We start from the raw sequence: 136,237 nt of genomic DNA on the forward strand, positions 1-136,237 counted from the left end.
GGCAAAGGGGGGGCATTGTGTAGAGCAGAAGAAAGGTGCTGGGAACCCCTACACAGATAGGGGAAAATTAGAAGGGGTTCTGTGAAGTTTGGATCGGGTTGCTGGGCATAATTCTTTATCATAACTGAGGAGGCGTTTGGCAGGTTGGATCAGGAGGAAAGCACTGACGGACGTTCTCCATATCAGAGGTGGGACTTCCTACAGATCTGGGGCCGTGTTCTGTAGACTCTATAGACCAAGTGTAGGCAGTTGCCAGAGTTGTTGAAGAAGGAGGTGAGAAATTGTCCCTGTTCAGGAATTCACCGAGGGTGACGCAGCCCCCGGTAATAGCAGTGGTGGGATTTGAACTCGGCCTGGTCTTAGTAGACTGTTGTGCTGCTGTGCAAAATGAGAACTCATTCGGTGACACAGGTTTCTATCACATGGATGCTTCTCGCTCCGCAGCAGCTGGCTCTCTTTGTCCACTTCCTTTACACTTGTCCCCCACATTTTGATCACCTCTTGCCCCCTCAGTTACTCCTCCTCCATGAGGGGCAGCAGTGGGACATGAATGCAGGCCCTTTGGATTAAACAGCAGCCTGCTTTATCACTGTGCCACTACCCACTGGATAACTCGGAGGCCCTGGGTTTGCAACCAGCCGACCATGTGAGTGGGTGGGGGGACAAGCAGTGGTTTCTTGCTGGCAGGTGTGGAGGGTACAGTCGGAGGGAAGATTTTGAGGGATTCTCCGAACATCAGAGTAATGCTAAGCCAGAACATCTGTAGGTGTGGAGATGTGTGATAGGTGACAGTTATGGGGATGCCATATTAGAAGGGCTTATTTGTGTGGTCACTCAATTCTCTGGGTGGTTTAGTGTACTTGGGGGGCACTCACTATGGATCTGGGAACTGAGATGAAGGTTCCTATAATGGAGGAGTGGTGAAAAGGTCAGGTGACTGAGCGCACTTGAAACTTAATGGGAGCACGGAATGGATGGGAGGAGGGGATGTTGGGGGCCATGGGGGGGGGGGCAAAAAAATAACAAAAATGACTGAGATTATATGAAATTTTTAGAGGGCTAATGGTAGTTCTCCAGGGTCCACCACAGGCTTGACGCAAGTGTACATAATGGAAGTTCCATAGAGTTGCATCTGCTTTTTGTTGGTCTTGCTGAAGGTCATCCCAACGCCCTGAGGTATTTTTAGGATGATTTCTATGCCTATGGGCGGAGTGGGGGCCCTGAGGCTAGGGATCTGCACTGGGAATCAGAAGGTTGCCGGTTCAAATCCCATAAATGCCAAAAGTGACTCTACTTCAATGGGCCCTTGAGCAAGGCCCTTAACCTGCAATTGCTTTGTCCTGGGTATAATGTTCATCTGCCACCACCCCTGCATGTAGGCCCTCCAACCTGCAGGGAAAAACCTGGGGCTTGGTGGCAGAATTGGCACTCCAGCCACCATTAAAAACCTCACTCTGGTTCTACTCCATCTGAACTGGTGTGGTGCTGAGGTGTCACCCGTTGCATGGCTGCACTCGCGTCCTAATCTGGGATCCTGAGTTGGTTTGTCATGTGGTGGGTGCGGCAATGCACTGTTATCAGCGAGTGCTCCTAACCTTCTATGCCCCACCAGAGCTGACCTCATTTTCCAACTATAAAGATTTCCATGCTGAAGGACACCAATGAGAAAAAAAAGAACAAAATGACTGTGTCTGCGTTCACATTTTTTTCTTTTAATTCGTTTGTACATTGAGACTTGTCTTGCAAATCTGAGCTCAGCCTGCTCGTCAACCTGAGAATCCACATTTGAGATGTAGTCCAACTCTCAATAAATTACCCAGGAACTTGAATCTTTTGGTGTACAGGACATGATCCATCTGAAAGTGTCTTCTACAGGTGGTTGCTTCACAAAGACTCGGCTAACTAGAGAACCTCCTGGTCAGAAGGGATACGGGAAACAGAGGACGGAGTGGCTGCTGTAGTAGTGGCCATTCTTACCTTTATTTGGTTAATAATCGCTGTGTGTTGAACCCTAGTAATGGCCTTGGTTAAACTCGGACCGCTCTGTCCACTGGCTCACTGCTTTGGCTAGCTTGCTTGTTATCGTTCTGCTTGCGTTGTTGGTATTTCCGGTACTGCGTCTGGATGGTTAAGGCAGCTCGCTCTGGTGATGAACGGACAGGCCACTGGCCATTCATGGTCGACGCTGCAGGAAACAGGACACAAAGACGGGCATGGGTCAGTCAGTGTGGATGGCTTAATGTCCACATACAGTGTGAAGAAGCCACTTGACCTCACATTTATGGGCGTCCGGATAAGTTGCCCCCCATATTTAACCTCCAGCACATTTCGCCCCCGGTACAACACCACATCCAACACCCCAGCATTTAGCCACCAGTATAGTTTGCCCCGGTATTTATCCATCTATCCATTTTCCAACCCGCTGAATCCGAACACAGGGTCACGGGGGTCTGCTGGAGCCAATCCCAGCCAACACAGGGCACAAGGCAGGAAACAATCCAGGGCAGGGTGCCAACCCACCGCAGGACACACACAAACACACCCACACACTAGGGCCAATTTAGAATCGCCAATCCACCTAACCTGCATGTCTTTAGACTGTGGGAGGAAACCGGAGCGCCCGGAGGAAACCCACGCAGACACGGGGAGAACATGCAAACTCCACGCAGGGAGGACCCGGGAAGCGAACCCAGGTCCTCAGGTCTCCCAACTGCGAGGCAGCAGCGCTACCCACTGCACCACCGTGCCGCCCCCCGGTATTTATTTTTAATTTAAAAATGTAATTGAAAATAAAAAAACTTCACTCAGGTAGTGTTCTTATACGACTCGCAGATCAACGTGTTCCACTGAAAACAGTATGTGTGATTGCCTCCATAAAAGGGGAGTATTGTACTTATAATTGAATCCGTGTTATGTGATATGGTATTGTACGATTGTACTGGATTTCACGCATTTTTTTTGCCAGCACTATGGTCGTTTCAAGACGTGCGTTAACAGTTTTCGCCGCCTGATTATCGGTGGCGCGTGGCCGTGTTGAAGAACCATAGACACCTTGCAGATATCGCAATATCAACACTGTTGCATCACCACTCACTGCATCGTGTATTACTTTCTCACTGAAAGCGTCATTTTTGCATCGTAATGTAATTGACTACCTTAGAGGCATCGCATACAACTTTGAGTTCTAATCAATAATTTTATAAATGGAAATTATTCGTTGTGAACATTAAAATTACTAAGAGATTAATTTAGTACATAATTGTATTTCACGTATGTGTTTTCGCAACGGCATGTGATATTCATTTTTGTAAAATCGTTTGGATTCGTTTAATCGAAATAAAAATGTATATATGTTTACAGAGCGTTTCATTTAAGTGATGCACTATTGCTTACTTTATTATTTTGCTACAAAAGTGTTTAAATTAGGAAAGTCAGTTTTGAACGCTGAGAACGATTATTCACTTTATTTTTTCTAGAAACTTCCAACATTAAAAACGTTTGGATGTGGGTATTAGAAGTTACTGGGGTGGGGGAGAAATATCATGGAGGTGAAATATAGTGGGGGCGAAATGTGAGAGGCGAAATTTCCGTAAACCCATTTATGATGTGGTGTTTCATGTCAAATGTGATGGGTACGTAAAAAGCAGACCAACCCCATCAAAGGATCAACAGTCACATTAAACAAAAGCGAGCGACGTACCGTAAGACCAAGTGAATGATCTGAGCATTGGTGACCGAGAGGGACAAGTGACACTCAACACCAGATATGGTGTAGTGGAGCAGGGGTTACAAACAGGACCCTCAAAAGTGAAGTAGGACCACAATGAGGATTCAGAGCATTCTACTGTGAACACAATAGGTGATGAGGAAAGGACAGGGGGGACACCACTCACATCACAAGACCACTGCAGAAATTGTTTAAGGATACAAAGTGTCATTAGGAGAAACTGAAGGACGTGACATCAACACCGGTTACAGATAGCGGACACAATATGGACATCCGAAGATGCAAATCACACACATTAGAAGAGAATCAGAGATACAGCAAAGATGTTGACAGAGGATCGGGGACTGGAGGACTGGAGGCACGTCATGGACACTCATGGAGAAAACCGAGCACTTGAAGATGATCAAAGACATGGAACCAGCAGCATGACCAGACTAGAGACATATATTTCACATCAGAGGGGGATCCAGGACAGAATACGGGCAACGGCAGGGGTTCATAGACTTGGCGATGGACTGGAGGGAGGCCATGGACAACGGTCAAGGATTAGGAGCGCGTTAAGGACGACAGAAGTTTAAAGATGTGACAGCAAGACAAAAACTCGGGGCACATAAGACATGTTAACAGAGGGTCTGGGATGCAAGGAGGACAATGGCAGAGGTTCAATGACTTGAAAATGAATAGGAAGATAGGGCCTGAGGGAGATCGTAGACAACGGTGAACGTTAGCAGCTTGTTATGGACACTAGAAGAGAAGCAGTGATGTGACAGCTGGACCTGCATGACACCAAATAGAAGTCGATCCGTGGCATAATTTGGATAATGGTAGACATTCAAGAGCTTGTCAACGAATCACAGAAGGGTACTAGAGGGAGGTCAACAACAACGGTCAAGGAGTAGCAGCATGTTATGGAAAATGGCTAACGGCAAAGCTTCAATGGCTTGAAAATGAAGTTAATGGGGACTCATGGGAGGTCACAGACAATGGAAGATAGCCAAAGACTCGACACAGGCGGCAGGACAAGACTAGAGACATATAATACTCACTAGGACAGGAACTGGGCCACAATGTGAAAAACAGCAGGTCTAGAGACTTGACAAAGAACATTAAGAAGGGGAATCGATCTGAGGCATAATATGGACAATGGTAGACATTCTAGGGCTTGTCAACGAATCGCAGAAGGGTACGAGAGGGAGGTCAACAACAACGGTCAAGGAGTAGCAGCATGTTATGGAAAAGAGAAGAACAGCACAGATATGACAGCAGGACAGGAGTAGAGACACATAATACACGTTAAGAGAGGACACGAGGGCTTGGTGGTGAACAGGGGGGACTAGAAGGAGATCAAGAACAATGGCTAAGGACTCAAAATATGTAATGGACAATAGAACAGGTGCAAAGTTGTGACAGACAAGACTAGAATCACATGACACTAATTAGAAGAGATATGACAACAGTGACTCTATAAACCCTGTAATATGGACAATGGCAGAGGTTCAAGGACTTGACAAGGAAGGGAAGTCATGGGCAATGGTCAAGAAATAGCACCATGTCAGAAGAAGTTTAAAACCATAACAACAAGACTAGACAAGAGACACATAATGTTTGTTTAGAGAAGATCTGGAATACAGCATAGGCAATGGCAGAAGTCTGGAAGCTTGAAAATGAACATTCAAAGAAACTGGAATGACATCATGGAAATGGCCGAGCATTAGGAACACCCTGTGGACACTAGGAGAGGACTAAACATGTGACAGAAGGACAAGACGTCACAGATGTCACACACATTACAGAGACTCTAGGGAATAATATGGAGAAAAGAGGGCTTTCAAGAGCTTTACCAGGGACATCAGGAGAAGGAGACAGTGGTCAAGAATTAGGAGCAAAGCAGTGACAGCAAGATAAGATTAGAGACACAAACTATACATTAGGAGAAGATCTGGGATACTGGATGGCTAACGGCAGAGGTTCAATGGCTTGAAAATAAAGTTGATGGGGACTCGTGGGAGGTCACGGACAATGGAAGATAGCCAAAAACTTGACACAGGCGGCAGGACAAGACTAGAGACATATAATACTCACTAGGACAGGAACTGGGCCACGATGTGCAATACAGCAGCGGTCTAGAGACTTGACGATGAACATTAAGAAGGGGAATTTGTGGACATTCGTCAAGAATAAGGAGCACATTATAAAGACTAGAAGAGGATTAAAGACGTGACAGCACTACAAGCCCAGAAACACATAATGCACATTAGAAGAAGAGCATCTTGGGCATAATGTGGAGAACAGCAGCAGTGATAAGTATTGGCAATAAACGTTAGTATGGGAAGGTCAAGGATTACAAGAACACTTACCATATATACTCGCGTATAAGTCGGGTCTTGAAACACCGAAAAAATTGATCATAAAAATCAGACCTCGACTTGTACGCCCGTTCAAAAATTCGACACATTTATTTATTTTTTTTACATCTTCTTTCTTCCTCCAATCTCGCACCAGTTTCTCAGACACATCGAATTTAGTTGCAGCAGCGCATTTATCGATTTCTTTCGCCACTTCAACGACGTTCAATTTCAAACCTGCTTCATATTTTCTTCTGATCGAACGCTCCATTGTAGATAATGGATGCTCTTACGATAAAGGTGTATGAGGGTGTGAGATACAAAAAACACGCCGCTTCGGAATAGTTTGGGTATTACTGTGTGGTCATGTAGGCACAATATCTATATATATAAAATTGTTTTTGTGTTTGAAAGGGAAATTACGTATGACCACGCGATATGGAAATTACGTATGAAACGGAAATTACGTATAAGTGCACCACGCGTCGTCCTCTCCCAGCCCTCCTGTCTGGACCACAGCGCTGAGCCGTCCACCACCAGGCGCGTTCTGACCAAGAAGTTTTATTTATTTGTCCATGTGACTGTCGCGGAAACTGCCACATTGTAACTTTTTGTTAGTTGGCAGTACTTGATAGTAGAAGAGACGAGGAAAACAGCTTTGCGTCTTTCTACTTTTTAACTGCGGTGAGCTGTAAACAATGTGCGTGAGAACAAAGTGGACGCTGGGAGGCGCGGGATGTCGGGCTGCACAGTTCGCAGTTTCGGGCAGCGTCCTCTCTTCTCGCACTGTTTGTGACACTTCAAGTGCCCCGTCGGCTCCTGGGAGAGTGGAAATCTTTGCGAATGAGTGTAATCGGCGCCATCGAAGCAGGACTCTGTTTGTAAATTACCCTGCACGACTACAGTACTTACTGTCCCTTAAGGTGATCTCGGGTCACTAAAAGCCTGCAACATTCAAGGTTCCTTTAAGTAAATCACAGGCACGTAGTGCAAGGTTATCAGGCAGAAATTTGGAAGATCACATAGAAAATGTAATTTCTATACCACAGCAGTTGTGTAGCGCCTTTCACAAGGGATCTACGAGGGCAATCCCAAAAGTAAGGTCTCCTATTTTTTTAGAAATACAAATAACCGTTTATTTTCTATAATGTTTACATCATTGTAAAGGTTAAAGACTTATTTATTTTTCTACATAATCGCCATGTCGGTCGATGCAATTTCGTAGACACTGTGGTAGTTTTAGAATGCCCATGTCATACCAGCTTGCCGCCATGTCCTTCAGGAAGCGTTGAACCTCATCTTTCACCTCTTTGTCGGAGCAGAATCGCCTTCCGGACAAATGTTCTTTCAAGTTAGGGAACAGGTGGTAGTCACTGGGTGCCAAGTCCGAACTATAGGGTGGGTGGGTGATGAAGTTCCAACCGCCGATCTTTACGCATGTTTTCCTCAACCTTTGCGACTGTCTCGTCAGAAATTGACGGTCTCCTGCGCGAACTTCGCACTTGGCAGTAGCGTTCAACGGGAGCTCCATTTTCAAGGGCTGCCAAGCCAAGATTGAGCATCCCAGCGAAGCCGCACATGCTTGTTTGGGAGTGGAGGAAGCGCCAATCACAACAGTGTGGCCAACAGCCATACGAACAGTTTCTCTAGGTCCCCACTGCTTTGGAGACCTTACTTTTGGGATTGCCCTTGTACTACCGAGAGATGATCCAAATACAGTTTAGCTGCCGTTAGTACTACTGACCTGTTGTGCTATAACGCCTTTAAAATGTGGTTTACCCCAAACCACTCCAGTTGTGCTCAATATATCTTTACTTCTTAAATGTTAATGTTTTACTGTTTAATAACTTATAGACTACATTTTATTTTTTTCCCTTGCACTCAGTGAGCGAAGACACTGGGTAATCAACTAGTATAGAAATAAAAAGGCCGTGTGCTCCGTGGTGTCTCTCTCAGGTGGCCGTCAGCATATCGTAATCTCTTGGACCAAAAGCGTCAGTATTCCGCATTCGACTTATACGACCGACATTATAAAATACCAGTAACAGCGCCCTGCATGATAACGTGCAGTGAATCCACTTGACTTATAGTTTCCATTCTCTTTCTCTGTACGTTTACCATTTGTTTGCTCAGAGGTTGATGCGCTTACTGTTTCCTGAGCAGCTCTTCTTTTCTCCACCCTAGCGGTCCGCCTCTTCTCTTCTTTCATCGGCATCTTTTCACGTTAAAACTGATTAAGTCAGTGTTTGTGTAGTGATTACTTCGTACGTTTTCCTTAATTTTTCACTTAATCTGGCACTTAAGTCTTCAATCTGCCTCAAGAATGATTTAAGATATGAAGAAGTAGGGGAAGTGATGGCAAAGGTGGTAGGGAATGAGAACGGCACCTGTACACAGGCGCGCACGGCCACCCTGCTGGCCACTGCCGAGAGTTGATTCTACAATAAAATAAAATAAAAAGAGGAATAACCTTGGAGGTCAATTATCACCCTGAAAGCGGACACTAGACGTCACGTAGTATATGTGTACCAAATTTCAGGTCATTTGGTTTGTGATCTACAGGTAATTTAAAATCCTGGAAAGACAAATGGACAGCCACGGTAATAGCGTATTATAGAAGAAGACCACAAATCATACGGTAAAATCGAGCCCCGTGAGTATATACGCTACGTACACTATTAGGGGATTGAAGACAAGACCAGACACATCATATACAACAGCGTTTCTCAACTTCTAAGTATTTGCGACCCGAGTTTTCATAACAGTTTTAATCGCGCCCCCCTAACGCTTTTTTGAAAGGAGCCCACTAATACCACTTTGCTCTTTTTTAACTAATGATATATCATAGATGCATATTTTATTATACCTACTTAACTTTTATCGACATTTGTCTAACTCTATATTTATTTTTCTCGTATCAGAATGTAGTTTAAGTTCATTTGTTTTGGTTTCAATAGATGTATTTTTCATATTTTCGATTCTTGTTTGCTTTTTTTCACATCTTTGCGCCCCCCTTTTTGTTACTTCGTGCCCCCCTAGGGGGTCCCGCCCCACAGATTGAAAACCACTGATATACACGTTAGGAGAACTGAGGCACAGCTTCAAGGACTTGTCCACGAGCCTAAGAAGAGAACTGGTCAATGATCATGGAAACACTATGGACTCTAAAAGAGGATTAATGCTGGGATGGTAAGTCAAGACCAGAGATTCTAACACATATTAGAAGATGATTTGAAAAATAATATGGAGGACAGCAGAGGTTAACAGGCTTGACAATAAACATTAGGAGGGGAGGTCATGGACAGTGGTCAAGAAGCTGGAGTACACTGTGGACACAAGAATAGGCTTAAAGACAAGACAGCTGGACCAGACCTGACACACCATATACAGTGTGGCACCCGGACGGGGCTCACGCCCGGCCGGGATGCCCAGGTTAGACAGGAGGAGGGCTCATTCCTCCTCCAGACCATGAGGGGGCATCCAGCCTGGTTGTATTGGGGGCCACAGGTACAGAGCTTGGAAGCTCTACCCTGTAGGGGCCCATGGCCACCTTCCTGGGGGCGCCCCGATGCCTTGGTGACCCTGGACCCCAGCGCTTCTGCCACACCCAGAAGTGCTGGGAGGAAGAAAAGAGGGAACACCCGGAGTGCTTCCAGGTACGCAGCCGGCACTTCCGCCACACTGGGGAGTACCAGTGGAAGATTGCCGGGGAGCACCTGACGCACATCTGGGTGTGTATAAAAGGGGCCGCCTCCCTTCAGACAGAGACAAGAGTCGGGAGGAAGTGAGATGATGTCGGGAGGAGGGCAAGGAGGCGACCTGAAGAAGGTGTTGTTGTGTGGCCAGGACTTTGGGGTTTGTGGGCACTTGGAATTTGTAAATAATATGTATAATAAACGTGTGTTGGGTGACATGAGCATGTCTGCCTGTCTGTGTCCAAGCCAGTCTCCACAACAGTTTAGGAGAAGGTCTGGAGCATAATATGGAGAAGAAGAGAGATTAAAAGAAGAAGATGTCCCCAAAATGCTTGTCTAGGTGCCCCATCTTGGGACATAAACGTAGTGTCCAATTTAGACAGCAAATACATTAGAAGAGACTCTGGGGCATAATATGGAGACTAACAGAGGTTCGAGGGTATGACAATGAAATGTAGGAGGGAGGTCATGGACAATGGTCAAAGGATTAAGAGAACATTATGGGCACTTGGAGAGGACTAAAGACAAGATAGCAGGACAAGGCCTGACCCGCCATATATACATTAGAAGCAGATGGAAGTCACAATATGGACGGAGACAGATAGTTAATCTGGGGTTCAAGCGTACTGTCATTTGGACAGGGGACAGTCAACAACGTTACATGAAATTTCTTTGTGAAGACATGGACCAAGCACGTTGGTAGAGAAGTCAGAACACTCCACCCGTCTGTCCGTTTTCTAACGTTATCCTTTTCAGCTTCAGGGGTGTCCACTGCCCATCCTGGTTTAGCAGAGACATAAAGACACTATGTCCGTTTTCGAACCTGCTTATTCAGTCCAGGGTTGGCACTTGTGTAGCTAAGAACGAAGGACACATCACCTGCCCATTTTCTAGGCACAAGATCAGAGTAGAGTGGCAGTTCACAACAGGGCATACTCCGGTCCACTGCCACACTCCTTCTAATCCAATTTAGAGTCACCAGATAGCTTCACATGCAGGTGTGCTGGATGTGGGTTCAAAACTGGGAGTACTCTGAGAAAGCCCACCAAGAGACGAGAAAACACGGCAATTCCACCCAGACAGAAACCAGCTGGGATTCAAACCCCCGACACTGGAGTTGTGGGGCAGCGGCTAACAACTACACCACCGTGCCACCCTGGGACAAATGTATTTTAGCAGGGCCTGTGACAGTCCAAGAAGTGACATCCACCTAGTAGTGAATGAATTCACCAGTAAAAGTGGGGGTTCTACCAGAAGATCACGGGCCCAGTTTAAACTTGGATTGAGGAATAAAGACCTAGCATGGGCAGAGTGGAGGCCACGTCAAGATCACAAAGAACATAACACAGACATTACCCGGGGGACAACAACATGACAGACATTTACATTTACTGGGAGCACAGACTCGATAAACAGGGGGATGGAGACATGGCAGGATCAGGGACATAACATGGACATAGACACTCACAGTACTTGGACCCTCCAGCCACACAGGAGTCTTTCTGCAAAAGAGAATGAAGGGCAGCATGAAACCTTCCAGCCTCTTGTATCAGGTGAGCATCAAGACCAATTAATGAGGTAACCAACGGCGAGAAGAACAGAAGGGTAAGGGACAGCAGTGACCACAAATGGCGTAGCAAATGGCACAGCAAACATCATAATGAGGTTCAGCACTTGCCACAAGGGGCTTTACAGCAGCAAATGAGCAGCACTGACCACTGAAATAGAGCACACTGTGCTGACCACTTGGAGGAATCAGAAACAAGTACAATGCAGCACCGACTCCACGAAGGGGACCCAAAGCAAGAAAGCCAGCACTGACCACTCATAGGTGCTAAGGACAAGGACCACAGCACAGAGAAGAGCCCCACTGACCCTTTGAGTGACCAGCACCATCAATGGTCGCACTGACCACTGAAGTACTGAATGACTAGAAGAGCAGCACTGCACTCACCTCATTGGGGTATCACTGACCTCACGAGTAAGAGAGCCAGCAGTGACCACTAGGGGATGCCAACAGAAGGGCACCAGCACAGAGAAGAGCAGCAGCGGCCATAAATTATGAGATAGCTAATGTTTCAACCCTGGCCAGGGGCGGACTGGCCATTAGGGCATATGGGCAATGCCCGGTGGGCCGCGGACTCTGGTCTGGTCATGGGTCGGCCGTTTCATGAAATAAATTTTATGTACTGGTTACTGTATGACATTAAAATTAATTTTCTAAACTACTGAACTACTAAACATTATCTATCTATACTAATAAAAGGCAAAGCCCTCACTGACTCACTCATCACTAATTCTCCAACTTCCCATGTAGGTGGAAGGCTGAAATGTGGCAGGCTCATTCCTTACAGCTTACTTACAAAAGTTAGGCAGGTTTCATTTCGAAATTCAAAGCGTAACGGTCATAACTGGAACCTCTTTTTTGTCCATATACTGTAATGGACTGCAGCTCGCTGGCCGTGGGAGGCGGGGTTGCGTATCGCGTCATCACGCCTCCTACGTAATCACGTGAACTGACTGTGAAGGAGAAAGGACAGCCTTATATGGCGTTCGTTTATAAAACAGCGGACAGGCTGTGTAAAGGCAGCTTCACAAAAAAACAGATCCTTAACAAATTGTTATTGGTATATTTTCCCTCAATTTAAAAAGGTTTTCTTTTCTTCTTAATTAAAATTTAAAAGCAATACTTCACTGCTGTGAAGCCCCTCTAGCGCTGACGTCCGAGGTTTGATTCCCGAGAGGGAATGCAGTGAGTGTGTACGCCTGATGAGCCAAGAATTAGGGCGAAACACGTGTCGCGTACTCTTTGCATTATTTGACAGTAAACTATTTTCAACCATTCTATGATCTGCTTCTCACAACTGAAGGCACCGTGGTGGATGTTAGCTGACTTGCTGGCCAACCATAAGCGTTACCTGGTAGGTAACCACCCATACAATCAGATTGTGATTCAGACTACGAATGCCGTGAAAATATATATAAGTAGATATGTGTATACAGTATATATATATATATATATATATGTGAATGTATGTATGTATGTATGTATGTATATATGTATGTCTATATTTATATATACTGTATATATATATGTGCATATGTTTATATATATGTAGATGTGTAAATTTGTATATGTATATATATGTATATGTAGATATGTGTATATGTAGATATGTATATATATGTTTACATAACCTCTTTAACACACTACTTCTCCGCTGCGAAGCGCAGGTATTTTGCTAGTAGTCCTATATATCTAATATACCGTATGACGTCATCAAGTTGCTTTAGTTGTCAGTACACGACGTTGCAGCGAAACATTTGGTCAACACTGCCTTTTGCCGATTTCTGTTTCGATACCGCTACATTTCGGTTAGCATACACATTATTGCAGTTTATTTTATCTCAAATCTAGTATTTAAATTCTATCGGTACTAGTAATTAGTTTAGATTATGTATTATGCATTTTATTGTTCTCTGGTCGTCGGCGTGAGCGATAATTAGTGGTTTTCAGCTGCGATTATTAGTATGATGAAATAAAGTTATAAAACACAGAATAGCAATTTTTCATATTAGGACAGAAAATTTCTAGTTTATCGTTAAGTTAATGGAACATTTCAATCATATGAGGTTTTCATTATAACCTCGGTTATCATTGATTCCATTGTAAATGAGCAGCTACTAGTCTACTGGCACTTGGACATGACTTTGACATTTGACGTGTACTCTAATAACGTGTAAGCCGTGGTAATAATTTTTTATTTTTAATTAAATTTTATTTCTAAGCATGTCGTCAAATTTTAAGTTGTGTCTAAACAACAGTGTACAGATTACGTTTGGCGACAGTTTAGATCGAGTTCGTATCATAGGCTCATAGCAAGTAGCGAGCCGCGTACAATGAATAATGGGCCGAGTGGGTCGACCTCGTCACCAACGCCCGGGCCGGTTTTGAGACCCAGTCCGCTCCTGCCCCTGGCTCAGGTGTCTTTTCTTGTCATGTATTCTTTAATTTAATTTAATCCAGTTAATTTGGCACATTATTAATGATGCAGTGCCAAATGAATCCAACTCTATTGATAGCAGTAGCGGGTCACCAGCGTCAGCTTTGCTCGATCGTTTCCAGTGTTTTGTTTTGTTTTTTTTCTTGATAAACACACACACCCGAAAGAGAATACAAACGTGTGAACGGTCATCAGACTCTGGAAGCGAGTCACTGATACCTCGGCCCTTCTTGAGCGAAACGACTTAAACCACAAACGGACACTGACGTGGTCCCACCGCAATGGTGGAAGCTACAGGAGGACAAATACCCAGACCTGCAGACTCATTTATAAAGCTTGCATACGTATAAAAACAGGCTCGAAAAGTGTGCGTACCTAACTTTCCACGCCAACATCGGGTGGTAAAGAAGAAAACTTAACAGGGGAATATTTACGGCAACTCTGCCCCATGCGTAGGCAACATTTCGGAGAAACTGGGAAAATGACAACACCCTTTGATTACGCAGGTAAATACAGCCAAACCAGCTACTGCAATGTGTGTCGACGGGACAACCATATTACAGTTCAAAAACGACTTACAGGATGTACAGACTGAATTTAAGTTCCCTTTTAAGAGGGCCAATACTACATATTTGCATTGAAGTCATTTAATTTTTGTTTATTTCGACAGCTTTTGTTTAACCATAAGCAAGTCACCTGTGATGCCAAGATGCGACTTCCAATTGACACAACTGCTCTGGCATAATGCCACATAAAAAGGCATCTCAATTACAGATGAGCGTTAATGTGTTTTTACCGCCTTCCATTACACTCACATCCTGCTGGTGTCCAGCGATCAAACTTTTATTTTCTCCTTTTATTTCAGTCGCTGTGTGGGTGAAGCTCATGGCATTTACAGCAGCAATAACACGATGCCACTCAACATGCAGTATATACGCTTGTTGCTGATGCCGTGCGGTTCTTTGCGCGTCTCTAATTTAGAGACGAGAACTTCAATGTCGCGCTACCGGACGCGTCATGTAGGAGGCTCCTCTACCAGCCAACAGCATCGCGATTGCATATGTATGAGGCTCATTAGCATAGTCCATATATGGTTGTTTCAGGGTGTAACCAGGCGGGATTTGAGGCGCATTCTCAATCGCACATAGACGATTGTGATTTATAAAGGGTAAATCACATAGGAACACACGTAAGCCATGTTTTTACAAACCTGATTTTTTGGCGTATGCATATTCCTGATATTTGACGTACACATATTTTCACTTTCAAAATCACGCAAAGTTTTATAAATGAGGCCTCTAGCTGAGTTAGCAAGAAAATATTTACCATCTCGTCCTCCCTGCGTGGAGTTTGCATGTTCTCCCCGTGTCTGCGTGGGTTTCCTCCGGGCGCTCCGGTTTCCTCCAACAGTCCAAAGACGTGCAGGTTAGGTGGATTGGCGATTCTAAATTGGCCCTAGTGTGTGCTTGGTGTGTGGGTGTGTTTGTGTGTGTCCTGCGGTGGGTTGGCACCCTGCCCAGGATTGGTTCCCTGCCTTGTGCCCTGTGTTGGCTGAGATTGGCTCCAGCAGACCCCCGTGACCCTGTGTTCGGATTCAGCGGGTTGGAAAATGGATGGATGGATATTTACCATCTCCGGCCACTACTGTCCCTTGCAGTGTTACGGGTAATGCCTTAAAAATATGTGTTGCGTAGTCAGATAGTACGAAGCGATTTAATGCAATTAATTATTTTACTGGAGAAAAAATACTAGAGTTACTTTAAAAAAATAATGAACAAAAAGCAGATATGCGTTACTGTATTACTATAGAAGCTTTTTCCCTCCAGTCAAAAACTAAATGCAAAGAGGAATTAAACAGTAATTACATTTTGAAAATTCCGCGGTAATCCGAATGGATAGAAGCTGAAGCTATACAACACGTTCGCAAAGGCTTATGGGTTGTTTGCAGACACACAGACAGCGCTGCACTCCGCCGTGTCTAGTTGAAGTCAAGCTCCACTGCAGAATTGCACTATTCTTGAACAACACACCATAGTCAGATTTCTTTCAAATTTTAAAAATTGCCTTTACTTTTGAATTTACCCTAGTAATAAAAATAATAATTATTATTACTATGTTATTTAGCAGAAGTATTGCCTTTTTTCCCTTAAAGACATCGCTTGTTAGGAGTTATCTGGTGACAGCTATTGAGGAAGAGGTTAAACACATGGGTATTGTGCAATTAAGAATTAAGAAAAGTTATAATTCTTTCATAGTTAACTATAGTATAATTCATTTTTTATGTATTTAACCCAGCAAGTGCTGAGATGTACATTAAATCGGCCCAGTTTAGGGTGACAGCAATCATTGCAGCAACACTGAGTGAAAGGCAAAAAGCAAAGGTGTTGGACGGTACGCTGCGCCATCTCAGGGCTTACAGCCAATCAGAAAACGGCGTGCTACGTGCAACTGAGTAACGGAAACCTATAAATAAAGTGTCCGTTTAGCTTTAAAGCAGGCATTGTCTTTACATACTTCGAAACAGCGTGATCTGGAGGTGCAGCGGCAAGTGTCAAATTCTGTGGATCTTCAGGGGCTCGTGTTGAGGATTTAAGAAGGGGAAGGATGTTATTTAATGCACAACACACGAAGGACTACACATATGTCCTGTATCGAGAAGTAGTTGACCACTACATTTAACTTTAAAATAAGCTTTATTGGAGTTTATGCTGTACCAATGCTAGAACTGACATCCAAGGAATTAAATAAGGAGCACCAAACGCTGCCTAATAAAATGAACAACATTGAATCCTGCTTTATGTTCTCATCCTAATCTCGAATGGAATAGTAATGAATACTGCAATATTATCTTTTTTTCTTTTATTTAAAGAAATAGATTTATTTTGATTTCATGCATGGGTTTTATATCTCTAACACACTATTTGCTTCGCCCCCTGCTCACTTCGTGTCTCTGCCGCTAGCGTTGTGAAGAGGGGGGCTGAACACACCCCAAGGAGATGCGCTCGCTACTCCGAAACCCCCAGTTAAACGGTGACACAATGGGAAACAAATACAGCGATCAACTGCTGGCTTGCTGCTGCTGCTGCCGTGCCGTGTGATCTCCATCTCGTGCGGCGCTTCGAACATTTAAACGCCTGTACAGCAGCCGACCTACTCTTTGTCTGTATGCTTTAGTTGCCTCACATTTTTATGCAATCGTTTTGTTCACCCCACTGAATTAAAGCTGAAAGTCTGCACTTCAACTGCATCTGAGTTGTTTCATTTAAAGTTCATTGTGGTAATGTACAGAAGCAAAATTAGAAAAACGTTGTCTCTGTCCAAATATTTATGGACCTAACTGTATCTGTGGCATTATTTTCTTTCAGGAGGAACAAGGGTGCTCTGCCCCCTGCTCACTTCGCTCACCTACCCCCGGTTGTTGGGTAACCCGAAATACATTGATGAATGTATGAGATATATTGGAGTGTAAAGGTGTAGATGACGAACAAAGGAAGTATATTCATTAATCCTAATGAATGTTCGCTAATAGTGGACTCATCACAGAATGCGTTGTCAGCTAATTGGCGGAATTGTTTAGCGTCCGTCTGTCGTTCCTTTCTTTGCCGTTTATCTATTGACTCTGCTGTTTGAGAGGCGCGTTGTAGGCGCCTGCGTTTATTAATTGTATTCAGGCGGGCTCGGTTCTGTATGTCCGTTAATTGAGATGTTTCATTTTGGAGCCGTGACTCCTTTGGTTGCGTTGTTTGAGAAGCGCGTTGTAGACGCCTGCGTTCATTTGTTCTATCCAGGTGGGCTCATTTTTGTAGCCCCGTCAGTCGAGCTCTTTCTTTTTGGAGCCGTGCCTGCTCTGCTTGCGGTATTTCAGATGCGCGTTGTAGGCGCCTGTGTTCATTGTTTTTATCCAGGCGGGCTCGTTTTTGTATCTCTATCAGTTGTGGTCTTTCATTTTGAACCCGTGCCTGCTTTGCTCAAGCAGTTTCAGACGCGCGTTGTAGGCGTCTATGTTCATTGTATTTGTCCATGCGGGCTCGTTTTTGTAGCTCCGTTAGTCGAGCTGTTTGCTTTTGGAGCCGAGACAGTTTTGCTTCCGCGGTTTCAGACGCGCGTTGTAGGCGCCTACGTCTATTGTTTTTATCCATGCGAGCTCACTTTTGTAGCTCCGTTAGTTGAGCTGGATCGTTTTGGAGCCGTGACTGTGACTCCATTAGTTATCCGTTGTCTACCATTAGTAATATGGATAATTGCACTTACTGTTAATACAGAGCGTTTTCTGTGGTTGTACTGTTAATAATGCAACACTGTAATGTGATTCACATATGCTATATGGTTTGGACGTGTGAGGATGCCGTACGTTTAATACGGAGAGTTCGTTTATTCTTATTACCTGGACCATGCTGTGTAGTGTGGACGTTTAGTTCAGAAGCGCGTTGTAGGCGCCTGCGCCTTTCGTACTATGTTTGTGAACCTTTGCGGACTCCGTAGTGTCTTCTGTTTGACTCTGGCGTGCAGCACAGAATCCTCTTTTCTGTGTGGCTGTGTCGTTAGTCATTAGCTATGGGCGTGTTGTTGCTTCATTTCTTATTTACGTTAGTTGAGCTCTTTCATTTCTGAGCCATAACTCCTTCATTCGCGGTGGATCAGACTTCGCTTGCGGTTTATGAGACGCGCGCTGTAGGCACCTGCACACTATGTCTCCTGCGTCCATCGCCGTGTACCTGCGTCTGTGCCTTCCGGTTTATCATTCTCGGTTAGTAATATGGATAACTTAGCTGAGTTAGTGAGATGCTATCAGTGTTCCATTAAATCCCGGCTCAGTAGCTCCAGCTGAGGTGAGGTGTTCTGCCTGATGGCTCACTGAACTCCTGTATGTTTTTTTCACAGAACCTGAGAAGACAGTTAAAGAAACTCGGATCTACACTACCTCTCTATCAATGCCTCTACTCTCATTAATTGACAATTTATCTTTTTTGTGTTTAGTTAGATTCCATAACTGCAGTAACTGTTTGTTGGGTTGGAAGCATGAACATTACATCTTCGTATTTCCTGGATTACTGTGGTTTCACAAAATGATATTTAATCCCACATTAATGAACTTAATGGCTTGTTGAATAACTGAATCCATGGACTATGGAAACGATCTACTACGATATGGGGGTCGAGGTGGGGTGGCTTGGGAGGGAAGGTGAGTGCACCGGTGGTGGTATTTGGGGGGAAAAGCTGTCTTTTGGAAATTCAACACGGCTAAAAACCACCCATGATGATGTAACGATTGTCACATATTATGTTTTGTGTACTTTTTAGCTGGATCCGCCTCTTGCTTCTTTTTAGAGGGGTCCTAGAGAATAACTTACTGGGGATATCTCTTTAAGGGGAGTTGGGGGCCAAATTAACGCCTGTGGGTCCTTGCCAAACGGTACGTTGGTGTGACGTAAAGGTTAACTGACTTTAAAAAGGCAAGGAGGCACGTATGAAAAAAAAAACAGAAAGGACAAGGAGCTGGGAAGGCATATAACAAGGAGCTGCAAGCAAGTAAGACTCTGGAATAAGGACTGTTGGGTGCACGGATAGGATTTCCTTTCAACCTAAAAGGACCTTCGGAGTTCACGTCTTGTCTCGGCTGTTATGGAGCGGGCATCGGCCATGCACGGACGCTAGCGCGGAGACTCCCGGGTGGGACGGATTTTCATCAATCCTCAAAAGAACTGACACTAAGCCGGTGAGATCGCTTCTTGTTATCTATAAATTAAGTAAAAGTATCAGCGGCATCACCTCAGGATTGGTCTCTAGAGTTACTGCAGTTTTCCTGGCCGAGTGAAGATAAACTTTTTAAACGAAGTTAATATAAAAGGGACTGGGGTACATTGCGGGGATTGTATGTCTGCACCCGCTTGTTATTTATATATAAACTAGACATTAAGCCCGTTACAGTAATGGGCGCTAGAACAGTAGTCCATAAACATTAGTAGGACCAGTCTATATTAAATGGCAAGGGACCTTTTACCTCATTAAAGTTTTTCCGTAAAATGCCTGTAATCTTCTCTGACAGTAATACTGGCTTTGCTGTCCGTAATATGCGTTTAATTTTCTGTCACAACAGTGGGCAATCAGCAGATTCTCCCCAGCAACTGATGTAATGTGCGCAAAAATAAATCTACTTTTAAAAGCCATCGTATTGTAATATCATGAAAATTCGCGTATTTAGGAAAACCCCTTCAACGACTGACACTTTACCGGGCCAAGTTTGTTAATCGCAAATCTGACATCCTCCGAGTGAACACTTGCACAACAATGGGGAAGCTGGTCTCCGCGTCTCAGTACCCGATTGGATTTTTCGTGTTTTCTGTTTTAGGCCTTTCCTCATTTACCGAAATCCGATTGGATTGGCCGCGCGATATTTTATAGGTCCCGCCCTCTCTGTCTTGTGTGACGTGTAAGGTGGCCTTTGAAGCATCTGCTTTGTAGCGTCGCTCCGTGCCTTACGCATGCGCACTTCACCAGAAGACACACGGACACTGGACCACTAAGGGGTTTTATTAAAGAGGATGTAATATAAATCTAAGTAAATGTGAAGATATGTGGGTTGTTTAGAAATAGGATGTTTCTTTTTTCATTTCTTTCTTTCTTTCCTTCTGGCTTTCTTGCTTTCTTTGCTGTTGCGCCGAATGCTGGGTAATATATGAGTTTTCAAGGGGTTTGTATAGATATAGTGTTTATAGGAATTGTTTAAAGGCGGTTTATTGTTGTTTGAGTTATAATATACATTGTTTTTGTGATTGATGAAAAGATTGATTGGGTGATTATTTCACAAGCATAAATTCACAAAAGCTGCAGTGGGTTGGCACCCTGCCCAGGATTGGTTCCTGCCTTGTGCCCTGTGTTGGCTGGGATTGGCTCCAGCAGACCCCCGTGACCCTGTGTTCGGATTCAGCGGATTGAAAATGGATGGATGGAAATTCACAAAAGTTCATTTCATCTTGGGACTCCAAATTGAGGCTTAGGTTCTGATGGTTGCCGTCCCTAATAGAATTATTTTTTTCCTAAGATCCATCCATCCATCCTCTTCCGCTTATCCGAGGTCGGGTCGCGGGGGCAGCAGCTTGAGCAGAGATGCCCAGACTTCCCTCTCCCCGGCCACTTCTTCTAGCTCTTCCGGGAGAATCCCAAGGTGTTCCCAGGCCAGCCGGGACACATAGTCCCTCCAACATGTCCTGGGTCTTCCCCGGGGCCTCCTTCCAGTTGGACGTGCCCGGAACACCTCACCAGGGAGGCGTCCAGGAGGCATCCTGATCAGATGCCCGAGCCACCTCATCTGACTCCTCTCGATGCGGAGGAGCAGCGGCTCTACTCTGAGCCCCTCCCGGATGACTGAGCTTCTCACCCTATCTTTAAGGGAGAGACCAGACACCCTGCGGAGGAAACACATTTCGGCCGCTTGTATTCGCTTGTATATATTATTTTTTCCTAAGAGTAGGAGATATTTTGTGTGTGACGGGCTCCTTATCCAACAAAAGGGGTGATCGCTACAATGAGGCAAAATGAGGTTCTCTTATATATACGCACTAATCCAGTGATTAAACTGTTATCCAAGCTAGTTGAGAAGAAGATGTACTTGGAGTCTGAGATGAGATTCCTCATTGGCTGGCACAAAACTTCGTGTAGAATGATCCTCACATCAGCCCCAATGAACTGCCGCTGCCTGATGGGAATTGTGGTCCCACGTGGCAGAGCTGGTTTTTGAGATGCTTCCCTCCACCTCTCCCTGCTACACCATATGGCCTGTATTTTAAATTGGATCAACGGCAAATCACATGCACAACTCTGTGGAAATCGATTCAACCATTTGTGTGTGAAGAACCAAACAGATTACAATTTTATTTACAGTATTATAGAAGATGGTTCCTTATCAGTAAGGGGCTGTATAAAGCAGTATGCCATCCTGACTGCTGTAGGATTTCTGGACACCATCAGTGGTCAGCACTAAAGCTGCAAAAAGAACAACAAACAGAGTGACCTACCTCATCCACACGGCTTCCTCGGCGGTTCTGAGACACATACTGGATCTGCCAGGGAAGAGGTTGGTACACCAAATACGGCACAGGTTCCTCGCGGAGCAGGCCGGTTCCCAGCTATAAAAGAGGAACAGATGGTCGGCTTATCAGTATGGGGAGGCAGGCAGAGTTCAAAATCCGTCTACACTTCATCTGGCCGCTGCTTACCTGCTCCACAGCCCTAACCACAAAAAATAACATGGTCATCAACGTGGCCAGCATATTTGCTTTTGCTCTGTCCGGAAATAACCAAAAATAAATAAAAGACACTGCTGATTGTCAGTAAGCTGGCTGAGTGAGTCCAGAGGCAGACTGGATGTATCAGACTGGGATGAGTAGCTGGAGTCGCTAAGGAGCTGTAAGGAGCTTTGGAGGACAGAATTAGAACTTCTCGGTAATCTGCCCTGCAGGAGGGAGTGGTCAGGGCCATCTCAGACCAGTGAGACTGCCAACATTCAGAAACTGAAGCTAATGTCTGGTCAGCTCCCACTCCAGAAAAAAATGGAGCAAGGGGTATCTGAAATTATAGGGAGTCAAGTTAGGGAGCAGGCACTGGTACAGCGTGTTGCCACACTCACTACACAACGAAACAACTCAGGATCCTGGTTTGCAACCCCCCAGGCAGATAAGCGGTCCAGTCCTGCCCTCCGGAAATGACCGTCTATCTGCCGCAGCCTGGTGTTACGTGGGTGACCCCTTGGCCTGGTCCAGCCACTCGGGTCCCCAACAATGAGGATCTTGTGAGCTGGATCATCCTCGGGGAAACGTGCCACATGGCCGTAGTGCCATAACTGACACTCCCTCACAATGCAGGTAATGTGCCTCATTGGGGACTCCATGACCAACACAAAGTCAAATCAACGGTACCCAAGGATTTTCCGGAGAGAGAGAGTACCACAGGAGTCCAGTCTTCATCTCAGGTCACTGGATAGCGGCCATGTCTTGCAACCATATAGCAAGACAGGAAGCACCAGGAATCTAAAGACTTGGACCTTCGTCCTTTTGCATAGATATTGGGAGTGCCACACACCCCTTTCCAGCAACCTCATGACTCCCCATGCTCTCCCAATCCATCTACTGACTTCATAGGAAGAGTCACCAGAGACATGAATGTCACTGCTGAGGTAAGTAAACCTCTCGACGAAGTCGACACTCTCTCTGCAGACAGACACACTGCTGATGGCCGTGCCCAAGAGGTCATTAAAGGCCTGGACCTTTTGGTTTTTATCAGGACACTCGCAAGCCCAGACACTCAGACCCCTCACTCAGTCTCTCGAGCGCCCCGATCAGAACCTCCATTGACTCCGTGAAGATCACAGCATCGTCAGCAAAGTCAAGATCCGTGAATCTTTCTTCACCAACAGATGCCCCACAGCTGCTGGACCCCCCGACCTTGCCCAACACTCAGTCCATACAAGCATTGAACAGAGTAGGAGCAGAACAGACCCCTGACGAACCCCAGAATCAACTGGGAAAAACGCAGAGGTCCTGCCTCCACTCTGCACAACCACTCACAGTACCAGTGTACAGGCCGGCCATGATATCCAGCAACCTTGAGGGGATCCCGCAAATCCTCAGGATGTCCTACAGGGCAGCTCGATCAACTGAGTCGAATGCTTTGCGAAAATCGACTAAAGCTGAAAAGAAACTCTGCTGATATTCACATTTGTGCTCCATGAGAACCCTCAGTGCCAGGATGCGGTCAATGGTAGACTTCTTAGGCGTAAAACCAGACTGCTCTGGTCGCTGGTAGGTGAGCAAGTGATCATAGGATCTGTGACATAGGGAGCAACTAACAATATACTCAGCAGCGTGGCTGTGGGGACTCGATGGGATATTTGAGTGTGTGTATTCCGGCTATGTGACCCCTGTAGCCTGGCTTGTTTCTAGTACGTGTCTATCTGCAAAGGGCTAACTGGGCATCATGGAAGTATTATTGACCACTTTGAAGTGGAGGATGGATATCATTCATCATTTAACTCGGTTGGAACCACCATTAACTTTACTGAATCGGCTCGCAATCTCAGAGTTCTTTGTGTTGTGGGGTACAACATCTGTACATTTTGGTTTATATTTCCATTACATTTTGTTCAAGACAAGTCAACAGATGAACTACATTCAGGACAAATCAAAGCATGTCTTCTTCCCAGTTATACCTCACTTTTAAAACAGCTGTTCCAACAAAGAAAGGAAGACATGTTGGTGGCTCAATTACTTTATAACCTGAGAAAGGATGGACATCTAATTATTTTACAGCCTGGGAAAGGAAGACATAGCGACACCTCAGAGAACATAAAGTTTTATTGTTTGGGAAAATGGCTGGCTGTCAATATGATGAATGAATTCACTGTCCAATCAGAATATCTAACAATCACATCTTGCAAAACCCCTCGGTAGAATTTTAGAATAAATATGCCTCATCTGAGGAGTAAGTGAGTAAGGAAGTAAGGAAGGAGGGAGGAAGAAGAACGGATGAAGACGTAAATGGGCGTCAGAAAAGCATCATAAACAACGACGAGTGCTCGATCACAAGCAGCCTGCGACATTCATCCTTGTCATCTTTACTTTTTTGTAAGCTTTTCTAAAGACTATATATATCCAGACTTTACTATCAGTCCTACTTTCTATTATTCTTTGTTCCAGTGGTATTATTATTTATCCTGTAATAAATACCATGCTGCTTTTAACTTTCTATGCTTTGTCTTAATGTCTAGTGTGATTGAAGTAATAAATTAGATTTCTTTGAGCACCTGATGCAGCCGGAGGTTTGCTATACGCTCCGTGCTGCGAGGTTTATTAAGGCTGAGGGTGTGAGCTCCACCAAATAGTAGGGAGCGATACGTAAAGTAAGGCATTCTTAGCTGATAACTGGCCTATAGCTGAGGATGCTGAGCCTTTGTATGTTTAAATGTATTCTTGTAGACCAAAAGTAATATTTAGGTCTGCGATATCATTAAAACATCGTATGTTGTTCGTGCCGATAATAAGTAAGTTTCTTGAAGTGCTGAGAGAGTGACAGGCCTTGTTATTCCTAAAGCACTTGTGTGGTTTAAAGTGCCAGAGGTTAACCAGCTGTGTGTGTGTCATTCATGGGGCACTGTTGTGGTTGAGTCTGTGTGTATGTGTATAGCTATGTCTGTGTGTGTTCATCTTAAAGTGCAACAGTAGACCAACTTGACAAGTACACTTACCCTTGAAGAAAACAGGTAATGGGTAAGTAGAGGGAAATACTACGATAATACACCTTGACTACAGCATGTCATTTAAAGTTGTCCAAATCATGTTTCTTCCATCTTAAAAATGTTGGGAAATTAAGATGCTTTCTAAATAAACAGGATTCTGAGAAATTGATTCATGCATTTATTTCTAGTAGGATTGACTACTGCAATGCGGTGTTCATTGGATGTTCAAACTGTTCTTTATACAGCTGCCAGTTAATCCAAAATGCTGCAGCAAGAATTATTACAAGAAAATATGAACACATAACCCCAGGTCTAGAGTCATTACACTGGCTCCCCGCTTAAGTTTAGGGCACATTTCAAAATCCTCCTTTTAACATATAAAGCCTTAAATGGCTGAGGACTGGGTTACTTATCTGAACTTATCATGACTTACAAACCTGAGCACACATTAAGATCTCAAGATGCCGGTCTGCTTATGACTTCAAGGATTAATAAAATAACAGTGGGAGGTCGAGCGTTTAGTTACAGGGCCCCTAAACTGTGGAGTAGTCTGCCTGCTACTATAATAATGATAATAATAATAATTCATTACATTTATATAGCGCTTTTCTCAGTACTCAAAGCGCTATCCACACAGGGAGGAACCGGGAAGTGAACCCACAATCTTCCAGTCTCACTATAAGAGATGCCCCTTCGGTCTCAGCTTTCAAATCCCGGCTGAAGACTCACTACTTCAGTTTAGCACACCCTGACTAGAGCTGCTGATTAACTATACAGACTGCATCTCTGTTGTTAGTCATTAACACTAAAACATAAGTAACATGATAGTTAGAATTGGATACTAACCCTCACCTATTCTATTTCTCTTCTCAGTTCTCAAATGTGGCACTTGGTGCCCACTGCCCACCTGCCAAGTTGTTTTGCCTGCATAAGGTAAAGTCACCTACGATGGAGGATCACAGGAGTCGTTGGGTAGAAGGGGTCCTTTGATTGGATTGGCTGGCCCAGTGCTGACTCAGCTGTGGAATGGCCAACTGGGGGAGGCAGCTTGATGGCTGACATCTCCAGGACTCTCTGAACAAATCCAAATCCTATTATGTGATATCATCTACTGTTAAATTCTGCTCCGTACTTGTAATATTTTTATTTTTAATCTGCATTAAGGATGACTTCTGTTCTGTATATTGTATTATATTGACGCCCTTCTTTTTGACACCCACTGCATGCCCAACCTACCTGGAAAAGGGGTCTCTCTTTGAACTGCCTTTCCTGAGATTTCTCCCATTTTATTATTATTACTTACCACGCTTCTTTTAACTTCACCTGTTTGTTGTCTGGTACAAATCTTGTTATCCATATTTCACCCACTTCCTATTGTCCAAATGACTTTCAATTCTGCACACTTACTCACTTCCGATGATAATACATGAACCAATAATCAGTTTCACTAATTGATCAATTAATCCATGTTATTAAGAAATGAAATTTTCATATGAAGAATAGTTCAGGATTTCACCAATAGATGGCGCTAGTAACAGATAGATAGAATTTCCCATTTGGATTAATAAAGTATCTATCTATCTATCTATCTAGAAATATTAAAGGAAGTATTAAAATATTGATTACAAAATTATACTAAAACAAACCCAAGACTAAAAAATTGAAAATAATACATATATTAAAAAATTACTTTTAAAAAACCACACTTATACTAAGTTAAAAAGTGTACTAAAAAGTAAAAAATAAGTCTCTTATACATTACTCGTAAAATAAAAGGTGGGCACTTTTCATCCAACAACATTCAAAATCACTTCTTAAAATCTTAGCATAAGCGCCCAACTTTTATTTTACGACTGATGTATAAGAGACTTATTTTTTACTTTTTAGTACACTTTTTAACTTAGTATAAGCGTGGTTTTTAAAAAGTATTTTTTATATATGTATTATTTTACCCTACAAGGTTTTTTTGGGAGTTTTTCCTTAGAGAGTCAAGGCTGGGGGGCTGTCAAGAGGCAGGGCCTGTTAAAGCCCATTGAGGCTCTTCTTGTGTGATTTTGGGCTATGGAAAAATAAAGTGCATTGTATTGTATTGTATAAGGGTGTGAGCAACATAAAGGACAGCACTGACCACCGAAGGGTGAGAGCAGTCAGAGGAGCGCCACTGAGTAGTACCAGCAGTATGAAGGCTAGCATTGGCCAAAAAGCAGCTTTCAGTTGTATGAAGAGCAAGGGTCACCCCAAGGAGCTTTGAAAGGTAAAAGAAGTAGCACTGACCACAGAAATACATCAGTATTGAGACATGCAGAGTGGACAGTTTTGAAATATCAGCACAGAGAGGAGCACAACTGACCACAGTGGGGTATCAAAAAGCATAGTGAGCCCCTGGGATGTCTTAATGGCAAGAGACACAGCATAGACCACAAGGAGATATTATGACCATGACAGCTTTCAGCAACATAAAAAGCAATTCTGACCTCTAAGAGGGATCAGCAGGGAGAGGGACAGTGCGGGCTGCTGTGGGCTATCACCTCCGAAAACAGCAGCAGTGACCACTAAAGCAGATCAACAGCAAGTGACCACAGGGGAGTGACAAGAGAACTACTGACCATGCAGGGGTGTTAGGAGTAAGGACAGCACTGACCACAAGAAGGTTACTAAGAGCAAGAAAAGCCACACTGACCACTAAGATAATTCAAAACTAAAAGAAATGTAGTTAATCACAAAAGATAATAATGAGGGAGAAGGCAGCAATGACCACAAAGGAAAAGTGGCATTTGTGGTATGAAAATCATGGTGGGGGCATCCCAAATTGTCTCCTGTGTCCTCACAGGTGGCGCAAAGGTAGTGCTGCTGCTTTGCAGTAAGAAGATTGTGGGTTCGCTTCCCAGTTCCTCCCTGTGTGGATAGCGCTTTGAGTACTGAGAAAAGTGCTATATAAATGTAATGAATTATTATTATTATTAAACATCCATAATATGTACATGGACATACCTCACTGATAACCTCTGGCCATCCTAATGACTTGCAAGTTCAAGAACAATGGAATGTTGCTGCCTGCTCTTTCTCAATTGGCATCACGCTCTGACATCACCATCATTTGCTCAAATACAGCCATTGAGATTTCAACACTAAGTGAAGTGAGAGCCTCACAACCACCCGCTGCTCAGGAAAATCTCTTGGGTATGAAACAGCTAAACCTCACGAACACAACCAAACACCCTGGAGATGAATAAAGGACAAGTTGCAATAACATGGACAAAACACGCAGACACATAGTGGCCAGAATGGGCTGCTTCACGCCACATTGGATATTTTATAACTGCTGTGGATGGAAAAAATGGCTTCGGCGTCCATCCATCCATTTTCCAACCCGCTGAATCTGAATAAAGGGTCACGGGGGTCTGATGGAGCCAATCCCAGCCAACACAGGGTGCAAGGCAGGAACCAATCCCAGGCAGGGTGCCAACCCACCGCAGACTATCTGACTACGCAACACATATTTTTAAGGCATTACCCGTAACACTGCAAGGGACAGTCGTGGCCGGAGATGGTAAATATTTTCTTGCTAATTCAGGCCTCATCTATAAAACTTTGCGTGATTTTGAAAGTGAAAATGTGTGAACGCCAAATATCAGGAATATGCATACGCCAAAAAATCAGGTTTGTAAAAATATGGCTTACGTGTGTTCCTATGCGATTTACCTTTTAAAAGTCTCAATCGCACACACTAGGGCCAATTTAGAATCGCCAGTCCACCTAACCTGCATGTCTTTGGACTCTAGGAGGAAACCCACGCAGACACGGGGAGAACATGCAAACTCCACGTAGGGAGGACCCGGGAAGCGAACCTCAGGTCTCCTTATTGCAAGGCAGCAGCGCTACCACTGCACCACTGTGCCGCCTGGCTTCGGCATGACTCCTTATTTTCTTGAAATTGTGCACAATCTTTTTTAGGCAACAAAATGTCAATCTGCATTTCCGCACCCTTTTAGAATAGGAAATCGGCTCTTATTCTTTCCAACTTATGATGATGAAATGTCATAGAACCCCTTCATTGAAAGTTTAAATGTGTCAATTTCACAGACAGTCAATCTTCATTTTACCAATGCCCATGTAGTAACGCGAACTTCTACCCAGTTATTGATAAAAATGGGCATTTAGGTAGGGATCAACCAGTTACAGTTGGCATAAGGGTCTGTCTATAGCAGAAAAGCACAAATGGGCAACCAAAACATGAATGGAGAGGCGAGATAACTGCAGCGCAGACACGAACTTTACTACTATTGGAGAATATTTAGTAAACACGCAGGGAACATTTCAAAATATTAAAAAAGAAAAAGACGGACGGATTACTTTAGCTGTTCCAGCACATCAGCAATGGATCTCCAAGTACATGATGACTTGGAGAACCATAAAGTGTGCGCAAGATGGCTACGGAAACCGCTTACTGATCTGCAACACAAGGCAACATCTCTCGGTCACAGTTTGAATGATTTATTCAATATGGTCAAAAATTCTCTGAAAATCTGTGGATCTTTGGTTATAGGAGACTGTGTTTGTTCATTATTGTGACTGACATGAAGATACGACCATGTTTTATATGGGAATTAGACATAAATATAGAGAATTCCTAGGGGTTCACATACTTTTTACTTTGACTATATAAAGATATTGCCTGCTGCCGCCATTGTCTTTGTGCAGGTGCGTGCGCCGGTCGTCTAGCTATTTGATGGAGGAATGAAGGACTAGGGTCGGCGCAGTGGTAGCGCTGCTGCCTCGCAGTTAGGAGACCTGGGTTCGCTTCCCGGGTCCTCCCTGCGTGGAGTTTGCATGTTCTCCCCGTGTCTGCATGAGTTTCCCACGGGTACTCCGGTTTCCTCCCACAGTCCATAGACATTTAGGTTAGGTGGTATAGGCCCTGGTCTAGAGAACACATTAGGGTCAGATGACGTGCCTGAAACAGGCTTGTGAACAAAGACAAATCTAGCAGCATAAACCACAGCAGTGACCCTTACGTTATACCAGCAGGGAGGACAGCACCACTGACCACAGAGAGGAGCCAAAGCACAGCCACAGACAGTAAGAAACACTGAAGCTGAAGTAATGAGAGCCAACAGAAAGAAAAGTGCTGGGCGCGGGTGGCAGCTGCATGAGGGTCAGCTCTGATTCCTTGAGGATATCATTGGAAAGAAAATAGCTAAAATTCCCTCTTGGGAAAAATAAAGTTCACCCACAAGGTAAGCTTGGAGTTGGGTATGGAGTAGGGGCAAGGACGAAGAGGAAAAGCTAGATGTTCAAGAAGGATTGTGGAGATGAGAAGGGAGAGTATTTCTGTGGGGTGGGAAGTGGGTGTAAAAGCACAGGGATCTAATGTGGCACAGTGGGTAGCGCTGCTGCCTCGCAGTTAGGAGACCCGGGTCCTCCCTGCGTGGAGTTTGCATGTTCTCCCCGTGTCTGTGTGGGTTTCCTCCCACAGTCCAAAGACATGCAGGTTAGGTGATTCTAAATTGTCCCTACTGTGGGTGTGTGTGTGTGTGCCATGCGGTGGGCTGGCACCCTGCCTGGGGTTTGTTCCTGCCTTTTGCCCAGTGTTGGCTGGGATTGGCTCCAGCAGACCCCCGTGACCCTGTGCTACGATATAGTGGGTTGGAAAATGACTGACTGACAGTGGGCAGGGGAGGACACATACAAGTAGGTCCAAAGGTGTAGTACATTTTTTTCTTAACTTATTTTGTTTGTATTGTGCTCTTCACTGTGTGCAGGCGCAGAAGGCTGTGAACAATTCTCGGGTAAAATACAAGTATAGATTATCCATCCATTATCCAACCCGCTGAATCCGAACACAGGGTCACAGGGGTCTGCTGGAGCCAATCCCGGCTAACACAGGGCACAAGGCAGGAACCAATCCAGGGCAGGGTGCCAACCCAACCGCAGAAGTATAGATTATACTAATTACTAAATACAGAACTAGTACACATAAAAGTTTGTTGTTGTCTTTTATGATTTCCCTGTGTGTAAACTCTCCCATGCATTTTCATTTATTAATCAAACTACCCTGAACTAATACTTACTTCTAAGCCCCTTTTTACTCATTCTGGTTCCCCATATTTTAACACTATCTGTCCTATCTGTCATATAGTGACTTACATAGCTATATATTTTGAAGTGCCTTTCATATCTATTATATAGTGACTTACATATCCAACTATCATAATGTGCCTTTCATATCTAAGTATCATATTGCATCTTCTATCTGTGTCTGTCCATCTAAAATTAACATTGAGCGTACAGGACATAGAAGTAAAATGGACAGCACTAACCAGATGCCAGGTTTCAGCTGCGACAGAACCAGGAGACCCGCACTTTGGTTTCAGTTCGATCTCTCAGGCTAATCATTAGCAGATGTGGCCAGAGGCACGGGGGCGTGTCTCTAGGACCGCGCCCCTCTTCCTATTGGCTGGAGCGCCACGGCTCCGGAGCGGCTGAGTGAACTTATCCTGTCTTTCCAAGAAATTCCTTCAGGTAGCCATTCCATATTAAAGAGCAATTGGAAAAGTCCGCCCCATCTGTTTCTACTGGACAAAGCCACGCCTGGTCGTCTTCACGTCCACCTCATGTGGCAGCTGCAGTGTTATTTGATCTTGGGATCATGGCAACCGAAAATGACCAAGCCGTGCTGAGGAGCATCTTCAACCCCGATTGCCCGTTCGGAGACGATCTTGGGGAGACGTGCGAACCGCTCAGAGACGAGGGTAAGACTTCGACTTTCTTCTGATTTGTACACGTAGGCCGGTGCCAACGGGGCGGGGCATATCATGCCGCCATTCGGAATCGGTAATGACGCTTCTAAGTAACAGTAAAATTCAGGCTGAGCTCCAAACAGGAGAAGGTCAATGAACTGACATCCGCGCGAATGCGAGCCCAGCCTGCTGCTCAGCTCTGTGAAAGTGCCGGTCGCTCGCCAACGGTCACGTGTCATTGTGGACCGCGTTGAAGCTGAACGTGTTGCTCGAACGTTCTGTTGGCGATGTTCTCAAACGACAGTACGAGGGCGGTGTCGCGGTGACTGAAGCAAGGGGACTAGCAGGGTGACGTCAGGAACCTGCTCGTGCCAGCGCTGTCGCTCGAGGTGCATTACTTAAAACAAAAAACAAAGAAAGATATTTAGTTCAGTTCACAATTGCAAAGTCATGTTTGTATAACAAAAAGTTATTTTGTTTGTGATAATCAAGTATTGAAGGTGGTGGCGATGGAGTGGATATTTATTTTTTATACAGTGCATCCGGAAAGTATTCACAGCACATCACTTTTTCCACATTTTGTTATGTTCCAGCCTTATTCCAAAATGGATTAAATTCATTTTTTTCCTCAGAATTCTACACACAACACCCCATAATGACAACGTGAAAAAAGTTTACTTGAGGTTTTTGCAAATTTATTAAAAATAAAAAAATTGAGAAAGCACATGTACATAAGTATTCACAGCCTTTGCTGTGAAGCTCCAAATTGAGCTCAGGTGCATCCTGTTTCCCCTGATCATCCTTGAGATGTTTCTGCAGCTTCATTGGAGTCCACCTGTGGTAAATTCAGTTGACTGGACAGGATTTGGAAAGGCACACACCTGTCTATATAAGGTCCCACAGTTGATAGTTCATGTCAGAGCACAAACCAAGCATGAAGTCAAAGGAATTGTCTGTAGACCTCCGAGACAGGATTGTCTCGAGGCACAAATCTGGGGAAGGTTACAGAAACATTTCTGCTGCTTTGAAGGTCCCAATGAGCACAGTGGCCTCCATCATCCGTAAGTGGTAGAAGTTCGAAACCACCAGGACTCTTCCTAGAGCTGGCTGGCCATTCAAACTGTGCGATCGGGGGAGAAGGGCCTTAGTCAGGGAGGTGACCAAGAACCCGATGGTCACTCTGTCAGAGCTCCAGAGGTCCTCTGTGCAGAGGGGAGAACCTTCCAGAAGGACAACCATCTCTGCAGCAATCCACTAATCAGGCCTGTATGGTAGAGTGGCCAGACGGAAGCCACTCCTTAGTAAAAGGCACATGGCAGCCCACCTGAAGTTTGCCAAAAGGCACCTGAAGGACTCTCACACCATGAGAAAGAAAATTCTCTGGTCTGATGAGACAAAGATTGAACTCTTTGGTGTGAATGCCAGGCGTCACGTTTGGAGGAAACATGGCACCATTCCTACAGTGAAGCATGGTGGTGGCAGCATCATGCTGTGGGGATGTTTTTCAGCGGCAGGGACTGGGAGACTAGTCAGGATAAAGGGAAAGACGACTGCAGCAATGTACAGAGACATCCTGGATGAAAACCTGCTCCAGAGCGCTCTTGACCTCAGACTGGGGCGACGGTTCATCTTTCAGCAGGACAACGACCCTAAGCACACAGCCAAGACATCAAAGGAGTGGCTTCAGGACAACTCTGTGAATGTCCTTGAGTGGCCCAGCCAGAGCCCAGACTTGAATCCGATTGAACATCTCTGGAGAGATCTTAAAATGGCTGTGCACCGACGCTTCTCATCCAACCTGATGGAGCTTGAGAGGTGCTGCAAAGAGGAATGGGTGAAACTGGCCAAGGATAGGTGTGCCAAGCTTGTGGCATCATATTCAACAAGACTTGAGGCTGGAATTGCTGCCAAAGGTACATCAACAAAGTATTGAGCAAAGGCTGTGAATACTTATGTACATGGGATTTCTCAGTTTTTTTATTTTTAATAAATTTGCAAAAACCTCAAGTAAACTTTTTTCACATTGTCATTATGGGGTGTTGTGTGTAGAATTCTGAGGAAAAAAATGAATTTAATCCATTTTGGAATAAGGCTGTAACATAACAAAATGTGGAAAAAGTGATGTGCTGTGAATACTTTCCGGATGCACTGTATGAATGTAGTGAGAAGTCAAGCAAAATGACCCCTTTTATTGGCTAAATAAAGAGATTACAGTCTGCAAGCTTTCGAGGCCACTCAGGCCCCTTCTTCAGGCAAAGATGTGACACAGAAGCTGGAGTTCCCTGTGTTTATATACACACTAGGACAAGTAACAACATTGGCAAACCTTTAAGTGAGACATCTTAGATGTACAAATTTAATAGAAGTCTTCAGGCTCAGATTCATTTAGCAAGAGAGGAGAACAATGTATGCTCGAGATCTTTGGATAACTGTCCAGCAAAGTCTTTTGAAGTTTCTGATGAGTTTTTCCATACAGTGTGGATCTGTAGTCAGGTTGTCTGTGTCAGTCTGAGAGATGCAAACAATCCCCATACCTGGCCATAAAACTCTTGTCTCTATTCAAACCACGTTGTAATGTGTTCAATTTTAGAATGAGTTTGCTGTGTTCTGAAGTTGCCCATAAGCGCTGTGACTTTAAAGTCCCTCTCACAGTGTCCATGGCTGTTGAAGTGGGCCGCTACAGGAACATCAGTGTTGCCATGTTTAATGTGGAGTCTGTGGAAATTCACTCTCTGGCGGAGTGTTTGTCCAGTTTCTCCCACACAGAGTGCAGTGTCAGGACATTTCATGCAGAGAATGAGGTAGACCACATTAGATGATCTGCAGGAAAATGATCCCTGCATGTGATATTCAAGTCGGCAGTGTGGTATAACTATACGGTCTGTATCATAAATGTGGGCACACGTTTTACATCTTTTCTGTAGGCATGGAGATGTGCCATTTTCTGTTGGTTCACTTAGGGAGCTTCGGACAATTCATTGCTGCAGGTTTGGTGGTTGTCTGTATACCAGGAGGGGAGGTTCAGGAAATACATTTGTCAGTGTTTGGTCGTTGTGTCTTATGATTACTGCAAGTCTCTGCATTTACTGTAGTCTTTCCGGTCACAGGACTGGCAGCCTTATTCAAGACTGGAACCATCCCTGGCTGGAATGCCAGTCCATTACAAGACAAACTCATCCAGTCAGTCACTCTTACTTAAGTCACTTAAGAGAACTGGTTTGAATGTACAGTGCCTCTCGGAGATATTCAGACCCTTCACTTTTTCACGTATTGTTGTTTTGTTCTAAAATCATTTAGATTCATTTTTTCCCACTTCAAACAACACTCAATACCTCAGAAAGGAAAACCGGATTTTAGAAAAAAGTATTCAGACCCTTTGCTTTGACTGAGGTGCATCCCATTCTATTGCTCATCACTGAGATGTTTCTACACCTTGTTTGGAGTCCACCTCTGGTCAATTCAGTTGATTAGACATGAGTAGGAAAGTCACACATCTGTCCATAGAACTGACAAAACAGGAGGTTGAAGGAATTCCCTGTAGAGCAGGTTGTGTGGAGCACAGATCAGGGGAAGGCTACAAAAAAATAATGTCTGCGGTATTGAAAGTTTCCAAGAGTACAGTGGCCTCCATAAATTCTTAAATGGAAGAAGTCTGGAACGACTATGACTCTTACTGGAGTTGGCTGCCTGGGCAAACTAAGCAATCAGAGCAGAAGAGCCTTGCTGATCAACAACACAATGGCCACTCTGGATGAGCTCCAGAGAACCTGTGTGAAGATGGGAGAAACCTCCAGAAGGACAATCACCACTACAGCACTCCACCAAACTGGGCTTTATGGCAGACGACACATGGAAAGCTCACATGGAGTTTGCAAGAAGGCACCTAAGGAACTCTTGGACTAAGAGAAACAAGATTCTCTGGTCTGATGAAATCAGGACTGAACTGTTTGGCCTCATCATATCTGGAGGAAATCTCACACCACCCGTGGAAAGCTGCTCCATCTGTGAAGCATGGTGTGGGTTGTTTTTCATTGGTATGGACTAGAAGACGACAGAGGGTTGAGGGAAAGCTGAACAGAGCAAAGTACCGAGATACCCTTACCTGCTCCAGTGCACTCTGGTCCTCCAACTTGGCCAAAGGTTCACCTTCATACAGGACAAGGCAAAGCCAACACAGGAGTAGTATGGGCACAACTCTGGGAATGTCCTCGAGTGGCACAGCCAGAGCTCAGACTTGAACCCAGTTAGCTGGCCACTGGTGGTTCGCCATCCCACCTGACCAAACTAAAGAGGATCTGCAGAGGAGAATGTCAGAAACTCTCCAACTCCAGGTGTTGGGGCGGAGGGCCAGGTCCAATGCCCAGCCGGGACGCCCCTTCAATGTGTATTCAGAGGGAGCAGCCCTGGACGGTGCAGTACCTCCCCCTGGGTTGGAGCGGTGCCTCAGTCTCTCGCAGGGCTTCATGGGAGAATGAGTTCTCCACAGCCCTGTTGGGGTCTGGGGTGGCCGCCAGGGGGCGCGGCATGGGTCCCTGAGCCCAGCTGGACTAATCTTCAGCCCCACCCAGGAGTGCAACTGGAAACAGGTGACCAAGCAGCTGGAGCACTTCTGGGTGGGCCATAAAAGGAGCCAGCAACCACCACTCAATGGCCAGAGTCAGGTGGAAGGAGGACAAAGCTTGTGGAGGAGTGGTGGTGGAAGAGAGAAAGAGACAAGGAGTATTGTGTGTGTCTTGTGCTTGGGACTGTGTTGTGGCTGGAGGGTTCACGGGGAAGATGTGCCCTCCAGCTGAAGAAAATAAAAGTTTGGTTTATTTTTATACGTGCCTCCGGTGTCAAATCTGTGTCGGGTCAGGCGCTATATAGCGTCTTCTTACCGTGTGTAGTGTTATATCCAAGAAGACTTCAATAATGCACTGAGGAAAGGGTTGGAATACTTTCTGTCAGTGTGATCTTTCAGTTTTTTATTTTTAGTAAATTTGCACAAATGTCTAACATCCCGTTTTTTAATGTCATTCTGGGGTGACAGAGTGTGGACTAATAAGGAGAAGATACAAATTAAAATGATTTCAGTATAAGGCTGAAACATAACAAACTGTGAAAACAGTAAAGGGGTCTGAATACTTACTGACGGCACTGTACCCGCATGTTGAGGATGTGCTAGTAAACTTCAAATTAATTTGCCCATGCCCGACATCTCTCTTTGTCCTTTACAGACAGCAGCTTTGACCCTGAAGTCCTGCGACGTGTCCATGATCTGGAAGTACGAGGCGTGAAGGCAGCAGAGTCCGGAGATCTACACTCGGCACTGCTGCTCTTCAGTGAAGCCATTGAAATCCTACCAGACTGGGCATCGGCGTACAACAACCGTGCCCAGGCCCGGCGGCTGGATGGCGACACAGCTGGTGCGTGCAGACAGTTGCTAGGCATCCGCATGCAAACCACCTACCATTTTCAAGATCCTAAACACCACATTGTTTCCTTTTATCATACAGGAGCTCTGGAGGACCTGGAGTGTGCCATAGCTCTGAGTGGTGGCACTGGCCTGACGGGCTGCCAGGCCCTGGTGCAGAGAGGACTGCTGCACAAACTGCTCCACGAGGAGGATGCTGCACTGTGTGACTTCCAGAGAGCAGCGAGACTGGGCAGCTCATTTGCACGCCAGCAGGCTTTGCTTCTGAACCCATACGCTGCTCTGTGCAACAACATGCTGAGCCAGGTTTTCCACAAGCTGCGTAACCCTCAGGCCCCCGAAAAAGCTTAGGGGGGTTCAACTAAAATCTAGGTGCAGAAACAGTAAGTGTGCTTGTAATAAAGGAAATCGTTTCTTCTGTGTCTGTTGCCCAGAGTCTTTACTCGGCCACATCCTACAGATTGAAGGGTCATATTTGGTTGAACTTCCATCTATCCATCCATTATCCAACCCGCTGAATCTGAACACCGGGTCACGGGGGTCTGCTGGAGCCAATCCCAGCCAACACAGGGCACAAGGCAGGAACCAATCCCGGGCAGGGTGCCAACCCACTGCAGTTGGTTGAACTTCTTAATATCATTTCTTAGGAGGCAGCTTTTAGTTTGGGCATCCTGGGAGACTTGGGTTCACTTCTCGGGTCCTCCCTGCATGGAGTTTGCATGTTCTCACCGTGTCTACGTGGGGTTCCTCCCACTCCAAAGACATGCATGTTAGGTGCATTGGCAATCCTAAATTGTCCTTGGTGTGTGATTGGCGCCCTGCCCAGGGTTTGTTTCCTGCCTTGCGACCCCTGTGCTGGCTGGGATTGACTCCAGCAGACCCCCGTGACCCTGTGTTAGGATATAGCGGGTTGGACAATAACTGACTGACTGAAGCAATTCAGAGGAATGATGAAGAAATTCTGGGGAGCAAATCTTAAAAAACAAGTCAGTTAAAATAAAAGAAAAGAACTTAATTAGCAGCAAAAACTGGTCACCAGTTAAGAAGAGGGTTAGAATGAAAGTCTTCAGCCACTGAGGTCCTCCAGGACTGGAGTTTGAGACCACTGCCCTAAAGTGTATTTCATTTCATATGTGAATTTCCCCTTGGGGATTAATAAAGTATCTATCTATCTATCTATCTATCTATCTATCTATCTATCTATCTATCTATCTATCTATCTATCTATCTATCTATCTATCTATCATATAGTGCCTTTCATATCTATCTATCTATCTATCTATCTATCTATCTATCTATCTATCTATCTATTTCTCAGGAATACAATTGTAAGGCACTTGAGGTGGTTGCCCGTGTGAAATGACACTCCACAGAGGTCCACCTTGAACATCATTTCCAAACACAATGCCACCCTACCTGTTGACCACACTATGAGTCAGTGCCCTTTGCTCCTGGCAGATAACAGTTCAGGTATGGTAAAATCAGGCTGGTAGTGTTAATGAGCCTTCTGGTCAAGCATTGAAGACGTTTTTGATAGCCATTAGGTGGCAGCCAAGGCTGAGATTAATGACTCCATGACTTTTAATGTCCTTTATCTTTAATCTGATCAATAAAATCCAGTCCCAGACTGCTGACTCAGAATGTCCAAGTGGTCTCTTGATCTTGTAGAACAACAGAAACCCCTGCTGTGTATTTTCGTAGAAATGGACACGGTCAGTAAATGGACAAAGAAGCAAGTTAGTTGGTTTATTGATTTTGAGTGAAGCAAAGACAGAGACATTAATTGTGATTTTAAAAGCAGGCCTGCCTGAGATGATGAAGGTGGGACTGGACACTGGATTGGTCAGCTAGTTGCGGTCTTGTTCCAAGGACTTGTGGTGGTATTCACTAACCCAACAGCACAAGACATCATCAGAAGCACCTTAAGAAGTGCTAGAAAAGCCAATAGCCATGTAGCTCACCTCTAGGGTCAAATTAGAGGAGGACTAGCCAGTTACGCCAAATGGTACTGGCCAGGCTAGTCAGACTTCACTGGCCAGAGCAAGATCAAGAGATGAGAGTGTGGGGTCTTTAAGACGCTGCTACAGTGTGAAGAGCAGGAAGCCAGTAAAGATACTGTCAGCCCCCTCAGAGCCAAGGATGTTATTCTTTTCAGTGGTTTCCAGGGAGACCAGGTCATTGGGGCTCAGCTCCAGGACCACTGAGCCAGAGCTGACTTGGAAAGTATTTTGCACATGGTCGCAGAAGCCCACCACCTTCTGTCTGTTCTTCTTGAAGTTGAGGCACAGGTTCCCCCGGGAGGTGACATGATAGGTGAAGTAGTAGAGCCCCTTGGTTCTGCATGTAAATTGACTCAAGTCAATCTTGACAGATTCATCACTCCTCAGAAGCTTCCGGTCAAAACGAATAGGAAAGTCTTTCCGGGCAGGCATATTTGAGGACTTTGACACTGAGAAGACTGTCCCTTCAGTGGCCCCTGCCTCCCCAGTTTCACCGGGTAGACCTTTTGGGCCAGGCAGACCTGCAGGACCTGACAGACCTGGCTCTCCCTGGGGACCAATCTTGCCAGCTCCACCTTGTTCTCCTTTGTTTCCTTTCTGACCCTTAATAAGGAGCTCATCTTCACCTGTGAAGAAAGATGACAGAAATGTCCAGCTGGTCAGAAGATCACCAGACACAGCCAAGTCAGAAGAAAGAGCTGAGAGTTGTATGTGATGATGAATTGACTGGACGTCTCAAACATGTGGGCAAGACTATTGTGTAGTTAAATTTAACAATAGCGAATTGAATGGACACCCCAAGCAAATGGGAAAGAACACTGAAATGTTATATGTAATAATAATTGAACAATATGTCAGGTACTGGTACACATTATAGAGAATATTCCAGATAGACATTATCACCTACTTTGCATATCATCACAAACTGCTTGCAGAGGGGGCCATATCACTTACAGTTCATGACAACATGGCACATAGAAGATTAAATATTGTTCTCCAGAGTCCAGTTTGTAAAGTACAGCTTAGCATTTGACATTGATGTAGCATCAAAGCCGACCACAAGCTCTTCAACTTGGGACTCAGTGCCACCTTCTGCAACTGCACTGAAGACTCTCAAATTGTGAGAGCTCAGTATGTTGGGATTGACAGCGTCAAGTCCTCAATACAGTCTCCCCTCTGTGCAGCATGCTGAGCCCCCCGCTATGACCGAGTAGCAGGACGCAGTTCCAACTCCATCCCCGAAAATGCTGATAACACCACCATTGTAGGCCTGGTCGTGGATAATGACTCGATGGCCTATACTGTAATGTAGAGACTTGCCTACTGATACAGTGGTGCCAGGACAACAATCTCTCACTTAAAGACAATAAAGTCAAGGAGCTGAAAGGGACTTTGGGAAGCAGGACGCTGACCACATGGATATCTACACCGGGACGGATGCTGTCAAGAGGTTCAGCAGCTTTAACTTTGCTGAGATGACCACCACTGCTAACCTAAAGTGAATGTCCACAACATATCCCAGCTATCATTAAGAAAGCTCGTCAGCACCTTTACTTACTTCAACGTCTGGGGAAAGCATGGATGTCCCCATCTGTGCACAGTGGAACCTGTCCTCATTGGCTGCATTATGTAATGAGGGTGGCGAAGTTGGCACATATTATTACTGGCAGACAACTACCTGCTGTCCAGAACATGAATAAAACGTGCTGCTTTGGAAAGGCTAACGGTGTTATTAATGAGCTCAGACATCTTGGATTGTCAAATAATAATAATCCTATACATACATATGGAGCTTTTCTCGCTACTCAAAGCATTTTACATAGAGAGTTGGGGGCATGGGGCGGGCAACTTCAACCACCACCAATGTGCAGCATCCACATGGAAGATGTGACAGCAGCCATATTGCACCAACCTGCTCACCACACATTAGCTCTTAGATGATGAAGGGGTGAGGCCACAATGAGCAGGGTGTAGTGGGCAATTTAGTCAGGATACCAGGGAACCCCCTACTCTCACCACTTCCTTAACTGTTTGAGGGCTGAATACCCATCCATCCATTTTCCAACCCGCTGAATCTGAACACAGGGTCACGGGGGTCTGCTGGAGCCAATCCCAGCCAACACAGGGCACAAGGCAGGGAACCAATCCTGGGCAGGGTGCCAACCCACCGCAGGACACACACAAACACACCCACACACCAAGCACACACTAGGGCCAATTTAGAATCGCCAATCCACCTAACCTGCATGTCTTTGGACTGTGGGAGGAAACCGGAGCACCCGGAGGAAACCCATGCAGACACGGGGAGAACATGCAAACTCCACGCAGGGAGGACCCGGGAAGCGAACCCGGGTCTCCTAACTGCGAGGCAGCAGTGCTACCACTGCGCCACCGTGCCGCCCGGGCTGAATATTTTTTCCAAAAAACATAGTTTCTGAAAAGCAATGGTCTCACACAGAAATCAACATAAAAAGTCTGTTGCTGCATGCTGCGGCTGCCAGTTTGCCAAGAATGTGTGGCAGGCCTGCTGCCAGGCTGTCTTCACGTGGCTGGGGCGGTAGCAGCAGCAGCAATCATGGCTGCAGTACATTGCAATATGGTTTCTATCATTGTTAAGTGGCAGTCCTCCTGGCGAACATTGCTGTAGGCGTATCAGCTACATGAACCTGTTCAGCACCACGATTAGCTGGGGACCAGTCAGCTGAAGCTGGAATCTCACATTTGTTTTTGATCACTTGTATCAAAATCATAGTCCGACAAGTCATAGTCCAATTCAGAGATAACAGACAAAACTTTGTCAACGGAGTATTTTGCTTTACCCATTTGCTTTGATCTCTCGCCATTATGTCAGTGACATTTTTGCTCTTGTTTGCGCCTTGCTACTCACACGAGCGCAGGAAATCTCGGTCAAACTAATGAAGCTAACTTTCTTTCTAGCAGCAAGAGTCCAACTAAAACATAATGGTTGTTTTTGTCACAGTTTACAGTCGATTACCATCGTCAACTCCTCCTTTTGACAAAAGTCGACATCAGCCCTGAAAGAGTTAAGTAACCCAAGCTTTTCCTAGATGGTCTCCCATCCAAGTACTGGCCAGGCTCAAACATGCTTAACTTCTGGTGGATTACCTGTTCTGAAGTGCAGGTGGTATGCTGTCACTTGTTTTCCTCCTCCATTCTAGACTGTTAGCACTTATGTCACTAGTGTCAGGGACGGTTTTTCATCTTGTCTCATAAGGTGATTCAGTAGTCACTCATACTGGCAGATACATGTTCTTGTTAGATGGGTCCGCAGATAAAGTGAAAAGCACCTACTGCAGTCGCCACGTCTGCCCTTCTGTCTGCCAGTCCGTTTGTCTATATTTCCACAGTTCAGCTCCTAGTGGAACACTCTTGTTGAAATTCGGAATATTTATTCTTCAAGTATCTTTGCTGATAATGTTCAATTATCATGGAGATGTTTTAAATAGAAGGTGCAAATTTCAAAAAGTTCCCATTGAAGAGCACTGGCATTTTTTAAACACGTTTGTCTTGAAACAGGGAAACATGCTTTGAACTTCAATGACACATTCACTTACTGCTTGTAATTTATCAGGGAGCAACCCAAGAGTGGTCACTTCAACTTGTATTGTTTTTATTATGGACTACAATAGAGTTGGGGGGGGGGTCCATGGGGTTTTGGGGTTCACAGACCTTGCTGCAGGTCTCAGTATTATAACAGGGGACATCACTAGTTTGATTTTCAAAATGTAACAATTTCATAATTATCTGAACCTCAAACAACAGCTCAAATAAGCTGTTTTCTCCTGTACTTATTTTTAAGAAGATTCCATTGGATGTATTGCCCCCCTTGCTGTCCTTAGTGTCTGCCAGTCAGTATACTTGGCTCTCTCTCGGTTTTATGTAAGGAAAGACAAGGCACTTAATTCATTACTGCGCTAACCACGGATCACTGTACATGCACATGTTTAAATTATACATTAATTGTTTTATGATTTATGTCAACTTCAACAAGTCTAAATTATGTATTTACACATTCAAAGGCTGTATGATGTATTTATTTTTATAACATTCTCCCGTATAGGAAGTACGTGTTTGCAGTCGGACAACTCGTATTTTTACATCAAGTTGAATCCGTCCTGCTCTGCTATACCGATTGGTGCATTAAAGGGTCGGCACCGCAGGGAAGATTCGTTGCTGGGTGGGCTTGTAATTCTGGAGGGGGTATTGATATTTCAATGCAAACGGAGCCATTTCAAATACGCAACAATCCCATATTTTTACATAAAAAGCGAAGTAACATCTCCCTATTAAAACTTTGAAATAAAACGTGTGTTATTTTATAATGCATTTATTATCCTATGAATATCCGCTTGCTTACAACATAATATGTTGTACATTAACTTTAAATAATCTTAAGAGATTCAAAGATCACCAGAACACACATTTATAAATGTTAATGTGTAAAATGTTGACCGTCTTTTAGCGGGATTAGGAAACTCAACTCACTTGTTAAACAAAAATATAAACTCAAAATGAAAATAAAATGGCCAGTATACATTTAAACCTGCACGAACATTGAATAATTCACACAAAAGACAACCATGAAGGCGGCACGGTGGCGCAGTGGGTAGCGCAGCTACCGGGTTCGCTTCCCAGGTCCTCCCTGCGTGGAGTTTGCATGTTCTCCCCGTGTCTGCGTGGGTTTCCTCCGGGTACTCCGGTTTCCTCCCAAAGTCCAAAAACATGCAGGTTAGGTGCATTGGCGATTCTAAATTGTCCCTAGTGTGTGCTTGGTGTGCGTGTGCCCTGCGGTGGTCTGGCACCCTACCAAGTGTTTGTTTCCTGCCTTGCGCCCTGTGTTGGCTGGGATTGGCTCCAGCAAACCCCTGTGACCCTGTAGTTAGGATATAGCGGGTTGGATAATGGATGGATGGACAACCATGAAGGCAGTTGTTTTATTCCTGCTCGTAACGCTTATGTATCGGAGAGCGCGTGAAATGGACAGACGAGGGGCTATGCTGTGCTGATGTCTCACTTTTGGTGTGCTGTGAATTACTGGTTAGTGCACTAATTTGACCACTGACAAAGTAAGCGTATCTTCTGGGCGCAAGTTAAATAGGTAGTTGTCCACCTACTTCTTCAGGGCCGGATTTTCCTATAGGCTAACTAGGCTTCAGCCTAGGGCCTCAAGATCAAGAGGGGCCTACATTCAAATTGTTAGCAAAATTAAAATTACACTATTCTAAAAACAGTGAACACTAAAACACTGAACCGAAAATAAGGAGAAATTCTACGCATATGACTAATAAACAAACATAAAAATGTATTGGTTAAGATCAACGCGTTAATTTTCCACACAGGTTAGTACCAATCACAACATGTTTCATTTAACATATTGATATATATCACAGTAATGATGTGTTTTATTATCTCTCATGTAATTTACAAACTTAAAAATGGAAGGTGAAAGGGCCTCATAAGTGGAATAGCCTAGGGCCTCTTTTCATATAAATCCGGCCCTGCTTCTCGTGAATATTTTATGCAACTTTGCTTAGCCCGGATCCGTTTTGCGGAGGGCACGTTGTAGGCACCGCAAGTGCCTGGGTTGCCTCTTCACGTGCAGTAACTTAATTTATTTTTAGATAATGTACGGCGTGATTTGACTTTAAGAAGTTGTTTAAAGTTCAGCTGTTAATAATAATTCTTTACATTTATATAGCGCTTTTCTCACTACTCAAAGCGCTCTCCACACAGGGAGGACCCGGGAAGCGAACCCACAAACTCCTTACTGCAAAGCAGCAGCACTACCACTGCGCGGATAAGGAGTGTTGAACATCAGATAAAAATGCTGAACATCGCGTTATTGTCGGTCGGTCATTTTCTAACCTGCTTTGTCCTGAACAGTATGGCGGTGGTCGGCTGGCGCCTATCCCAGCGAGCATTGGGTGGAAGGCAAGGAACAAACCCTGGGCAGGGCGCCAGTCCATCGTAGTGCAAACATACACACACTAGGGACAATTTAGCATCGCGCCTAATCTGCACGTCTTTGGACTGTGGGAGGAAACTCACATACACACGAGGAGAACCTGCAAACTCCGCGCAAGGAGGACCCGGGACACGAACCCTGGTCTCTTTACTGCAAGGCAGCCGCGCTCGTGCCACCCTTTCGCAATATTAGCTTTTGCATATTTATAGACAATTCGTTATATTGCCCACACACCACTCACTATAATACAAAAAAAGTACTCATACACAAATACCGCAATCACGCGAATCAATGCAGCTGTCATCCAAATTAGCTGTGGAAAAAAAACGCAATTCCTTCATTTTTAACGAGTTCCCGCTTTAGCGAGTACAAGGCTTCGTGCGCGCGAAGAACAGTGTCTTCCCATCAGCCCCAGCGCAGTCCTACTGCCCGATGGGAATTGTAGTTCCCGCATAGACACTGCCCCAAGGCTGCAAACGTGAGATTAAAATATAGGAAGGAAGACTAACTGCAAATTTTTTTCTGGGTTAATGGCACGAATTTCACTGGACAACAAACAGCATTTTTTTTTTTGCAAATTCTTTTCTGCTTTAATCGCTGGCTTTTCGCCAGTACTGTAATAGATTAAAAGCAGCCCAGTTTTGTTATGTATTTTTTTCTTGTTTTACTCTCCCAACGGCAAAACAGATCCTCAGGTCTCTGCCCCGAGCACACCCGCGGACATGTCCTACCGCTTGTGGTAAGTAAACTGTACAAGTAAAAAAAAAAAAAAAAAAAGTTACTTATCTAAGTTAATTAGTGTAGATATGAATTATGTATCAGGAGAAGGTGGGAGCAGAGGATGCCATCATCTATATGCTACACCGATCCCTCTCTCACTTGAACAGAGGTAGTGGTGCTGTAAGAATTATGTTTCTAGACTTCTCTAGTGCCTTCAACACAATCCAACCTCTGCTCCTTAGGGACAAGCTGACAGAGATGGGATTAGATTCATACCTAGTGGCATGGATCGTGGACTATCTTAAAGACAGACCTCAGTATGTGCGTCTTGGGAACTGCACGTCTGACATTGTGGTCAGCAGCACAGGAGCACCACAGGGGACTGTACTTTCTCCGGTCCTGTTCAGCCTATATACATCGGACTTCCAATACAACTCGGAGTCCTGCCATGTGCAAAAGTTCGCTGATGACACTGCTATCGTGGGCTGCATCAGGAATGGGCTGGAGGAGGAGTATAGGGACCTAATCAATGACTTTGTTAAATGGTGCGACTCAAACCACCTACACCTGAACACCAGCAAAACCAAAGAGCTGGTGGTGGATTTTAGGAGGCCCAGACCCCTCACAGACCCAGTGATCATCAAAGGTGACTGTGTGCAGATGGTGCAGACCTATAAATATCTGGGAGTGCAGCTGGATGATAAATTAGACTGGACTGCTAATACTGATGCGCTGTGCAAGAAAGGACAGAGCCGGTTATACTACCTTAGAAGGCTGGTTTCCTTCAACATCTGCAATAAGATGCTGCAGATGTTCTATCAGACAGTTGTGGCGAGCGCCCTCTTCTACGCGGTGGTGTGCTGGGGAGGCAACATTAAGAGGAAAGACGCCTCACGTCTGGACAAACTAGTGAGGAAGGCAAGCTCTATTGTTGGCATGGAGCTGGACAGTCTGACATCTGTGGCAGAGCGAAGGGCGCTCAGCAGGCTCCTATCAATTATGGAGAATCCACTGCATCCACTTAATAGTATCATCTCCAGACAGAAGAGCAGCTTCAGCGACAGACTGCTGTCACTGTCCTGCTCCACTGACAGATTGAGGAGATCGTTTCTCCCTCAAACTATGCGACTCTTTAATTCCACCCAGAGGGGTAAACATTAACATTCAACATTATACAAAGTTATTGTCTGTTTTTCTGTTTTTCACCTGCATTGTTATCATTCTTTAATTTAATATTATTTATTGTATCAGTATGCTGCTGCTGAAGAATGTGAATTTCCCATTGGGATTAATAAAGTATCTATCTATCTATCTATCTATCTATCTATCTATCTATCTATCTATCTATCTATCTATCTATCTATCTATCTATGTAAACGTTGCTCTATACACACAGCGTGAACAAATGTACATCACTTGAATGGCAATCTGCTGTCTATGAAAGTTCTTGAGCCCGCAGATGCCAGTTTTGACTTCGTTTTTAACTGTATGACTTTGTAAAGTTCTGTTCAAAAACGTGTATCTATTTAAGACACCTAACACGAGTAATCATTCTCTTATTGCTTTTTTTTGTATATGATGCACAATTATAAAAATATTTTAAAAAATTATATTTCAAACGCCCCAACTGATCCTGAATGTTACACCATTCATACATTTTCTAACTTGTATTTATTTTGTATATACTTATTATATACAGTATGTTGCTTTCTATACACTGTATATTGTATTCAGTTTATGTCTGTTGTTGATAATGTACTAATGTTACTAGTATCATGCAAGAAAGAATTCACAGTGCTGTGGTCAAAGGACAATAAACTTGAACTTGAATAAAATGCTGATTGAACAGGAGGTCAGTGAATGGAATGGACCCCCAGGCAGGTGGGTCTGAACATTGAAAACTCAATTGCATTTAATAACGATTAGTTAGAAGGTTAATAAAATGAGAGGAAACTCCAGACAGCTGGGTCACAAAACTGAACAGTTAAATGTAATGATGACTGGGCAGAAGGTCAGCAAATTGAGTGTACACCCCAGACAAGTGAGTCTGAAAATCTGCGAGACAGTGTTGTGGTGTGAAACTTTGTATACAAGTTGATAAATATTTTGTACATCTTTATTTGTAACTTAGATAAAGCAATGTAATATTAGTGTTACATCATTGATAAGAACAGCAATGGTTTAGCTAATCAGACCACACTGAGAAGCACAACTCGGCAGCCATTTTGAGACAGGCATGTGGCCCGTCCTGAACAAACTTGACCAAAAATGATGGCTTAACTGGAGACATTTTAAGTAAATGACAAGTCTGTGTGCCACCTGAAACTACACATCAGCATTTATCAGGTTGTACGGTTGCCAATATTCACATGTACTTTGCTTATTCTTATTATTTTATGAATAATATCAATAATACATTATTTAAAGTTGTAACTTAACACCTGCTTGTCTTTTACTCTATGTAATTACCTGAGGTTATAGACATAGAAGGGAAGGTGGGGAGAAGTTATAAAGTACAATACCTTAGAAACAGTGGCAAGTCTGGGAGATTTGAGGCATTCTGACAAAGACTACGCATTAATATTACAAAAGGGGAACACAGAGTAACAGAGAGGTCTACCGAGACAAAACAGTAAATATGCCTGGGGAGAAGGTCAGTGAATTGGGTGGACATCACAAACAGGTGGGTGAACACATAGACCAGACAGTTATATGTAACAATGACTGGACTTGTCAGAAGGTCAGAGTATTGAATAGACACCACAGACAGGTGGGTCAAAATCTTTGGCAAACATTTGTAAATCATAATGGCCGGACCGGCCAGTTGTTTGGATGGACTCCAAAGACATGAGGGGCATAGCCTAAACAGAAAGTCACATGTAATAATAACTGGACAGAAGGTCAGTAAAGTGAGTGGTCAGGACACCCCAGACAGGTGAAGTTATTTGTTGAACAGAAACCTTTAAAGGACCCAATTACAAGTATAGCACCTCTCGCTGTGGTGGGCCAGACTTTGTCCCCTCCACTTACCTCTATCACCACGTTCTCCTTTTTCTCCATCTCTTCCATTGGCTCCTGGTTTACCTGGAATGCCTGGTAGTCCGGGGCAGCTGTTGTCAGTAGATGACAGAGATGCTGTGGTCAGCAGAACAAAGGCCAGGATGGCGAACATCTTACTCAATGGAGGCTGCAGAGAGTGAGAGAACCTTGGTGAGTTGTAAGCCCTCCTTTGACCTCAATTGGGGTCAGCATTGTGGACATGCTAAGAGCTCCTCTCTCTATCCAGACTGCTAGCAAGTACTTTATTAGTGGCAGAGAAAACCGCAACCTTGTTTGGTGGATCACAGAGAGATGGACTATAATGGCAATAAAAGCTTTAGATCTGGATATGAATTACGGCTGGCCCTTCACCCTCTGGCCACTAATGAGATCTAAGATGAGGCCAGTCTACACTGACCATAACCAGGAGGGACATTCCATAGTAGTGAGCAGCACACACTGAGGGGTCGAGAGTTCACGGGCGTTTGTGAAGTGCTGGACAAGCAGGACAACAAATTAAAAATCACCTCACTACATCCTCATGGAAACAGCCACAATTGTCTGCGAGAATACGCTGAACAAATCACTCCTTTCTTCACTATTTCCTCTTTATATAATGAAGCTCTTATGCATTACAAGGCCTCTTTGGTTCACTCATCCCCTTTAAAACACCCATCCCTTTGTATCAATTCCTCCCTTTTTTCTCTCTACTTCTGCTGGGTACAAAGCTCTTGTGTTCGCCCCTCCTTGTCTTTTCATAATATACATCACTCTGCTCTCCATTACTCTTCCCTGTCCAAAAGCATTGCCTTCTTGATCCCCCCGTGCTAATTTACAGAGCAACCATCATCTCTTCAAGTGAACTGCCCTTTTAAAATTCACACTCCTGTGTATGACTTTCTTATCACCAGTATGTCACTCTCCTCTGTATTAACTTGCCCTCGTCTGTATCATTGCCCTGTTTGTCACCCCTGGTGTGTCTCACTTTCACACGTTATTTCCAGTGTCACTCTCTTCTCTTTGAAACCTATCCTACTCTGCCACTCTCATTCATATCATTCCTCCATCCATCCATCTATTTTCCAACCTGCTGAATCCGAACACAGGATCACAGGGGTCTGCTGGAGCCAATCCCAGCCAACACAGGGCACAAGGCAGGGTTCTAACCCACCGCAGGACACACACAAACACACCCACACACAGAGCACACACTAGGGCCAATTTAGGATCGCCAATCCACCTAACCTGCATGTCTTTGGACTGTGGGAGGAAACCCACGCAGACACAGGGAGAACATGCAAACTCCACGCAGGGAGGACCCGGGAAGCGAACCCAGGTCCCCAGGTCTCCCAACTGTGAGGCAGCAGCGCTACCCACTGCGCCACCGTGCTGCCCTCATATCACTCCTGCGTTTATGAAATCATTTCCTTTTATGACACTTCTGTGAGGTCTTCAAAATCGCACTTTTCTATAAATTCTTTTTGTTTATATCCCTGCCATCACTCCTTCAGTGTCACCCTTTTAAAGCATGTCCCACTCCCTCACTTTCTCATGTATCACTCCCTTCACTTAAAAAATGTCTCATTCTTATATGTTCTATTATATCACTCTCCTCCCTCCAAAACTGTAGTTTTCTACAAATCGTTCCTGTTTATATCACTGCACAATCTACAAAAATCACTCCCTTTTGTCTCACTCCTTTACAGGATATCGTGCACTGTTACTTCCCTCTCTATCATTCTCTTGGCTCTAAAATTTCACTATTTTACACTTTCAACGATTTATTCATGTTTATGTTACAGGCCTATCCCACCCCATTCTGTGTCACTCTTTTGAAGCAAATCTCACTCTCACACTTTCTTCTGATTCACTCACTTCAATTAAAATACTTTCACTATATCACTCTACTATAAATTATTCCCTTTTTGTATCACTTCTCTAATTTATAAAATCACGCCTTTCTCTGTCACTCATTGACAGTATGTCACTCTCATTTTCTTCCATACCACTGTCTTCCCTCCAAAATGACAATTTGCTCCATCACTTTTTTTAATAAACATTCCAGTTTATATCACTCTTCAATCTAAAAAAATCACTCCCGTATTTGGAACTTCTTTATAGCATATCTTACTCAGTAACTTTCTTGCGTATCGCTCTCTTCCCTCCAAAATGACACATTTTTCAATAAATTATTTATGTTTATGTCACTGCCCTGTCACTAAAAATTAGCCTCTTCTGTGCCATTCTTACACAGTATGTGTCACTCTCTCATGTCCATCCATATCACGCTCTTCTCTCGAAAATCAGCTTTTTACAAATCATTCCTGTTTATGTCACTCCTACTTCTCTTAAAAAACACTCCCTTCTGTGCCACTCTTTTACAGTATGTGTCACTCTCTCATGTTTGTCTGTATCACTCGCTTCTCTCCAAAATTACCTTTTTTTTTAACAAATCATCATGATTTATCAGTCTCGTCTCTCCAGACTTTGTAGAAATCACTCCTGTTTGTATCACTCTGCTATCTATAAAATTACTCCTTCCTATGTCACTCCTTCACAGGATATCTTATGTTCTTAATTTCCTCTGTATCAGTCTCTTCACTCCAAAATTATTCTGTTTTACATTACATTTCAACAATTCATGTTTATGTCACTGTGCTATCTCTAAAAAAAAAAAAAAAAAAAAAAAAAAAAAAGACACTCCTTTCTGTGTCACTTTTTTTGTGGTGCGTCTCATTATCTTCTGTATTACTTTCTTTCCTCCAAAAGTTACATTTTCTTCAAATCATGCCCATTGATGTCAGTTCCCAATCTACAAATTATGCCAATTTCTTTATGACTCACCCCCTCTCACTTTCTTCTGCTTCACACTTTTCTTTCCAAACCCTTTCCTGCTCTGTTTTCTACTCTTAACACTCTTCTCTATCATTGAAATGGCAGTCCATTTCAGTAAGGACGCCGTGCTCTCTAAAATACGATCATCACACCCCTAAATCCATTTTCAGGAGGCACACGAGGACAGGACCCCAATCCACCCTGGAAGGCACTCCAAGACAGGCGTGTTAAGTTCATTGGTGGCTGACTGGCATTTGCTTATCCCTAGACAGTCACTAATCACACACACACACTCACACACTTGGGTATTGTACTAGTACACAACTATAAATCATAAATACATAACAGAAATTATAATGAACTGTAAACATCAATTACAATCAAAATAATCTGAATGAACGAGAGCTCAGTGATATTTTGCCGTTTCTTGTCCTCATTCTGCCCTCTGACTGCCACACTAGGCGGCCAGTCCTGTCACTTGCTCAAGTTGAGTGCAGAGACAGAATGTTCCGGAGTCGTCAATCCAGAGATGTGTGTATTTTCATAAGCGGCACCCAATCCAGTTCCCCTAGACGTCCCTCTCTTCTGCAGAGTCAATGCACTCTGCCCTGTCACCTCTAGCGCCTTGCACAGCAACCCACCCAGCCCCCCTAATTCCTGCTTCTTACTTACTCTGGTCACAGTGGAGCTCACCTGAATGACCACCCGCTCGGTCCGTTTTCTCTGAACCTTGGACGATGTCCACTCTGTCCTGTGATGTGCCGTTTCTGCTCATGTGCAACTCGGCAGTTTTTCTGCTTTCCAAACAAGTTTCACATCCCTCTCCGGCCTATTTTCAGAACGCAGTATGTCCTCAGTCCTTGTGCAATGGCTGTCTTCCTTGTGAGGGAGGGAGAGCCAATGTGAGGGCTCAGGAGATTGTGTACAGAGTGTACCCGTCATTGATGCAGACACAGTAATCCTCGTTCATTTAGGCATGCCCACCGAGAGACTCGGGTACACCAAACATGCCGACGTATGCAAAGTTCATTAAGGAGTGAGCACATTCATGCACTCCAGCACGTGTGTAAGTGTCGTAAAGTTCATGCAGAAATATGTGAAAAACAAAGTACACCCTCTGACAGTTTTATGGTTTTTACATATCAGGTGTGGCGGACGACCGGGGTCCATGCCCAACCGGGATGCCCCTTCGCGATATGTTCATGGACTGTGCAATACCTCCCCCTGGACACTAGATGGCAGCCCCCCTGAGTTGGAGCGGTGCCTCAGTTTCCCGCAGGGCTCCATGGGAATTGGAGTTGGGTGCAGCCCTGTTGGGTCCCGCAGGTGCCACCAGGGGGTGCTGCAGCTGGGACTCCTGAGTCCTTATGGGCAGTGTATTCGCCACACCCGGAAGTGCAGCCGGAACTCGGCAGTCAACCACCTGGAGCACTTCTGGGTGGACTATAAAAGGGGCCAGCACCCACCACTCAATGGCTAGAGTCCAGAGGAGGAGGAGGACGAGGTTGCCTAGGAGGAGTGTGGTGTGCTTTATTTGGTGTACTTGGGACTGTGTTGTGGCTGTGGGGATCACAGGGAAGACGTGCCCCACAGGTGAAGAAAAATAAAAAGTTTCTTTGTTTTTATACATTCCTCTGGTGTGAGTCTGTGTCAGGTTAGGCGCCTATATAGCGCCTTGTTACACAGGACATAATAATTAAAACATTTGATCCTTTCCAGGTTCTAAAATGATTTTTAATCTAACCTCAGATGTAAAACAACACACAACAGATTGCACCGTGTCATCATTTACTTGGAGAAACCATGTGAAAAACTAAATACATCCCATGATTCCATAGCTTGCAGCAGTAACCTGAAGTAGATCTTTTTCTATATGACATTATCAGCCTCTCCCATCATTGTGGAGGAGTTCTGGCCCACTATTCTCTACAGCCAGAAGTGATTCCACTCCATTGGGCCCTTGAGCAAAACCCTCAACCTGCAGCAGTTGCTCCGTCCTGGGTATGACGTTAACCTTCACCCAGCCCTGCAAGCGGGTCCTCCAACTTGGGGGTTGCTTGCAGGATTGGCATTCTAACCAGTGTAAAGTAAAATAAATAAATAAATAAAAACCTCACACTGTTCTACTCCATTCAATCTAGTGAGGTGCTGAGGTGTCACCCGTTGCACTGCTGGACTCGGGTCCTAATTTGGGATCCCGAGGTGGTTTGCTGTGTGGTGGGTGCGGCAGTAGGCTGTAGCAGTGCATGCCCCCAAACTCTCTGTCTCTCTCACTTCTATAGTACTAGGGTGTTGTACTGTGTTAGCCATTATGAATGTAGTGAGAAGTCAAGTAAAATGACTCCTTTCATTGGCTAACTAAAAATTACAATATGCGACCTTTGAGGCAACTCAGGCCCCTTCTTAAGGCAAGATGTGATACAGAAACTGGAGTTCCCTGTGTTTATATACACACTAGGACAAGAAACAGCACTGGTAAACCTTTAAGTGAGACATCTAATATTGTCTTTATCAGTATGCTGCTGCTGGAGTATGTGAACTTCCCCTTGGGATTAATAACAGATAGATAGATAGATAGATAGATAGATAGATAGATAGATAGATAGATAGATAGATAGATAGATAGATAGATAGATAGATAGATAGATAGATAGATAGATAGATATGTGAAAGGCACTATATAATAGATAGATAGATAGATAGATAGATAGATAGATAGATAGATAGATAGATAGATAGATAGATAGATAGATAGATAGATAGATAGATAGATAGATAGATAGATATGAAAGGCGCTATATAACAGCTAGATAGATAGATATCTATCTATCTATTATATAGTGCCTTTCACATATCTATCTATCTATCTATCTATTATATAGTGCCTTTCACATATCTATCTATCTATTATATAGTGCCTTTCACATATCTATCTATCTATCTATCTATCTATCTATCTATCTATCTATCTATCTATCTTAAATGTAAAAAATTAATAGACCTCTTCAGGCTAAGATTCATTTAACAAGAGAAGATAACAATGTATGGTCAAGATCTTTTGATACGATATCTGTCCACATACATTTTTACAGAGGCCTGTAGAGTCTGAGATTGAAGCTCTTGGGGTTTTTTTTTTTTTTGCAATTTCTCTGATCTTGGGGTGAATCGGCTGGGACATCCACTCCTCGCACTTCTAGTATGAGATAATGTGATATTAATAACATTTTAGTAATAACAGTTTATTAATAACTAATAAACTAATAATGTGAATGATGGGATTAATAAAGTATCTATCTATCTATTGTGGTACCCGGCGGGGGTTCATGCCCGGCCAGGATGCCCAGGAGGACCGGAGGAGGACTTGTGCCTCCTCAAGAACACGAGGGGGCATCCTCCCTGGTTGCTTTGGGGGCCACGGGTACAGAGCTTGGAAGCTCAACCCTGTAGAGGCCTGTGGTCACCGCCAGGGGGCGCCCCGATGCCTTGGGAGCCCTGGACCTCAGTACTTCCGCCACACCCGGAAGTGCTGGGGGGAAGAGTATTGGGGACACCCGGAGGACTTCCGGATACACCGACAGAGCTTCTGTCACACAGGGGTGTGGCTACAGAAGCCCTTAGGATGCACCTGGAGTCCATCTGGGGTGTATAAAAGGGGCTGCCTCCCTCCAGTCAGGGGCAAGAGTCGGGTGGAAGAGGACGAAGCTTGGTGAAGAGGAGTGGAGGCGGACCAGAGACTTGGAGAAGGCATTGTGTTGTGGCCAAGGACTTGAGGGGTGATTGGTGCTGCGGCACTGGGATTGTGCACTACGATGTATATAAATAATGTAAATAAACGTGTGTTGAGTGGTAACATCTTGTCTACCTGTCTGTGTCCGGGCTGTTCCCCACACTATCTACTATTGTAATGTATTGTATTGTATGGAGCTGAATGCTCCAGATGCGCAAACTGCCAAAACATCTGTTTATTTTGAGGTGGTCCCAACTTGCACTTAATCAAGTGCACTTGATAAGCAGCACCGGGCTGCTTCTTGACCTCTTAATTCCTATGGAAGCAATAAGGATGGACTTCATTTTTTCACATGCTGCTTCTGCATTTTGGCCTCATTTTTGTTAAATAAATAATGACACTGTGTAATATGTTGTGTGTTGTTGTTCATTTGAGGTTGTATTTACCTCATTTTAAAACCTGCTAAGGACCAGATGATTTCTTATGATGTCCTACGTGATAGAAACCGGGCCGTCACCAAGCCCCAATCCCCCCACACAAAGAGTCCCGGGTTCAAATAATAGAAGGTTAATGAACCAAAAGTATCACAAGCACAACCCTTAGAACTGAAAGAGGGTGTACTTTCTTTTTCACATGACTGTATTACCAGACACCTGTGTGCAAACAGCATGAACAGAATAACACGTTCTTACTTGTAACACACAACACAGATACACATTTCCAGATACAGTTAGACTCATCCAGACTCCCGTTATATCTGGAAAACATCAGTGATGCTAAAGACACATTTGTTTGCCCGCATGCCATTAGAGACACCTTCACATTTGTGTGGTAAATAGATAAAGAAGACCCCCTGGTGCACACCTATTTTTGAAGTCTTTACCTCTATGATCTCACACTGGATGTGTTGACTCATAGCATAAAAGACCAATTCCCCCCTGATGCAGGCTCTTTGCTAATAACATTGTGTTGTGTTGCACCAAAAAGGGGAAGTGGAGAAGAAGTTGGAAGAATGGAGAAGGGTTTTAGAAAATGGAGGATTGAAGATAAAGAGGAAGAAGACAGAATATATGAGGCTTAATGGCGATCAGGATTCAGATGTTAGCCTGCAGCGAGAGCCATTGAAAAGAGTGGATACGTTGAAATATCTAGGATCAGTGATAGCCCAAGATGGAGAATTGGATGCAGAGCTAACCCCCAGTGCGCAGTGTGGATGGAACAATTGGAAGAAGGTATCAGGGGTATTGTATGATCGAAGACTCGAAGCACAGGTTAAAGGTCAGTCGTCAGACCAGCAATTATGTATGGAATAGCTGTGGAATGGCCAATAGGGGGAGGCAGCTTGATGGCCGAGATGTCCAGGACTCTGAACAAATCCAAATCCTATTCTGTGATATCATCTGCTGTTGAATTCTGCTCTCTACTTGTAATATTTCTTTTGCACTATTATATTGTATTGAGGATTACTTGTGTTCTGCTCTGTGTATTATATGGTATTTATTTATTTTGATACCCACTGCACACCCAGCCTACCTGCCTTTCCAAAGGTTTCTTCCATTTTGTCCCTACAAGAGTTTTTTTTTGGGGGGGGAGTTTTTCCTTGTCTTCATAGAGAGTCAAGGCTGGGGCAGTCAAAAGGCAGGGCCTGTTAAAGCCCATTGCTGCCCTCCTTGTGTGATTTTGGGCTACACAAAAATAAAATGAATTGTATTGTATTGTATTGTTGTCCTGCGGTGGGTTGGCACCCTTCCCGGGATTGGTTCCTGCCTTGTGCCCTGTCTTGGCTGGGATTGGCTCCAGCAGACCCCCGTGACCCTGTGTTCGGATTCAGCAGGTTGGAAAATGGATGGATGGATGTATTGTATTGTATGGAGCCAAGCCGTGGGCATTAAAGGGAGCACAGCAGGAGAAGAAGTTGGATGTGGCAGAAATGAGAATGCTGAGATGGATGTGTGGAGCTACAAAAAAGGACAGAATAAAAAATGAGACCATCAGAGGTGGGAGAGAAATCTAAGAAAGTACAGGAAAGCAGATCGAAGGGGTATGGCGATGTGATGAGGAGAGACGAAGAATGATGGGAATGGAAATACGCAGAAAGGGAAAACAAGGGAGGTCGAAGTGGAGGTGGATGGATAAAGTAAAAGAAGATCTGAAGGGAAAGGGCTTGACTGGCGAGGAGGTGTAGGACAGCACTGTGTGAAGAAGGTTGGTCAGGTGCACCTCCACATAGGGTGTTGATCTCCTTAGGCCATACCCTCCCTCATTCCACAAATACACATCACATGATATGCTTAAATCCAATAAGTGTAAAAGATAGCCCGGACACAGACACACACGACACTAGATGCCCACAACACACACAACGTTTATTTTTCCTTTCCTGCACACAACACAGCACAAACACAGTGCCCAAAGACTCACACTCCTCATCTTTCCTTCTGCCGCCTCCACTCCTCTCTCGCAAGCTCCGTCCTCTTCCACCTGACTGAATGGAGTGAGGTGGCCCCTGTTATAATGCACCCGGATGTGCTTCAGGTGCTCCCCTATGATCTCCCCACAGCACTTCCTGTTGTGTCGGAAGTGCTGCATGGGTACCCAGAAGCACTCTGGGTGTACCTGCTTCGTGGTTCTGCAACACTTCCTGGTGTGGCGGAAGTGCTGCAGTCCAAGGATCCTTAGTCCTTCAGGCGCCCCCTGGCGGTGGCCACAGATCCCCACAGGGTTGAGCCTTCCAGTTCCGTAGCTCCCACACAATCCAGGATGGATGCCCTCTTGTGTCCTGGGGAAGGAATTGCCCCACTCCTGGTCCCCTGCTTCTCCAGGCCTCCCGGTGTGGCAAGGTCCCTGGCCATCCATCACATAAGCATTCGAGTTTATGCAGTTTGGAGTTGTAATATATAAATAAAAATGATGATATGGTCAAAATACTCACTTGCCTAAAAATTGTGCACACAGTATATGAAACCATTAAAAACAGTGAATGCAGCTGTTTAAGACTAACATAAGCAATTAAGTGTAACAAGCGAGACCCCCAAAACCAAGCAGAAAATTGACCCTTGAGCAGTAAGCGCTTCATCAGCCAATAATTGACTCCTCATGAAGGGCAATCGAGTTGGAACAAAAACCAGTGGCCACTTCGGCCCTCCAGGACCGACGTTGCTCAGCCATGATTTAAAGAGTCTGACACTTAAATAGTAAATTAATTAAATGAAATTAATAAGTAGCAAAAATTGTTCACCATTTTAAGATAATGGGTAGCCACTGTGGCCCTCCAGGATCAGAGTTGGGCATCCCTGCCTTATATTAATACTTGGATAAATCAGAGTGATGTGAAAAGGCTATATAATAGTTCTATGGATGGATACATATTAAAGACGCTATATAATTGATAGATGATATAAAAGCTACTATATGGAAAGCTAATACTTTAATGGCTCCCAAATTTAATTCACTTGCTCCAGCAGCAATTTCAAACAAAAGTCATAGTGCAAAATAGAAAAAATGACGTGCAATTTGTTACACAAGTGCCAGACCCAAACCTATAGACACAATGTGATTCACCTACTTAAATATCCATCCATCCATCCATCCATCTTCCAACCCGCTGAATCCAAACACAGGGTCACGGGGGTCTGCTGGAGCCAATCCCAGCCAACACAGGGCACAGGGCAGGAAACAATCCTGGGCAGGGTGCCAACCCACCGCAGGACACACACAAACACACCCACACACCAAGCGCCAATTTAGAATCGCCAATCCACCTAACCAGCATGTCTTTGGACTGTGGGAGGAAACCGGAGCGCCCGGAGGAAACCCACGCAGACACGGGGAGAACATGCAAACTCCACGCAGGGAGGACCCAGGAAGCGAACCCAGGTCCCCAGGTCTCCCAACTGCGAGGCAGCAACGCTACCCACTGCGCCACCGTGCCGCCCCTACTTAAATATATACGTATGAATTATTCCATATACCACTGTGTCTATTGTAACTGGCCCCTGTGAGGGCCTGGTGTGATGGGAGGGTGTCTTGTATAATCTGATGGCTGCACATAAAACAAAACGACCGAGTAGACGGCCTGCACATCATGTGAACAAAGAAAAAGGCATTCATTTACTCAAATGGCAAACATACAGACATAAATGGACATAATCACATATGGACCAATACAGTGGAATGAATGTGTATCTACTCAGCTTCACACACATCACGTACATACAAATAAAGTGACCACAGGCATCTTTCAGACCCACAAAACATCAAACATGGGCAAACACACAAGTCCAAGAGATGACGCAGAAGGCACAGTATTTAAGCGGCACGTGTTTTTATTGAAATCTTTGAGAGTCAACCCAGTGCAGCGTAGAAGCAGTTCACAGAGGGCAGGAGGGTAAATGCAGAAAACCCAAGAATTGACTGTGGGTCACGTGAAGCAGACAGGCTAGAAAGGCCGGCCATTCAGGTCAGTCTGGGAAGAGCAGGAAACCCGAAAAGACACTTTGCTGGAACTTGATCCCGATCATGCTGTTGTAGTCGTTGGCCTCCAGCCACACTTCATCCCCAGTAATCAGCTGGATAGCCAAGCCACCAGAGCTCACCTGGATTTCTGTCACCCTGTGTTCGCAAAAGCTGGCCATTTTCTCTCCATTCTTCTTTATGCTGACACAGAGATTGCCATTGCTTGAGGCATGATACACAAAGTAGTAGGAGCCAGAGATGCTGCAGACAAACTTGCCAGTGTCCATATTGTAGTCCCCGTTCTCGTTGGTGATGACGTGGTTGAAACGGATGGGTGAGTCCCTTGCTGGATATTGTGATGTAGTCCTGGTCAGACTGAAGGCTGCCCTCTTAGTTAATTTGATATTGCCCGACTCACCTTTGTCACCTTTAGGACCAGGGAGCCCTGCAGATCCTGAAATGCCAGGAGTACCACTGCGCCCTATCTTACCTGAAACACCAGGATCACCAGGACTGCCCTGGTCACCTTTCTGTCCAGCATCCCCAGGAACAACTGGCTTTCCTGTGGACAGAGAAGATGGCAAGAACTTTCAATTGCACAGTCCAAGTTCCTCAGCTGATTTTTGTAGTCATTCAATCGCATAATAATTTCAAATTACACGTTGTTTCTCTTTATCTATTTTATATAGCTTGTTTCTTTACATATATATATATATACAGGTATACAGTATATATATAAATACAGTCGATTCCGCTTAATTAGGCCACCAGTTAATTGGGGCAGCCGTTTATTTGGGCCAAATCTCAAGGAATGAAAACCAAAATAATAAACTAATACATAATTTAAACGTTTAATTGGGACAGTAGCAGACGCGTGCTGCAAGTCGTCATCTGTTGTCGCCCGTCGAAGAAGCACTGGTAAGTTTAGATAGTACAATCTTAGAGTGGAGTAGCACATGTCTGCTTAATAGTCTACCGTCACCACTACCGCACCGTATTCAGTTACCCCTACACCACCTTGCGTGTACGTATAACGTATAAGTAAAGTTTTTTTTTGTCAATTTTATATATAAAATTATAACCCTTGCCAAGATGCCAAGAAATTATTTTACACTTTCAAGTAAAAGTGCTTTGCTGGATAAAATTAAAAGCCAGCCATTTAATACAAGCCATCATAGGCTCGCTGAGATAACTGGTGTACCAAAATATACCATAGTGTGTCTCTTACAACAAGAAAATCAACTGCGTGAGGAATGGGCATTACAGAAAAGATGAACTGCAAAGGACAAAGTACAGACTTACAAAAACAAAAGACAGACTACACTTGATGCATTTTTGCAGCATTAAATTATATGCGCATTCCTAATTATTTTACTTTAGAATTTATTATTATTTTTTCTTCACAGCTTATATTATTTTCTTATAATTTATATTTGGGTTCAATAATTTTATTAAAATATTGAAAGAAAATTATTTATTGTTTAATTTTATGTGGAATTCGCTTAATTGGGGCAGCCGCTTAATTGGGACAAAATGTCTTAGTTCTAATGTGTCCCAATTAAAAGGAATCGACTGTATATATATATCCATCCATTGATCATAGATATTATTGTTTGGCAAGTACTGTATCACATATACCTATATATAACTATATACTGTATATATATATATATATATATATATATATATATACATACACACATTCATGGCATTCATAGTCTGAATCACAATCTGATTGTATGGGTGGTTACCTACCAGGTAACGCTTTGGTTGGTCTGCAAGCCGGCAAACATCCGCCATGGTGCCCTCTTTCAGTTGCGAGAAGTAGGGCGACACACGTGTCGCGTACTCTTTGTATTATTTGACAGTAAAACTTTGCAATACATATATATATATATATATATGTATATGTGATACAGTACTTGCCAAATAATAATATCTATGATTTGCTTCTCACAGCTGAGAGGACATTTGCTGACTGGCTGAGCAACCACAAGCATTACCTGGTAGGTAACCATCCAAATAATCAGATTGCGATTCAGACCTATGAATAAAAATATATGTATATGTATATATTTATATTAATTTATTTATTTATCAAATTAAATTTCAATACATTGGGTGCATACTGTACATACAATACATTGAGCTAACAGTGCATAGTGCAGTATATAAAGTTTAATGTATTATTACACATCATCCATCCGTCCATCCATTATCCAACCCACTATATCCTAACTACAGGGTCACGGGGGTCTGCTGGAGCCAATCCCAGCCAGCACAGGGCGCAAGGCAGGAAATAAACCCCGGGCAGGGCGCCAGCCCACCGCAGTATTGCACATCATTTAAATATTAAATATACAGTTTATTATTACATTAATAGATCTGAAAGGCACTGATTACAGATGGATACATATTAAAAGCCCTACTGTATACAGTATTCATGTATTATAAAGTACTTTTAATATCTGTCTATTATCAGTGTCTTCCATATGTATCTTTTTATGGTATATTTCTCACAATATGGATCTTAATATAGTGCCTGTCATATCTGTCTTTCTTTATATATTCATTTTAATATAGTGCCTTTCATATCTATTTTTACCTACTTACAGATCTTTATACAGTGTCTTTTATATCTTTTTTAACATATTGATCTTGATGTAGTGAGTGCCGTTTATGTTTATCCATAATTAGATATGAATCTTTATATAATGCCTTTTTTATCTTTTTTTTTACATATTTATCGATGTTTACATTTGAATCTTTATACAGTCCATTCACTCCTCTCTTTCTTGATTTACCTAAGGATCTTAATAGAATGCCTTTCATATATTTATGTATCTATCTTTAATTACATATGTCCATATCTTTGTATAACTTTGTATGTTCTATATTTATCTATGCATCTTATTTAATGTCGTTCTTTCATATAGTGCTTCCACATCTTTCCATACAGCTGTCAAATTTCTCACCAATTATAATTATAACGCAAACCATTATGCAGTGGCATAGCTGGGGGGGGGGCAAGGGGGGACATCTGTCCCCGGGCGCAGCCTCCAGGGGGCGCCGAATTGATGTTCCCCATTGCATTTTGGCAAACAGGAGGGGGTGCGAAATCTTCAGTTGTCCCCGGGCACTGAAAACCCCAGCTACGCCTCTGCCATTATGGTGACCCCCTGGATGGGTACAATCCTGACTCTGACCAAGACCACCTTACCCTGATTGCCCCTCCTCCAGGTGCCTGAGTTACTGTCTTCTCTGTTTGAACCAGTAATAATACATTTTATTTATAAAGCGCCTTCCCCTTCTGCTCAAAGCTGAAATGTGCTTGATCCCTGAAGCCCCCCTGCCTTTTGCCTCCTCTGATCTCATAGCTTCAGCTTTATGGTGGTGGACCCCTCACTGTGGCACACCTTCTGCCTCAGCTCTGCCACTTTCTTTTTCTTCTTTTTATCTCCTTCTGGTTGAATTGCAAGGCATTGGAAGGTGGGATTTTGCTCTGCAAGGTGCTATATACAACCTGAACGGTATTTATTGTCAGGTAACAGAGTTGCTAGGGATTTCTCATTGGTGTTACATCCATACACATTGAGTTAAACAACACAAATACAAGGCCCAATACATGGCGCCATCACAACATTTTGGCAAAAAACCAAAGTGCTAGCCCACTGTATGAAAGAGAAACTCATTGACTAAAAAAGCACAAAATCATTTACCAGATTCTCCCTTCTCTCCTTTCTCTCCATCGCGCCCATCTTTGCCTGGCATTCCTGGGAGTCCTGGCAGCCCTGGGCTACCGAACGGAGCGGGACAAGTGTTACCGCGAATAGCTGGTAAGAGCATCAAGGTGACCAGAGATAATAAAAGAACCCAAGAGGCCTCCATGGTTTGACCTGCAAGGAAGAGACACAATAGACAAGATGGGAGTAAAGTGTTAGGGGCAGCAGCTGTTGCGAGACCCCACCGGATACACCCCGGCCCAGCTGTGCTCTTACCTGGACAAGCTGCACCAAGGTCCCCTGACTGAAGGAGCTTTTGCTCAACACTGAGTGCCGCTGCTTGTCACACAGAGCTCAGCCTTTGAAAAGAGGAAGATGTCGATAAAGGAAGTGACCAGAATCCCCACCAGAGAACAGCACTCGGCAAGTTTCATGTCCCCAAGTGCAGCACACTGCCAAGCCAGCCAGCCAGCCTGCTGTTTCTCAACGGCGGAGCTGGACGCGTGACTACCACCCATTTCTTCTTCTTCCTCTTCCTCTTCTGCAGTCTATGTACACATCCACATCGGACCCTGTCTTCAGACTCTGGTCAGGGCTTAGCTTTGTCTGCAGGCACCCAGGAGCAGACACACTTACTGTCTTATGTCACTTCACTCCAAACTGGGAGGTCAAAGAGCTAAACACCGTGCCAGACATTTTGAACAAAAACTGGAAGCGCTAAGGGCGTCTGTCACTTTGTACACATCACTTCTTTGTCCTGTAAGGTCGATAATGAGTGATGATGTCAGGATTGGACTTCTGGTCTGTTATTTTAACTTATTTCTTGGCACTTTTGTAACGTTTCCCCATTCCCTTGTTTTGGTTTACATTTTGTCTTTTTTCCCTCACACCCACTTAAAATTGACAAAAGGCTTTGACACCCACCATTGATCATTCCGTATTTAACAAAAATCAGTTTTGATTCAACCGAATATTTGAAATAATAACACAAATGAAAATGGCATGGACAAAAATGACACTGGTCTACAAAAAAATATTTTTTGTTTGCTACTGGGAACTTCAGAGCATCTCTTTATTAAGTTTTTCACACTGGTTTCATATATGAAATCTACATTAAGCTAGCACGTCAGGTTTTTGAAATGCACATCACTGACGTTTTGACACTTTTGAATATCAATATAATACGAGGGGGGACCCAAAAATAACCGGAATTTTGTTGTTGTTAGGTTGGTACTTGTAGATAGATAGATAGATAGATAGATAGATAGATAGATAGATAGATAGATAGATAGATAGATAGATAGATAGATAGATAGATGTGAAAGGCACTATATCATAGATAGATAGATAGATAGATAGATAGATAGATAGATAGATAGATAGATAGATAGATAGATAGATAGATAGATAGATAGATAGATAGATAGATAGATAGATAGATAGATAGATGTGAAAGGCACTATATCATAGATAGATAGATAGATAGATAGATAGATAGATAGATAGATAGATAGATAGATAGATAGATAGATAGATAGATAGATAGATAGATAGATAGATAGATAGATAGATAGATAGATGTGAAAGGCACTATATCATAGATAGATAGATAGATAGATAGATAGATAGATAGATAGATAGATAGATAGATAGATAGATAGATAGATAGATGTGAAAGGCACTATATCATAGATAGATAGATAGATAGATAGATAGATAGATAGATAGATAGATAGATAGATAGATAGATAGATAGATAGATAGATAGATAGATAGATAGATGTGAAAGGCACTATATCATAGATAGATAGATAGATAGATAGATAGATAGATAGATAGATAGATAGATAGATAGATAGATAGATAGATAGATAGATAGATAGATAGATAGATGTGAAAGGCACTATATCATAGATAGATAGATAGATAGATAGATAGATAGATAGATAGATAGATAGATAGATAGATAGATAGATAGATAGATAGATAGATAGATAGATAGATGTGAAAGGCACTATATCATAGATAGATAGATAGATAGATAGATAGATAGATAGATAGATAGATAGATAGATAGATAGATAGATAGATGTGAAAGGCACTATATCATAGATAGATAGATAGATAGATAGATAGATAGATAGATAGATAGATAGATAGATAGATAGATGTGAAAGGCACTATATCATAGATAGATAGATAGATAGATAGATAGATAGATAGATAGATAGATAGATAGATAGATAGATAGATAGATAGATAGATAGATAGATGTGAAAGGCACTATATCATAGATAGATAGATAGATAGATAGATAGATAGATAGATAGATAGATAGATAGATAGATAGATAGATAGATAGATAGATGTGAAAGGCACTATATCATAGATAGATAGATAGATAGATAGATGTGAAAGGCACTATATCATAGATAGATAGATAGATAGATAGATAGATAGATAGATAGATAGATAGATAGATAGATAGATAGATAGATAGATAGATAGATACTTTATTAATCCCAATGGGAAATTCACACATTGTAGTACGTGGTTGGGCCGCTAGGGCGATCTAGTTACACTCCTCACAAGTCAGCCTGCCAAGTGCCATCAGTCTGGAAGGTTGTGCTTGTGTTCGGTGAATTTTTTTTGTAAAAGTAGGTTGTGCAACAGTGTGAGAAGGAAACGCCCTGATTTGTGGGAGTCGGGCGATTGGTTCTTTCATCATGACAACGCTCCATCTCACACTGCTCTCAGCATTCGCCAATTTTTGGCAAGAAACGGTATGACAACCCTGAACCACCCACCCTACTCACCGGATTTAGCTCCGTGTGATTTCTTTTTGTTCCCTCGGACGAAAAAAGACTTGAAAGGAAGGCGTTTTGCTGACGTCGAAGAGGTAAAACAAGAAACGACCAGAGCATTAATGGACATTACTTCAGACGAATTTAAAAAATGTTTCGAACAATGGAACAAACGGTTAGATAAGTGTATTTCCGCCAATGGAGAGTACTTTGAAGGAGACTAATTGTAGTTTGTACAGAAAATTAAATTAAACACGTTTTAAAAATATTTCCGTTTATTTTTGGGTCCCCCCTCGTATATCAACACGATATCTGGAGTTTGGACTGTCCCACCAAAATTGTTTCGATGTGCTTATTCTGAAAACAAACCAGAAGACGATCCCAGAGACACGTTAAAGCATATTTATGTCAATTTACCTCAATATAAAAGTGAGGTCAGCCTGCCCAAAAATGTTTTGCGCTTGTACTGCACACCCGTCTCTCTTTGCAAGAACCAGCAGTAGTCACTCATCATGCTTGGAGTGGATTTTTCCCGATATCGGTTTTCCATCACCTTTATATCTTGATGAAATCTTTTCCCAGTGCTCATCTCTGACATCGCTTAGATTTGGTGGAAAAAAGTTGAGATGAGAATGTAAAAAACGCGTCTCCAGTGACATTCGGGCTCCCGTAAGCTGATATACTTTCAGCGTATTCTCCACCAGCTCAGTATAATTCTCTGCTCTGTGACTGTCAAGAAAATTCCGGACAACCTGCACGAATGAGGGGGCTGATTCAGTGGTGTTTTGTCTTGGTAGAGTAACATATGTTGCTCTGCTTTCCCCTATTGTATTATTAACTCTTTTAGGGCTGAATATTTTTTCCAAAAAACATAGTTTCTCAAAAGCAATGGTTTTACACAGAAATCAACATAAAACATCTGTTGCTGCATACTGTGGCTGAGTGACCTGACAAATGCGCGATAGACAAAATCGCGACATCAAAATCACGCGGACAAATGCACGCCGACAAAAACGCGCCGACAAATGCGCGATAATTAGTAGTATAAAAGCATAAAAAGTTCTACTTAAATATGGTTTGTAAAACTTAATTTAGATGTCAATATTATGAGATATGAGAAATAAAATATTTTGCTATATATTACATGATACCTGGCCACATATTAGTGGGTCAGCATAGTCAATAGGCTTTCCACAGATTGTAGATACAGAGATTTTGATTTTCGCGATTTTGTCGGCACGCATTTGTCGCAAATCAGTTCGCAGGTTTGTCGGCACACATTTGTCTATCGCGCATTTGTCGGTGAACCCTGTGGCTGCCAGTTTGCCAAGAATGTGTGACAGGCTTGCTGCCAGGCTGTCTTCGCGTGGCTGGGGCAGCAGCAGCGGTCACAGTCGCAGTGCATTGCAATTTGGTTTCCACCTTTTACCATTGTTAAGTGGCAGTCCTCCTAGCAAACACTGGCATAGGCATGTCAGCTACACGATTAGCTGGGGACCAGTCTGCTGAAGCTGGAACCTCACATTCGTTTTCGATAACACTTGTATCAAAATCGGAGTCCAGCAAGTCATAGTCCAATTCAGAGATAATAGGCAAAACTTTGTCCACGGAGTATTTTGCTTTATCTCTCGCCATTATGTCAGTGCCATTTTTACTCTTGTTTGCGCCTTACTACTCACACGAGCGCAGGAAATCTTGGTCAAACCAATGAAGCTAACTTTCCTTCTAGCAACGACAGTCAACTAAAACATAACGGTTGGTTTTATCACAGTTGATTACCATTGTCAACTCCTCCTTTTGACAAAAGTCGACATCAGCCCTGAAGGAGTTAATATGTAGCCTTTGTCAGAATGCCTAATCCCACAGACTTACCACTGGTTTATAAGGTATTATAGTATATAACTTATCCCCACCTTCCCTTCTATATCTATAAGCAATTAGGTGTAGTAAAAAGACAGGCAGGAGTTATGTTACACATAAAACAATGTAATATTGATAATAATCTTAAATAATAACAATATGCAAAGTAAATGTGAATAGTGGCAACCACACAACCTGATTAAATGGTGATGTGTAGTTTCAGGCGGCACACAGGCTTGTAGTTATTTAAAATGTCTCTAGTTAAAGCATCATTCAGCTTTCTTCAGAAACAGGCCGTATGCCTGTTCCAATATGGCTGCTAAGCTGTGGTCTCCATTGTGTTGTCCTTTCAGTTCATGGTGTGATGGTCTTCTTCAGTTTGGTAAGAGACATACTTCATCATATGTTGGTTAGTAAGAGAGAGACATTGTGGTTGAGCAATCAGATTTATAGATTCTCTGTCCAACCCCTAGAGCCAATGGGACATCATGGTACTTAAAGGCCTCTGAGACACGCCAATTCCAAACAAGCATACCTCAGACCAATGGGGAAAATAGAACACCTTAATATCTGCCATTTCCCAAACCCATTTGTTGAGCTAAAGTTTCTTTGCAGGGGGTTGAAAGACTTTAGCAGAGAAACACTCGTCAAACTGGTTTAAAGCACCCCCCCAAACTCTATTGTAAAATTCAAAGAAACTCAGTCGTAAAAGGGGGAATGCCTCTCACCAAAGTAACACTAAATTACATTGCTTTGCCTAAATTACAAATAAAGACATACAAAATATTTATCAAGTTATGTGCAAAATCTCACATCACAACAAGTGGGCTTCACTTTCCTTTTGAACTCCTCGTCAAGCATCAGTTCACGGATTTCATGGGCCAACAGAAACACCTTCCTTCATTTTGGCTTCACTTTTCTCAAGACCAGACTTATTTCTTAAATGCTGAAACGCATCGCCTTTACTGTCCTGTCACCCTAGTTGTCAAAGACCTGGAACATCATAACTAAAAAAACGGGACGTGCTGCTGGACGAAAACGTTTTTCAGATTTGGAGTCAGCAAGTGAAATTTGTTAAAGTAGAGATGAAAGAATCCCAGTAGCAAAATGCTTGTTGACCAGTGTGATGGGACCCTTCACTTAATATTTTGTTGTGAAACCTTTAGAGTTTGCTCTGGGGCTCTCCGTGAGACTTCTGCACCTGTCAGCAGCCCCACTTGTCCTGAACAAACTGCTCCAGCTGTGTCAGGTGTGAAGGGGGTCTTCTCCATCCAGACTCTATGTGTTTCAGTTCTCACCATAGATGCTGTCACACACGTGCATACAGGAGGCAGCTAAAGGGTCTAAATGGGAGTAATTCCACACCAGACCAGGGGGTGGCGGAGTGCACTGACCTTTTGTCTCACTTTCCTGCAGACCGTTCACGGGAAATTCCGCCTGACCCTAATGACGTCACTTCCGGACCCTCGGATGATGTCACTTCTGGTGAAGAACACATGACCGAAGAGACTTCCTGTTCGGCCCTTTTCGATGACGTCACGTCCGGGTCTGATCCTATGGAAGAGGACCCTTCCGTTTCCGCCCTCAATGACTTCACTTCCTTTTCTGGCCTTTAAAGCCACCATATTTGACTAACCTAATCAGTTCGGTTTTGGACTGCGTCCTGAGCACATCAGTGCTAACAATTTACCCATTTGCAGCCAGGAATTATTATACGGGTGGCTGCCCCAAACCTTTTTATAACTCTTGTGTCTGCTTTTTGTGACAATGCTCAATTGAATTCAAATCAGGCCTCATAGGAGGCCACTTCAGAATAGTCCGATGTTTTGTTCTTACCCGTTCTTGGGTGCGTTTAGCTGAGTGTTTTGGCTCCTTCTCCTGTTTGGGGGTCCATAACTTGCGACTGACACTGAGTTTTCTGACACTGGGCAGTTTTGCCCAAGATTGTCTGGATGGTCTTGAGATTTCATTGTTCCCTGCACAGACTCAAGGCACCTCCATGCCAAACACAGCAAAGCAGCCCCAAGACATAACTGAGCCTCCTCAATGTTTCCCAGTAGGTCTGGTGTTTTTTTCTTTGAAGGCTTCCTTATTCCACCTGTGAACACAGAGCTGACGTGACTCATCTGTCCAAAGGACCTTCTCCCAGAAGTGTTGTGGCTCGTCAGTATGCATTTTAGCAAATTCCAGTCTGGCTTTTTAACTTTCTTGTATACGAAGTGTAGGGAACGTATTGTAATCATCCAAAAAATCGATATGAAGATTTTGATGAATCTCATCGTTTTAGACCTTCCTGAGTCCGAAGGTAGCATCTTTGGAATTATGTCTGTGTGTCTGTCTGCGTGTGTGTGTGTGTGTGTGTGTGTGTGTGTGTGTGTGTGTGTGTGTGTGTGTGTGCGTGTGTGTGTGTGTCTAAGAGGGTACAAAACGTAGATTTCTATCAACTTTTAGGCTATTTCCGCTAACAGTAAGCGGTGCTTTACCTTTTATTCATGCAGCTGCACAGTCCAATTTATTCAACTTTACTTTTATAATAATTGTTTAATATATTATTAACTTGATTTGATTGTTGTTGATGATGTACATAATATAAAAATATAATCATTGTCTTGTGGTTTACTCCTCAAATATACATCCCCATATCGAAGTATACGAGAATGTCTAGGGGAGACCACTCCCAATTTTTCTGTTTCTCTATCAACAATTCTAATGCCGATGAGCCTGCTGTCACTCAAAAAGTGACAGATGGAGCGATCAGACACCGATGTACCTTGACTTTAGAGTTCAGCTTGCATCTCTTTTCCTTCTGCAGCCACGTCCAGGGAGGCTGGCTACAGTTCCGTGAACATTAAACCTCTTAATAATATTTGCAACTGTTGTCACAGGAACATCAAGTAAAATGCATTGCTCTAAATGTTTGCGATGAACCATCTGTTGGAATGACAAATGCAATGCATGCTATTACTACAAATGTTTTTAGAAGTTTTAGAATAAAAAAATGCATTGCATTTCATTACTGCACGTTTGTGGTGCACCATTTGTTGGAATGGAAAATGCAGTGCATATATTTTTATTATATGCAATTTGTTATAGGATTTGTAAAAACCGCGTTAATGTTTGTGATGCGCCATCTGTCAGAATGACAAATGCAATGCATTTTATTACTGCAAATGTTTGCAACATGCCATCACTTGGAATAACAAATGCAGTACATTTCATTACTGCAGATGTTTGTAGTGCACCATCTGTTGGAATGGAAAATGCAGTGCATATATTTTTATTATATGCAATTTGTTATAGGATTTGTAAAAACCGTATTAATGTTTGTAACGCATCATCTGTTACAATGACAAATGCAATGCATATTTTTCTATTATATGCCATTTGGTGTAGGATTCATAATAGTTGTGTTAGTGTTTTTGATGCACCATCTGTAGGAATGACAACTGCAATGAATTTTATTACAAGTGTTTGTGGTGCACCATATGTTGGAGCAAGAAATGCAATTTTATTGCTGCAAATGTTTGTGATGCGTCATTTGTTGGAAATGACGTATTGAATGCATATGTTTGTATCATGTTTTCGAGGCGCCATCTGTACGAATAACAAATGCAATTCATTTTCTTACTAAAAATGTTTCTGTTGTGCCTTCTATTGGAATAACAAATGCAATGCATTTTATTATTACAAGTGTTTGTAATCCACCATGTGCTGGAATGACAAATGCAGTGCTTTTTATTACTACAGATGTTTACAATGAACCATCTGTTGGAATGACAAATACATTGCATTTTATTACTGCAGAAGTTTGTGATGCTCCATCTGTTGGAATGACAAATGCAGTGCATGTTTTTTTTGTTATATCCACCCATCCATTTTCCAACCCGCTGAATCCGAACACAGGGTCACAGGGGTCTGCTGGAGCCAATCCCAGCCAACACAGGGCACAAGGCAGGAACCAATCCCGGGCAGGGTGCCAAACCACCGCAGGACACACACAAACACACCCACACACCAAGCACACACTAGGGACAATTTAGAATCGCCAATCCACCTAACCTGCATGTCTTTGGACTGTGGGAGGAAACCGGAGCGCCCGGAGGAAACCCACGCAGACACGGGGAGAACATGCAAACTCCGCGCAGGGAGGACCCGGGAAGCGAACCCGGGTCTCCTAACTGCAAGGCAGCAGCACTACCCACTGCGCCACCGTGCCGCCCTTTTTTGTTATATGCCATTTGGTATATGATTCGTAAAAGCCGTGTTAATATTTGTGAAGCACCACCTTCAGGAATGACAAATGCAATGCATTTTAATACTACAAATGTTTGTGATGTGCCATCTGTTGGAGTGATGGACATAGCAACTGGACAGAATCAGACACGACTTTTTATTAAGGTGGCTGTTATTTATACCCTTTCCCCATGGACACTCACTATCCCACTCTCATTTCACTCACTCTAGATGTACTATTTTACTCACTGCTCATCTGAAATCACAGCTCCAGTTTATGATGGGTTCAGATTGTCACCCACTCTGCAGTCCCAGTCACTGTCACATTTACCCACCCCTGGTGTGAATTCACCCCCCCCTCCCCTTTATTTCCACCCTACTCCTGTGTACCATCCCTACCGTTGAGTCCTCACCAAGTCTGTTCACTTCCTTACACACTTAAGACACTGAGGTGCGACACACTCGTCTGTTTAAATCTCTTTATTTTTGAGAAGCGGCTGATGAGGTGAAGCGAGCGAGTGATTAAGCTCAGCTCTCAAATTAACCAGTAAAGCAGAGTGGCAGGCGGCGGAAGGGAGAGGCAAAGTGGAAGGCTGCAGTGTTCTGGTGGCTGCCCTGCTCTCATCATTGAGATGTGGCAGCCAAACACCAAGGGCCCATGTGGACCGTGTCACACTGTTATTGGAAACAGCAGAAATCCATTGAAAATGCTGGAAGAGTCCGGTAAGGTGGCCAGCCGGGGTGCGTTGTTAACGGCCTCTAGCCAGACCTGATCGTTCTTCTTCAGGTTGAAGACGGTGCCCCCTGAGTTGATCTGGGCCAAATTTCGAGTATTATAGTCGCAGAATTCGACCTCCTGCACATGGTTGGTAGAGGACTTGCTTTTCAGTGACATACACAGGTTACCATCGGACTGGGCGTGGTACACAAAGTAATAGATGCCCGGAATTTTGCAAGTGAAGACCCCGGTTTTAGTGTCAAAGTGGCCACCACTGTTGGTAATTGCATTATTGAAGATGATTGGGCTTCCTGGCTTGGGCACATCTGGCAAGGTACGGGTCACAGAAAAGGCCGACACATGGGGACTTGCAAAGCCACCCTGGCTTCCTTTGTCCCCGTTTGGGCCACTGGGTCCTGGAGGTCCTGGCTCTCCCAGCCGACCATTGAAGCCCTTGGGACCTGGCATTCCTTCTGGCCCACGTTGACCAGGATCTCCTTTTTGGCCATATTGTGCTGTGCCAGAGGTGGGCAGTGCTGAAAAGCAAAATTAGCAAATTGAAGAAGTGGAAGACTGGAAATGAAATGAAGAAAGAAATTCAAAAGCAACGTCTAGGCACAGTGACCACAACTCGGGTCACTTACTGGGAAATGTCCTGGAACTGGGTAACACACCAGTCTACTGGGGGCATCACCTATCTGGCTGTGGCTGTCAAAGCACAAGGCAACTGGGAGTAATGGAGGAAGGATTAAGCTAGGGGAGCTTGACTGTCACAAATGTCACCCTGATTGCTTACAAGGACACTGAGTATCACCTTGACTGGTTAAAGGCATTGCAGCACAAAACCAACTGGCAGTCATTGTTACAAAGTGATGCCAACTAAGGACTGGCATCCTGGGGCAGTGCCACTGAAACAGTGAAAGGTGACTCGGTCCAATAATGAGATAAACCAGACACCCCCATTAGAACACAATGTGGCCCTGGGGACAAACACACCATATCGGAAAGCAAGTGATTGTATACATCAAAACATCAAAGAATAACTGAACAGGTCCATTAGGGGCCAGCATCGTCCCGGTCAAAGCCACATGGGGTCATTTGCCTCAGAGATGCACCCCCCCCCCCCATCCCACCATACAGTTCTTGGAACCCCTGCCCCTTTACTTACCAGGCTCCCCTTTCTGTCCCTTATGTCCCTTCAGTCCATCTCTTCCATCAATTCCAGGATGCCCATCACTTCCATCTTTTGCACTGCAGGTGTCACTTTGGACTTGGCCCAGAGCTGTGCTCAGGATGACCATCGTCCAAAATGCTGGTGACCACAAGGTTCTCTTCGTTGTCATCCTGTTAGTTGAAAAGGATAAAAAAAAAAATCAAAATGGCTGAAGCAGCTTGGTTGACAGGGTCATCCTAATACTGACCAGCAACGGGGTTAGTCCACGAAGAAGACGAGTACTGACCTTTCCATGTGAGTGACCATTTGTTTTAAGTCAAGTGTGAGGAGCTTCTGGATTTACCAGAAATGAAAGCTGCTGCCGAGGGATGAGTCAGTTTAAAAAGTGCCATGTGGGCAGGATTCACTTCTGCTCTTCGCGAGGACGCAACCACGGGGGGCAGCTGTAGTTGGTCTCGCACATGTTGGGAGGCCGCGTGGTCTGGTGACCAAGAGCACAGACTAAAAGGCTTCGGCACTTGCCTTAGTTCCACTTATTAAAGTGTTTGTGCCAGTTGTGACATGCTATGTAGGAAAAAAAAAGTTAGTTGTAAAATTCTTTCAGTGCTGTGAAAAAGTATGTGCCCCCTACTTTTGCTTCTTTACAAGATTCAATTGTTTCTGATCTGCAAGCAAATTTAGTATAACACAAAAGAGCACCTGAGTAAACACAATACACAGCTTTCACATGAACATTTGACTTGCTGAAGAAAAAAAAATTTGAACGCCTACACTCACCGGCCATTTTATTAGGTACAACTGCTTGTTAACATAAATATCTAATCAGCCAATCACATGGCAGCAACTCAATGCATGCAGACGTTGTCAAGACGACCTGCTGAAGTTTAAACTGAGCATCAGAATGGGGAAGAAAGGGGACTGAAGTGACTTTGAATGTGGCTTGGTTGTTGGTGCCAGACGGGCTGCTCTGAGAATTTTCAGAACCTGCTGATCTCCTGGGATTTACACACACAACCATCTCTAGGGTTTACAGAGAGTGGGCCAAAAACAAGAAAATATGCAGTGAGTGGCAGCTCTCTGTGTGAAAATGCCTTGTTGAGGGCAGAGAAGAATGGCCAGACTGGTCCGACCTGATAGAAAGATAACAGTAACTCAGATAAGCACTCGTTACAACCAAGGTATGCAGAAGAGCATCTCTGAACACACAACATGTCGAACCTTGAAGCAGGTGGGCTGCAGCAGCAGGAGACCACACCAGGGTGCCACTCCTGTCAGCTAAGACCAGATGACTGAGGCCACAATTCACACGGGCTCACCAAAACTGGACAATAGAAGATTGGAAAAACGTCACCTGGTCTGATGAGTCTCGATTTCTGCTGCAACATTCAGATGGTGGAGGTCAGAATTTGGTATCAATAACATGAAAGCATGGATCCATCCTGCGTTGTATCAATGGTTCAGGCTGGTGGTGCATGTGATGTGATGGTGTGGGTGATATTTTCTTGGCACACTTTGGACCCCTTAGTACCAACTGAGCATTGTTTAAATGCCACGGCCTACCTGAGTATTGTTGCTGACCATGTCCATCCCTTTATGACCGCTGTGTGCTCGTCTTCTGATGGCTACTTACAGCAGGATGACACGCCAGGTCACAAAACTCAGATCATCTCAAACTGGTTTCTTGAACCTGACAATGAGTTCACTGGACTCAAATGGCCTCCACAGTCACCAGATCTCAATCCAGTAGAGCACCTTTGGGATGTGGTGGGACGGGAAATACGCATCATGCATGTTCAGCTGACAAATCTGCAGCAAATGCATGTTTCCTTCATGTCAGTATGGACCACAATCCCCGAGGAATGTCTCCAGCACCTTATTGAATCGATGCCATGACGAATTACAGCAGTTCTGAAGGAAAAAATGGGGGTCCTACAGGGTGTACCAAATAAAGTGGCCGTTGAGTGTATATTGCCATGTGAAAAAGTAATCCATCCCTTAGTCATTTAATCAACCAACAAATCAAATTTAAATGATAAATGGGTTAAATTAAACTGGACACACTCAAGCTTAATGGCTGGGTACTGAATCTAAACACCATTTCCATAGAACCTTTCCAGCAATGTGAAGCTGACAAAAAGGTCTCACCAAGCAATGTACCATACCTCAGTCAGAAGAAGCCCTGAAAAATATATCAACTGGAAAACGAAGGGCTACACAGAAGTCTCTAAAACCCTGGGGTTCCAGTGAACCAATGTGAGGGCCATCATCTCCAAATGGAGAAAATCTGGAATCTGCCAGCCTGGACCCCAAGAGCACATAGAAGACTCATCTGGGAAGAAGCCACATCAACATCTAAGGGGCTGCAGGCCTCCTCAGCTCAGTTAATGTTGACGTTCATGATTCCACCATGACAAGGACGCTGGGCGCATATGGTGGTACCATGGAAGAGTCGTCTTACTGTCACGTGAATGGAGCTCAGTGGAATTCTTACTCGTCGTCACTCTCCGGCATTATGACTAGTGAGTATGGCTACCTTACTTCAAAATGTCTGTCTCCTTTACCTGAAATAATTACCTTACTGCACTGTGATCACACTGTATATGAAGTCAAATGACAATTTCAAGGTCATGTTGATAAGGTAAATTAAATGCAAGCCATCAGTTTTCAATACAGCTCAGGATGGCAGGTTCTAGTCCAGGTTCTGACTGGGCCACTCCTGGACATTCCCAGAGTTGACCCTAAGTCAATTCTGTGTTATCTTTGCTCTGGGCTCAGGGTCCATGTCCTCTTAGAAGGTGCTGCTTCAGCCCACTCTGAGGTCCAGTGCATTCCAGAGCAGGTCTTCATTAAGGATATGGCCGTACTTTGCTCCATTCAGCTTTCTCTCAACCCTGACTAGTCTCCCAGTCCTTGTTGCTGCCACCACCTTAACTTCACCATTGGATGGCATTGCATAGGGGATGAGCAGAACTTTTATCAATCAGTCAGCAGGACAAACTTACATGCAAATAAAACCCCCATGTGTCCCCACTTGTTCCAAATTTCTTCCTCCATTTAAAAGTTATGGAGGAGCCTTCTGTATGCTGCTAAAATGCCTTTGCCAGATCTGTGCCTCCTAATCCCTTTGACCACACGACTTGGTTTTTTGCTTGGCTGCGGGACCTTCTTCTATAGACATGGGTGTGCCTGATGGGCATTTTTACCAAGCAGCCTAAAATTCTTCTGATGTGTGGGTAAGCCAAAGCCCCTCAAGAAAACCCACAAGAGCACCCAAGACTCTGCAGTCTTCACCGACCCAGGCAGGCAATTAAACTTCACACGGATGGTGATCTAGCCAGGGATTGAATGGTAGTCACTGGTGCTTGAGCCAGCAGTTTTAACAAATGTGCCACCATATCCCCCATATGCGGTAAACGTACTTTTCCTAATGGACTCTCTGCTTGATTGAAAGACACAACTAAGACTGGACACAGGCAACCAGTTTATTGAGGAAGGAGCAAACACAGAGCCGACACAGAAGACTGGCACAGGAGAGCCTACTAAGTTGAGCCCGACAGGTAAGAGGTGGACACACATGAAGACCGAAAGACCCCTGGAGTTCTCAATCCCCGCTATACAGTTGGGTGTAGTGACCATATCTGCATATGGTGGGTGAAGCCAGAAAGACTGTAGTGGGGTGGGCAGGTGGCGAGCAGCATTGAGCTGCGGGTTCTGCAAATAGACAAGAAGTAGAAATGGATGAGAGTCTGGCACCCCTGACATGCCCACCCTTGCACCTCACTCCACTCAAGTTGCTCACCCGCTCGTTGCTCTTTCCTTCCACTCTGTGCTGGCCCATAGGCATTCATCAAGGAGCCACTCATCCTGCAGACAAAGTATCATGTTAAGGTGCTATATTCATGCCACTGACCTTATTGCCAAGGGTATCTGGCACAGGGTGACCCAGATCCACCTACCAGTCCTCAGATTCACACTCACGGAAGCCCTTGGCAAAAGGATTACTGGCAATCTTCAGCTGAGTGATCTGTAGGGGACACATGGAGCCGTTACAATGGGCAGGGGACTGGTCATAACAGCAGGCATCATCACCCGAGCTTGGCATTACATACCCGGTGGTTCTGGTAAGCTGTGACCGCCGTGAACCGGGTCTCTTCAAAGAGGAAGGTCTTGAAGTTCTCAGCAGCATAGCGCTCGCTATCCTTACGGGGGTCCACATAGACCACGTGAAATCTCGGTTGGTAGCGATGCATGGAATTCAGAATGATCTGAGGGCACATTGAGAGGTGACATTGAAGCCCCCTGCTGAAATCGCCCATCAAGACAGTCCGTCACCTGTCGATACTCACATGGCCATTCTCATCCAGCAAGTTATTTGTGAGCTTCAGTTTGTCAAAGGATACGATCTGCTTCATCCACTGGGCACCCTTGGCGGGGGAGTCGGGGTGGAAGTGCACTCGGCCGGGGGCAGCGGGGTCCGCCTTGCCAGCCACCAGCCAGGAGGAACTGTGGAATGCATATCTGGAGAGGAGGAGGAGAGAGAGAGAAAAAAGAAAGAGAGGAACAGAAGGAAGTGTAAGAAAAAGGAGGAATGAGGAGGAAGGGCAGGAGGTGGAGGGGGGAAGAAAGAGGACAAAAAGGGAGATGTAGGAGTGTCAGAATGGAGGACGAGGACCAGAAGAAATAGAAGACAAGACATATAAGAGAAAAGGATGAGTGATGAGAAAGAGAGAAAAAGAAAGAGGAATAGCAGGATAAAAGATGAATGACCAAGAGGAAGAGGAGGAAAGTAAGAGGGCATTAGGGAGATGGAGGAGTGTCAGAATGGAGGAAGAGGAGAAGAGATGGCAGAAAATATCAAAGAGAATAAAAGGAGGTGAAGACAAAGAATGAAGGATGAAGAAGGGGAAGAGGGGGAAACTTAAAGGAAACAAGGGAGATGTAGAAGTGTCAGAATGGAGGAAGGGAAACAGAGAGAATGAGAAAGAACAGAACAATGATGAAGGATGAATGACGAGGAGGTGGAGGACAGCAAGAGATCAAAAAGGGAGACGGAGGAGTGTCAGAGTGGAGAAAGAAGACCAGAAAAAATAGAAGAGAGGCATATAGGAGAAAAGGATGAATGATGACAGAGAAAAAAAAGAAAGAGGAATAGCAGGATAAAAGATGAATGACTAAGAGAAAGAGGAGGAAAGCAAGAGGGCATTCAGGAGGTGGAGGAGTGTCAGAATGGAGGGAGAGGAGAAGAGACAGCAGAAAATATCAAAGAGAATAAAAGGAGGTGAAGACAAAGAATGAAGGATGAGGAAGAGGAAGAAAGAGTGCTGGAGTGTCAGACTGGAGGAAGAGAAGGAGAGAAAACAGGAAGAACAGAATGAAAGAAAAAGGATGAGGGGAGGAAGAGGAGTAAAGTAAGAAGACAAAAAGGGAGATGTCTGAGTGTCAGACTGGTGAAAGGTAAGGAGAGAGAGAAAGAAAACAGAACAGAAGGAAGTGGAAGAAAAAGAATGAATGACGAGGTGGAAGAAATTTAGAGGACACAAAGGGGATGGAGAAATGTTAGGATGGAGTAAGAGGAGGAGTCATAACAGAAAATATGTAATAGAATGAATAGAATAGAAGCAGAAGAAAAAGAATGAATGAGAAAATAGGAGAACAGAAGGAAAGTAAGAGGACACAAGATAGATGGAGGGGTGTCAGAATGGAGAAAGAGACATTGAGAGAACAGAGACAAGGTAGAACTGAAATGACGCAAGGGCGATGTAGGGGTGTCAGAATGGAGGAAGAGGAGGAGAGAGAACTAAAAACAGAATAGAGTCGAGGGAAATGGAAGAAAAAGGACAAATGATGAGGTGAGGTAAGAGGAGGAAAATAAGAGGACACAATGGAGATGGAGGAGTGTCAAACCGGAGGACGTGAAAGAGGAGAGAACAGAAAGGGTAGAATGGAGGGAACCAAAAGAAAAAGATGAAGAAGAGGCAGAAGAACATGAGATGAGAAAAGGGCAAGGAGGGGTGTCAGACTCAAAGATGAGGGGGGCAGCAAAATGTTAGGATTATGAGACATGTAAGATAAAGGATGAAGGAAGAGGTGGAGAGAGAGAGTAAGATGGAGGAGCGTCAGAATGGAGGAAATGAGAAGAGAGCAGAGCGAGTAGAGCAGAGTGACATGAATGACGAAATTGGGGACGTGGCAGAGCAGGCAGAAAGTGAGAGGACAAATTGGGGGATAGAGGATTATCAGAAAGGAGGAAGAGGAAGAGATTGGAATGCTGTAATGGAAGGAAGTGGAAGAAATGATTAATTATGATGAAGAGGAGGAGAAAAAGAGCAATAGAGGAAAGTGGAAAAAAGAATGAATGAAGAGGTGGAGGAAGAGGAGGAAAGTAAAATGACACAAGGGAGAAGGAGGAGCGTCAGAATGGAGGAAGAGGAGGAGGAGAGAGAGAGAACAAAATGGGTAGGAAAGAGTGATACAAACAACAGACATGAAAGGGTGGCAGAAAAGAAAGAGAGAACAAAAAAGGATGATGGGGGATGACGAGGAGCCAAAACAGAATGGAGGGAAGGCTGTCTTCCTCACCGGTATCTCTTGTCTTCAACAGGAGCAAAATCCATGAGGAGGACATAATCAGCTAGAGGGTCCATCCCAAAGATTTTAACCTGGAATGTGGGAAACATTCGCCTGCAAGGGAACAAAACCGTCTGAGTTTCAAGGGCAGCCCTGAGCTCCTTCACTAGAGAGCCCCTCTCACCAGAATGCCCACCTGCCAGCCTTGGTGACGATCATTTCTGTGCCAAGTTGGTTGAACTTGTCCCAGAGCCCCTTCATCTCCAGCTGCACCACAATGTTGGCCACTTTGAGACTTTTGTGTACATCCTGAACGGCGGGTGCCAGGTAGAGGGGGTACTGGGGTGGGGTCTCGGGGTGTTGGTCACTAAAACTACTGGCACCGCATTCAGACAGACCCAAGCCGAGAGTATCTGTGGGGGAGAAGAGTAAAGGCAGAGAAGGAAAGAGAAAGAGAGAGAAGTGAGGAGCAAAGGAGCAAGAGAACGTCAAAAAGGTGGAGAAAATGGAGAAATGCAGGGACGGGGGAAAAATAGAAAGAGATAGGCAAGAGGAGGGCACATGGAACGGCAAAATGCAAGCAAACACGGACATTGAAGAGCAACAAGAACGGAGCAGAAGAGCTGAGAGGAAGAGATTTACATGGAGGGGAGAGTGTGGAGAGCATCTCACGGGTTTGTGTCGGGGTGGAATAAATTTTAAAAAAGGGGGAGACGCTATTAAGGTGGCACCAGTACCAGCTTCTGTTCTGTTTCCTGCCTTAGAATGGAGGAACACCCACAGGAGGAATGCTGACCACCAGCAGTCTCAGTAGGGGGCAGTGGGGCATGCAAACCACACCAGGTGGCACCATTTCAGGGGGTGACACCCAGATGAGGATCTGTAAACTTTTTGAGCAGTATTGTGGGCAGAAGTTACTAAGGGGGACTCTGCTCCATACCCCAATTCAATGAAATAATTGTGTGAACCCCCCCCCCCCGACTCAATGAAACACTCGAGGGTGTGGGCACCATTAATAGTGTGATATACCCGCTGTCGCCCCTTACATTATATGGTTGGGTGTCCACACGTAGGAAGCTCTCTCCACTCATCAAGTCAACCTGAGGGCCTGTGGGGTGGTCTTCATCCAGCCATGGTTACCACACCAAACCTTGTCACGCCCCCCGCTGACGTCACGTAGCCACGCCCCTTCCTTCTGCCTCACTATTTAAAGAACTCACTGACCTAAAGTTAAGGTTCATTTTGCAACCAACTACCATGGATGTCGGACCTCAACATGGCACCCTCATCCAGCATCTTTGCTGTTTTCTTTCTTTTTTTATTTTCTCTTCTTTTGACCTGGATATTAAGTGGGGTGTCCCTTAGGACCCCCAAACCTTTGTGATCTGTCACTTGTGTTATTCTTTCAGAAAACAACAGGAGGAAAGGGAAAAGGGATGATGAGGAAGACGAGGTCTAGAAGAACAAAACAGAGCAAAATGAGAGAGGAGACACTAAAGAGCAAGACGTTGAAGGACGAGGGTGACGTGAAGGGAAGAAAAGAAGAGAGAGGATGAAGTGATGATAAATAGGAAAAAGAGGAAGAGATGGGGACAAAACAAGCAAAGCAGACACAGGGCATGAGAAGGAGGAGGAGGAGGAACAATGGAGAGAGAGTTTGGAAAGAACGAAGAAGACAGTATGAAAAGGATGAGGAAAAGACAGAAGGACAGCAAGAATAGGAGGAAGAAGGCAGACAAGAAAGAAGAGGAGGTGATGAAGGGCGAGTAGAAAACTGAAGAGACAGAAGTCAAAGAATAGGAGATGACATGAAGAAAACTAAAGGAGAGAAAAATGAAGAAGAGGGGAGATGACATGAAGAATAAACTGGAAATTCAGATGGGAAAAGAGATGACGAAGAGGAGGAAATGGGCAACAGAAAAAGTTGGCAAAGGAAGGGAGGACAGAGAAAGAAAAAGAGGAAGAGAATGTAAGAAGATAGAGAACAGATCCTGAAAAGAAAGAAGAGGACTGGAAAAAGATGGGTAACAATGACTTGTAGAGAAGAAGAGGTCATGAAGAGGAAGGACAGAAAAGAAAAAGTCCATTGATAACAAGACAATTGAGAAGGAGAGAATTGGGGCAAGGAGGACGGCAAAAGAAATGGACGAACGACACAAAAGAGGGTGAGGATGAGGAGGAGGATCGGTGGGGGACTGGATGGACACAAAGAAAAGAGGCCATCAAAAACCAAGCTAAAGCAAAATGAAGCACAAACACAACGAGACTTGAGCAAAGCTGTGCAAATTACAGGCCATAACTGTAGAAATGGCGCCCCCTTCTGACCAAAGGTGTACACTCCATCAAGCAAAGTTTCAGTCGGGTGAATCTACAAAAGGGACACGGGCTGTCCTGGGCTCAGCAGACACAAATGTCATGTTCACCCTCCAGTGGTGGGAGATGACCTTGAGGGGCATTCAAGGATGAATCGCGACATTGCTCAGAAGAGGGCACGACTGTGGGCACACGAGCTCCTTATTCAGCGTCTCACAGCAACAAGACCAGCGTCGGGTGCGACCAAAGGCTATGAAAGGGGGCCGAATTGTCATAAACTTTGTAGGGGCAGTATAAATGAACATCTAACAATAGCAACAGCGCCAATACCAATAATCATCATCATCATCATCATCCTTAAACTGGCGTAGCAAAGAAAACAGAAATGCGGAAAAATAAATGAAATGACCAGCAGGAGTGCAGTCCCGGCTTTGAATGCGTTGCTCACGACGTGTCAGCAGCGCTCAAATGCGCATACATAAAACCTGCGTTAAAACTCGGATATCCGACCTCCGTTGTTCACCCCCATCTTCCACCGGCACCTCAGAGCAGGTCACCCACCAAAAAGCTTAGCATGTTTAGGCCCGGCCAGAACTTGGATAGGAGACCACCTACGAAAAAAGCTTGGGTTTTGGTTTGATGAGGTGTTGGTGAGGCCATTGTGGGGCGCTTATCCGGTGGTCTGTTTAAAGATCCCAATGCCGGAGACTGCAGTGACGGGGACGCTGTGCTTCCCTATGAGATGTCAAACTGCATCTGTCTCTCTGCGGTCATAAAGGATTTCTAAGCATCTTTCAAAAAAGAGTTAATTGTACCCCGATGTCCTGGCGTAATTGCAACGTAGGTGGTGCTCCCCCTGTATGGGTTCAAATGTGCCAGTTCAGTGACAGGAACAGTGTTGTAAAGAACTGTCACTGTCCTTCAGATAATACTCAGACTCTCTGAGGTCATGAAATATCTCTGGGAATCCTTAAAAAAAACAGATGCCCCGGATAAATTACCCCTCTAGTCATTCTGGCCCCCCAGTCATCCCCTGTCTCTAATTGTCTCTCTCTCTCTTTCTCTCACCTTTTCACCAACTGACAGCTAATGTGTACCAAGCGGACTGGCAGAAGAATGGCTGATGTCTTGGCTCAACTACCCACCATGGTCTGTTTATTCTGGCCCCCTAATCATCCCCCGTCGGCTATCAGTCTCTCTCTGCCCTCGGTGAGTGGACTTGCCCAAGAATGGCGGACGTCACATCATCCAGGTAGACGAGGCACATTGCTGGAGTTTGAAGTGGCCCCCCACTGTCAACGTAAAGCGCTTTGAGTTGGTTAGAAATGCGCTTTATTAATGTAATGAATTCATTCTTATCTATTCGACCACTTCCAGAACCAACCAGTGTTCAGCTTCAACTGCAGAAATGTGGAGGTACAGCGCCCCCTAGCGTTCAAGGACAACACGTGCCAATCACTTCATACCCTCTCTCTCTTTCTATCAGAAAGCCCACCCAGTGAATTTTAGCCTCTGCTTGTGTCTCGAGGATTTGGCTTACCGTCCATATTTTGAGATACTGGGACCTGCTCCTCTTTCTTGACGGGCATACAGCGTTAGCGCATCACCCTGCGTTCCAGGCTGGAAAAAGAAAAGAAAGTTGAAAGCCAAACAGCGGCTACTGGAGTGCCGAATTAAACTGGGACACTCCCAGCATTCATCTAAATGTTAAAAAAAAATCTGTCAGAAATAAGTCCATCAGCTAGTAGACGCATCTTCAGTTACCCCAGATGACAACCAGTGATGTCCCAATGAGGGTCTACCTGGACAATCCTGGGCTGAACACGCAGACTAAATAAAGAGCTGGCTAAGTGTGCCATCTGCTGGACACTCCTGGAATAAATTCGGCCATTCTGGCTGTTTGTTGGCTGTTTGTGTGCTGCTAGAATTAATATAATCGTTATTACCTATCTGCGGTGGGCTGGCGCCCTGCCCGGGGTTTGTTTCCTGCCTTGCCGCACTGTGTTGGCTGGGATTGGCTCCAGCAGACCCCCGTGACCCTGTAGTTAGGATATAGCGGGTTGGATAATGGATGGATGGATTATTACCTATTATTTACAACATTTGTGATACAATGGGGGTACAGGCAGGTGAAGTGACTTGTTCATGGTCACACAATATGTATGAAGTCCAAATCCTTAACCACTATGCTACACCACCTAATACAATATATAAAAAAAGTCAATAAAGTAGAATGTCTGTCTGTTCCCTACACAATAATAATAATAATTCATTACATTTATATAGCGCTTTTCTCAGTACTCAAAGCGCTATCCACACAGGGAGGAACCGGGAAGCGAACCCACAATCTTCCACAGTCTCCTTACTGCAAAGCAGCAGCACTACCACTACGCCACCTGTGCCGCACTCTTTGACCGATCTGGACCAAATTTTATGCAAGTGCTCTCTAGGACCATACGGACAAGATAGACTACTCTGCAAGCCTTTTTTTTTACTCTGGGGGTCCCAGTTTATTTTTTCCTATGTGCTGCAATTTGCACACCAGTGCCACCCTGCTGGCTCAGAGCGAGTATTCCAATCTTACACCCTTTGACAGATCTTGGCCAATTTGTGGTATAGTGGCCTTCTAGCACCATACAGACAAGACAGACTACCTTGGTACCCAAAGTTTTGACCCTAGGGGTCTTTCAGCTTAACATTACTTACCCAAGCAACACCTTGGAGTATTGAGTGCTTTTGCAGGAGGGGTCTTGTCACCTGTGTGAAGTGCGCATGTTCTCCTCATGTCTGTGTGGTCCTTTCTCCTTCTCCCATAGAATGTGCAGCTTAAGTTAATTTCTCGCTCTAAACTGGCCTTGTGTGCCTTTGGATGTGACTGGACAGTGTGATGGTCTGCAGTCCAGGGCTGCAGCATTCCTGCCTTGTGTCAGATGCTGCTGGGACAGGCTCTACCACCCCCAATCATGAGAGTTTGAAGGTGCTATATTAATATCAATTATAATGGTGGCCCAGGGGCAGAACAGTTAGCATTGGTATCACAAAGCTCCAGAGCCTGAATCCTACATCCTGGTCATTGTCTGTGTGGGGTCTCCATGTTCTCATTTCATCTTCATGTATGTTCCTTCTGTATTCCTAAAATGGTCATGTTAGTATAACTGATGACAATAAATTGGCTCATAATAGGACCCTGTGACAGGCTGGCATGCCATCCAGGACTGACTATTAAGTGGGTTCGAAATGGATGGATGGACTATAAACCCCAAGCTATGAAGCCCCCTTTTCTACAGTATATATGATATTCTATATATAATATTCTATAGAATATGCCATTCTCCAATCCTATTTGATCCCTCAACCTGGCTGTATGCACCCAGCCAAGTGACCTAAATCTGGCACCCATATTACCTTGTCTGCTAAAACCTGGACATGCCATGCACCGTCTCAAGCATGACGATTCTTGTTCTACATTCAGTGGTCCTTGAGATGTTTGGAAGCACCCATCCATTCATTCATTTTCCATACCTGTTCACACCTCAGCTACCTTGGAGAAAAAATAGCAACTCACTCTGGCCAGGGTGCCAGTCCATCACAGGGCACGTTTATGATCACTCATTTTAGATTCACCAGTCGAGGTATCCTTTACACTTTTGAAAGGTAGGAGGAAACCTGAACAGCCAGGGAAGACTCAGACACGAGGAGAACATGCAGACTCTACCCAGACGTTGTCTGGGCACAGCATTGAACTAAAGACTTTGGAGCCGAGGGCAGTGGCACCGGCTGCCCCCCCTTCTAATTCTAGTGAAACAGAGCACAGCAAGATTGTCACTTGTATGGTTGACCAGCCACCAGCACCATGATGAACAAGAGCATATTAAAATACAGAACTTCCATTTTGTTGAATAGAAGACACAAATCAGCTTACCTGATGTTCCTCCTTACTTGAGTTCCACACTTCCATTACCTATAATCTTGTGGAAAAATCCTTAGAAGAGCTCAAACATAGCTTACATGTAGCACTTGGGTTGTCACGGTTTTTGCAACCCTGGTCATCAAGATCAAGAAGCAGGACCTTTCACCATGAAGCTGGTGCTCATGCCTCTGGAAGTCTGGTAGGCAGCTATTCATGGGTCTAAGCGGTCATACATGTAACACTTAAATGACCCCCTCAGTGCCAGGTGACATCATGTTGCAATGGCTGATGTCACTTTAGAGCTCTAAACACCTTAATTAGATTCCCAGCTAGCCTGCCTGTGGAGTTTGCAGGCACTTCACATGGAAAGAGAGGAAAAAGAAGCTTAGATGGCACAGGTTCAGAAGAACTTCAGTTCTCGATCAGTTCTGTCTATTCAGCCCCACCTTAGATCCGTCGCTATGAACTTGGACATTTCTGGACTGAACCTTCTAAATGAAAACCAGTTCATTAGAAACCACACATTAGTGTCACTCATCTGGATTCAATCTCCCAGTCCAATCTGGACCTCTTCTGGTGGTTACTTCCAGTGCTCAGCTTGCTGAATTAAAAATTGTAACCCCTATCTACCCTCCCAGGTACTGTAAATGGCCTGGTCACTCCAAAAACGGTCACCTTTATATAAGACACTCCAGGTACCCTGCTAGTAGACCAGGACTCCTTTACACTTCCATGAATCCACCTGAACTGTTACAATCCATCTAAGACTTTAACAAACCTGCCGATCAACCCCTCTAGATACAGCCCTTGACCCCCCTGGTGGGTTTCACACCTGCAAGCCCACAATACTCACCCAGACGTCCGAAGGCTACTCTTGGTTGGAACCCCAGCTAGCACAGACGGCTCTGTCACCGTTCAGAGATCAGCAAAGCTGAAGGCGTCCGATGTGATGTGGCTTTAAAGGGGCAGTAGAGGGGAGGGGTTACCCATGGTCCCTCCTGGCCTATTAGCATAAAATCAGCATAGCCACACCTCCCCCCCTACAGGACCAGTTCAACAGGAGACTTTTGTGGGGTGTGCAGCCAGGTAGACAATCGCACTGGTAACTGGCCTGCCAGAACATACAGTACATGCATCCCGGATGAGCGAGGGTCTTCTAAAAACAGGTGTCGGGACGGAGGTGCAGACTGAAAGCTGGCGGCTCCAAAGTGGACAGCACTTCAGCCTGGTCTAAAGTGTGACTCAAAGGTCCACTTCCTCAAAGGCGTGATGGACACTTTTGCTGGGGGGCTTCCTGTCAGTAGGGATGGATTGGTGTTGTGGATCCAGCCACACACATGGGACTTCACCGCAGGTCACGCTGTGGCTGCGGACCTCCAATATTAGTTTTGGGGGGGGGGGCGATGATCGAAGAAAGAGTAACAGGCTGTCCCGCAGGAGGTGCACGCAATTAGCAGAGCCGGCATGACTCGGCCACTCCTGGAGATGGCCCTTTCTTATCTGTCAAGTGCCAGAAGAGTGACTGGAAGACCCTCTTCTGAGAAAATCAGGAGGCGATGAGTTGCAGGGCCTGAAGGAGTTATACAAGATCATCCATCTTCCAGGGAATAATAAAAGCGGGACAGCGGGCGGCTTGCCGATAGATAATAAAGACCTGCTGACAGCTGCATCGAGCGCACCCCGGGGGCTTCACTCTTCCCAAAAAACAGCATCAGAGAAGGATCTGGAGCGACTACTAACAAGTTAGTGTCTCTCTCTCTCTCTCTTTCCTGGGTCACTGGGCAATCCCTAACACACACCCCTCACCATCACCTGAACATGCTGGGGAGCCCCTCACTCCCGAGTTACTCTGTGTTCACTCACACACTCCATCAAAAGTTACTGTGTACACCCGTCTGCACTGAATTCACTTGACGAGTGTCACCTACTAGGGACATCGTGCACTCCCTGACTAACCAGCACTTCATATACACATCCAATGTCGACATCGTACACTCCCTCACACACTCCTAACCAGCAGCACATGCACATGTTGAACCCCTCAGCCCAGATTAATGTGCACCCTTTACCTGCTCCTCACAGTCTACACTACATAGAAGTCAGTGAGTGTCACATATTAGGAACATCGGGCACTCCCTGACACACCCTTAGGCACCAATACATCCAGATGTACATGGAGTCTTGGCCGTTATTCACTTTCTCACACACCCCTAACTGGAACCCAAGCACCCTGTGAGCTCCTCACACATGGGTCCCGCAGCACTATCTCCTACTCTTGAGTGCTGTGCATGTCTCATTATGGGGTCTCAGTGGAGTTTACTCCATCATCAAGTGTCACATGCTAGGATCATAGGCACCCCCTCAGCTGGCACACTCCTAACCAGCATGCCACACATACAAGTAAGTGTTGTACTCCCCCAGACAACCTCACCCCTGTAGCACAGTGTGCTCCAACACGCACACACCCAGCAGCACTCCATCCTTGTCCTGAGGGTCACTATCTATCACACACTTTTAACTAGCAGAGTCATTTCACTGTCACTGTGTAGGGTGCACTCCTGACCTAAACTGCACACACAGCACAAAGTGCTAGACACCTTAACGACATGGTGCACTTCCACTCACACGCCACACACAATTCTAACAAGCGCCACATACATGGAAGTGTCTCTGTGTTCCCTCACCCAGCCTCACCAGCTCCCCATGCAAAGAGTGAGCCGCTCACTCCGGTCACCATGTGCTTCATCACAAACACACACACACACCAGTGCAGCACCCCATACATGAGCCAAACAAGTCACCCCAGGGATCCCAAGTATTTGCTCACACACAACTAACACACCACACCAACTGTGGACCCCCTCACACACTTTAACTAGGACCTCACATATCCCGGGTCTTCTCATACACACCAAGGACCCATCACCTGCATTGCAAAGAAGCGAGGGTCAAACATTAGGATTATTCTGTAGTCCCTCAAAAACTCAGCCAGCACTCCTAATGCACTCCGCACCCCTTACACTCTTCTCCTTAACCACCTACTTATGCCATAAGTGTGTCATTATGAGGGCCTTGTGTGGTGTACACCTTACCGTACTTCAAGAAGTTTTGATCTGCGTGATGTAAATACACAACGTGTCAAATATTAGGGTTATTATGCACTCCCTCTCACCCCCCCCCCCCCCCCCAAAGGTGCAGACACACCTCACTGGCATCCCGTATTCATAGTATGCTTCTTACCCTGCTCACTGTGTGCCCCGTTGTACACCTGAGGTGCACCCCATGTGCATAAGAAGTGTCTCACCCCCACCCACTATGTACTCTTATCAAGCACACACACCTCACTATGCAATTAATGAGCCTCTCACCTGCACACCATTTGCTCCGTCACAAAACCTGAAATGCACCATAAGTACAGTGAGCCTCACCCCAGCCTGTTTGTGCTCTGTCACACACACCTGAGGTGCACCCCATATGTGTAGTGAGCCTCTCACCCTGCATACACAAGAGCTGCACCCCAGACACGTACTGAGGCTCTCACCTTGATCACCGTGTGCTCCATCTCACACACACACATCTCACTGGCACCCCATATTCATGGTATGCTTCTCTCCATGCTCACTGTGTGCCCCGTTGCACACCTGAGGTGCACCCCATGTGCATAATGAGCGTCTCACCCCCACCCACTATGTACTCTTATCAAGCACACACACCTCACTATGCATTTAATGAGCCTCTCACCTTGATCACCGTGTGCTCCATCACACACACCTCACTGGCATCCCATACACTTACTAAGCATCTCATGCCAGTCACTGTGTGCCCTCCATCACACATCTGGGGTGCACACCATACATCCTTTGGCTCTTACAATAAGGACACTGCCATCCCCAGCACACTCATACTGAACACCACACACGTAACGCGTCTCATTTTGAGACCCCGATGTATTCTCCAGCCTTCTTTGTGTAACTTTGCGATGGCAGAATTTGCACATTTGTCAAACTCCCCAACAAATATGGAGTCTCACAGATTTTATTGCACAGCTCCTGAAGTTTTTGATTTACTTGTGGAGCTGCGGTGAGTTTACGTGTGACAATGAAAAGCACAGGGTGAGAAAAAGTGTGATGTCCAGTACAGAGAGTCATGGTGTGTTACCTGAGTGAGGTCAAAGGCTCCTCTCAGGTCTTCATGGATTTTCTGATTGGGAAGACAACTCACATGACAGTGTTGCCATCATAATGCTGACTCACTGAAGTGATCACTGCACACTCATTACTACACTCCTGTATTCTGTAAGTAGAGTGTCACATGTCTGCAATCAATTAGACATGCTATCCATCCATTTTCTAAACCCACTTTTCCATTTTGTAGTTAAAAACAAAACAATTACTCAAGGAGGTACACTCCTTCACAGAAACCCTAACCAACCAGCCCATAACACACAAACCTCACCCCAAAGGAAACCAGTTACTCCTGAGACTCCTGGCACACATTTGAGGGAGCACCAACCCATAGTGAAGATCTCACTCCAAGGAGTGCAATGCCTGCCACACCCACACCACCCCCAACCCCTTTCCATAGCCACTCTATCACAGGGAATCACTGCACACTCCCTAAAGTTCTTCTTTAATCACAAACAAAGATTCAGGAACCATTGTGCACTCTTTTATTACACTCCAGTGTTTCACGAAGTTGTGTGCGCATAATTTGTTACACGGTTCCAACTCTCATACCATCAATATAATCGATAATGTCACAGAAGCAGATACAAAACACTCCTTCACACACACGTAAGTCAGGTCACCTAGTGCATCATTGTGCACTCCTGGGCCACAGCCTCACCCAGGGGAACCACAAACAGCCAGCCCACCACCCAGGGATCACTTCTAACAGCACTCAACCCACACACCGAGTGCATCACCCAGCTTGTACACTAGTGAGTAGCCACTCAGCTAAAAGGAAACCCAATCACACTTCACCTGCACAACAAACTGTCACACATGGTCATCACTTTCATGGTGCATTGTAGTCAGACCCCCAAGGAGTGCATCGTGCACACAGCTAGATCAAAGCATTGTAGTGAGACCCCCAAGGAGTGCATCGTGCACACAGCTAGATCAAAGTGCACTCTTTGTATACACTTCTGGTCTCCCAAATACAAGTCCAGAATCTCACTCAAGGGCTGTATTAGGAGTTTATCACCTGGAATCCCACCCACAAACCAAGCATCTCATCCCAATGGAAACAAAGCACACCTTCACTGCTAACACACACCCACCCACCCACCGCAGACACAACTAGGGATCACTTGAAGTAACACTCAACTCACTCTCTTGACTGAGACACACACACACACACACAGACATCCAGAGTCTCTCATTGCTACACTCTATTTCCGATGCTCCTACTCTCTCCAATTCTAAGCCACTGCCTGTGAACCCCTGGCTCTATCCTGTCACATCAGTCATGAGTAACGACAAAAAAAATCGGCTTTGTAAAGAGCAGTTTATTAAGAACAAAATTGATCATCTGAGGCAGGGGGTCGAGGATTGGAGGCACAGGGTCAATGGGCTCCATCAGGCCGCCGCAGCAGGTGCATAGATAGATTGGGCCTTGGCCTTTATCTGCTCCACATAAGGCCCCATCTTGGTGCTTAGATCCTGCACCACCTGCCCCGTGCTCTTCTGAAACCGGGACAGCCAGTCAGTAACCTTTTTGCGGACATCTTCGGTCATGGAGCCAGTATTCTTGCGTAAACTCTGCAACTGGTCACTGGCTTTCGTTTTCATGGTATCAGCCAGAGGGGCCAGGTGCTCCTGCATGTCTTTGACGTTGGTGATGACAGCAGTGCGCAGTCCCTCCGCGTGTGGTTCAACCACCTCCTTGAGATCCTTCATGTTATTCATGGCTTTGTCACCCACCTGCGTGATCATTGGGATGAGCTTGGCTTTGTACTGCTCGATGTGCTTCTGAATCTTTGCTTGCACGGTCGGGATGTAGGGATGTACCTTCTCCTTTAGATCATCCAGTTCAGCCTTCAGTTCCTCCGTCAGCTTCTCCGCGTCCGTAAAGACCTGCGCATAGATCTGCTCGGAGTAAACCGCCATGGCTTCTGCAGCTTGCTGGGCGTACTTGGAGATGGCGTCCACCTTCTCATTAAGCTTCAGGCTGTGGAATCAAGAAGACATTTTAGTATCCACGCTGGAGACAAAGCCAACCTTAAAAGCTTGTGGGATGCTCAAAATACATTAGTGAGGGGTTGGGAACCTCAGGTGGTGGTGGATTGTAGAGTAAGCAGAGCTAGGCCAAGTTTTTGACTAGGCCAGAATTCTGTCAGGCCATGACAATGATGTTCAGTCTCTTCACATATTCCAAGGGGAGTAAATACAGGAGCAAATCCTTGGACGAGGAATAATCCAGAACAAGCGGGACGAGTGTATCAACTAAAGCAGAAAATGACGACAATGGACCTGTAGATACCCAGCATGGCTAAAGGTTCTAGAACAAGGCAACAGACTGAGACTAACAGATAAGAGGGCTCTCACATAATGCTCCCCCTTAGAACGAGAACATTCTAGAACAAGAGGAGATTCAAGTAACTCTGTAGGAAAATTCCCCTTTGAAGTAGAATATTCTAGAACAAGAGCATAAGTAGAGGCTTGCAAGCACTAGGGGGCTCTCAGGGACTACTGATACGTAGTTCCATGCAGGAAACATACAATCTGACTTTAGAGGTAGAGACTCGCCAGTACAAGAAGGTTCTCACGTAATACCTGGCAGGTAAAACATCCTCCACCATTCATGTGCTCTAGAATAAAAGACTCTATAGAGATAGATATAAAATACAAACGGTTATCCATCTGTCGTGCAAAAGCTCGCAAACCACTGGGCCATGAACCTTGATCTTGTTCATAAGATGTGATATGTGTAACTGGAGGTGCAGGCTGATTGGGCTTTGGGTCCCTCACATGGTAAGCGGTGGCACAATCACATGCCCTGGGTGATATTAAAAGAACAGTTACATGGACATGTGGCACTTCAGACAGGAAAAGAACCGTGACAACCTCTGCTGAGAGTGAAGCACATCACACAGGCAGACTTAGTCATATTCCGAGCAAACGCAAGTGAAAGTCATACATGACCAAAGAATCAGGACGTGCAGGTTTTTAAGCTTCGGGTTCTTCTCACAGCAACCTGCCAGCATGTGGCATGACTGGCATTAAAAGAATCACTGCGACACGTGAGGACAGTGAAGCACATTGCCTAGACTGACCGGTCATTTTCATCACACACTCTTAAACGTGAAAGATGGTCGGTTAGGGCATGACAAAGGTGATGGCACACCCTCGGCAGAGTGGCCTGAGGTGCAGGGTTTTGTGAGAAGTACGTGAACCACCTTACTTTGAGGACTAGAGGTCCGAGTGTTTCAGAGTTCTAGAGCAATGCTCATCACTACCACGGTGCAGCGATGAAGACTGCGTTCTCAAGTAATGCTCTGCTAGGAGATGATGCTCTACAGCAGTTCAGTTTTCGGGGGCCCCCCGTGGCTGCAGGTTTTTGTTCCTGTCATTCTCCCCTCTGAGTGATCTCATTATTTAATTAGCTGGCCTAATATTGCCATCATACAAGCACAGTAGTGTGCGCATTAAAGAGATTTAGAAATATTAGTATTTTTGCCATCACTTGAATTGCTTAACTCTTTTGTCAATTTTCCATTAATTCACCTCGTCTGCTCTCTTAATTACAGCCTAATAATAACAATTACCAACGAGCCGAGCAGACATGGGGGCAACACCACATGATAAACCAACTCAGGAGCGCAGATTACGACCCGAGTGCAGCCATGCAAGAGGTGACACCTCGGCACCACACTAGTTCACGTGGAATGGAACAGGGCGAGTTTATTTTATTGTGAAGGGAGGAATCCAATTAAGGCAGAGGTTCAAGTTTATTGTCACCTGTCCACAGGACAACGGAATTCTTGGTTTCATGTCTCCTCAGAACAGAGACATTAATACAACACCAAAAAAGACATGCACACAAAAACAACCTTACACAGTACATTGTACACTATGTATATATATTTGTGACCAATATGGGGCATCTCACAGGCCCAAAACAGAGACATAATCACAAATACACAATTTCCGGGTTCAAAAGAGTTTTTTTTTTTTTTTTTTTGCACCTTCATAGGTTTCCTTCCAAAAAAACACTTCTTTCTTCCTCTGCTCCTTTCAGCTAAGCTTTGTCAAATTCCTCCCGAGCCCAAATCCCAGAGTGAGGTGAGGTGGCCCCTTTTACACTGGACCAAGGAGTACATTAGGTGTCAGAACACTAAACCGAGAAGCACTTCTAGGTTAGAAGGGTCCCACCATAAAAACAAGGGAGTCCCCTCCTGGCTGTGCACCCCCTGGAGGACCCAATAGGGCAGACCCTTCAGAACCACACTTCCTGTGCAGCCCTGCAGGTGTCCAAACTGGACCCCTGCCAGAGGAGCAACGACATGAATCTTACTAGGGGACAAACTCTTCTTGGTAGGGATGGCAGTCTACCCCAGTCCATCCATTATGTCTTCTCTCACACTGGGAACGGGTATAGGAACCATCCTGGGATATGAATCCACCTGTGCCATCCTATTCATAATGGCCTCTTAGGTGAGCAATGAAGCACTCCCTAACCCAGTCCACCCTTTACATAGAGATAGAGACAGAGAGATTTATATTAGTGTAGTAGGCAGGATTACATACAGACAGAATGAAAGGCATAGATAGATAGATAGATAGATAGATAGATAGATAGATAGATAGATAGATAGATAGATAGATAGATAGATAGATAGATAGATAGATAGATAGATAGATAGATAGATAGATAGATAGATAGATAGATAGATAGATAGATAGATAGATAGATAGATAGATAGATAGATAGATAGATAGATAGATAGAGGCACTATACAATAGAGAGAGAGATTTATATTAGTGTAGTAGGCAGGATTACATACATACAGACAGAGTGAAAGGCACTATACAATAGATAGAAAGATAGAGGTAGATAGTGAAAGGCACTATACAATAGAGAGAGAGAGAGAGATTTATATTAGTGTAGTAGGCAGGATTACATACAGACAGAGAGTGAAAGGCACTATACAATAGATAGAAAGATAGAGGTAGATAGTGAAAGGCACTATACAATAGAGAGAGAGATTTATATTAGTGTAGTAGGCAGGATTACATAGACAGAGAGTGAAAGGCACTATACAATAGATAGATAGAGAGACAGACAGACAGATAGAGAGAGAGAGAGAGAGAGGCACTATACAACAGATAGACAGATAGAGAGAATAGATGCCCCACAGGACAGATGGGCGTCCCACCCAGGACAGAGATGGATCCCTTACCCAGCCAGGATGCCATAACAGAAGGACAGACTAAGTGCTGGCGATACCCAGCAGGAGCCTTATATGTATTTGTTTATATAATTATATAGAAACTCTCATGCATGTGCAGACTCAACAGATGCATTTAATACCACCCTGGGACAAGAGGGGGCACAAACACTGCCAGTGTCACCTCCATTTCCCTACACAACTCCTAGAAGACCCTCCAAACACCCCCTACCCCACCGCCCCTATGAGGTCAACAAACTCTGCATCCGCACAGTCGGAGCCTTATAAAACTTGGCCTTCCCAGAGAGAGGGTGTCTATTATTGGATAGAGCCGACGAAGGCCAGAGCTCCCTCTTGAACATGACACACATCGAAAGACTGCTAAATCTCGCCTTCCAAGGCTGTTTTGATCGAGCCATCGAGTGCTGTTTTTATTTTCAGTTTGTACTAATTAAAACAGGACGACCCAGCTGGCGTCCCAACTTTTTGCATCTCTGGCCTGTGTCATTCCCTCAGTCTACGGCAAAATGTACACACATACATACAACTAGCTGTGTGTATTAATCGGGACAAAAAGAAACCCGAAGAATCCCTAGCAGTTTTACTGTATTCGTGAACTTGGAGAGGTGTCAGCTAACTCTTAAGACTGACCCAGGGCAGAGGACGTGAACCCATCTGTACTTGCCGCCCTACTGGCTTTCGTAAGAAGTCTCTGGCAATGCCAAATCTTAGCCGTATCGCTGGTATAGGCGTCCTATTAATCTCTGTCTCGAGAAATTACTTCCAGACAGTCCATGTTTTTAATGAAAATCTTAAGCCTTGCCTGCAACAGAGGTGTTTCACTTGAACGTTGTTGAGCCATGGCGTTTATTTCGTTTCAACGATACGTCTCTTCATTTGTGTCATTAGAACCATGTCGTTGTCGCGGAGTGGCAGCGCTTGCTGCACACGGGTCTTTTCGTGGTAAGTGACGAGTGTGTAAGAGCCATCTAGTGGCTGTGGTTGAGCATGAGCAGAGCGGACTGTTCAGTACACACACAGGTCTGTTTGTAGTGAGAACTGAGGTGCCTGCAAACAGCGAAAAAATGTAAAAGCGCAATCAAGCGCCATCTAGTGGCTGAGTGTCAGCAGAGCGGACTGCTCCATACACACACAGGGCTTTCATTTATATATGTCTAATAGTGTTTTTGTTATAACCAGCTGCTCACTAATGTTACAACTCGTCGATAGCAACTGCCCTTCAATCTACTGATCCGATGGCTAGCAGTCCACAAGGAAAAGACAGAGAGAAAAAATATGGGATGGCCGAGCTCTTTAATTATTCTGTTTTCCTTTCTAAGTCGGCATGACCTGAACACAAACCAGCTCGGTGCTCTTAATGTTGTGCCACCTTCACCACCCACCCTCTGCACTGCTTTACACTCATGAGCCGTACCAGGATGTGGTGAAGCCAGGGAGGAGAGATGTCATGGTGTGCACCTGTAGACGTTCACGAGAAACCCAAACTGTGGCATGAAGACTTCTGAAGAAGCAGAAAGTGCAGGTAAGCCCAAATGCATCCACTTCATTTCTTGTGCAGTTGGTCGGGTAAGAAAACTTGCAGCCACAGAGAGTGACAGCGGCTCTCAAAATGAGCCCATGGTGGCTCCCTGTAGCTGATCACTTTTGTCGTTCCCCCCCCCCAACAACCAATTGTGCATTTTAATTGAACTCTTCTCTTAATTAAACAAGCTGCCATTTCCTAATTTCTGTTTTGGTGTCCATCCAAAAAAACTACAAAACTGGGTTGCCTCCATTTTAATTGGTACTCGACCAGCAGTGATATATTTTAAACTGGTGCTCTTTTAGTCTTCATACCTTGGATTTCGAGACTTTTCTGCTCACCTTTGTGAAGTCATGTGACCTCTCCAGGTGTGGCGGTTATTTCAGAATGACCTCGGCTAGTGCGTCGACACTGAAGTAACAACTGCAGCCTTTTGGCATTCAGCATTGTTTGCCCCCAAGTCCCCCAAAAACAAAAAGCCCCCCCACCACACTATGCTAGACCCAACTCCTGGTCCATTGTCATTAGAGTACAAATAAGGGACCAAAGTTCACAGCACAAAGGTAGAGTAATAGGAAAACATCAAGTTACGCACTTAAAAGTCATGGCAAAAATACAAACTTTTCCAAATTTCTTAAAAAAAAAAAAAAAAAAAAAAGTAAATCTAATACTACTGAACGCAGAAGAAAAAGTCAGCGAATGAAAACAATGACATCAATTAGAAGTAAAATGGCTCACATTGATCACGAAATTGACGGGTACAAAAGGCGTCAGCCATAAGGAACCACAAACTAGGGGACCACTCATTTGGCAAACTCCCATCACTTTCAGAAGGTGCTCTGAAATTCAACTCCAAGGCTGTGCTTCCCAAGTTCAGTACCAAAAGACCACCCCCCCCCACCCCCCCAATAAAAACCGAAGCTGCCGGTTTACATTCCAATCGATTTCATAATGTGTGCCCTCATTTTCAGTTTTGATTGTTCTCATTGTAGAATTAGTTGTCCCTTTTGAAAACTCTCTTAAGAGAATTGTTTCTTTTCCGTTCCCCCGTTTCTACAGAGAGTTTGCCCCCTTAACCGTATCTAAATGCTGACAACACTGAATGCTAAAGAGGAGCAAACACTGCAGTGCCGTATCGATGGGTCTGCTCAAATGTAAGGTGCGGGTTGTAATGCACACAAGTGACAGTGAAGCCATCACTCCAATTCAGCACTCAATGTTGTTTGCACTTTTGCTCGTTGTTACTTATCAGCAATTAGATACAATTAAGGGAGAAAACGTGACAAATAAACAAAGTCAGTTAAAGATAAAAACGCCAAAAAAAAAAAAACGTAAAGCTAGGTCAAAGAGTCCAAATACTATGAATCTCCCAGAAGTACGAGTAGCCCGAATAATTAAACTAGGAGATCAATTAAAAAGAAGAATGGCGCCCCGATTGTGTAATTGGCTGGAATGAAAACCTGCAGTAGTGAAGGGCCCCCCAGCACCCTACTCCCCCCATGAACTGAACTTGAAATCCACAGTTCTAGGGAAAAAAAAAACAAAAAAAAAACAACCCTACAGTCTGAAAACTCACAAGAGGCTTCAACAGTAAATGGTCTGCCAGGAGCAAACCGCCCTCATCATCAAATAGGTGATCTAGAACCACTTTCTTAAGCTTGGGACTCACCAAGAGAATTGGATTCTAGAGTAACACTTGGCAGAGCATGCAGAAACGTGCCAACAGAAGAGGCTCACAGATGGATATCCATCCCTGGGGTCAGGTGCTCTAGCATTACGCTCTGCAGTTTGAGATCCCCCCCCCCATTAAAGAAAACAGCCTTAAATCCGCTCTGTGGAGAGCATTGCTGAAGAGCAGGAACCAGTGGGCTGCGACCACCACAACTGAACTGATGCGGAAGAAGAGCCTGCTGGGCATCTAAAGCTATGTGTAGGTTCAGGGTAGCATGCTATAAGGAGACAACAGTCGGACATTTTAACTAGCCAGCACAACTCACTTGTGTTTCTTGCCAAAATCAGTCTTCTCAAGTTCATCCAGAAGCTTCTTGCCAACGTCATCTAGCTTTTCGAGGTAGGGCATCACAGCAGCGACTGTCTCCTTCACTGCTTGGGGTCTTGCAAATGCACTGCATCCTGCTGGGAAATAAAAAAAAAATAAAAAAAAAAAAAGAAGAAGAAGAAAAGGAGTGGTCACTGGTATGAACAAAACTGGGAGGCTTAGGTGATAGAGCTCAGTGGAAACAAGCTGAAGATCTAGGGACACCTCCTGTGAGATGGCCACACTTCCAGCAATCGTAGAAGAGAACATCACATACGAAAGTTGAGCAAACTCTGGGGATCCATAACTCACTTAGAAACACACACACACAGATGTGCAGCTATGGATCCCACATCAACATCTGAGGACACTGCATGTTGATTCCGACTTACCTGAGAGCAGAAGCAAGGTGATGCAGAGGCCAACGAGCTTCATGGTGAGCTCTGCAAAACGATAAAAGGGACTCAAATTAAACACGGACCCTGAGAGTGAGGTAGCTCAATTGTGACAGGTGACACAAGTGGGGTAAGGTGAGTTGACCCCGAGGTGCTGTCACGTGTGACACAGGAGGAGAAGGTCCCAAAACATTTAGGCATTCAAAGCACTGGCACAGTGGTAAACCATTTTCTATAAGGCCAATCCTTCCCACCCTCAATGTCCCTTTAATGGCCATTAGCTTACCTTCTGTCGGTTCTGCGCTGCTCCAGTAGTGCGTCACTTTACAAGTTGTTCACTTTTATACTGCTTGCCGCCTTATCAGGCTGGGCTGGAGTTTGGCAGTTATTCATTAGTTGAAGATCGGGGTTCAACGGTCAATGGCTGAGTAAACAGCAGTGTCATCAGGCTCAAGTTGGCACTTTGTACACAGTGCTGGGTCAGCATAGGTCGGCTGGTGCATCCTAAAAGGTCCTAACACTCGACACAGAACTCACCAGATTATTTCGTCAACTCAACGTATCATTGGAGGGGGTAGGGGGTTCAAGGAGAAAGCACCTGGGGGCAAATTAAATGTCCTGACATCTCCCAACTTAAATTGACACATCGTCACTTACGGGCTGCAACTCTTCTGTCACTGAACCTCTTTCTTGGAATCCTGAAAATCAATAATTATGTCGCAACGCATAGCCTTGGGTACAATGCGGGGGTGGGACACAAGGCAGAGCGGTCACACACTGGGCTCTCATAATGTACAACACACAAAGTACTTGTCCAAACAGCTTTCTCCAATGCCTGGTGTTTAACTCAACAACAAAAAGATTTACAGGAGTCTGGCACGCTTAAAAACACCCCGAGAGCTTTCAGGCAAATAAATGGAGAACTTTTACCCCAGTGCTTGGCATATAAATTTTGTGGGCATAAAGTCCTACAATCTCCAGGTAACAAAGCAAACGGTTACAAAGTATCTGGCAAGCAAACCAACCCCAAAGAAGTGTTACAAACCAAGTGGGCGCAAAACTCTACCACTGCACTGCACACAACATGGTCACACTGCCTGGTACACAAAGTAATACCACAGTGTGGCGCACAAAGCAAGGTGGCACAGTGATTGGCACATACAAGAAATCAGACACCAAGCTATCAAACTAAAAAAAAAAACAAACAAGCAAGCAATTACTATTCATGGTCCTCTGCCAACAGCTTGTATGACCCATGCAGGGCTGTAACACTGCCACCATTCACGCTGACATCCGTGACATAAGACGCAAAAAAGCAGTGTTGGGGGGGGGGGAAAAAGCACCTACCCCACAAAATGATCTGTAAAGCCTCTTTCAATAAAAATATCCCGAGCCAATAGATAGAGCGAGATGAGGAATGAGGAAGCAAGAGGTTGTAGGTCCAGTCTGGAACAGAGAATCCATTGTGAAATACATACTTCCTCTTTAATAACATTTACGCAAAAAAACAGAGTAACAATAATAATAATAATTATCATCATCATCATAATCAGAATCAGAATTCCTACAGGAACGGGAAAAGGAGAACAGTAGAAAAGTCCAGAAGCCGGGTTCAGGTCATTCGGAAAGGCTTACAAAGTCTAAGCAGGTCTAGTGAGCAGAGGTCACGGGATTGACCTGGGGACGCTGGCAGACAGGCAGGTGGCGGAGCACACTGCGGCACACTCAGGCATCAGCGCTGACCGCTAGCCAGGCCAGAGGCGTCCACACTAGTCCAAGGCCCTTTTGTCCGTAAAGGAGCACGTGGCCGCTCCTCCGAGGCACAGCTTCAGAGAGGGTTCCTGGGAGCGGCCGCACCTGCACCAGGGCATGGCGCGGATGGCAGCATGTTGTGTGTGCTTATCCACGGGAGTCGAGCAACGGGATGGGGGGAAAATCCTGTTTAGCTGATGAGCAGGGAGGGCAGGAGCTCCTTTTTGTCCCGTGAAGTCCTGACATCCACACCCCTCCGAGACTCTCTCACTCTGTCCTGGAAACGCTCAGCAGGCAGACATGGCGGTAACACATGGCGGCGGCGTGACCATCCCACGAGAAACAAATACGATGGCTGTTTGGCATGATGCTGCGAGATACTGTCAGCTGAAATGGATCTTCTGGGGCTCAAGGTGTGGCTCCCCCTGGAGGAGGAGTAAAGCAAAAACAAAAAAACAAAACCAGGTCAGTCACTGGAAAGACTATGCCATGGCAGGGTGTACACTGCTGTCTGGCTGGAGATGTTCAGCCCCTGGGACATCAGAGGGGTTATTAGCCCTAAGAACACAGCTCACCTGATAGCTCAAATTCAGTACAGGATACTATTTCATACTGACTCAAGCATACTGAGATTAAAGCCAGTCCAGTAGGAGGATCTCAGCAATGGTGGCTATCCAAAACTGGAAGTTATTCCTAAACAAACAAACAACCTGGCAGTACAAGGTCAGCTAATATTGACATCCCACCCCTGCACCACAAACCCACAACACAGGGGACCATGGCCAGCATAACAACATGATCATGACATGATGACAAGACAGCATAGGATCATCTTGGGAATACATTCCAATCCGGCAGCATGAGATCAGCTGGCATAGATGGCCCCATCCAAGTATGACAAGGCCAGCCAGCATTGACTTTCCAAAATGGGCAAAACAAATCATACACAGTGGAAGGCCCAAATGGGCAGGTCCAGTCAGTCACTGTGAACTCAAACCAGCAGCACAAAGTTAATCAACGTGGACCACCTAGCCTCCCCAAACCTGGCAGCACAAGGTCAGCAAATATTTAAATCCCAGTCTTCCACCACAAACCCACACATGGTGGCATGGCCAGTATGACAACATAAAATCAAACCTTACTATCTCATTTTGGCAAATTGACGTCAGTCTGAAGAACATGGCCAGTTTGGCGGCACAAAGGTCAGCAAATGTGAATATCCTATCTAGCCAGCTCGAGGTCGAGACACGTTGGGTCAGTTTGTTAATAAGTGGTCTGCTAGAGCTCTCAGATAGAGTTGACATGATGAATGTAGCCACACTAGCTAGGCAGCACAAGGTTAGCTCTAGGAAGAATCCAGGCAGACCTCCCAACCCACCAGGACAAGCTCCACCACAGTGAACCTTCCAACCTGGCAGGACAAGCTCCACCAAAGCAGACATTAACTGTCCTGGGTATGACGTTAATATGCATCCAGCCATGCAAGCCCTCCAACTTACAGGGAAAACTTAGGGGTTGGTGGCAGGATTGGCACTCCAGCCACTGTAACAACCTTACACTCTTACAGTGTGGTGCTGGGGTGTCACCCACTGCACTCAATCCAGATGGTTCGGCTTGTGGTGGGTACAGCAACACACAATCAGCGCAGGCTCCCAACCTCTCTCTCTCTCAGTACTTTTTCAGTTCTAGCTCACTCAGAGAGACACATTCAGCATGGCAGTAAAACTAGAAGGCCTAGAGAACATTTAGGTTGGTATTACAGGAAAGGCAAGATTGCGTTGGTTTGGACATGTGCAGAGGAGATATGCTGGGTATATTGGGAGAAGGATGAGATGGAGTTGCCAGACAAGAGGAAAAGAGGAAGGCCTACGAGAAGGTTTATGGATGTGGTGAGAGAGGACATGCAGGTGATGGGGGTGACAGAGCAAGATGCAGAGGATGGGAAGATATGGAAAAAAAAATGATGCACTGTGGTGACCCCTAACAGAAGCAGCCAAAGAAGATGATTACAGGATATTCCCACATGCCATCAGCCACGGAGATATCCTCACTTTTTAAGCACAAGGGCACCTCAGGCTTTCCTCCGGTCTTCACATCAATACAACTGATCAGCATCTACATATCCTTCTAAAACTCTCCATATATCTGTGCTCTCACCTTGGCACTACACCCCTGCCTGCTCCATGCTGTAGGATACATCCGGATGCTTGTAGCTCAACAGCATGTCAGATGTGCAAGTCGAGGGGTAGCAGGAAGTGCTGAGGCTCTGGCTTCCCTCCTGCAGCTCTGCTGGACCTAACTGGCCTCCTGCAAGAAGAGATCCAAGAAGCCTGGTCAGACAAGGAGGAATGGCCTCTCCTTCATCCACTCATTATGGAGCCTGTTCTGGCACATTCCATCCCCAAACCCCTAAATCAATTTGTCCCACCTTCTTCCTCCTGGTCACAGAGCTGCTGGCTTCCTGCAAGAGAAGACTGACTGAGGATGATGTCGGACATGCGGGCAGAGCTCAGTGCTTTTCCTGCCAGCAAGCTCATCCCAGACATGGGTTCCACCTGGTCCTACAAAGGAGAAAGCAGAGGAAAAAAAATGTCTTACCTGCAGTAAGCAGGGCACAGCTGGCCAGTGGGCTGCATTACAGAAAAACTCACATAGGCGCCATCGCAGTTCTGAATAGTGTGGTGCCGCTGCAGAGATCCCCGGGGCCGGAACAATTCATTGGATGTGGGTCGAGGCGGGTAACCTACTCCATTATGGTCAGGAATTTCCATGGTCTGCCGATGGCTCCTCCTTTCCAGACACTCCCTCGTTACTGGCTCTTCAAAGAGAGGAGAACCACCAGTAAAGATCTGCTGCTACAGGCTCAGCTAGACTGGGATCAAGACAACAATTCCCAGTTACGCCACAGTTATACCGGGATCCAGAAAACTCTACCAAGGTACACCTGGGATCTACTCGGCTTATCCCGGGAATGCCCTAAAGGTACTTGTGGTGAGGAAAGAAAAACTTCCCACGTGCAACTTTGTGACACTAGGATCCCAACAACACCAGCCCATTCCAGAAGAGGATTCTTCTTGAACTCCTTCATGAGACTTGGGTGATTAATCCATCCATTTTCCTAACCCACCTACATCCATTCCTAGAAATCCTTTGCCTTACATGGACTGCAGAAAACATTTCCACATGCACCACCACTTAAGGAAAAACACAGCTCTCTCCCCAGTTACACCCTGACCAAATCAGCTGTACCCAGAATGCAATGTACCTTTGAGTCTCCTACCATCAACCAATTCTTTTATCAAGAACTCAGAACGGTCAGTGTGTTCAGCCAATTATTTTCTGCCGAGAGATACAAATGGTCTGTAAATGCATTGGCTCATCGTCGTCATCATCATCAGCATCATCTTCATGCCATTCATAAGTTGGCTCTGTAACGTTTCGTTTTAATACCTAAATATTTCAATTGGCCCCTGGGTGTCACTCCTGTACATTAACAAGCGTGTGCACCCACATACCATGAAAGGCTTCACATTTACCTCTGCTGTACCCCGGCTGAGAGGAGCCCAGCAGTGTGTCAGAGTCCCCACAATGCACTGGGGCAGTGCTGAGCAGCAGCGAGCCTTCCTGCTCATTCCCCTTCTGGAAGTTTTGGGGCTCCACTAGCAAGCAGCTTTCCTCCTCCATGCTCTCTGAGGGTTGAAGGGAGAAGTTCTGGCAGTCTGATGCCCCGATTTGAAGTAGGTGAGCCTGCTGGTAGGAGGGGTTGGAAGAGTCTGGACCCTGCTGGAAAGTGCCCAGGGTGCCATCGCCTTGGCTCACATGGCGAAGCAGCAGCAAGTCATTCAAGTCCTGGTGCTGAGAGGGGTGTGGCCGAGCACTCTGGCGCTTTAGAAGTTGAGCCAAGTCCGCAGTGGGCAGTCGCAGATCACCCTGGCCAGTGAGCGAATGGCGTGGTGACAGAAGGCCCTGTAGGGTCTGGGTGACATGTTGTGCTGGCCGGTACTCTGGCGGGGTAGGAGAGAGCAGGGCCTGCTGTAGTGTGGACACTGCCGCATAGCCACCCTGCTGCCGATGCTGGAAGCTCTGGTAGGGGTCCAGCGTGGGCACTTTGAGCGACGGCGCTTGAGAAAATGGCCCTGTGCCTTGGCCAGCATAGGTCCCAGCTGGCACTCGAGAGCCCTCAGCGAAGAGACAGGGGTGCAGGTGCGTTTGCTCATAGCCAGAAGAAGAGAATCGGCCTGGATTCCTGTAGAAAAGGTAAATGTGATCACTAGGAGAGTCAATCCAGAGACACTGCCCTGCCCTACCCGGGTATCAACTCACCTGTGAGCCTCAGCACTGTCCGCACTCAATTGCTTGCCCAAGGCTCGGTGCCCTTGGATGCCCAGTGTGGCCATGAGGTTCTGCCGCTGTTGCATGCTGAGGTGAGATGAGGCAGCTGCACGTGGGTTCAGATCCGTTGCCTCTTGCACTTGAATGGTTACTTGCTGAGCCACAGGAGCACAAGGTAAATTTGTCGGTGGAGGGCTGCTTCTAGACTGCTGGAACAAGGCTGCGGGATGGGAAGTAATACCCTGATACTGAGAGGGGGGCATTCCACCTGTCAACAACAAGTATATATGCTTATCATATGCACTACCAAAAAAAAAAAAAAAAAAAAAAAAAAAGGCACAAGGAGCATTTAGCTGGAGCCCAGTATCCTTACCATGGCCCTGCAGGAGGCCAGCAGACACTGGAGGTGGACTCTGGTTTGGGGGCCGGAACAGGTGATTACTGGGATGGGTTGGCGGGGGGCTAGAAGGCTGGATTCGCAACCTATAAGGTCAAAGAGCAGTATGGTGTTGGGAGGCGACAGACAACTCTACAGGGGAAAAACAACACCACAAGTTGTACCCTAACTCACCTTTGCAGCTGGTGTGTGAGAACAGACGGCTGGTTCTCCCCGTGCTGTCCTAAGGAGAGGGCCTGCAACGACGGCGACGGCTGTGGGGGCCGCATGTTATCCTAAATGAATAGGAAAAAAGACATGCTTCAGCATAGGATTAAAATGAGTGGGCAGCTTACTGGCTCCAACCGCCTGGTTACCTGGAGGTGCTGCTGCAGAATCTGCTGCTGTTCCTGTTGGTAGAGGATATGCTGCTGCTGCGTGTGCTCCAGAGCTTCCTCGTTGAGCGATGCCGCATACATCTTTTGAAGTCGCTCACACTCCTGCCAGGGATGGGCATTGCATGTAATGGTCAGAGGACTTGCATTTGTCACAGTTACGCAACAGAAGTCGTCCTCGGCTCCCTGGAAAGATAACCCAACCTCCCTACCAGGTCTTACCTGCTGCAGCTGCTTGATGCTGCTATTGGCAGCCACCTTCTCAAGGTGGGCCTTGAAAGCTTGTATTGAGGCAGCACCATCAGAGAACCTGCGCACAGGTGAGAAGCGTTCTGTGGGAAGGTGCAACGTGTTGCAATCCTTGTAGCTGGACCTGAGTGGAGTGGCACACCATTATCACCAACGAAGGCACCCTCTAGTTCTCTCCGGCAACACACATATACACACATAAGGACACACAATAAAATCAGAGAGACTTTCACATCCCTAGGGTCACCGAAAAATGCTTTGTTCAAGTAAAGGGGAAGCAAAGGTATGGGGTAGCACAGAACTGAATGATCAGTCATAGTGCACTATTTTTCTACAAGGGGAAAGTTGGAGTCAGCAGCTGAAATCAATAGCAGCAAGGGCTGGGGATACAACCCCAAGAAAAGAGGCGGCTCCGGGCAGAGCAGAGTCAAGAGCACAGAAAAGCAGGAGTGAAAAGCTGGGGCAGCAAGCGGCAGTGGAGTGCAAGTAGCTTTTATAGCCAACATGAGAAAGAGAAGCGGAAAGTGGTGAGAGGAGGCATGTCATGGAATAAAGATCAAAGTGTGCCAAATTGGGAGTGGCTGGCCTCAGCCCAGCCTGCCTTATGTGTGTTTGCAGGCATGCCAGTCTTCTGCACGTTTTGAGTGTTTGAAATAGAAGTAGTACAAGTGTCTATGTGTATGTCTGTGCTACTGTAAGAACCATTTGTGTGTTAAAGAAAGCCTCCATATGTTTGTGCGCATGTGAGCAGCCTCAGCGGGCAGGCGGAACCAGGCAGTGGGCTCTCACCGGCTATGCTGCTGTAGCTGCTGCTCCGCCACTGCGTGCTGCGCCCACGCTCTCTGCCGGGATGCCTGCATGCCCAGCACCCTCTGAATGTCAGGGGGAATTTCAGCCGCCGGGTTCATCAGGGCCAGCGTGTGCCGCTTCGACCGGTTTGCCAGGTACCTGAGGCAGAAAGAGTGAGAGGGCAGTAAAATACACTGGCTGTCCCAGGATGGGCCTCAGTGACCAGGGGCTCAGTGGGTAGAATCAACACTAGGACAATGCTACAAACAAGTAACAAAGAAAAGTGACATTGGTCTTCCTATCTCAATCCTCACCTCTGCACAGCTTCTTGGTCAGGTTCACCATCTGAAGCCTCCTCGTCCACAGGGGCCACTGCAGGAATAGGGTGCTGTTGACAAACATGTGCATTGTTACTTACAGTTGGTGAGATGCGGCTCACTCATCATCTCTTGTAGGTAGGTACTCACTGGGCTGGTAACCAGGGGCGACTGCCCACGTGGCTTCTTTGTCAGTTGCTGTGCGTGCAGTTGAATGTTGGCACCTCCATCAGATGCTCTGCGACCCAGAGGACCCATCCCATTGAGGAGCTGGAGAGTGGGGGGCTGAAGAAGAGACTGCTCCTGTAAGAACAGAATACGGGATATAAAAGGGGAACACCTGGCGGTTCTAGTGAAGGACCAATGTCAGGAGGTTCAAGGAAAAACAGGACATCCTCACTCTTACCTTATATTCCAGCTGTGTGGTGGCCTGCAGACTCTGCATGGGGACAAGGTTCTGCATGAGGGTGACTGGAGCTGTGAGAGGCATGAATGGAGTTTGCGGTGCCAGTCTTGGGAATCCAGGCACCAGTTTCTGAAGGTCTTCTGCAACCTCAGTACTAAAGAATAAAATAAGACACAAGTTTAGCATGAGATGTAAACAAAGCCTAAATGTCCAGTGGCCTGACCCGACCTTCTTGACAATATACCACAGGACTTACCGTGGATCAGCAACACCCACAGTGTGTCGACGCATGGACAGGTAACGTGCCATGGCTTCTGGAGAAGGTTCCTCCCCCTCATCACTGTCAAGTGCCATGGTACCATCCGTCTGCACAGAAAGGAGATCATGGTGAGAATGCTCATTACCACCAAGGCTATCTACAAACACCTCCTTGTGCCACAGCTAATAGCAGCTACCATCTCACACCCATACACTGGGCACCAGAAGAACATGCAAACTGTCAAACACACACACACAGAAAAAAGGCCTCCACAGACCTCCACAATCTGATTTTCTGGGTTGATGAGCTGAACCTGTGGCACACTGATGCTGACTGAATTGCCCTGCTGCTCCGTCTGTTAAAAAGAGGAGAATATTAGGAGAGGTACAGACTCCCCCAACCAAAGCCCCATGTATATAACTTCCTTGACGGTTTACCCACCTGCAAACCTGCAGCTGGGTAGCCAAGGGTACGAGGCAGAACAGGCGGTGTAAAAGCTATGCTCTTGTGCCGCTTGAGCCTCTCACACAACAGACTGTATATGGCACTGTAGTGGTCATAGGCATCTGTACGCAGGGACTAAATAGTGACAAGGCCAACAATTTCAGTCTGCTTTTCATTCCATAGAGGTAAAGGATGGCCTAACAACCCCCCTTGATAGCCCTTACCTGCAGAGTGCGCTCCCTGTCCAGCCCCATGTCCACCATGGTCAAGAGCACCTGTTCGTTAATGGGCTCACTCTGCCGTTCAGTCTTTAGCTGTTGACACTCGCTGATGAGCTACGTAGAAGACAGTCCAAAATGAAGCGGGCAGGTTGCGCCTAATAATTAGTCATTTACCAGACCAGATACTCACCTGCTCAAACTCAGGATCAGGGTCCCCAATCTTCATCCACTTATGGCGACAGATCTGCTCCATTGATAGCCTCTTGCTGGGGTCCAAGACCAACATGTGGCGAATCAAGTACTCGCATTCTGGGGAAGATGACAGCAACCAATCAGCAAAACCAAGAGACCATACATCTCACCTGCATTGCTGTGAAAAGTGTAAGGCTCTACTGGCAGATACAGCCATCTGTGGTCAGTGGGGGGCATTAGTCAAAAGTATAATGCATTCCAAGACCAACCAGACATGGAGTTGCATTCCAGGACACCAAACTGTACAGCAGACTGAAGCACACCATGCCTGTTTTGTGATGTAACACCCCCACCTCCTTCCTGTCACCCCAAATCAGCAGCACCTCCAAGTTACCATAGAAACCCCAAGTAACCAAGGAGACCTCCTGCATCCCCTGGTCACCAAAGCAACAGACTGAAGAGCAGCTCACGGCTGGGCAAAGTCTGCTGCAGCCAATGAGTCCGAACGCTACCAAAAAAGGCCAGGCCAAATCTATAACTGTGCAATGTAAACTGGAAAAAGCTGTAAAAAATTTTTTAAAAAATAACACTTTGCCCATAAGGGTTATGGGAAACGAGTCAGACTATAAGCTCCTTCATCACTTCAACAGGCCATTCACTACTTCCAGATAGTGACCACCACCGCGTCTACTTTTATGATGTCACAGTGGCTCCATTTATTGCGGTAATGTATTAAGTCCAAAGAAAGAAGTTATTCCTGCTAGATACCAAGTCATTTAGCTAAAAATAAAAAATCAACAGGAACTTTAATTATTTATATGATGCTAAAAAACTATACATAAAGATATCACTCTGTCCTTCTAAATATTGAGCCCACTGCACCTACAAGGACACCAGCTCATTAAGTACATATCAAGCCACTGCATTTCTGAAGAAGATGCACACCCCTGACAGATACTGAACATCAGCAATGGCTTGACACAGTTCTTCATATTGTCAAAAAAAAAAAGAAGAAAGCATTCTCCCATCCAGATACTTGACCGTTACATCTTCCAAGACACCACACCTTTCTGACTGTTATGGTACTAGAACACCAAATTTTCACTGCTGTTTTGACTGCTGTCATTGATTGTGTAACTGGCCTTCCAGTGTCCCCACTCGTTCCTGCTGAAGACTGAGCCTCTACACACGCATGCACTTTTTGTTTTCAACGCAGCATCCATGATGACACTGACCCTGCCAAGACATCATTCATTTCTGCCATGAACTGACCCATTATACCTGCCCCAAGGAGTTATGGATAAAGTGAACAATTCCTCTACTGTTAATACAGATCTAATCCACTGCTCCATCAGCAACTATTAAAAACTTGTTACAGCCAAATACTGAGCCAATCTCTCCTATCAAATCTTTTCTGCCAGATTGAGAGCTATGGCACCTATCTCAGATGCGAGTTTAATTACTGTTAGATAATTAGCGATCGCCTCTTTCGTTAGAGGGAATTCACTCCTACATGATGCTGTATAGCTGCATAAATAGACAATAACATCACCTATGCCAATATGTTGTACCATCACTAATTACAATGCATGCGTTCATAAAGGCATTCTACATTTATTTTTAAGTGATAATCACAAAGACCTTGAAGTAGAAAACAACTATTAAAAAAAAAATAAGCTTGTCATCTAAGACGACTGTTTAAAGCTTTATGCATTTTTCTTTGGGTGCTTGTCCACTGGGCATATCTACACCATTAAGCCCATCTCTGCCAAATTTTGCACAGTTTTCCCATTTGTGCCAATGAAGACCACAGGCTATGTTTCATTCCAAAATTTGGTCGGTGTCCCTATGCCAAGCAGTACTGGGTACCCCCGATAGTGTTTGTCAGGTATGCATGGGTTGAACCCATTTTCACCAGAATTTGCACAAATTCCCTATTTATACAGTGGAACATATTCGATTATGCTTAGTTCTGAAATGTAGTTGCTGTCCCCATTCCAGGCAGTGCCACCTACCACTGCTGGCAAACAAATCCTCAGGCAGCAGACCAGAGCACAAACCAGTAAATCTGGGTATGGGTTGGCAAGGGTCTGTACAGCTCAAAGAGTTAAATAGACATTCACTGTGTTACTGAGTTTACTGGCATGCAGGTTCCAAACTCAACAGTGTGTTTGGTCAGAAATTGTAAAGGAATGCAATAAATGCATTATGTACAATGAATGACACAACTAAAGACATCTAAACTCTTTTAATACTGGCCACCACTTACCTAAAGGAACAAGCGGACTCTTGGTGTATAACACATGCCCCATTCTGCGCTGCCTTCAAAAAAGCTGACATTCTCATCCTAAGCAACGAGTTCAGAACACCCGACAAACTAAAATTTTAACAGCAACTTGCCTCAGTTTGAACATGCACAATGCAGGCTTTTAGAGAGACGAGATGCCTCCCTGCCTGACCAAAAGTAAATTTAAGTAACACAGGTTTCAAATGAGGTCCAGCTTTTACAAAACAAAATACAAAAGGAAGAACTGCTCACCTGTGGACATAAAAAATGGGATACGGAACTTGCCACTCAGTACTCTTGCCCTCAGGTTCTGAAGGGTGCTGCCATCAAAAGGGAGTGCTCCACACACCAGCACATAGAGTACAACGCCAAGACTCTGAAGAAATGACAACAGTAAGTGCAAAATAGACAGGAGGCAGATGCACAGGTTTGTAGGAGCCACCATTACTTAATTGCCTAACTCACCCAGATATCCACTTTTGGCCCATCATATTCTTTACCCTCGAAAAGTTCAGGTGCCGCATATGGAGGGCTACCACACCATGTCTTGAGCAGCTGCCCTGGCAAAAACAGGTTGCTAAACCCAAAATCTGTAAGAGTTGAGAAAGCTTTTTTAGAAGTGGCCCTAAACCAACAGATAACCTTAAAAAAAACTGGGAAGCTAGCAGCACCATGTGAAGAAAAAGAGTAAAAGTAAGGGACCTCAGTAAGGGCAGCGATAACAGGCAGTGTGGTGTAGTGGTTAACGCTTTGGAGGTTGTGGGTTCAAATCCCAATACTGGCACTGTGTGACCCTGAGCAAGTCACCTGACCTGCCATTGCTCCAGTTGGAAAACCAAAACTAATTGTATCATAAATGTTGTAAGCCACCTTGGATAAAGGTGTCAGCCAAATGAGTAAATGATAACTAATTACTAAGGGGAAAGACTGAAAGAGGCTAGCATTCTTTGGCCAGTAACAAAGAAAGGACTCTTCATTTCTTATAATAAGAGAGGATGACCAAGCGAACCATTACCATATTCCCCGGGCCTAAACATACGCGCAAATGAAACACTGGATAAATCTTACATGCAAGAGCAGAAGCAGATGCATGACTTACCTGCAATCTTAATATTTAGGTTGGCATCCAGCAGCAGATTTTCAGCTTTCAAGTCTCGATGGACAATGTTGTGGCAGTGGCAGAAGTGCACAGCAGCTACAATCTGCTTGAACTTCTTGCGGGCGTCCCGCTCTGCCATTCGCCCATGAGCCACAAGATGATCTAAACAGCAAGGTCCAAGGAGAGATGTGGTTGGAGGGATGCATTGCCATTACACATGGTAGACATCACTCGACACAGAGACCACTGAGCTACCAGGGATTATTGAAACAAGTTACTTTTAAAGAAAGGCTGGTGGTAATAACATAGCTGTATAGGCACACTAGGAGTTGTCCTGTGTGTCCAGAATGTCTGGAATGGCATAAAGCCAAGTCCATAAACAACTGCTGAGAATGCAATTAATTAAAATGCACAATGCAGATGTCATGAAGCCAGGCCACACATGGGTACTGTGACACAACACAATTCCATAATGGAAATCAATTCCTCCTCCTACAAAAACTAATACTAATGTTTCCAATAAAATTCTCACCAAATATTTCTCCTCCACTTGCATATTCAGTCACCAAGTAGATCATGCGTTCTGTCTCCATGACCTACAGCAAAGATAAAAGAGGCTTTACATTAAGACTTATTGAGACAACAGAAACCTTTTGGGATATGTAAGGGTGCGTGAGGTTATCTCGGAGACAGACCTGGACAGTCTGATGTTAACAGACAAGTATAAAGGCCTCGGCTAGCACAAGTCAACTAACTGACATTGGCTCACTTGAATAAACGATATAAGGGGTGAACAAAATATTTTAAGTCTGAGTGTAGAACTCTACAGGGCTGATTTTAATAAGCAGTTGAAGATTGGCTTGCATGTGCTAAAGGAAGAGAATCAGAAGCTTCTAGGTTTGGTAGATTATAAGGCGTATGCTTCTTGTTTCAGAATTAAGTCAACACGGATGCTGAGACGAGCAAAGTCAAACGCTATCACTGAATTTCTAATATTCAAGATATTGCCTGCCCACTAGTGAGGACCAGTCCCCTTTATATCCTATAGTCACGAAAATCTACTGAAGAATTCAGTTAAGACAGGACATCTTCCATAGATGATTGAAGACCTGACTGGCCTTTAACAGTATTGACAGAAGAAGAAAAAAAAATATTGCCTAATCTGTGTAGTTGTGGGTCAACTCAATTCGTGCTTCATAAGTGGTTAAACATGAATAGGCCCTGTGTATGCTGGGCTGCTCAGAAAAAGAAGGATCACCTCATGTAATGTTCTAAGCAGAACCTCAAGCTAATTATTTGGGACTGGGAGAAATTCAGGAAGCATTTCTTTCATTTTGTACCTGCAGTGGGGTTTACGCCTCTAAATTAATTGGGCATGAAATTTTTTTTTTTTGTTCTTTATTTCGCCTTATACAATTTCTTGTATTAGGAATGTTAGTTTTCACATACCCCTTGGGGTCAGAGCGCAGGGTCAGCCATTGCACAGCGCCCCTGGAGCAATTACAGGTTAAGGGTCTTGCTCAAGGGCCCAGCAGAGTAGGATGTCTTTTGGCAGTGATGGGGATTCAAACTGGCAACCTTCTGGATACCAGCGCAGATCCTTAGCCTCAGAGCCACCACTCCGCCCCTTCACTACATCACTGTGGTCCAACACCTAAAGAACCGTCCAAAGAGTGGAAGGAAGCATGGCAATCCTCCAAAACCAAAGAAACTCAAGGTCCAAGCCAGTGCCAGCAAGATGACGTGCGGAATTCTTTCATGGTCTTGAAGGTATCGTCAAAGTAGATTACATGTCCCAAAAAGGCTTAGTTAATATTATGCCAGTTTGCAATAGTTTTTGCGGTAGTCAGACAGGTAAAAGTGGCAAGGAAAACTGTCAACCACCCCAATTGCACATTACACCAATTCCCCCCACCTTGCACTGCACAGGCTGCCCTGCAAAGCTGTGTATTCAAAGAGATGCCAACTGATAACTGTTGCCCAATATGAAGGACTGCCTTCCTTGGGATACCCAATGCCAATAGTGAAAAGGTCAAGTCAGCCAGAGAAGAGTGGTTGAATTCTTCTTTCGGCTGCTCCTGTTAGGGGTTGCCACAGCGGATCATCTTGTTTCATATGTTCCTGTCCTCTCCATCTTGTTCTGTCACACCCACCACCTTCATATCCTCTCTCACCACATCCATAAACCTTCTCTTAGGCCTTCCTCTTTTCCTCTTGCCTGGCAGCTCTATCTTTAACATCCTTTTCCCAATATACCCAGCATCTCTCCAGAGATGAGTGGTTGAATAAACAGGGCAAAATATTTTTTAAGCATGGAAAAACTTTTTCTTGAAAAATAAAACTTGATTTTACTGGTGCTTCTCTTTAAAAGACCAGGGCAAAACGTTTTGATCACCCCTTGCACATGGCCTACTCAACCACAGACAAATGGAAATACATGCTTAAGTTACCTGTTAAAAAGAAAAATGGGTAGGAAAGTATATGCTCACCTTATCATCAGACAGGCAAAAATCACCTGGCACAAATGCAAAAATGGCAAAGCAAAAAAGGGGCTTCCCTGAATTAAAGAGAAGGTAGACATGGACTATCACGTGATAGACAAACAAGGAATCATGGGCAAGCAAGCACAGCCTTACTTGGAATAATCAGACAAACAGACACGGGCTTACCCGCCACACAGACAAATGCGTGGATGTCTCTTCAGGAGGAGTGAGAGACAGAGAAATGGATCACGGTGTACCTGGCACAAGCATACAATCAGTGGCCCACTTGTCACACAGACAAAGAGAGCAGTCATGAGCTTACAGGGGTGACAGAAAGAGGGACACAGACTGCTCACCTGGCACAGGCAGACACAGCTTTCACAAAAACAGACCGACACGTCTAACCTGCAAAGTATGACACACACATACAGAGCTGCCAGTTTACTATTTCCAGCTATCCAGTAGGGTGTTGTGCCACCTTTTGCCTTTCAGAATACCATTAATTTGACTGTGCGAGGATTCAACAACATGCTGAATGTGTATATCATGAACGTTCTACCACGCAGACACCAACTGTTTTGTGAAGTTGCTGCAAACTGCACAGCCATTTCCACCTCATCCAAAAGATGTGCAATAGGGTTCAGGCCAGAGAACAGTGCAGGCCGCTGAAGCAACAAAAACTTGCTGTTATATTCCTAGAACCATTCAGTAACAGCAGATGCCTTGTGGCATATTACATTATCATACCAGAAGTGTCCATCCAAGAGTGGATAAACCAGGGTTATGAAGGGAAGAACTTGGCTAGCAACGAAGTCCACTTATGCCTGGCCACATTGATGTTCTTCAGTGGGGATCGGGGTACTAATGTGTCAAAAGTAAAATTTCCCACACCACCACACTCCCATCACCAGTCTGTACTGTTGACGCCAAACAAGATGGCTGCATAGATTCATGATGTTCACCAAAAAATTCTAATTCTACCATCAGCATGATGTAAAAGGAACCTAAATTCTCCCAATCAAGTAACTTTGTTACCCCCGAATCATCAACTGGCCAGTTTTGATGGTTCCATGCCAACTGTACAAATGTTTTCATGTTTTTTTGTTGCTGACAATAAAGGCACCCAACATGGTCTTCAGCTGTTGTTGCCCATTCAAGACAAAGTCCAATAAGTGGTCCAATGTTAAAGTTGCACGTGATTTGCTGATTATGGCACACCTATTTGTTTGTACGATTGTCGTGATTCTCCTTTGACCCCCTCTGATCCACAAGCCGTTTTTGTCCATAGGATCAAATGTCACTGGCAGTTTTTTGCTTTTCACTAAATTTTAAGTAAACCTGTGGATAGATTGTGCCAGTAAAGCCCATAACAGCAGCAGTTTGAGAGAGGCTGGAATTACATGCCTAGCAGCAACTATCATGCCATGTTCAAAATCACCCAGGTCACTCGTTTTGCCCATTCCAGTGCTTAGCTGAACTGATACTGTAAATATTGGTCTGTTTGATTTATACCAAACATGATATGATGAATGACACATTGGAATGGAGAACTTGTACAAAGGTGGGAAGTGCACCTAATAAACTGGCAACTCCCGTGTATATAGGCGCGCACACACCGACTCACCTGGCTAAAGAGACACACGAACACAGACTCATCTCACTAGCGGGCGGGCGGGCGGACAGGCAGGCATGTGCTGATCAGCTGGCAGAGAAGCAAGTATGGGCTCACCTGCATAGTTAGAAATGGGCACACCTGGCTCAAAGGAGCTGGTAGGCCCAAGAAAGAGAAGGGCTCACCTGATATAAACGGATGATATGTGGATGGCGTAGCATTTTCATGATTTGAACCTCTCGAAATATTTTCTTCAGGTTCTCTTCATCCAGCTGCGTCTTGTCCACAATCTTGATGGCCACCTAAAGGAACAGAACTAGTAGTCACTTTGTGCAGCAGGGTGTAAATATTCCACTCACCATGAAACCCCAATATCTCATTCACCTGTATAGTGAGAAGGGCCTGTGAATTACAAAACAACCCTGAGCAGCACGAAGTAAAAGTTCACTAGCCCCAAATATAAGAAACACAGGAGCAAGGTGTACCCAGTTTGTATTACTGGAGATGTTGGCCAAGCAAAACGTCACAAAGAATAAGGAAGGGATTAACCAGTAATAACAACCCAAAAGGAACAAAGATGATCCAACTACCAGCCACAGGAAGGAGAAACATTCAGCAAGACTCGTGTGCAGCCGACGTTAATAAAGTTCACTCACCAGGCAAGCTAACAAGTCAAGAGGTCATAGGTAACAAAGGAGGAAAAAAAAAAAATCAACAGACCCCTAACAGTATGTGGAGATGGTAAAAACTGGAAACAGGCAGCAGGAATTATTTATCAGCAAGAAGAAGAAAGGACACAACAGGAAAATCATGACCGAACAGTAAGGTTTCCATCTGGCGTGCATAAAGTAGGAGGAGACAGTGAGTCAAATCAGACCTATAAGAAGCAGTAAAGTCACATTTTGCCAAAAATGATATATTTTACAGGGAGATGTTTCATGCTAATGGGAACATCTTAAAGAAAGTCTCGGTGCACAAAAAAATGTAAAAATTATACATTCCTATACAGAGGATGCAGGATGGCGACACTGTATCAGGCTAAATCATCTGGAGCCCACAAACAGAAGAGACCACTACGATTAGAACCTATGCAGCACAGCAGAGAGAGAGAGAGAGATGCAGTTTGAACTAAAAGAGGGAGTGCAGAAGAAAGTGATAAACCAGAACCCAAGGAAGGCCTGAAAGCTGCTCCAACAAAACTCCTGGGCAACAGAAGTGACTCAGCTGCTAGTCATACAAAAACAGTGGAGGCTGACCTAGCAGAAACTCACTGAACATGACAGAGTAACAAGAACCTAGAGAGAAGACGAGGGTGGCCCAAAAAAACAAAACGAAAGAAAAAACATCTTAATCTGAAAGATGTCAGACGGTGTAGGGAAGAAAGAAAGACAGAAGCCCAATAGTAAGCAAAAAAGCTTAGCAGCAGAAACCTGTTTAAGTGACAGAAAAGTGAAATATCAAGGTCCAGGAATGAGATGTAAAAGCGGATTCTTAACCAGAAAACACTGAGAATATTCAGAAATTACTAGGGGGACCCCCCCCAAAAAGGCTGGAATGATTCAGTCTATGACCACAGGTGGCTAGGGATACTACCTCATTAGAAACTCACAGGTAGCTTGGAAGGCTGACCCAGCTAGAACCCAAACGGTGCAGGAGGAGAAGATGTTCATGGCAGTGGTGAAGGCAGAACCTCAGAAGGCTATAATTAAAGTAATTCAATCAAGCACGAATGCATGGTAAGGGGTCCAGGAGATGGTACTATGGTCAAAACATAACCGGGCACAGCAATCCATTACATTTATATGACACTTTTCTCACTACTCAAAGTGCTACCACGCAGGACGGTCCCAGGACGTGAACTCATGATCTCCGTACTGGGAGGCAGTAGCGCTACCTGTGCGACCTGTGTGGGTGAAGCTAATTAACCTATAGTCAGCAAGGAGCCGATGGAAATGATCAGTGGGTGCCAATACACAGAGGAGGAGAATCAGATTAATGGTAGCCATTCAGTAAATTGAAGTCTGACTTAGCTGGAAACTACAGGGTGCTGATGAGACAGACTCTGATGGGTGCTGCAAAGAAGAAGAAAGGAGAAAAGCAAGCATAAAAATTACACAGTCGCACTTATACAGGAGGAACCCATGAACCAAATTGAAGTGTGTCACAGCTACAGTCCTAGGGATTCTTGGATGACTGATCCTGAAAACAGAAAAAAGGGCAACAGTAGGAACGAGGGAGGGAGAAATTGAGCCAACATTAACCACAGGGAGCGTGGTAGGCTGACACAGCTAGAACCCAAGGTGAGAAGGTGAGTGAGCAGAACCCTCATAACGCACAGCAGCCGGATTCTGGCAAATGCTACCGGGAGCTGGGAAGTCGCAAATCCACAGGACAGCGGCCAGGCTGGTCGAGCTTGGAAGCTGGGTACCCCGGTGGAGGTCGTGGAGGCTAGACAGAAACGCAATATGCTCCAGAGTGTCACCAAATGGGATGCTCTCGATGCCTGCTCGGTTTGCGTCGTGAATTAATTATCCGGTGTCACGATGTACCCTACATTTTTTTTTCTACTCTCACCGTCGAGCGTCACGACGTGCGCTCCGTCGCTCTCGTACTGCTGCTTGTTTACTTCCCTTTCCACTCAGCCAGGCCGCGGCACTATGGCACGCGGCCCGGCAGACCCCCGCAGCCCCGGCCTCACTGCTCACCTTGGCCCGGGTGATGATGTGCGTCGCCAGCTTGACCACAGCGAAGTTCCCCTTCCCGATGGTCCTCTCGATCTCGTAGTATCCGACACGGGCCGGGGGGGCCCGGCTCGGGGGGAGGTGGCTGGGGTTGGTGTTGATCCCGCTGTTGTGTGGGGCCCGGCTCGGACTGCTGAGCACGGAGGAGAGCGGGGCACGACTCTGCTGCCCCCCGCCCGCCGAGGCGGCTCGGTTCGGGTGAGCTATCCCGGCCGCTCCGCCGCTCGGCACGGCCGCCATCTTCTCGCCTCTGCGGAACAACAGGCGCGCGCGGCCGGCGCGAGCACGCCCCCGCTCTCGTCACCCCGCGCCGCCCCGCCTCCCGTCGCCATGGAGGCAGCCGGCGTAAAGGTGACCTCACCGGTGCCGCTGGTTGCCCGGCAACCGACCGAGGCCGTGTACCCTTTGCGCCTTACGCCGCTTTCTGCATCCCCCGTCTCCTCCTCCTTCCCTTTTGCCCCTGCCTGGCAGCTCCCGCTGGCAACTCAGACTTTGTCTTCGCTGTTTGGCGCGTGGGTCTGATTCTCTTTGAGAGCTTTTTGCCACTCATTTATCTATAATTTTTAGAACTTTATTTACCCTGTGTAATTTTTGGTATATACAGAAAATGTAATCTAGTTAAAGCCCATAAGGCAGCTTTGAATTAAAGCCTTTCAAAATGATCTCACCTGTTAATGACGTGCTTTACATTAACCTTACTGCAATAAAATATTGCAGAATGTTTTCACGTGGCATCCAAGGCAAATTACAAATAAAGTGATTGTATCATTCACTTACGCCAACCTGCCATCTCTTTATAGGCTATTTCTAGTTTACCATTTCAGCTGGAATGGCCAGTGATGAGTCCACCTCTGATCATATGGGATGTCCATAACTGACAACCAAGTGAGGAGACATTTGATGAAACGTACACTCAGGAAAAGCTGCAGTACCCGATGGAGCCAGTCCGCGAGTTCTTAAGGCCTATGATGACCAGCTTTGTGGTGTCCTCTGTCACCTATTCAGTCTGTCATTAAGGCTGCAAAAAGTGCCACAGCTGTGGAAAACATCTTGCATTGAAAGGTCGGCTCCTCGTCACCTAATGAATACAGACCAGTGTCATTTATTTCTCATATCTTTGAGAGGCTGTTCCTGGACTGTACAAGTCCTCTGGTGGTAGACCACCTGGAATTAAATGCACTTTGCCTATCAGACACAGATTAGAGTGGAGGATGCAATTATCTATCTACGTATTTTCACCTGGACAAAGCTGGCAGCACTGTGAGGATTATGTTCTTTGATTTCTCTAGTGCCTTCGGTACCATTCAGACTATCTGTCAGGCAATGTTTGAGGCTCAGGGGCGGCGTCTCTGAAATAGATGCAAACACTACAAGGAACAGTCCTGTCTTCTCTTCTGTTTACCTTCTATACCTCACACTACAAATATAACAAAACGTCATGTCAGTTGCAGAAATTCTCAGGTGATTCTGCCCTTATGGGGTGTATTGATAAGGGGCATTAGACAGAGGAGAGGAGTCAGGGTGTGAACTTTGTTTCCTGGTGCAGAAAGAATTGTCTGCAACTAAACATCAGCAAAAGCAAGGAACTGGTGATTGACTTTCAGTGCACCAAACAGCCTCTTTGTCTGGTTCCTATTCAGGGAGAGGATGTAGAGGTGGTGTACTCCTTTAAGGACTTGGGGGTCCACATTATCAGTGACAGGCTGGACTAGTCTCAGAGCACAGAGGAACTACGTAAGAAAGAGCAGAGCAGACTGCATTCCTTTAATCTGAGTTGTGACGTCCTTCATATTTTCTACAGCTCCGTGACAGCTGGAGTGATTTTCTATGGCATAGTGTGCTGGGCTGGTAACATTACTTCAAGTGATGTCCACCAAATCAATAGGCTGATTTAAAAGGTAGTCTCAGTTATGGGACACATTCTGGACCCTCTGGAGGTAGTAATGGAGGAGAGGATGAAAATAAAACTGAGTGCCATTATGAACAATGCTACACATCCTCTCTGTGACGCACTTTGACTTTCAGATAACAAATCATTCAGCAGAAGTGTGTGAATAAATGCTACGGGGGCTCCTTTACACCAACAGCAATATGGCTGTATAATGCATCATTGTGACTGTGACAGCCAAATCAGAAGTTTGTCCTTTTTATTCTCTTTCTTTTTATTCTGACTGTAGCAGAGCAACTGGCACTCAGCAGGCTCCTATCAATTATGGAGAATCCACTACATCCATTAAACAGTGTCATCTCCAGACAGAGGAGCAGTTTCAGCGACAGACTGCTGTCACTGTCCTGCTCCACTGACAGACTGAGAAGATCATTCCTCCCTCAAACTATGCGATTCTTCAATTCCACCAGAGGGGGTAAACGTTGAACATTATTCAAGTTATTGTCTGTTTTTTACCTGCATTTTTTATTACTCTTTAATTTAATATTTTTTGCTGCTGGAGTATGTGAATTTCCCCCTGGGATTAATAAAGTATCTATCTATCTATCTATCTATCTATCTATCTATCTATCTATCTATCTATCTATCTATCTATCTATCTATCTATCTATCTATCTGTTGTTTTTTCCGGCCATAGTGTGTGTGTGTGTTTATTTATTACTTAATGAGCTTCATCAATCTTTATTAACTGCCTGTTTGGTGAAATTGTATTGAATGCACAGCAACAGTCTATGAAAACCAACCTCACAGCACCTTCGATGCTCAAGTTGAGATAGTGAGGTATGTAGAGCTATAGCAGTGGCATTTTCTGTAGACCTATTCACCTTAATAAAAGGATAAGTATCTGTGTGTCTGTCTGGTTGCTACTGTATATCTGTATGTCTGTCTGGTTGCTACTGTATATCTGTCATTTCAAAAGATGGTGCATCACAAACATATTTAGTCATAAAATGCCATTACATTTGCCATTCCAACAGATGCTGCATCACAAACATTACCACTGCTTTTACAAATCCCATACCAAGTGGTATATAACAGAGACATATGCATTTCATGGTGCATTGCAATTGCTATCGCTGAGGTCCACATTAATTACTAAAATTTCAAACTGCTGTGTATTAAACACGGGTGGACAAATTGGTTTTGATATGCTGTAAGACTAGTTTCTTGAAACATGTCATAATAACTGGTGTCAGAATGACTGATCAGTAATCATCTACATCAGGGGTTCTTAACTTGGGATGCCTACACTCCCAGGGAGTGTAAGATGGCATTTTATGGGGAAGGCTGCATCGTTATTCACCAAAATGAAGTGAGGTACATTGTTCAACTTTATCATGGTGCAATTGGTGTCTTGCAGTGTGCCATAATTTGTGGGCCATATATTAATTGGTGCTCCTGTTCTGTGATATTAAAAGAATCAAGTACTTCATGCACAATTGTCACCTTTGAAAGAGCCACAGAAATCCAGGTTCCTTGCTTCAGGTGGAGCACTCGTAAAGACAAAAAACATTTCTAAGAGACCTTGCAATGATCCATAGAGAAGGCCTAAGGCCTAGTTTTGATTTCTGTGTAAGCCCCTAATTGTGAATTGTCACTGATTTTGAGGTTTGATTGACATTTTTTCTAGGTGGAGGACAAGGGAGACTGAATTGGATGTAACACCTGCTGCTTACACTCAAGCCTATCTCTCCTGCTGGTGGTCCTGGCAGTAGTGCAGCAATTCTTACAGAGTGGCACACCTGTTTTGAAATGGCAGTGCAGGTGTTAACAGGGTAAGGGGTGCCAAAGCGTGTTCACTGTGCTTCATTGCACCTAAACCCGTTGCTTCACAGGGGTCTCCAATCGCCCAGACTCTTTGATCGTTGTTCATATGTCATTTCCTCATGGGTGGGAATACCCCAACCAGATCGTCTCGAGTGTCTAAGCTTCAGCGGAAGACACAATTACAAGATTATTGAGATTTATAAAGGTCATTTGCTCAAGTTACTTTTAATGTACTGAGCTAAAAGCTGATTTTTTGACTTCAGTTTGTTCACCCACAGTGCTGTACAGTATGTCGTTTAAAAATTAGAAATCTGATGTCTCCGTCTTCAAATGTGATATGACTTTTGTAGAGGGTACGGACATAAATGAAACATATTCTAGGGGTCTGGGACATAGAAAAGGTTGGGAATGACCACTTTAGATAATGAATGACTGCCTCTTTTTGGGACTTGGAATGGTTGTGGTTGACTTCAGGCAGGGTGGGATGATGCCTTGTGACAGGGTTTAGTTAAAAATCCACATGAATACCTCTGCAGTTTGAAGGACACATTCTTTAATTATTCTTCTGGGTACTCCATCCGGGCCAGCAGCTTTCCTCGGATTCACTGACCTAAACCTAAATCTCACTTCATGTTCCTGCTCCATGAGATTGTAATTATTAAAGGCTATTACTGGAAGTGGTGGTGACGTGCTTGCTCTCATCTCTTTTTACCTCAAAATGGGCAACTATTTAGTTGCTGTGCCAGGGAGGCACCGCCATCAGCAATCCCTGTCTTTGTAGTTTGTGATGGGTTGTATTCCCTGCCACGTTTGCCATGAGGGAATATGAGGGAAGTTGGAATACCCTGAGAAAACCCACACACATATGTGGGCAGAATGTGCCACCTCCATACAGACAGGGACCAGTCCAGGATTCACACAAAGGTTCCTGGAGCTGCAAGGCATTAGTGCAGACCACTGCAGCACGGACGACGCCATCCCTGTTTTCTAGTCTGTTTTAAATCAGCTTCAGTTCATTCTACACTTAGTATCTCTACTCATTGAGCAGTGTAATTGAATTTGAATGCGAGGAGGAGTTCTTTGGCAGGTGGCACAGCATTACAGTAATGGGCAGGCTGCTCCCAGCTCTAGAAACCGGGGGTTCATTTCCAAATGCAGTAACTGTCTATTTGAAATCTGCACAGATTTTGAAATGCCCATGCCACTAATGACCGGTGCCTCAGTCCCACACAGTACTCACCCTTCAGTTGTGACTGAACAATGCAATAACAGCAGAAACAACATCACCTCACTTGCTGCTAACAACACAGTAACGGGGCGGTGAGGCAGCAGGAGGAAGAAGGCAGCAGGTCTGACAAAATAGTGTTGCAAAGACCAACGGGCATTTTGTGCCAACAACACAAAAGAATTAATTGGTGAGATTGGGAAACAGAGAGTGAGCCACAAAGCGCAGTGTGAAAAAGTAAGTCCACCCCATGGACATTGTGGACTTTTTCAACATGTCTGAAACAGTAGATTGTTGTGCAAACAGTGCCTACAGATGAAGGAGGTATACTTGAATGAAAATGCAAGGAATAATTTCCCTTTCAGTGAGTGATTCAATAAACTTTTTCTTTTATCATGTAAGGTCTTTTTCCCCTTTTATACTCCATCATGTTGATCATAATAAAATGTCTAAATCCCATACACTTTGCACTCTGTGATCAGGTACTTTAGCACTTCCTCCTCCTTTCCCTTCCACATCTGTAACCTCAGGCAATTAGACAGAGTAAAGAAACAGGCAGGAGTTAAATTACACATTTAATTATGTATTATTGATAAAAATGGTCAAAAATATTAAAGAAGCAGAATACAATGCGAATATTCGCAAATCATACTATTCCAGTGGCAGTGCATCTCACGTCCATTGGCGTCTCTCGGCTTTTCTTCAGTTTCGCTTGCTTTGCTACCTCATTGCCTTTGAATGGAGTATTGAAACAGGCCACAAGCCTGACAGTATGGCTGTCGAGACGGAGCTTTTTTCATCATGGTCTTCTCTTCATGGCCAGATGGTGAGAGAGAGAGAGATAGTTAAAGGCAAGGTGACCTACTTTATACCATTCTTACCACAAAACGAAAACCAATGGTGTGTTGCAGTACAGAATGACCACTAATTCAAAGCCAATCGTGAACAGCGAAACTTTAGACCAATAAAATTGGTTTACCAGTGCCTTCCTGACCAGTTACCAATGAAAGCACTCATGTACAAGTCGTCCCCCAGTTGCTTTGTTTTGTCAGTTTATGGCCTTCCTGTAGTGGATGGCTTATAGTGGGGTAGGCAACGTCGGTCCTGGAGGGCCACAGTGGCTGCAGGTTTTTGTTCCAACTCAGTTTTCTTAATGAGAAGTCAACTATTGCTGATGAAGCACTTACTGTATTGCTCAAGTGACATACAGTGGTCTCACTTGTTAAGATTCCCCACCCTTAATTACTTATTTCAGTCTTAAACAGCTGCATTCACTGTGCCACTGTGTTATTGGCAATAAAATGCAAATGACAAAGGAGTCAGAAGTATTCCATCTGACTTGTTTCCATTGTCACAAAAATGACAAAGAGACATCACAAAGATTTGGGGAAGCCACCAGTATAATATGCCTTGGCTGCAAAATGGGTAATGGGTTGAGATTTGTTCACAGGTTAGAGTCCAGAACAGAACTGATGGTATGGAGGCAAGATGGTGGCTTTAAAGGCCAGTACAGGAAGTGACATCATCGGGCCCAGAACCAGAAGTAATGTCTCCAAAACTGGAAGTGACGTCGTCCATAGCACCAGTCCGGAAATTACATCTTCAGGATTGGAAGTGCCATCTTCAATGACGCGGGTACTGGAAATGACATCTTCAATGGCGCTGGTACCTGAAGTGACGTCTTCAGTGGCGCTGGAACCCAGTGGGATTTCCCGTGGATGGTCTGCAGTGGATTGAGAGAGAGGATTAGTGCAGCTCGCCACCCCCTGGTCAGATGTGGTACTACTGTTATTCAGGCCCTCTAGCTGTCTCCCAATCACACGTGTGTGACACCATTTAAATCTGTGTGTATCCATTATGCACTACCTGGTTTAATAAAATACAAGAGAAAAATGTGACAGGTGGAAAATTAGGCTTCAAATCATTTGGATGATTTCCTTCGAAAGGAAAAAAATTCTACGATATAAGAACCTAACTTTGCAGACTTACAAGCCATAACATTGGCAAGGATTGGTTTCTAATTAAGCAACTGGGTTAGAATGAAAACCTGCAGACACTGCAGCCCTCCAGGACCGACACTGCTTACACTTGACTTATAGGCTCATGTCAGTCCAAACACAGTCACCCTTGTCAAGCCGGTCTGATGCTCCATCTGCTTCACCATACATTTCACATCCCGAGTCCATCCTAAAGAATGGGGGAGTTGGTTAAGTAAACATCAAAGCACTGTTGTTCTCATCATTGAAGCAAAGCATGCCTCCTGAAACACTATCTAATATTACATTTGCTTTGTCTAGTTTACAAACAAAGACATTCAAAATAGTTATCAACTTAGAGTCACTCCACGACCTTTATCGACAGATGTAATGCTTGAATTGGGTTAAAGTAAGTCCACACTTTGTGTCAGAAACTGGTACTGACCCTTCTAGCAGACATGACTTCTTGTAAGTGTTTGCATAACTGCCCACCAGCCTCTGACATCATTCCTTCAGTTGCAAGATGTTTGTGGGTTTTCTTGTATGTTCTGACCATTCCAAATCCCCCACCCCACAACATTTTAATGGAACTCCAATCACGGCTTTGACTAGACCAGTCCATAACTCCATCAATTTCCACTTTTTGAGCCATTCCTTGGTGCACCTCACATCATTATCATGTTGAAAGGTCCATTTCCAGCTCAGCTTCAACTTTCAGATAGATGGCCTCACATTCCCCTCAGGCACACTTTGATATGATGCAGAATTCATAATTGACTTGATAACTGCAAGCCACCAAGGCCCTGAAGCAGCAAAGTCTTATGTTATCCCCTGAAGATGTACTGCATTACCCTTTCTTGTCGCCTATTAAAATTTTACATGTCAGAATTGTTTGACCAATTTTGAATACAACTAATCTTGTCCCATTGCATAGCCCATCACTCAGACATAAATTACACAATAACATTACAATAAGTCCTTCTTTCTACAGTAATTCAGCCGGTGGAAGACTGGACGATGTTAACGTCTGTAGATATTCTTCATGATATTGTAAGTTAATGTTTTCATCTTCAGCTCCATTACCACCAACTGTTTCAGTATGGTCTATTGATACGCATTTAACCAATCTGCAGTGTAACCGATCAAAAATTTTCATGTTAATTCGTTTGACTTCATCGTTTCTCGGTGCTAGGATTGCCCGTGTACTCATTTCTTCTGATAACCCTTCGGAATGAAATTCTTCATTAAGATTTGTACATAATAAGTCTTCTTTTATTGGGAACTTAAAGTGAGAAAAACGTAAAAATTGATGAGTTGAGAGCGCAGGAACTGTGTCCGGCAAAAGCATTGACACGAATGAGAGGTGAAAGGGCCGCGGGCGTGGGCCGTTAACCGGAAATGGTGGAGAGGAGGGCGGGACTTAAAAAATCTCTTGGCAATAGTCTCATCTCATCTCAAGATTTTCTTTTATAATAGAGACATTTGCAAAACTTTCTGCTAAACGTGTCTTCACTTTGTCATTATGGTTTATTGAGTGTAGGTCAATGGGCAAAAATGACAAATTTATCCATTAAGACGAAACTTACAACGTAATAAAGTGTGCAGAAAGTGAAGGGGTCTGAAGACTTTCCGAATCCTCTGTATTCCGTGATATCTCCATACGTTTGCAGTGATACCATCACTACATGTTCACTGGTGTCATGACTTAAGCTTTATCAATGCTTAAGTGCCTTGAGCATGGGAAAGGCACTATATAAATACAATTTATTATTATTATTATTATTATTATTTATTTCTATTTTTTTTCTGTAGCTCAGAAGGAGCCTGGCAGACCCATCATCTGTACTTCTGTTCTTCTGTGCTTTTGTATCCTTAATTCCGAAGACCCTCATATGAAGCTTACCAATGGTTCTTGGGGGAACTGAGTGCCGTCAGCTGCCCTTCAGCAGTTGCTTGCTGCAGCAACTCCAGGTTGTGTTCGGGTGCCGCCTGTTTGCTTTCATTCTCCTTCAGATGCACTATGGACTAATCACCTGATCTGCCTGTATTTTGAATTTTTTTTTTTTTTAGTATTTTGGAAGCTTCTGTGCCAAAGTTAAAAATGTTGGAAGCTTTTGTGATCAAATAATTATGTAGGGAGTCTTTATTCTCAAGTAAGCATTCTTTTTAAAGTGGAGATCGGGTAATTGTGAACCTGTAACGTTTATTAATGTGAACATGCAGTTTTGAAAAATGATCTTGCAGTTTGGAAATAATTGCAGAGGGTTTGATACAATTAGATGTGTTTTTTTTTTGGTTAATAATTTATGCTTATGCAAACTTCTGACCATACCATGTGGCAGCAGAAAATGTGATTTATTAACTGTGGTTGTACAAGTGACTAAGAGGCTGATACAACAGTGAATTCTTGGGGTGCCAACCTGGCTGTCCCCGTTTACTTACATAATGACGTTCCAAACAGGAATATCAAAAGGTTGCCCTGTAACACTTGGCCTAGTTTTAAAGGTTGTCACACACACGCCAGGCCAGAGGGTGGTGGGGTGCACTAAACCCTCTTCTGTTGTTTCTGCAGACCAAACACGGGAAAACCCACCTGATTCAACCTTGAAGACATCACTTTCAGTTCCGGCGCCCAAAAAAACGTCACTTCTGGTTCCGCCATGTCATTTCTGGTCTTGGCCTTTAAAGCTGCCATGTTTTTGAACAACAGTTCAGTTCAATCAGGAACTCGAAAAGTGCACATCGTGTTCTGTTATAATTGGTCATTTTGCATCCTGGGACAATATATAGGTGGCTGCCCTAAACCTTTTCCGGTGTTGAGGCTGATTATTTCATAAGATTCTAACAAGAACATCATGAGTAGGCTGTGGAGCTCCTCTCCTTGGGTCACTTAAGCCTGAAGTGACACCACCTCCTTCTGGGCTGTTTCGTTTTTATAGCCCAGGGAACTGAAGGGGTGGAGACTGTTGCCCACGGTTTCTCTGTGCAATGGAGGAAAAAGAATACGAGGCAGTTGGCGGCAGCGCCCCCTCTTAGCTTGGGGTGGTATCACATACCTGTGAAGAAGTTGGAAAGCTGACCCTCTGACGCACATGTGTGACACAATCGGGTGACATTTTGTCAGTTTTCAGTTGTCCTGTTAGCGATTACGTGCCCATCATCCTGTTTTTGACCGACATTAGTAGCAGTAGTGCTGTTGTGTGTGTAGATTTCAGTGAAATTCTTACTTGCAAGTCCAAGCGACATGCAACACATCCTCTGTATTATTCACAAGTGAAGCAGAACCTGGAGCAGCGGTTCCCAAACTTTTTCTGTTCACGGTGCACTTAATATTTCAAGATTTTTCCAAGACACCCCAAGTTAAACCATAGTATAGTTTATAGTTCTATAGTACATACGGTACCTGACAGTTGCAGTGCACAGTTAGTGGCTTGGCGTGATTAGTTATAAAAAAATGAAATGCAAATTACCACAAATGTTTAGAATAATTTTTACAACAGCTCCTGGCCGCTACACAACCGCATTCAGCACTACGATCAACTGGGGACTGATCAGGTGATACTGGTACATCACTTTCGTTTTCAATCTCAAGGTCACTTGTATCAAAATCAGAGTGCAATACATCAGAGTCCGATTCAGCAATAATATGCAAAATGTTATCTACAGAGTATTTTGTTTAGCGCATTCACTTCGCTCTCTGGCCAGATCTGCCTTTAGCACTGGCGACTGGTGCCTGCATGAAGTCGGTACTGGTGGCCGGCAGCTGCTCTGTTGTTTATTTCTGCCAGCCACTGAAAAAATATTCAGCCCTCAAAGAGTTATGAAAGACAGAAGGTTTTTAAGTAATCAACAGAAGTTGGGACACCTGTGCAAACTGTTTGCTTCAACTTGCAAGGCTTCATTTAGTTTAATTGCTGCAGAACATTTGTAGGTTATAACCTATTATGAAGAAGGCCCATTTGTAATATTCTGAAATGCCATTTTTTCAGTTTTTACTAACCTAACAACAACAAAATTTATTTATATAGCACATTTTCATACAAATGATGTAGCTCAAAGCGCTTTACAAGATGAAAAAAGAAAAAATATAAGGATAAAATTGGGCAATCTCTTATATATATTTCTCTTCTGGTTCATCCTGCTTCCACTTCAAAACCGGTCCCGCCCATACGCAGCCGACACGGCATTTCTCGATCCCTATTCGTCGTCTTCCATGTCATGCACTATACTGGCCTGCTGAGCGTAATATATCCAAAAAGTATTCGAGGTGCTGCCACAACGGTAAAGTAGCTTTACCACCTTTGCGGGAGCCACATGTGTCTTTACAACAGCTTCTTACACAGCAAACATCAGAAGCTAAAAATTATCGTGAACACATTCAAGAGTACAACTCTTCACTAGCATTTGCTTCCATGGGTGTACAGATAACTCAACCTCCTGGCCATGGACCATACTGTTTTAAAATACACAGGCAAATTTATCACCAAATCTCTCCACTATACACTAACACTTCTACCTCTCCAGGATATGGACAGTATGTTTTTGACACAGCACAAGCTACTGAAGTACGCTTACAAAATAAAGCAAACTCTGCATGCAGCAAAAATGTACTTCTCCAGCTAGATTCAATGCTCAGAACCATCAACCCCTTTGCTAAATCATACAAACACATGCATGAAATCGCTCAGTCCAATCTAACAGCATCTGTACGAATGGTTTTCAAGGAAAACCCTGGGCAGGATCTACGACGATACAATGCCCCAACATTGCAGCGATTTTCGTCGGAGATGATGGCAAAACACCTGCCGAAAGGGACATTTGCATCTATCCCATAGGCAACTCCTGTAAACAGATTTCCACGCTCAATATGAATTGCGATCCTAGGGTTTACCCACTTTTATTCCCTTACGGAGACATTGGCTGTCACAAAGATTTACAACATGTTCCCGATAAAAGAACCGTCAAGCGAATAAGGCTTACTCAATGCCAATTTTATGCGTACAGATTAGCAATGAGGAATACATTTAGTATTTTGCACTCCAGTGGCAAACTATTCCAACAGTACGTCGTAGATGCGTATGTTAAAACACAGGATGTGCGTCTCAACTATCTCAGATTACATCATCAAGATCTGCGCGTGGAACAATACAATGTTTGAATACAGACGCACTGCAAGCAAACGCTGAAAATAACAACGTACGTGTAGGCAAAATTATCATATTACCATCCACATTTCCATGAAGTCCAAGATACATGCAGCAAAACTATCAGGATGCCATGGCCACTGTACATAAATTCAGAAAGCCTGATTTATTTATCACTTTCACATGTAATCCTACTTGGCCGTAAATTCTACATGCACACTGCGTCTTTCAAGAAGTATTTATTTCTACTTGATTTCTGAATTCCTTTCTCACTGTTTTCCGTTCCTATTCTTACACCGCTACTATTATGCTACTAATTAACAAAGAATAAAGTAAGGTCCGATGGCTGTCCAGGGAGGACAGAAAAAACAAAAAAAAAAAAAACTCCAGACAGCTGGAGAGAAAAACAAAATCTGCAGGGGTTCCTAGGCCACGAGACCTCCCAGCCTCCACTGGGCATTCTACCTAACATCAATGATCTCAATCAGTCCTCATAGTTTTTACGCTTCACGTGGAAGAATTAGACGATGATGGTCATGTGGACATCCGGCTTTTTAATCAGTTGTGGACCACCAAGGGGTGTACGGCTCCCCCAGCCTCGACACAGACAGGCAGGGACACAAGGCTTGCCAGACAACACGCCTTATTTAACTGGGGAAGTGCTTTTCTGTTGCTCCCCACTACACAGCACAGTACAAAGTACCAAATGTACAAACAAGCACAGTCCTTCCTTCTTCCTCTTTCCTTCTCTCTTTCTCTCTGTCTCCATTCCTCCTCCTGCAAGCTTTGTCCACCTCTTCCCAACTCTCGCTCCCCAACTGGGGGTGTGGCGGCTCCTTTTATAGCAAGTGCTGCAGGTGTTTCTTGACTTTCTTCCGGCAGCACTTCTGGATGTGACTGAAGTGGTGTACCTGCAGCACCCCCTGGTGGTGCCCAAAGAACCCAACAGGGCTGCCCCAAACTACAACTGCTGGTATGTCCTGCAGGGATCTGTGGTGCTGTAGCAACCCAGGGGGGCTGCCCTCTAGAATCTCGATAATGTCCCAGACATGTTATTTCCCTTTGTCCTTCCACCCAGGCAGCATCCTGGCCAGGTAATGGCCCTGGCCATCCGTCACACAGTTCTACTCTGAGGTGCACCATATGGTTGAAAAAAGGCCAATTTTTCGAATTAGTTGACTATGATGACTAACCGTTTCAAATTAAATATTTGTTGATGTTTTCGTACATTGTAATTTATTCAATTCAAAGTAATTTATATTCTTTTTACGTTATAAAATACTTGTGCTTCTTCACACACCGGCCAGTCATTTGTGATGCATCCTCTTCATTTTCAGTCTTGGTGTGCTTATTAAAGTTCAATAAAAAAAAAACTTCTCGATTTTTTAGGAGGTTAGGAACAACTTTTAAAAAACTATTTTGATCACAACACAATATGGAGGAGGTTCGACCTTCAATAAATAAGAACACAGACCCCACCGATTAAAATATGAGTACAAACACCAATCAGAAAGCACCAATTTCAACCATGTGACTTCTGTTACACATTTTGATTGGCCCTGACTAGTTCATGCATCACGAATGGAACAAACCTATTATACTCATGTGATTCAGACACATCTAGGCTTGTTGCCTGATGTCTGGATGAGTCCATTCAGGTCTCTTCTCAAAACAATACATCAGTGGCGTATCAGTTTATTATGAATAACCGATCGTAGCAATGGAGAAACTATGTAGATAAAGGGATGGATATCTGTTCTCATCCTCTTAGATCTGAGTGCCGCATTTGACACCATTGATCATAATATTCTTAAGAATCGCCTTAGTCAATGGGTGGGCCTCTCTGGCAGTGTCTTAAATTGGTTTGAATCCTACCTGGCAGGGAGAAAATTCTTTGTTAGTTGTGGTAATTATAACTCAAAGACACATGATATTCTATATGGTGTTCCACAAGGCTCTATCCTGGGTCCACTGCTCTTCTCAATCTACATGCTTCCATTAGGTCAGATTATCTCAGGGCACAACGTGAGCTACCACAGCTATGCTGATGACACACAGCTGTATTTATCAATAGCACCTGATGACCCCAAATCTCTTGATTCGCTAACACAATGTCTAACTTGTATCTCAGAATGGATGAATAGTAACTTTCTCAAATTAAATAAAGAAAAATCCGAAATCTTAGTAATTGGCAATAATGGATACAATGAGGCTATTAGAAATAAACTGGATGCATTAGGATTAAAAGTCAAATCGGAGGTAAAAAGCTTAGGGGTAACCGTTGATTGTAATCTGAATTTTAAATCGCATATTAATCAGATCACTAGGACAGCATTTTTTCACCTAAGAAACATAGCAAAAGTTAGACCTCTTATATCATTGAAAGATGCAGAGAAATTAGTTCATGCGTTTGTTTTCAGTCGGCTAGATTACTGTAATGCACTCCTCTCAGGACTACCCAAAAAAGACATCAATCGTTTGCAACTAGTGCAGAATGCAGCTACTAGAATCCTTACCAGGAAAAGAAAATCCGAACACATTTCTCCAGTTTTGATGTCACTACACTGGTTACCTGTGTCATTCAGAATTGACTTTAAAATTCTGCTTATGGTTTATAAAGCTTTAAATAATCTCACCCCGGCTTATATATCGGAATGTCTGACACTTTATATTCCAAATCGTAACCTCAGATCCTCAACTGAGTGTCTCCTTAGAATTCCAAGAGCAAAACTTAAAAGAAGTGGTGAGGCGGCCTTCTGCTGTTATGCACCTAAAATCTGGAATAGCCTGCCAGTAGGAATTCGCCAGGCTAATACAGTGGAGCACTTTAAAAAACTACTGAAAACACATTATTTTAACATGGCCTTCTCATAACTTCACTGTAATTTAATCCTGATACTCTGTATATCTAATTCATTATAATAACTATTCATTCAAAATCTGTACTAACCCCTACTCTCTCTTCTGTTTCCTTTTCCGGTGTCCTGTTGGTGGTGGCGTGTGCTACCACCATCTACCCAAAGCACCATGATGTTCCAACAATGATGGATGGATTAAAAGCCAGAAGTCTGTATGACCATCAGCATCAAGTGACTCCGTGAAATACCCGAACTACAAAGAGGACTATTTTATTTTTGTTAGGTAGAATGCCCAGAGGGGACTGGGTGGTCTCGTGGCCTGGAACCCCTACAGATTTTATTTTTTTCTCCAGCCTTCTGGAGTTTTTTTTTGTTTTTTCTGTCCACCCTGGCCATCGGACCTTACTCCTTTCTATGTTAATTAATGTTGTCTTATTTTAATTTCTTATTTTGTCTTTTATTTTTCTTCTCTTCATTATGTAAAGCACTTTGAGCTACTTTTTGTATGAAAATGTGCTATATAAATAAATGTTGTTGTTGTTGTTGTTGTTGTTATTATAATAGTGGTATTATTATTATTTTTTATTATATATTTTTTTTAAATTAAATTTTAAATTATTTTTGGATTTATGTTGGAATATTGCAGACCCATGTGACCCTGTGTTTGGATTCAGCGGGTTGGAAAATGAATGGATGGATGGATATTGGAATATTTCACAGTGCCCCTGTAGGCCAGTTTAGGAACCGCTGACCCAGAGTGATCTTCTGCTGCCATTTCTCC

General features: G+C 44.6%; 8 protein-coding genes across 12 annotated transcripts; 1 reads left to right on the forward strand and 7 right to left on the reverse strand.

Moving 5' to 3' along the window:
• Positions 1-1,692: 1,692 nt before the first annotated feature.
• Positions 1,693-22,124, reverse strand: LOC114656896 (uncharacterized). Its single transcript, XM_051931626.1, has 4 exons — positions 21,988-22,124; positions 21,787-21,897; positions 11,236-11,269; positions 1,693-2,185 (listed from the first exon to the last, which is right to left on the reverse strand). Exons 1-4 carry the CDS (start codon positions 22,039-22,041, stop codon positions 2,028-2,030), a joined length of 357 nt encoding a protein of 118 aa, XP_051787586.1. The 5' UTR covers positions 22,042-22,124; the 3' UTR covers positions 1,693-2,027.
• Positions 22,125-31,447: 9,323 nt separating this feature from the next.
• On the forward strand, positions 31,448-37,574 carry ttc36 (tetratricopeptide repeat domain 36). The gene is made up of 3 exons (XM_028808493.2): positions 31,448-31,753; positions 36,958-37,146; positions 37,237-37,574. The coding sequence occupies exons 1-3, from the start codon at positions 31,651-31,653 to the stop codon at positions 37,503-37,505; spliced, it is 561 nt and encodes a 186-aa protein (XP_028664326.1). The 5' UTR covers positions 31,448-31,650; the 3' UTR covers positions 37,506-37,574.
• Positions 37,575-38,886: 1,312 nt separating this feature from the next.
• LOC114656898 (complement C1q subcomponent subunit B-like) lies at positions 38,887-52,586 on the reverse strand. 2 transcript variants are annotated; one of them, XM_028808495.2, is made up of 3 exons: positions 52,428-52,586; positions 48,891-49,047; positions 38,887-39,780 (listed from the first exon to the last, which is right to left on the reverse strand). In XM_028808495.2, exons 2-3 carry the CDS (start codon positions 49,030-49,032, stop codon positions 39,236-39,238), a joined length of 687 nt encoding a protein of 228 aa, XP_028664328.1. In that variant the 5' UTR covers positions 49,033-49,047; positions 52,428-52,586; the 3' UTR covers positions 38,887-39,235. The 2 variants fall into 2 exon arrangements, with proteins under 2 accessions (XP_028664328.1, XP_028664329.1); XM_028808496.2 differs by having other exon boundaries at positions 52,407-52,567.
• Positions 52,587-59,768: 7,182 nt separating this feature from the next.
• On the reverse strand, positions 59,769-64,071 carry LOC114656897 (complement C1q subcomponent subunit C-like). The gene is made up of 3 exons (XM_028808494.2): positions 63,915-64,071; positions 63,636-63,812; positions 59,769-60,478 (listed from the first exon to the last, which is right to left on the reverse strand). The coding sequence occupies exons 2-3, from the start codon at positions 63,802-63,804 to the stop codon at positions 59,922-59,924; spliced, it is 726 nt and encodes a 241-aa protein (XP_028664327.1). The 5' UTR covers positions 63,805-63,812; positions 63,915-64,071; the 3' UTR covers positions 59,769-59,921.
• Positions 64,072-73,000: 8,929 nt separating this feature from the next.
• On the reverse strand, positions 73,001-74,874 carry LOC114656899 (complement C1q subcomponent subunit C-like). The gene is made up of 3 exons (XM_028808498.2): positions 74,714-74,874; positions 74,422-74,597; positions 73,001-73,789 (listed from the first exon to the last, which is right to left on the reverse strand). Exons 1-3 carry the CDS (start codon positions 74,731-74,733, stop codon positions 73,206-73,208), a joined length of 780 nt encoding a protein of 259 aa, XP_028664331.1. The 5' UTR covers positions 74,734-74,874; the 3' UTR covers positions 73,001-73,205.
• A 3,031-nt stretch (positions 74,875-77,905) lies between these two features.
• Positions 77,906-85,110, reverse strand: LOC114657693 (T-box transcription factor TBX1). Its single transcript, XM_028809568.2, has 8 exons — positions 84,848-85,110; positions 81,191-81,407; positions 81,007-81,108; positions 78,774-78,945; positions 78,537-78,692; positions 78,384-78,451; positions 78,227-78,291; positions 77,906-78,138 (listed from the first exon to the last, which is right to left on the reverse strand). The coding sequence occupies exons 1-8, from the start codon at positions 84,894-84,896 to the stop codon at positions 78,029-78,031; spliced, it is 939 nt and encodes a 312-aa protein (XP_028665401.2). The 5' UTR covers positions 84,897-85,110; the 3' UTR covers positions 77,906-78,028.
• Positions 85,111-92,711: 7,601 nt separating this feature from the next.
• On the reverse strand, positions 92,712-101,081 carry LOC114656901 (apolipoprotein A-I-like). 2 transcript variants are annotated; one of them, XM_028808502.2, is made up of 4 exons: positions 100,871-101,081; positions 100,582-100,632; positions 100,149-100,287; positions 92,712-93,388 (listed from the first exon to the last, which is right to left on the reverse strand). In XM_028808502.2, the coding sequence occupies exons 2-4, from the start codon at positions 100,622-100,624 to the stop codon at positions 92,797-92,799; spliced, it is 774 nt and encodes a 257-aa protein (XP_028664335.2). In that variant the 5' UTR covers positions 100,625-100,632; positions 100,871-101,081; the 3' UTR covers positions 92,712-92,796. The 2 variants fall into 2 exon arrangements, with proteins under 2 accessions (XP_028664335.2, XP_028664336.2); XM_028808503.2 differs by having other exon boundaries at positions 100,149-100,284; positions 100,871-100,959.
• A 966-nt stretch (positions 101,082-102,047) lies between these two features.
• sik3 (SIK family kinase 3) lies at positions 102,048-120,962 on the reverse strand. 3 transcript variants are annotated; one of them, XM_028808499.2, is made up of 25 exons: positions 120,503-120,959; positions 117,983-118,099; positions 114,235-114,298; positions 113,703-113,864; positions 113,069-113,193; positions 112,856-112,979; positions 110,315-110,433; positions 110,128-110,238; positions 109,901-110,038; positions 109,737-109,814; positions 109,457-109,566; positions 109,201-109,354; positions 108,945-109,097; positions 108,792-108,865; positions 108,478-108,636; positions 107,662-107,812; positions 107,422-107,544; positions 107,240-107,340; positions 107,042-107,151; positions 106,660-106,936; positions 105,873-106,582; positions 104,988-105,154; positions 104,765-104,897; positions 104,494-104,643; positions 102,048-102,761 (listed from the first exon to the last, which is right to left on the reverse strand). In XM_028808499.2, the coding sequence occupies exons 1-24, from the start codon at positions 120,776-120,778 to the stop codon at positions 104,501-104,503; spliced, it is 3,879 nt and encodes a 1,292-aa protein (XP_028664332.2). In that variant the 5' UTR covers positions 120,779-120,959; the 3' UTR covers positions 102,048-102,761; positions 104,494-104,500. The 3 variants fall into 3 exon arrangements, with proteins under 3 accessions (XP_028664332.2, XP_028664333.2, XP_028664334.1); XM_028808500.2 differs by lacking the exon at positions 108,478-108,636 and having other exon boundaries at positions 120,503-120,958; XM_028808501.2 differs by lacking the exons at positions 102,048-102,761; positions 104,494-104,643; positions 104,765-104,897 and having other exon boundaries at positions 105,012-105,208; positions 120,503-120,962.
• Positions 120,963-136,237: the final 15,275 nt, after the last annotated feature.

The sequence above is a fragment of the Erpetoichthys calabaricus genome, chromosome 9 (genome assembly GCF_900747795.2).
Source record: "Erpetoichthys calabaricus chromosome 9, fErpCal1.3, whole genome shotgun sequence".
NCBI lineage: Eukaryota > Metazoa > Chordata > Cladistia > Polypteriformes > Polypteridae > Erpetoichthys > Erpetoichthys calabaricus.

Excerpts from the sequence above, each read along its gene's own strand:
- LOC114656896 (XM_051931626.1), bottom strand. The coding sequence starts at position 22,041 with ATGCTGGCCACGTTGATGACCATGTTATTTTTTGTGGTTAGGGCTGTG. Across the intron at positions 11,270-21,786 it reads GAGGAAGCCGTGTGGATGAG|AAAGACTCCTGTGTGGCTGG; the intron begins GTAGGTCACTCT and ends TCTCTTTTGCAG. Across the intron at positions 2,186-11,235 it reads GGCTGGAGGGTCCAAGTACT|CGTCGACCATGAATGGCCAG; the intron begins GTGAGTGTCTAT and ends TGTTTCCTGCAG.
- ttc36 (XM_028808493.2), top strand. The coding sequence starts at position 31,651 with ATGGCAACCGAAAATGACCAAGCCGTGCTGAGGAGCATCTTCAACCCC. Across the intron at positions 31,754-36,957 it reads CGAACCGCTCAGAGACGAGG|ACAGCAGCTTTGACCCTGAA; the intron begins GTAAGACTTCGA and ends TGTCCTTTACAG. Across the intron at positions 37,147-37,236 it reads GCTGGATGGCGACACAGCTG|GAGCTCTGGAGGACCTGGAG; the intron begins GTGCGTGCAGAC and ends TTTATCATACAG.
- LOC114656898 (XM_028808495.2), bottom strand. The coding sequence starts at position 49,032 with ATGTTCGCCATCCTGGCCTTTGTTCTGCTGACCACAGCATCTCTGTCA. Across the intron at positions 39,781-48,890 it reads AGGAGAACGTGGTGATAGAG|GTGAAGATGAGCTCCTTATT; the intron begins GTAAGTGGAGGG and ends CTTTCTTCACAG.
- LOC114656897 (XM_028808494.2), bottom strand. The coding sequence starts at position 63,804 with ATGGAGGCCTCTTGGGTTCTTTTATTATCTCTGGTCACCTTGATGCTC. Across the intron at positions 60,479-63,635 it reads AGGAGAGAAGGGAGAATCTG|GAAAGCCAGTTGTTCCTGGG; the intron begins GTAAATGATTTT and ends CTCTGTCCACAG.
- LOC114656899 (XM_028808498.2), bottom strand. The coding sequence starts at position 74,733 with ATGGTCACTCACATGGAAAG. Across the intron at positions 74,598-74,713 it reads ATGGTCACTCACATGGAAAG|GATGACAACGAAGAGAACCT; the intron begins GTCAGTACTCGT and ends TTCAACTAACAG. Across the intron at positions 73,790-74,421 it reads GGGACAGAAAGGGGAGCCTG|CACTGCCCACCTCTGGCACA; the intron begins GTAAGTAAAGGG and ends TTTGCTTTTCAG.
- LOC114657693 (XM_028809568.2), bottom strand. The coding sequence starts at position 84,896 with ATGCCCGTCAAGAAAGAGGAGCAGGTCCCAGTATCTCAAAATATGGAC. Across the intron at positions 78,946-81,006 it reads GTTGAAGACAAGAGATACCG|ATATGCATTCCACAGTTCCT; the intron begins GTGAGGAAGACA and ends CCTCCTCTCCAG. Across the intron at positions 78,139-78,226 it reads AAGGAAAGAGCAACGAGCGG|AACCCGCAGCTCAATGCTGC; the intron begins GTGAGCAACTTG and ends GTCTATTTGCAG.
- LOC114656901 (XM_028808502.2), bottom strand. The coding sequence starts at position 100,624 with ATGAAGCTCGTTGGCCTCTGCATCACCTTGCTTCTGCTCTCAG. Across the intron at positions 100,288-100,581 it reads CACCTTGCTTCTGCTCTCAG|CAGGATGCAGTGCATTTGCA; the intron begins GTAAGTCGGAAT and ends TTTATTTCCCAG. Across the intron at positions 93,389-100,148 it reads GATTTTGGCAAGAAACACAA|CCTGAAGCTTAATGAGAAGG; the intron begins GTGAGTTGTGCT and ends TTGATTCCACAG.
- sik3 (XM_028808499.2), bottom strand. The coding sequence starts at position 120,778 with ATGGCGGCCGTGCCGAGCGGCGGAGCGGCCGGGATAGCTCACCCGAAC. Across the intron at positions 109,567-109,736 it reads CAGAAAATCAGATTGTGGAG|ACGGATGGTACCATGGCACT; the intron begins GTCTGTGGAGGC and ends CTTTCTGTGCAG. Across the intron at positions 109,098-109,200 it reads CCACACAGCTGGAATATAAG|GAGCAGTCTCTTCTTCAGCC; the intron begins GTAAGAGTGAGG and ends CTGTTCTTACAG.